This window comes from Heteronotia binoei, chromosome 21 (genome assembly GCF_032191835.1).
Source record: "Heteronotia binoei isolate CCM8104 ecotype False Entrance Well chromosome 21, APGP_CSIRO_Hbin_v1, whole genome shotgun sequence".
In the NCBI taxonomy this organism is placed as follows: Eukaryota; Metazoa; Chordata; class Lepidosauria; order Squamata; family Gekkonidae; genus Heteronotia; species Heteronotia binoei.
Genome location: NC_083243.1, coordinates 162,396,119 through 162,540,297, shown reverse-complemented (window position 1 = coordinate 162,540,297; position 144,179 = coordinate 162,396,119). Strand labels below are relative to the sequence as shown.

General features: G+C 42.6%; 1 protein-coding gene across 2 annotated transcripts; it reads left to right on the top strand.

Moving 5' to 3' along the window:
* The first annotated feature begins 81,658 nt into the window (after window positions 1–81,658).
* Window positions 81,659–143,434, top strand: KMT5B (lysine methyltransferase 5B). Of its 2 annotated transcripts, none has more exons than XM_060263331.1 (10): window positions 81,659–82,220; window positions 113,779–114,014; window positions 116,917–117,064; window positions 126,495–126,660; window positions 128,374–128,483; window positions 130,328–130,494; window positions 130,781–130,800; window positions 130,911–131,047; window positions 131,826–132,022; window positions 140,795–143,434. In XM_060263331.1, exons 2-10 carry the CDS (start codon window positions 113,855–113,857, stop codon window positions 142,267–142,269), a joined length of 2,580 nt encoding a protein of 859 aa, XP_060119314.1. In that variant the 5' UTR covers window positions 81,659–82,220; window positions 113,779–113,854; the 3' UTR covers window positions 142,270–143,434. The 2 variants fall into 2 exon arrangements, with proteins under 2 accessions (XP_060119314.1, XP_060119313.1); XM_060263330.1 differs by having other exon boundaries at window positions 81,682–81,703.
* Window positions 143,435–144,179: the final 745 nt, after the last annotated feature.

Sequence of the window (144,179 nt, the reverse complement as noted above, 5' to 3'; positions counted from 1 at the left end):
CTAGATGTCTGTCCATAGCATATGGTCTCAGGGGTACATTGCCTCTTGTATAAAGAAGGGCTACCAACAGTATCCCTGCAGTTTACACAGAACTAACACACATAGCCTCCACGAATGCATTTTGTAAAACAAGCAACAAAATCCTGAGAGCTGCTATGGTGGTGGTGGGGAACACCAACTGGAAAGCAGCACCACTGGTCTTCTGCTCTCTATGTACATTCTGGAGAGGGAACTAACAGCACATAGTCCTCTGTAAGATGCAGACAGCATAGCAAGCATGCCAGAGTCCATAGCAATCCCTGCACACCCACTAATCAGACAACAGCAGCCAATGATACCCTTGTGAGTGGCACACAGAGGCACAGGCAATTACCACTTGCCAATCTGTCCACTGCCCCTCAAGGCCATTTCCATCCCTTGCAGACAGCCTGAAGACAGGAAGAGAAGACCCAGCAACAGCACAACCCCAGCAGAGGCATGTGGCCCAAGTGCCTCCCTCAGCCCATAGGGGCAGGCACCCATAAGGCAGACAGGATCTCCCTTCCCTGCCAAGGGCCTGACTGCCAGCAAAAGTGCTGCCCACATTCAGCCATCCCTGCTTTGAGGCACACACACACTCCCCCACAAAAAAAGTAAAAATAGAAAGTCAAAGAAAGACAGGCCAGACATGATCCCACAGCCTCCACACCCAAGAAAAGCATTCAAACCTCAGGGGCAAGAGTGTAGGTTCAAACGAGGCAAGCCAGCAAGTATTCAGCACTCTATTGCAGCCCTGACTTCACTAGCAGCCAGGCAGAGACCATTGCAGAGACAGGCATGGCATAGGACAGGGATAGCACAGCCAGAGCTCCATGTTCAGTCCCCATATGGGCAGAAGTGAGAGGCAGGAAAAAGTCCGGAGCTGACCTTTTGCCCCTGTGAACCACAAAAGGGGGAACAGGATAGGCTAGTCAGTGGCTGCTCTGGAGATCCATCATTTTGGCAGGCGCTCAGGCCCGTAGCCATGGGGAAGGGGGGCACGGCCACTCCATCCACCCCCCCTCAACCTGTATGGCCCCTCCTGGCAGTGGCAGCCCCGCCCTCCCTGCCGCCGTTGCTCTGGCGGCCTCTGATCTCCCTGTGGCTCTGGCAGCCCCCGCCCCACTCCGCAGCACCTCCCCCTCCCTCCCACCTGGTGAAGCCGGCTCCTGGGGTTCTTTCAAGGCGCCCTGCCCCCACCAATCACCTTATCGCGGGAAAAGCAGCGCCGAGGCTGGCAGCTCCACTGCCTTTGGTTTATATGGTTAAATTTAAAGTTTTTATATTTATTATTGTATGTTTATGAAATGCTGTTAGCCGCCCTGAGCCTGCCTAGGCGGGGAGGGTGGAATACAAATAAAATTTTACTTACTTACTTACTTCTCCCCACTTCCCTTCCACTTCCCCTCCCCAGCCACTGGCCTTTTCCTTCCGATCAGCTGATCAGCAGGGGGAGGGCAGCCTGGAAAGAGCTCCAGGAGCAGGCAGGAGAGAAGTAGGGAGAACGCAGTGGAGCCGCTGGCCTCAGCACCACTTTTCCCATCTATCAGGTGATCGGGGGGTGCCTTGAAAGAGCACCAGGTGGACTGGAGGGAGGGAAGGGGAGGGGCCACCAGAGCATTAGGGAGATTGAGGGCCGCCAAAGCAACTGCGACAGAGAGAGCGGGGGCTGCCAGAGTGGGGGGTGGACCCTCCACCCAGAATTTTATTTTGTGGGCCGCCCATCTGAAATTTTCTGGTTACAGGCCTGCAGGCGCTCCACTGCCCCTTTCTGCTGCACTCATGGCAGCAGCTCCTTTGCATACACCCTGGGTCCGCAGTGCCCACAGCATCAAGCTGCATAGTAGTGTGGTATCCAGAGGCCTCCCCATTCTAGAGAAGCCTCACTCCCATTGGACTACCCACCAACCCCATTGCTAATGCAAACTGCACACAGCAATCAGCAGAGTATGTGTGGAGGAAAGGGGTGGGGACCAATATATGGGGTCACCCTTCAAGGTGTCACACTGCCACTGGACCCCTGCTATACCCCTGTTGTGGCTGAACAACACAGAAGTCCAGTGGGCAATGATGACATCAGTAAGGGGCTTGGTGGGGCAGATTCCGAGGCCCACCCCTGCTGTGAAACAATTGGGGTTTTTTTTCTTACACTGCAGAAGTCCCACCACAGTAAAGTGGAGAATAGCAACTTCATTACTTTATAGTAATGGATACTAAGCTGTCACCAAAACCAAGGGAAAATTTCCTCTCTCTAATGACACCCACTCCTCCTCTCTTTGTTAATAACACATCGGTGAACATCAAGGAGAATCTTGGGGGGAATCCATTCATGTCTCGGACACAAGAGGAAAAGGTCTTGTAGGCATTGTGTTAAAGAAAAATCCTCAAGCAATCTTTGAACCTTGCCCTCCTCACAACTGGAATCTTGGGTTGATACATGCTGTAGACAGTTCTTGCCAGGTGAAGGATATTTTGTAATATTACATCGCATTTATTCATTTTTTTTTCTGAAGCAACAAAATGCTGGGAAGTGGCCTTACAGCATTTGCTATAAATGACCCTGAAAGTTTTATCTCGCATATCTTGGAGTGGTAAATGTTGGAGTAGATGCTGTCAAATCAGTTTTGCTACAGTTGCCACAATTAGTTGATACATTAGAGGTGCTTCTCATGGTATGCATCTTGATAATGATGGGTACATGGAGGCAAAAAACGTACTTAGCTATCTTAGTATCCAGTTAGGGTCTTAAGGCAGCAAACAATTTTTAAAAAAATACAAATCAGTTTAAAAAACAGTACATGCATATAAAACAAAAAAGATTGGATTGTGAAATTTTGGAAATCTTATTTTTAAAAACTTATAAATTTCTTAATATTAAAATTCAGTTTTGTTTCACCAATTTTACTTTGAACACTTCTAGCATTTGTATACAAACATCTATGATTTCCCAGGTAAGTTAGGCCTGCAACCTTCCTCCTGCTGCCTCGAGACTTTGGCAGGCAGCGCATACTATTTGTCACCATCTCAGTGGACAACTCTGATCCATTACCCGGTAGAAAAGTAACAGCTAACCCTTCATCTCTTTGAGATGAGTCCTCCCGAACCAGAGACATTTCATCTCCTGTTGACTTTCCACCAAGATTTAGTTTAAAAACTGCTCTGACACCTTTTTGATTTTTAGCGCCAGCAGCTTGCTTCCTTCTGGGGATAAGTGGAGACCGTCTCTTTTGTACAGCTCCCGTTTGTTCCAGAAAGCACCCAGTGCCTAACAAACTTAAACCCTTCCTCCCTACACCATCGTCTCATCCACACATTGAGACTTCTAATTTGTGCCTGTCTTTCCAGCCCTGCATGTGGAACAGGTAACACTTCTGAGAAGGCTACCTTGGAGGTCCTGGCCTTAAGTCTCCTGCCTAGCAGCCTAAATTTTTCCTCCAGGACCTCACGACTGCATTTCCCCATATCGTTGGTGCCAACATGCACTATGACCACTGGCTCCTCCCCAGCACTATCTATCAGGCTATCTACTACATGCACAATGTCTGCTACCTTCGCACCAGGCAGGCAAGTCACCATACGCAGTTTTACCACCCAGCTGTCTACTTGCCTAAGGATGGAATCACCAACTACCAAGACCCCCCCTCTGTCCCTTCCCAGGGATGGTTCCTTGGCGTGAAAGGATACCCGCTCACCAACTGAAGAAGAGGTCGCTTCTGAGGGCACATTCCCCTTATCTTCAGCATGGTGCCCTGTTTCCTCTCAACCCTCATGCTCCCTGGCAGCAACGGGGCTGCCACGTTCAGAGTGGGGCTCATCTAATATGTCCCCGAGAGTCTTCTCCAAGTGCCTAACTGACTGTCTCTGCTTCTCCAGGTCAGTCACCTCGGCCTCAAGGGTACAAACTCGTTCCCTGAGTACCAGGAGCTCCTTGCATTGAGCACACACCCAAGACTTCTGTCCTGTGGGCAGCTAGTCATACTTGTGACACTCAGTGCAAAACACTGGAAAGCCCCCTTCCCCCTGCTGGCATTCTACCTTCATGACAGCTTTTTAAAAATATACAGTCCCCTTAAGTATTCAAGTATTCAAGCATTAAGTATTCAAGGATAAACTACTGTACAGGGTTGCCAACCACCAGGTGGAGCCTGGAATTCTCCCAGGATTATAACTAATCTCCAGTCTGCAGAGATAAGCTCCCTGGAGGAAATGGCTCCCCAAACTCTGTCCTTCAAAGAGACTACCCCCAAATCTCCAGGAATTCCCCAAGACAGAATTGGCAATCCTAACTATTAATGAAGATACCTGAATAAGACTAAACATTTTTTTTAGATACAAAATTCAAATACATCTACAAAAGAATGTTACTTTGGTAGCCAACAGTAAACTAAGGTGTGATGAAAATGTCTGATTGACTGTCTGCACTTGTGGGGTGGGGGCTGACTGCACTCTATTTGCAGCTAGTTTAGAACATGCAAGAGAGGAGACTGCCAATATGAGAAAACTTTAGTAGTAGCTTTAAACTTGTTGCAACAAGCTGTAACTCATTAAGGAGGTACTTATACCTGCCATATGATCCAGCTGTACAGGTTTGATTTGACTGTATTTGTATGCCACCTTGCATACGTAGAGGCCATTAGCTGACCTGCATTTGGTTTAACTGAAAAATATTAAACCTCTAGTCCTTTTAGATAAAGATATACAAGGCAAAATGTCTAAGTAGGCAGTACCCTGTTCAATTGTTTTGCCAGAAACAGGCTTCCATTGTTCTAGCCAATGTGAGAAGTTACAGACTGACTCTCAGACAAATTTTGCTATTCTCTGAAAAGAGAACATGAGCAAATCCTGACATGAGCTGGTGGTGAGATAAAAATACGCTTCCACTGAGCCTTCCTTGATTTTTTGTGACTTGCTAGGAGTAGGTGCAAAGCAACTGGTGGTGATAATTAGTACAGTTGACTTGCATAATTAGTTAACAACCTGCTTCAAATGCAATTTTGCTGCTAGGATTTGGAACTGGAATAAGGTAGCCCTTAGTGTACTTCCTGTTCCACTTCCTGTTTTCCAACCACTGCTGCTCATCACATCAAAGTGAGGAAGCACCCTGTGAAGCTTCTAAACAAATGCTTGGCCTATTACAGTGTATGCAGAAAATAACTTTTTAAAAAATCATTCTTCCTTAATCACAAAGCAGCTTAATCTTGAACTGCCCTGAGCCATTCGTGGGAAGGGCGGGATATAAATCTCGAATAAATAAATAAACAAACAAACAAACAAACAAATAAATAAATAAATAAACTCTATATATCTGCTGATGTTTGTAGTATCTGCATTTTCATGGAAATTCAAGTACCCCTGTTTCCACAGTTTTCCCCTAATGGGCACTTCATCCCTTTCATATACGAAAGAACGCTGCACTTGAAAAGCTCTTTCTTTTCTGGAGGCCATAATTCATAGAACAATCTATAATTGTCCTTTTGCTTCCTTGGAAATGTTCAACATAAATGCTAGATTTTTCAGTAAGAAGAAAACTGGATTTAACAGTTTTAAAAAGCTGAATATGTTTGAACCACACAGGGACATATTCCACCATAGCAATAAAACTGTGTCAAAGGTGTTAAGAAATTTTGCACGTCTTGACAGTTACACTATCAAACAAGACTGAGATTCTTATAATGCTCTTTAAATTCTGAACCTATGTTGACTTGATACGTTTTAAAGATGTTGCATTCATCTTTGCTAACACCTCCCAACTGAAAAAAAATTGTTATTTGAAATACTGATCTCTAAGGAACCTTGCCTCAGTCAAGGGTCTGTGCCATCCTTGCAGGGCCTGCAAGACCCACCTCTTTAAAATAGCCTTCACTTAATACCGAGCCAAGAAAGTCCTGCTGGATATGTTTTATGTTTTAGTCACTGGATTTTATGGAAGATCTTAACTATAGCACAATAATGTTAATCTTAATGTAAGTTTTAATGATTTTAAGGATGATTTTATAATTGAAATTGTAATTATTGTATACGGTTTTATTGTACATTGTATTTACGTGTTGTGAGCCGCCCTGAGCCTGCTTTGCGGGGAGGGCGGGATATAAATAAAAAGTATTATTATTATCTTTCAGGGAAAAGGTTTGCTTTCCTTGTGTCCCTCTTAGGAATGTAGGATCTATTCTATTCTAAACAGAGGGTGGGGTGAATTATTTTTTGAGAATGGAATCAATGAATTCTTTTTGAAATGCCAGACCCTAACCTCTTGGTCTTGTCTTATCTTATAAAAGAAGAACTTTGTATCTATTCTTTACGCCAGCTCATTAGTGAGGCTTGGGGTACTCTGACAAGCTCACATCAGAATGTTCACTATTAATAAAACTGTCTGTTTTGTTATCAAAAAGCCTTGAGTGAATCTTTTTCTCTTCCACATAGAACCCGAGAAAGAGGGGTTATACTAGAGTTTTGAAAACTCCCCTAACGAAAGGAGTATATGGTGGATATGAAGTATATGGATGCAAATCCAGGCTGGCTGTATACAGAACCTGAGAACAGGCGGGGTTTACCTGTGTGCATGATTCTATTCTGTGAGCAGATCTTGCAGCATAGAATCATGGAAGAGATCTCCAGGGTCATCTAGTCCAACTTCCTGCACAATGCAGGAAACTCACAAACACCTCCCCCTAAATCCACAGGATCTTCATTGTTATCAGATGGCCATCCAGCCTCTGTTTAAAAACCTCTAAGGAAGGAGAGCCCACCACCTCCAGAGGAAGCCTGTTCTACTGAGGAATCGCTCTGCCGGGAAGTTCTTCCTAATGTTGAGCCGGAAACTCTTTTGATTTAATTTCAACTCATTGGTTCTGGTCCTACCTTCTGCGGCCACAGAAAACAATTCCACACCACAATCTCCCCTGAATGCTTTATACAAGGCAGGAATGAAGTACCACAAATCTGGCAAGTTAACAACATGCCACCTATCTGTCAACTTGAGATGCAAGGAAGATTTTCCCTCCAGTACCCCTGGGCTTATAATATTTTGGGGAAAATGTTTTGGCAGTGCTCTTCAGTAATGTGTCTATTTATTCTATTTTGCCTAGGCACTGAACAGCTTGATATTAATCATGCTGATGAGAGATAGTATCAAGTGCGCTGGAAGGATGGCTTGCAAGCTGTTCCCAGCCTGGATGTCACAATAAACCTGGAATACTGGCTCCGGCTGCTCTCCCTTTCCCCTGTATGTAGCAATCAGAGCATTATATACCATGTGCCTCTTAATTATTGCAAAGGAATCTCTAGGCTCCATCTGTCCTCAGGTATAGCCATTGCCTGATGGATCTGCAGTGATCTTGGCTCTCTCATCACCAGTCTGCACTCATGTCTTAAGGAAAAGATAGGCCTGAGATATGTAGAAGTCAGAAAGGTTAAATCATCTCAAAAACTATGCAGGAGATGCTTGCTTGATTCTTCTGTTCCCCTTTGTAATAAGAACAGAAGGTAGAACTCTGACATTTTATCTGTAGTCAATGATTTCAACACCCAAGAAGGTGTGGTTTATACAATAGCGCTGGCAACCATGCCTCACAAGGTAATGTATGAACCAGACTTGCAGCTGTTTTCACAAAAGTGATGACCACGCCTGGTTTTCATTTATCATTTCTTCAAATCAAATGAAAAGGCTACATGGTTTACAATGCACATTTGGTTTGAAAATGGGTCTGGAATTTTACGTCCCACATGAGCAATAAATATATTTTTATATGACACGGTCTTGATTAGCATCACAGTTTAAAGCATCTAAAGTTGCCTGCAATGTGTTCTTGGTCCATATCTCTTCTGTAACATATATAGTTTTTTAAAGTGCCATGCCCTCCCCCAAGAATCCTGGGAACTATATCGCTTCATGAAACAGATCCCACAAAGCAGAGGATCTTCTGACAGTTCACCTGGCAGCAGCACCTTGAACCTGTGGGTTGTTTGGTTCTTTTCAACCAGTGATTTTATGAGTTAAAATATGCAAATGGGCAAAGGAAGATTTGAGGTGGTTTTGTTCTGGAAGTACTTTCACTGCATTCAGTCAAAAATACTTTCCCCTCCAGGGCTGAGTTCTGGGGGTGGGGGGAAATGACAGTGCAAGTTTGCACCAGAAAATGGTATGCACAATGCAGATTTGCTAGATGCCATAATGTCTCCAAGAAATCAGTTGACCTAGAATAGTATTTTTTTTTTGTTAAAATTGACATGATGACAAAAGGATGTTGTGAACATTGCACTTTCAAAAAATGCAAAAGGTGGACAGTGCACATGAAGTGTGGAGAAGTGATAAGACTGATGGTTGAATCATCATTCAGTTTGTTGATATGCAGATTTGCCCTGCTAGTTGCAAAGCTGGGAGCTTAGGCTGCAGAATGGTTAAGGAACTCACTCTAAGGGTTTTTTATATATTACATACGTTGTCATGTTAGGATCAGTCCATAAAAGACATGGTGAACATTCATGCGCCTTTTCTTCATTGTCATTCTTTCTTTTAAAAGAACTTGAAATTGCCACAGTAAAGGCAGTCTTTTCTCTGGAGAACTTGTCAGAGCTAGAAATGGACGGCACAAGCTAGTTTGAAATATGTTGTGAAAAGTAGTAGAGACATAGCTAGAGGTGTTACTCAAAACAATGTAATTGTTTGAAAAAAGAGCTAATTTTTGCCTTCTATGCTGCCAAAAAGATACAGTCCTTTGTGGCATGAGAACTAATAATACAAAAATCAGTGCGCTACTAGAAATATTTACAAAGGTGAGGAGGTGAAGCATGTGACTTACAGGCAGATGATATTCTGGAAGGATCAGTGCAATAGTATTGAATCAAGGCAGTAAAAAGAGTTGCCCTGCTAATGCATGAACATTGCATCATTTTAGGTTTCAGCCATCCAGCTGCAATCTTGGATGTATGATTATATGTTAAAGACACAGATGTTGTTGCTTAAAGCTGCATTCAGAGATTAAATGCCAGAGCAAGATTCAAGCAACATGAGGACACACTTGCAAAAGACATTTTAAAAAGATATTGAAGATATTCATGCAATGACTTGACGGAAGTTTTATAGCAGGGTAGACGCTGTAGCTCCAAAGCAGTGTGCACACACACCAGCAGAGGTTGGTCCTATTTGACAATTTTATTTACAATATATGTACATAGTCCTTATAGTCAGTCATAGTTATTACTGACAAACTGCTTCGCCAGACACCTGATACCACAATGGCACACACTGGCAGGTATATCACAGACTGATATACAGAGTTATGTGTCCTTTTACCCAATCAGTACAGACATGCTGAGTCAGTGAAGCACCACCTGCAGGCTGATGCAATATGTCCAGTCATGTGATCTTTACCTGTCAGATAGATCAACATGATCCGTCTACAAGTTGCTATCTTGTTAAGGCATTTCTATTTCATATGCTGACATGCCTCCCAAGATAAAACTAAGATCACGGCATCTGGCCCCATCACACCATAGCAAATAGAAGTGGAAGACATGGAAGTAGTGACAGACTTCACATTTCTGGGATCCAAGATCCCTGCAGATGGTGACTGTAGCCATGAAATTAAAACACATTTGCTCCTTGGGAGGACAGCTATGGCAAACCTAGGCAGTATAATAAAAAGTAGACATCACTCTGTCAACAAAAGTCCATATAGTCAAAGCGATAGTATTTCCAGTAGTAATGTATGGCTGTGAGAGTTGGAAGGCCGAGCGCAGAAGAATAGATGCTTTTGAGATGTGGTGCTGGAGAAGAATCTTGAGAGTCTCTTGGACTGCAAGAAGATCCAATCAGTCAGTCCTAAGGGAAATCAACCTTGACTGTTCCCTGGAAGGTCAGATGCTGAAGCTGAAGCTCAAATACTTTGGCCACCAAATGAGAAGGGAGCACTCACTGGAGAAGATCCTGATGCTGGGAAAGACAGAAGGCAAAAGAAGGGGACGGCAACAGATAAGATGGCTGGACAGCGTTACTGATGTAACAAACACAAATTTGAGCAGACTTCGGAGGATGATGAAAGACAGGAGGGCCTGGCGTGATCTGGTCCATGGAGTCGCAAAGAGTTGGACTTGACTGTGCGATTGAACAACAACAACAAAAGAAATAAATGAAAATGCAGCAGTGCAGTTCCCCTGAAAACAGTCTTCGTTTCCTCACCCCCCCCCCCAGCAGCTCCAGTTCCACTAAATGAAAATGAACATGCACACACGCTCTCACAAAGCAGCCAAAACAAACAGTTTGCAAGCCCACACTTTTATGTTCTCATTGGGCTTTACTCACAGGAGTTACTGAATGTAACCATCTGCTGTATTTCCACCAACTTCTTAAGACTAACACATGAAAATGAAAGGAGAGAGGGGTCTATTCTAGGGGGTGGAGTTTTCCTCTATCCCGCAATCAGATTCCAGTTACAATCCATTTAACTATACAAACCACTTCTGAAATGAATGCAGGGACTATGCTGTCTTCCTCCCTAACACACTCAATGAAAAGAGCCACATGGCTCTGCCTGCTCACCCCTCCCAATGTGGCTTTAAAGTCCTGCTGAGATTTAAAGGCAAACACATATTCCAAAACACAAAGAGTTTGTAGGTTTCTTCTAAACCTGCTTAAATCGTAAGGCACATCCTGGCTATTGAGGTAGGGCTTCCCCCCACTGGCCAGCTAGGGTTGCCAATCCCCAGTTGGGGACAGGGAATCCCTTCATTTAGAGGCCCTCCCCTAACTTCAGGGCTATCAAAAGTGGGAGGGGGGAGGGGATGTCTGCTGGACACACTATCATACCTTATGGAGACCATTCTCCTTAGCATATAATGGAGAATTGATCTGTGGGTATCTAAGGCTCTGGGGGAGCTGTTTTTTGAGGTAGAGGCACCAAATTTTCAGCATAGCATTTGGTGCCTCTCCTCGAGACACTCCCCAAGTTTTAAAAAAGATTGGACCAGGGGGTCTAATTCTATGAACCCCAAAAGAAGGTGCCCCTATCTTTCATTATTTCCAAATGAAGGGAAGGCATTTAAAAGGAGTGTGGTCCCTTTAAATGTGATGGCCAGAACTCTCTTTGGAGTTCAGTCATGCTTGTCTCAACCTTGCTCCTGGCTCCACCCCCAAAGGCCCCAGATATTTCCTGAGTTGGACCTGGCAACACTATGGCCAGCTGGCTCCAGCAGGGTGGAGCCTGCAAAGCCAGGGGATCCCCTGCCTAGGCCTGGCAAGCCTAAGTGGAAGTCATGGCTGCTGCAGGAGATGCATAGAATATCAAAAGCTGAAAACATAGAGCTGGATACAAAATACTATCATGAATGGTGGCACTTCTCTCCCCCCACCCTGTTTTAATTTTTTTTTTAAGGAAAAAAAAAATGGTAGCACTTCTGCTGCTTTGTAAATCACTGCACTTATAATCCACTTCCATAGAAGAACTTTAAGCATTCTATTTTTATCATGGCAGAATATGAATGTGGAAAATCCACCTGTGGAGGGCACCTGTTCACTGGTTGTGTTGACATCTAGAGCTCCTCTAATTCCTGCATATGTTTTATAATTTGCTTCTAAATGTGTAGAGCCCCGTGGCACAGTGTTAAAGCTGCAGTATTGCAATCCTAAACTCTGCTTACGACCTGAGTTCGATCCCTGGCGGAAGCTGGGTTTTCAGGTAGCTGGCTCGAGGTTGACTCAGCCTTCCATCCTTCCAAGGTCGGTAAAATGAGTACCCAGCTTGCTGGGGGGAAAGTGTAGATGACTGGGGAAGGCAATGGCAAACCACCCCGTAAAGTCTGCCGTGAAAACGTTGTGAAAGCGATGTCACCCCAGAGTAGGAAATGACTGCTGCTTGCACAGGGGACCTTTCCTTTCCTTCCTTTTCTAAATGTGTGTGTTACAGTAGCCAACTCCATCTTGACAAATTCCTGGAGACTGAGGGGCAGAAGCTGGGAAGGGTGAGATCTGGGGAGGGGAAAGAGCTCAGCCAGGGATATGACAACATACAGTCTTACCTGACCAACAATAAAAATTTCTTCAAATATATTAGAAGCAGGAAACCAGCCAGGGAAGCAGTGGGGCCCTTGGATGACCATGGGGTAAAAGGATTACTGAAGGAGGATAGGGAAATGGCTGAGAAGCTAAATGAATTTTTTTGCCTCCGTCTTCACTGTGGAAGACGAGAACTTTTTGCCTGCCCCAGAACCACTAATTTTGGAAGGGGTGTTGAAAGACCTGAGTCAGATTGAGGTGACAAAAGAGGAGGTCTTACAACTGATAGACAAATTAAAAACTAATAAGTCACCGGGTCTGGATGGCATACATCCGAGAGTTCTGAAAGAACTCAAAGTTGAACTTGTGGATCTTCTAACAAAAATCTGTAATCTTTCATTGAAATCTGCCTCCATTCCTGAGGACTGGAAGGTAGCAAATGTCACCCCTATCTTTAAAAAGGGTTCCAGAGGAGATCCGGGAAATTACAGGCCAGTCAGTCTGACTTCAATACCGGGAAAGTTGGTAGAAACCATTATCAAGGACAGAATGAGTAGGCACATTGATGAACACGGGTTATTGACGAAGACTCAGCATGGTTCTGCAAGGGAAGATCTTGCCTCACTAACCTGTTACATTTCTTTGAGGGGGTGAACAAATATGTGGATAAAGGAGACCCGATAGACGTTGTTTACCTTGACTTCCAGAAAGCTTTTGATAAAGTTCCTCATCAAAGGCTCCTTAGAAAGCTTGAGAGTCATGGAGTAAAAGGACAGGTCCTCTTGTGGATCAAAAACTGGCTGAGTAATAGGAAGCAGAGAGTGAATATAAATGGGCAGTCTTCGCAGTGGAGGACGGTAAGCAGTGGGGTGCCGCAGGGCTCGGTACTGGGTCCCATGCTCTTTAACTTGTTCATAAATGATTTAGAGTTGGGAGTGAGCAGTGAAGTGGCCAAGTTTGCGGATGACACTAAATTGTTCAGGGTGGTGAGAACCAGAGAGGATTGTGAGGAACTCCAAAGGGATCTGTTGAGGCTGGGTGAGTGGGCGTCAACGTAACAGGTGCGGTTCAATGTGGCCAAGTGCAAAGTAATGCACATTGGGGCCAAGAATCCCAGCTACAAATACAAGTTGATGGGGTGTGAACTGGCAGAAACTGACCAAGAGAGAGATCTTGGGGTCGTGGTAGATAACTCACTGAAAATGTCAAGACAGTGTGCGTTTGCAATAAAAAAGGCCAACGCCATGCTGGGAATTATTAGGAAAGGAATTGAAAACAAATCAGCCAGTATCATAATGCCCCTGTATAAATCGATGGTGCGGTCTCATTTGGAGTACTGTGTGCAGTTCTGGTCGCCGCACCTCAAAAAGGATATTATAGCATTGAAGAAAGTCCAGAGAAGGGCAACTAGAATGATTAAAGGGCTGGAGCACTTTTCCTATGAAGAAAGGTTGAAACGCTTGGGACTCTTTAGCTTGGAGAAATGTCGACTGCGGGGTGACATGATAGAGGTTTACAAGATAATGCATGGGATGGAGAAAGTAGAGAAAGAAGTACTTTTCTCCCTTTTTCACAATACAAGAACTCGTGGGCATTCGATGAAATTGCTGAGCAGACAGGTTAAAACGGATAAAAGGAAGTACTTCTTCACCCAAAGGGTGATTAACATGTGGAATTCACTGGCACAGGAGGTGGTGGCGGCCACAAGTATAGCCACCTTCAAGAGGGGTTTAGATAAAAATATGGAGCACAGGTCCATCAGTGGCTATTAGCCACAGTGTGTGTGTATATATAAATTTTTTTGCCACTGTGTGACACAGAGTGTTGTACTGGATGGGCCGTTGGCCTGATCCAACACGGCTTCTCTTATGTTCTTATGTTCTTACCTCTGAAGTTGCCATTTCCTCCAAGGGAAATTATCCCTGTAGTCTGGCAATTAGCTGTAATTCTGGAAGAACTCCAGGCCCCATCTGGAGGTTCACAACCATATACTTACCACTGGAAAAAAAGACAGACAGAATGCTTGACTCATGAGATGAAAGTTCAAACTTCTGCTGAACTTACACAGCAGAAGATAAGCCACAGTCAAAGTTCTGTAAATGGTACATTTGTCTTCAACCTAATGATTATACTAGAAGCCTTTATACTGCCTCAGGATACTCTGTGATGTACAGTGCTTGCTAATGTCAGGAACTATGCACACGCATGAAAGAGCTATGGCTAGGGTTGCCAGTGCCATCTTGGGAAATACCTGGAGATGTTGGGGGTGGAGCCTGAGGAAGCTGGGGTTTGAGTAAGGGAGGGACTGCAGTGATGTACAGTGTCACAGAGCAGGCTTGACCAAATTTGCTTAACATAAGAGCCACATAGGATAAATGTCAGATGTTTGAGAGCCACAAGATATGAACATCAGATGTTTGAGAGCCACAAGACGAGCAGGCAGGGAGGGAGAGGTGGAAAGAAAGCAACTTTAACTTTAAATGCCTTCTCCAAACCAGCTGATGGGGTGTGCTTCGAGAGCTACACAATATGAGTGAAAGAGCCATATGTGGCTCCCAAGCCACAGTTTGGTCACCCCTGTCATAGAGTTCACCTTCCAAAGCAGCCATTTTCTCCAGGTGAACTGATCTCTGTTGCCTGGAGACCAGTTTTAATCTCAGGAGATCCCTAGCCACCACTTGGAGGATAAGCACTGTAGAAAAAAAGGGAGCTCCTTGAGTTAAAGCAAAGCTATAATAGAAGAAACGTCAGGGTGAAACTAAACACTATCCAATCAAAACATTTATTAGCCAGTTTGGTGTAGTGGTTAAGTGTGCAGACTCTTATCTGGGAGAACCAGGTTTGATTCCCCACTCCTCCACTTGCACCTGCTGGCATGGCCTTGGGTCAGCCATAGCTCTGGCAGAGGTTGTCCTTGAAAGAGCAGCTGCTGTGAGAGCCCTCTCCAGCCCCACCCACCTCACAGGGTGTCTGTTGTGGGGGAGGAAGGTAAAGGAGATTGTGAGCCGCTCTGAGACTCTTCGGAGTGGAGGGCGGGATATAAATCCAATATCTTCTTCTTATTATTATTATAAGAAAATAATGGGGTGATAAGAAAAACCTTGTGGCCTCTGCTTCTAAGTAGCCTCTACTTCTGAACAGTCTAAAATGAAAAATATAAGTTCGCACACAGGCTCTTTAACATTCCAAAGCCTCTATCTTTAAACAGACTGCAATAAAATACACAAGAGTGCACCCAGGCACTTTAACATAACCTCTTTTCCCAAACAGTTTGCACTTAAATGAATCCAAACAGTCTGTAGTAGAATAAATCAGAGTGCACATGGCACTTTTAAAGTGTACGCAGGCACTTTTTAAAGGTTAAAAGTGTATGGGACTCATAACGAAAAACATTAGAAAACAGTCCGTAATGAATTTGTTCATCAAGAGTGCATACAGGCACTTTATCCAAACAAATAATCCACTTCACAGTCCTGCACACTCAGTCCACTATTGTTTCAATTAGGTATTAGGATAAAGAATAAGTTCATCCACATAAAGCCAGTTCACATTAACCGGTGTCAAACGTTTTGTTGCCTTCATCAAGACTGATGGCTTTTAAGTGGAACCCAAAAATCCTGTTACTTCCTCACAAGGCTCTAGCTCATTCTTTTAAAAGATGAACCTACTTGGCTGAGAAAAACAGATGGATGAAAGAAAATGTACAGAAGTGGGTGAATAGAATATTTGGACCGAAAACAAAAGAGGAGAAATTTTTTGCAGATCACTCTGTTTTCACCTGGTGAAAGATATACTTGGGATTTTTGGTTTATGGTATTTGAATGAACTAACATCTCCCTTTTCATTGTGGGTCAGAGGTCTGGGATGATGCTGGCTAAACTGAAGGCAATTAATCACAATACTTACTACAGGTGCAGTCTCTTCCTCTCTCCTTAGATCTCCCTCCAGCAGGCGATGGCTTGCAGTAATTATTAGATATGGATGAACTGTCAGAAATCATTTAGATGCTGCAGTATTTCTGACAGAGGTGTGGGGGCTGTCTTGCTAATAAACTGTGCAGACACCTTCCTTGTTATCCCTGCCTCTTTCTTACTCCTATGATTCATTCTAATTTTTTTTAAAAAACCAAAAACAGATAGTTCACTTTAAAATGAAATCTATATAGCTGCATTCACGTTAAGATGGAGCACTTGACCTATGGAATCACAGACCAGTGAATTTATTCCTGGGTATTTGTTGTCAAAAAAAAGAAAGGCTCAAGTTGTTGACACATGTGAAACATCTGCTTAGAAACTGGGTTTCTAATTATTAGAAATGTTATTTTTAAACAGATCATTAATCTGGCTTGTCAAACAGTGGTTAATTTCTGTTTCATTATTCTGTGTAAAATATTTTAAAAGATTTTCATTTTCATGATAACTTTATATTGTTCCCATTTTATGGTTGTTGGCAGAGAATGAGTGACTTGCTAAAGGCAAATGGATGAATTCCCAACTGAGTGCAGGCACAGCTCACTATCCACTGGACTACATTTCTTTGCACCTGGCATTCTCCCAGTTCAATGTATCTCCTCTGAGAACTGGCACCAGGGTGAAGTAAGAATGGCTGTGGGCTTCAGAAATTCAAGGTTCTTACAACTCAGAATATTCCTGTGTAGAAGCTGTTGTACATAGAACAACAAATAAACAAAAACTCAAGACAATCCAACATGTGGCTTTTAAATGCCTCATATCTCTAGTGGTCATTAAGCCTCTGAGCAAGTGAATATCTTGTTCTTTTCATCTGCCATCTTGAAAACACAATTATTCCATACTGAAAAAAGAAAATTATGTAAACAATGTCATTTTAATAGCTTTCCATATGAACTTTGCCCGTTTTGTGTCTTGTCTAGGCTATGCTCAAGGTCTTCTGTTACCACACCCTGGTTCTGTTATTGCCAGGCAGGGAGGGCAATGATCAGAACAGATTGCTGCTACAGAAGGCACAGGTGATACTCCAGGGGGAGGGGCATGACTGCATAACCAGTTGAAGGAAATAGTTCCTCATATCAGCTTGCTAACAATTGCTGTGACACCTCAGAAATTACTAATACAATGTGACAGGAACTTCCTTCTGTAAACAGCAGCAACTTCATCCATTGTATGTAATGCACTGCGGGGGGGGGGGGGGAGAGAAATGGGACACACATGAATTGAGGCATGAAGGCAAGGGCAAAGCATAAAACTCATGTAAAAATGTTAAAGTGCTTATTCAGAACATCCACTGCAGGACAAAAATTCTAAGCAATTGACTAGGTACTAGAAAACAGAACACAATATGCAATCAAATGGAAAACAAGTGAGAGGGCCACTTACCTCCTCATTGAAAGCCTGCGAAAAGCAGTTGGATTAGTCAGGAGTTCAGTTCTTCAGCCTTTCATGCTGTCTCTATATACTTCCCTCACAGCAACAAATGGATGTTGCACTCAATCACTTTTACATGAATGGAGTCATATACTCTGGGTGAAGTAATATGCTACATAATCATTTCCCAGCACCCTGGGGACTGTGAAGCAGGTCATTTTGACCTACACTGAAGTTGCAAAGTACAAAAACATTTCATCATGTTATCCTTCTTTGTAGACAGTAAAGATCTCCATGAATAAGAAATATTTCACTGCAGCATGAGTTCAGATCTTTCACATTAACTTTGCATCTTCTTCAGTTTGCTGGTATCTAGTGCAGCTGAGCAACAAGTGGTGCCTACAAGGCTTTGACCTGGTTGGCAGTCTTCCATAATAAATTCCTGGTTCACTACTGCCAGCTCAAGTCTTCTCATTATATATCATATAAACTCAGCAAAATCAGCATGCAGTCTGCTTTATTATGAACAGGAAACCTATAATATAGTGGGTTCAACGCAAGGAAGAGGCGAGGAGGTAGTGGTCATAGCTCTTTATTGCAGTACCGCATAATATAGGGATGCACTCTAAGACTGGAGAACTGAGCCAACTGGGTCAATTTATATGCACTCAGGGTTCCCGTGCAAGCATGCTATTGGACCATTAAAACCAGCAGGGGGCCCGTGATTGGAGCAGGGCAGCAGGGATTTGGATCATACTGTCCATTGTTTCCGAGTCCCCAAGCTCAGTCCTACAGGCTCCAATGAGCCAGGCCGGAACACCGTTAAATATACACATTCCAGTTCACATACACAACATCCCTCCTCCTCTAGTTTGCAAGCCTTAACAGACATAGTCCCTTAGGTAGGCCAGCTTGCAGTGCTCCCACGTGGACTGCCTGAGCGCCAGAGTGGGTGGAGGAGCAGTCACAGTTTCAGGTGCGGCGAGCAGAGGGGCCGGTGATGCAGGGTTTTTGGTTGGAGGGTCAGAGTTCTTGGTGGCTACCGGCTCGGCTCCAGGTGCAGGAGTCAGGGCCTCTGCTTCAGGCTACACAAGCAGAAACCTTCAATCACAATGTGTTGTTCAGGCATCATATTTCCACTTCCCACACAAAGTGTGGGCTCTCTTGACAGTAGTACAGGGTACCCGTGGGCACACACCTTAGTGATTCCTCTTCAGTAATGGAAGCTGCTCCAGCTGCATTGGCTAGCAGTTGCATTGTAAATCAGATTCAAGGGTTTACTTCTCTCATGTTTATTATGATATACATATAATGGTGACATTATAGGAAATATAATGGGGCTGATCCTTTTTCTTAATGACCTCCAAGTCTGAAATAAGCTGTCTCTGATTACGTGGTTTTTGTCTTGTCCTTTATTTTTCAAAGTTGATTTTTCAATCCAAAGAGAATAATGCAGTCAATTCTCTAGCCCCGCTGTTTCTAATTCCATTAGAAATAATTCTTCTGAGTAGGCTGAGTGTCATTCACTGTTTGAAGGCTCAGTTGTTCTTGATAAAGGGAGAATACCACAAAACGACTGTCAGGCTTGGTCTCGTAGTCTTTTCATTTGTCTGTTTGGAGTGATTTACTACCTACTATTGGAAATTATAGACTTTACACCCCATTCAGGACACTTGTTATAAAGATACTTTTGCTGTCAACTGATGTGGAATTTTCACTTGTGTAATCAGTATTTTGTATATTTGTTTGTATTTCAAGAGACTTTATTATAAATTACTTTACTGTTTTCATGGGGTTTTTTTCTTTATAGAGTTGCTTAGCATACCATAGTAGTCATTCTGTGAACCGTAGCAAGCAGTTAGGCCTAGTTAAGTCATGCTGGTCAGGTGGCACCAAGTCACCCAGAGGGTGCTGCCAGACCTAGGGTAGCCAGCCTCCAGATGGAGACTGAAGATCTCCTGAACTGAACTCCAGACAACAGATCTCTCTTCCCCTGGAGGAAATAACTGCTTTGGAAGGTGGACTCTATGACACTGTATTCGGCTGACGCCTCTCCCCTCCCCAAACTCTGGCTTCTGTAGACTGCACCACAAAATCTCCAGGAATCTCCCAACCAGGAGCTGGAAACCCTGGCTCAGGACTGGCCCCAACGAGTTCTCCCTCAAAGGCCAAAAAAGGCCTGGAAAGGGCCTACCCCCCTTTTACTGACAGAAAAAGTAGAGATAGAGAAAGTAGAGAAAGAAGTACTTTTTTCCCTTTCTCACAATACAAGAACTTGTGGACATTTGATGAAATTGCAGAGCAGTCGGGTTAGAACGGATAAAAGGAAGTACTTCTTCACCCAAAGGGTGATTAACATGTGGAATTCACTGCCACAGGATGTGGTAGCAGCTACAAGCATAGCCAGCTTCAAGAGGGGGTTAGATAAAAATATGGAGCAGAGGTCCATCAGTGGCTATTAGCCACAGTGTGTATATATATATATGTATATAAAAATCTTGTATATAAAAATATGTATATAAAAACTCAGAGGATCAGTGCTTGATTTGCAAGGACACAAGTCCAGAAGCTTCAGCTGGCCATAGGAACACTGGGAAGTTCCTCTCCATTGAAACAAAACTGCAAAGAAAACATGGAGTATATTTTCCATTTTGGTCTGCTCTGCCCATAGGCCTGAATGGGAAATCCATTCCGCATTTTCTTTGCAGCTTCACTTCTGCTTTAGCCTCTGCAAAGAGAAGGCAGAAGGAGCTGGGAACATTGGCAGCTTTGGAGCTTCACAGGGTCAGGATGGAACGTGTGTGGGTGGGGGACATAGCCTTATTCACCTCTGGTCCCTCTTCATATGCTCAAGAATGTGTCTTGAGTATTAGGAGGATTCTATACAGTACTTTTCACGGCAATTTAAGTAGCCATTCCAACTCCAAACTGGAAAGCAAAGCAGCTGTGCCTCCAGGAGAAGAGATGTACTAGTGTTGGCTTGGTATTATGATTGCTGTCTCCTCCACCCACTTGTGTCTGTCCATGGATACTGCCATTATTTCCATTTGGCTAGTAGAGTTTGCATATGCCAGTTCACAGCCAGCCAGTCATAAAACCCTACATTTGGAAATGCCATTAGTTATGCAGAAGCCTATTATGGAAACCCAGATGCTACAATTTTAGGAGCATGGAAGAATTGGCTTATGTCCTAAGTTTCCATTTGGCAAAGGCGGGGGGGTGGGACTCAAAACTGGGCAGAGGCAGAAAAATGGCACTGCATCAAGTGGTTGCATGTTATTTCATGGTAAAACTTGCTCCACAAACCAGTTTTTCAAGATTTCCGTTGTATCTTGAGAAGTCTATGCTAAAATCACACACATACACCTAGTACATCAGTGCTACTCTGTACATTTTTGTATGATTGTCGCTGCCTCCTATTGGACAGTCCCTATAAGTTCACTGATGAGAACAAGTCTTTTTCCCACTAACTGTGCCAATTTAAACCATTTAATTCTTTTCCTGTGAATTACTGGTCCTATATACTTGAAGCTCAAGCCCAAGGAAAAGGTTTAAGAGAAAGGGAATCATATTTGCTTCTCCCCCCCATCCCGAGCTTTCTGTTCACTGACAGGACTTTAAGCTAGATATCTGTGACCAGTTCTAAACAGCTTTTATAGGTATAGCTGTAGCCCTGTGACCCATGAACTAGGCCAGGATACAGTGCATCCTTTGGGTAACAGGTTTCCTCTGCTAAACATGTTCAGACATATTTAATTGGTGGTGGTGGAAAGTGCTGTCATGTCACAGAAAACTTATGGCAACCTGTAGGGTTTTCAAGACGAGACAAATAGAGGTGGTTTGTCATTGCCTGTCACTGTGTAGTGACCCTGGACTTCCTTGGTGATCTCGCATCCACAGATTAACCAGGGCTAACCCAAGATATGACAAGATTGGGCTAGCCTGGGCCATCCAGGTCAGAGTTTTTAGTTTGTAAAGAGTAAGCATTTCTGTTTGGGAAAAAAAAAATGTTTCCTCTTATCAAAACAGTTATATATAAACAGGCTAGTACTATCTTATACGGTTTTTATATAATGTGACCATAGTAGTTTTGTAGAACTGGTGTAAGTTTCCCCATACCATTAAGGAGAAAGTTATTCCCATTGCTTTGGGAGCGAGAGAATCAGCTGTAGACACAAAGACTGCTCAGAAATAATGTTAAGGATGAAATTACTTGGTACACTTGCTAACAGGTTTCTCAAACAAATGGTTGCTAGTTAAATGTAATGTGGGATGTGGCAGGGGAGAGTCAGCTCATTTAATTCCTCCTTTTTCTGTTTTGTCTCTTGTATTCTCTCCTTAGCACCCCCTCCCTGATAACACTAGATGGAGAATCGGGGAGTTCTTGAAGGAAATCCTAAGTGAGAGAAGGCTTTGGCATACCTTCCCACCTATAGTGCAAGTGTAGCCTTGTCCCCATGAAATCTTATATTAGGAGGGAAAGTCTTCTGATATAGTACTCTTAATGTGATTACACAGTCATTTCGCCCCTTTATTTAATGCTATAATGTGCATCTGTCACAGCAGTGTTCATCTATTCATCCTATGGAACAAGAAGCAAGCTGGGGTTCATACAACCATAGGACTGTGTGACATGACATGCAGCAGAAATATAAAACAGACATGCAGGAATCATTTGCATATTAGGCTACACCCCCTGATGTCTCCATTATTTCACACAGGGCTTTTTTGTGAGAAAAGTCCAGCAGGAACTCATTGCATATTAGGTAGGGTTGCCAAGCCCCTGGTCAGGGTGGGGAATCTCCCGCCCGGGAGGTTCTCAACCCGCCTGGCCACATTTGGCCGGTGGGGCGAACCTCCCCCTGCGTCGCTGATGTGATGACATCACCCGGAAGTGATGTCATCAAAACAGTGGCGCCTGTGCGGGGCCACTCTAGGCATTTCCGGGGAAACTCTGTGGTTTTCCCGGATGCTCTCGCCATTTGGGAGGTAAAACTCTGTGGTACAATAGGTACCATAGAGTTTTAACTTCCCAAATGGCGAGAGCATCTGGGAAAAACATAGAGTTTTCCCAGAAATATCTAGAGCGGCCCCGCACGGGGGCGCCGCCATTTTGATGACATCACTTCTGGGTGACGTCATTTCATTGTGCGCGCATCATGCATGCAAATGTCCCCTACCGGGGGATGAAGAGGACTTGGCAACCCTAATATTAAGCCACACTTCCTGCCGCCAAGTCAGCCAGAACTGCATTCCTGTGCATTCCTGCTAAGAAAAACCCCCTGCAGACATGTATTGCAAGAGACTGGTGCCAGGTGTAGCAGCAATAAAAGAAGTAATGATATCAGAAGACTTTGTTGTTTGATTTTCAGCTGAAAGGATGTTCTATCCACCAAGTGTGCTTCCAGCTAGATCTATTCCCTAATAAAGATTAAACTAAATTTTTGTGGCAGGGAGGCTGATGACATCCCTAACTCTTGCTGAAAACCAGATCTTATTAATAGAGGTGACCTGCTTAATAAGGCCACAACACTATAGCCATCTCACTTTAACCTCTGCATGCTTCTGACACAAGGTCTTTTATATGAAGTTTTTCCTGCAGCTTAGGTACCACCCTGCTGTGTTTTTTCTCTGCACTTCCTCACATTTTCATTTTCCATTTCTTGTCTTCCTCATCACTTTCCTGTGCTTTCTTAAACCACTTTGAGATAGCACAGAGAAATAAAGAAGAAACCATGGAAGCACAACAAATTGGGAATGAAACTGCTGCAGGTTGGCACCCAAACTGTACAAATGTCTCTATAAAAGATCCTTAGATCTGAAGTGAAAGATGTGCAGGTGTGTAGACATCATTAACACTACAGGTTTTTAAACAGAGGCTAGATGGCCATCTGACAGCAATGAAGTTCCTGTGAATTTAGGGGGAGGTATTTATGAGTTTCCTGCATTGTGCAGGGGGTTGGATTCAATGACCCTGGAGGTCCCTTCCAACTCTATGTTTCTATGATTCTAATCTGATTGAAATAATCAGGGAGCTCTGGGAAGAGTAGATCTGTGAGGTGAGCAAGGCATCTTAAACAGATTTCTAAACTGTTTTTACTATGCCTGTAATTCTTTCGCCTCAAAATTAGTGAAGGAATGTTGGAGGATTGAAAGGTAAGCAGAATCCTCTGCATTTGAGACTGATCATTAAGAGATTCAATGGTAATCAAGTCAATTTTGTGATAGTTCAGATGAAGAAGTTCACAGAGATGGGATTTAGCTAAAAGTTTACTTCTCCAGCATGGGGTCTTCCTGCCAAAAGGACAAACAGTGATGCAAACCTTATTGGGCTGTAGAACCAATTGTTGCACGTTCCTTTTAAGGCCCACGCTGACCTTAGACTCCGTAAAGGAGCTCCGGGGATCAACCTCCTGAGTTGCAGACGGACATCGCTTTAAAGGGGCTAGAGCTCCAATAGAGGTATCATCCAGCTGGGCTAAGTAGACTTTATCCATTGACACTGATAGTCTCTTTAGTTCTAAAGAAAGGTCAAGAATTTGGTCTTCTAAACTCTTTAACTTTTTAAAGATACAATCCACTGTGCTTGCAATAAGGGTAATTGGGGCAAGTTCGTCAGAAGACATGGATCTTTCTTCATTATCATGCTGACTCTGCTGCACCTTTAAAGCCCCCACCCCAGACAGGAGTTGAGAGTCAACGCCATCCTCGTGATCAGACTCATTAGTCAATTCATTAGTCGGTTCCTCCTTTTCAGCAGGCTCTACCTCGTCTTCTAAAGGGGAGAAGCGATCCGATGTTTCAATAGCAAATGATGGCAGAGCAGATTTGGACTTATTGTTTAAGGTAAAAAAGTCCTCTATCCTGAACTGTTTGCAAAGTGGCAAAGAAGCAGATTCCTCCTCCACTTCTCTTGGCCGCTTGCCTGATGCCATTAAGAGGGTTCTGTTGGGTGGCAATTAGCCCTGTCCTGATAAAAATGAATAAAAAAAATAAATAAATAAAACAAATACCAAACAACTAATGTCTTAAAACTTACAGATAAAAGCCACAACATCTGCTAAGAATATCGTAAAATATCTTTAAAAGCCAAATTTGTCAGAGCCAACTCTGTAGCCGACTGCACTCCGCCTTGTTGCTTTGCAGGAGTTGACTTAATTTCAACCTTCAGTTCAAATTAAAAGATTCTAAAAAACACACAAAAAAAACAAAACCCTGTCTTTGAGAGACAGGCTAAGACTGTGTAAAACTTTATAAAACTTTATAAAACTTCAGCTGTAGGTCATTAGCTGCAGCAGCTTCTGATTAGGAAAACGAAGGCAGAGGCTTATTGACTAATTAAACAACCAGAGCTTGGGAAAGACAAAACAGAGGCACCAAATATCAAAAGTGAGGTGATAGGATAAGATTATTTAAAAACAATTCCTTCCATCAAGGCAAGATAAAAGTTAAAAGATTAAAACAACTTAGCGTTCGTAGGAGCGAAGAGACAAGCGGCTGCCTTCCTCCAAGTCTGCCTACTATGCCTGTAATCCGCCCCAAGCCCATTATGGGAAAGGGTGGAATATAAATCTAAAATAAATAAGCATCTTCAGCAAATTACAATTCCTATGGTTCTTTAGCAGAAGCCATGACAGGTTAACTGGAATAAAAGAGATATGTTGGAGAAACATTATCACACCAGTGATATGCAAAGAAACATAACTTGACTCAGAAGAAGACCATAGATTATACCCTGCCCTTCTTTCTGAATCAGAGTCTTGAAGTGGCTTACAGTCTCAGAGTGGCTTACAGTCTCCTTTATCTTCTTCCCACACAAACAACATACACCCTGTGAGGTGGGTGGGGCTGAGAGAACTCTCACAGACACTGCCCTTTCAAGGACAACTCTGCAAGATATTACATTCCAGCAGCTGCAAGTAGAGGAATCAAACCCGGTTCTCCCAGATAAGAGTCTGCACACTTAACCACTACACCAAGCTGGCTCTTCCAGCCAGCTGGATTCATGCCATAATAACATTTGAGACTATATTGCAATGTACTCTACATAGGTCTCCCCCAAAGTAATTTCAGAGTTTCCAGTTGGTACAGAATGCTGCAGCTCAGTTATTATTATAAGCTAGGTAGTTATTACATCCATTCTTCAGTCATTGGCTCAGTTGGCTGCAGTCACTCCAGTGGCTGTTACTAGGTTAAGTTCAAGGCACTGGCTATCACACACAAAGCCCTTTGTGGTCTTGGACCATCATATCTGCAGGACTGTTTCTCAGTGAGAAATATAGACTATAATGTATATGAACAAATGCGCACACACATTGTTGCCCCCTGACCCTAAATATATTTACATGGAAGTAAATCACACTGAGAACAATGGATTTTGGTTCCAATGAGTTAAGCCGTGTAATATCAAATCTGCGGACAGGTTAGGCAGCAGAGCATTAGTTTGAGAGTTAATAAAAGACCGTACGGGGAAAAACCCCTTTGACCATAAGTAATTCTTTCGCCTCAAAATTAGTGAGGGAATGTTGGGGGATTGAAAGGTAAGCAGAATCCTCTGCATTTGAGACTGATCATTAAGAGATTCAATGGTAATCAGGTCAATTTTGTGATAGTTCAGATGAAGAAGTTCACAGAGATGGGATTTAGCTAAAAGTACGTGAAGTAATCCCCATCTCTTGAAGAACTCATCATCTTCAGCGGCAAAATATAAGGCTGCGATGTGTCTTAAGGCATCCAGATCTGGTCAGTCCCAAGCAAACCCCGAGTTGCATAATGAGTCATCAGTGCAGCCCTCTATGGATGTGACGCATAGTCCCCTTAATGTTTCATTAGAAGATGACCTTTTGCAGTCATTCGGGAGTCTTCCAGCAAAAGATCAACAGGCGATACTTGTAAGACTTGAAGGTACTAAGCTGCAGCTGCAAAGGTCTTTAGAGCCGGGGAAATCAGTTCCTTCAATCAACCTGGATCTTGCTGGCAACCCCCTGTCCCCTTCTCCTCCATCAGCTGACTTAATTGATCTGTCTATGGAACTCTCTCTAACTGGCTCAAGGGCACCCCAACATAACGGTTGTATTTTCACTGATGACTCCAGGGTGTTAGAAAGGATATCCATTATCGATTGACTACCAGCTAGGGAAGCCACAAGGAAGATCCACATCATCTCCTGGAACATTGCTGGGTGGAAGAGTAAAGTGAATATCAAATCTGCAGTGTATTCCATATATTTGCTGCACTAATTATACCAATTATTTGTGTGGGGTTGAAGAGCTAGGATCATGGGTAGTGGCAGAGAGGTAAAGGGGAGCAAGCTTTTGCATGCACAAGTTGCTGTGAATAAAATAAAGGAAGCTTTTTTACTCATTCAGCAGCTGCAATTCCAGCAAAGGCCACTCACCATTGCTACCAATGATGTGCTGCCAGAAAGGGAAGGGGGAGGCAGAGTGTATCTGCTTCCAACATCACACACTTTGGCACCCTATTATTAGTAGGGGCACTCGAACGCATGCCTTGCATGCAAAGGTCCCAGATTCAGTTCATAGCATCTCCAATACATTGATTCACAACTGCTGTGGCTGGCCTGGAGAAAATGAGTAATTAATTATGCTGTAAAGCAAAAGAAAAAAAAATTGTAAGGAGAAGCAGGACCCTTGGCTGAATGTGGCTTACTTATGAGTAAACACAGACTAGGCTCTGATCCATAGGGAGTGGTATTGCTAGGTTTTTATGGAAGGTATAGCAGCAGGGGGTTTTTTGTAGTAGAAACTCCTTTGCATATCAGGCTACACACACCTGATGTAGCCAATCCTCCAAGAGCTTACAGGGCTCTTCTGTAAGCAGCTCTTGGAGGATTGGCTACATCAGGGGTGTGAGTCTAATATGCAAAGGCATTCCTGCTACAAAAAAAGCCCTGTATAGCAGTATATTAAGTGTTGTACAATACCCTCATTTCAATCCTACTTGCAACTGGTGATGGAAAGGACTGACTGGTGCAAAAGTACAGAAGCAGCCATTGACATTAACAGCTGCTGCCTCTTATAAGAATTAATGTTTAGGACACATCCACTTGGATGCAGTGATACATGGCACATCTGATCCCTGCAAATCAGAGAGTACCCATGCACAGCTTCTGCTGAAGTCTTGCCAATCTTCATGATGTGCCAGGAAAATCGTAGAGAAAAGGTACTTAAAGCCCCCAGCAATATGATGCGGGGACAATTTCCTTTCCTCAGTATCTTTTCCCCAGCTTCTGAACTGGAACTCTGCTCTGTGAGCATGCTCTACCCTTTAAAGCAGACTGAATTTAGCATCTGTAGAGTGCTTCCTAGAATCATTTCCACTGGGATACTTGCAATAGTGAATGTTTATACTGCAGATGGCAATCACAAGCAACTCAACCCTTCTAGGGAATGCCTGCTAATAAGATCTATTACTGTATTATGCACTGTAGGCCACCCCAGTCAGATCTCCTCTGAAGCAGTGTCCTAAGATCTATAGGTTGGAGTTTAGGAGCATCAACAGGTTCTGGTAGCCAGGAACTGGAACTTACACAGGTTTGTACCTCATGGACCGGTTGATCCAGCAAAGTAGGTTTCCCAAGCCTCAGTTTAAATAGGCTGGGAAATAATCAGACTCAGTTGCTCTTTTGGCAGACATTGAACTGTTGCTGTACTGTGCTTTGGCCAGGATCCTGTAAAGAATTATTGTTCTCATTTTCCGGCTCTGGGATGGGATTGCATGCAGTCAGTCAACCATTTGCCTCCTTTGGATCACCTTGGCCCTTCTGCCTCCACTGTTCCTGCAGAGTGGGATCATCTTAGGGGGTCCATAGGCCCAGGTCTTTCTCCTGCCCAGCAGAGGTCTAGACTAGTGGTTATTCCAGGGGCTGGTGGTGAGGGATCCCTTGCAGGGTCAGAGAGGATGGTCTTTGGTGCTGCTTGACCATTGTCAGCAGGTACCTCAACCATTTTAGGCTCTTCCTGGTCCTGCTAGTCCTCCTCAGCTGGTGGCCTTGGTTCCTCAGGCTCTCCCTCTGAGGACTTTGAGCCACTGATGGACAGTGGGGGTCATGACAACTATGGTGGTAAACCTTGACTAACGCAGAGAGATCGCTGAACATGGACAGTGACCATATGATCACTACGTGGTTCTCATGCATGCAACTCCTGCTCATTTCAGTGAGGCCAGTGCTAGAGAACTTCCTAAAGGATTCTGTCCAGTGGTCCTATTGCTCTGTTTTCTGTTCTAGGCCAAAACAGACATGCTATTTTTTTTAAAAAAAAAGTTGGGTCCAGGTTTCCCACAGCCAAATAGCAGTTGCAGATAATAGCTTTATAAAAATAAAAGAGAGCCTTTCCCTCAGACTCATTTTACTGCAGCAGAACAGTCTGGGAGGAGTTATTTCCCCATTTTGCGGCTCCCCCAGTAGCATTCCAATCTCCTCCTTTATTTTTTAAAAAGTCATTCCCTGCAGTTGCTGTTTGGCGGTAGGGAACCCAAGTTCTTTAAAAACAAGCACATCTACTTTGCCCTAATGTTTCCCGTCCTGCAGACAAGCACTGCCAGAGTTGATCCGAAGCCATTTATATGAGCTAGTACTTGCAGCTGTAGCAGTGGCCTGAGGTCTGTAGGCACTTATAGCAGGACCCTGTCCAGTATCCTGTCAAGTGGTCAGGGAGAGGGCCTGCAACATTCAGTCATCTGAGCTGAGTGTCTCCTGGGCTTCCAGCCTTCTCTGTTCCTTGGATTTTAGAGGTGATTGTGGAGTCCATGTCAATAGATGGCTATCCTCAGTGGGCCTCTCAGAATTCCCAGTCTCTGAATGTGGCCCCAGTCTGGTGGAACTCTCTGCCAAATGACATCTACACCTTGTAGGACATTATTCAGTCCCACAGAGCTTGCAAGGCAGAAATATTCCACCAGGCCTTTGGTTGAGGACAGTGACAGGCACCATCTTGGTTGGCACGCCCTTCTTTTCCTTCCTTTCTGACCACACTCCTATCTTGCCCCCCTTTGAGGTGGGGACATAGTTGGAATTAGATGTATCAATGCCATCTGGATATGGTTATGTGAAATTATTTTAATTAGTTTTTTAATTGCTGGAAATGTTTGGATATGTTTTTGTGGTTGTTGTTCATCATTCAGAACCCTGAGTACTCAGAGGTTGAGTGATTTATAACTCTAAATTACAAATAAATAAAATTCTGCTCATAGTCCACCAGGGCTTCTGGCCCAGTAGCCATGACTGGCTACATATCCCAATGACCCCTGAAAGTCAAAGGATCCAGGAATGTCAAGCCTGCCGGGGTTTCAGCTTCCATTGAATCAGCTATCATAGCATCCTCATTCTTCAAAGAGAAGTCATCCAGCCCAACCCTGATGTTCCCTTATTAGATAATTCAAATCTGCTTCCTGATAAGGCTTCTTATTTTGCCTTCTGGTAGGATCATTTCCAAGTCATTGTCAATGTCATAAGCAGAGGCCCACATTTTTGACAATAGCTAAATGCATTCTGAATTAATAAAATTCTTTTATGACTGTCAACAGTCTTTGCAGTTCAAAAATCTCTATATAAATGGAAGGGTTTTGCTGAATGGAATGGAATTGTTTCAGGAAACATCTTGTCTATGCTAAATATGACATCACAGCTGGCCCTTGGTTTTACAACTTCCTTTTGGACATTTGAATAGAAAGTCTACAGAAATATTTTCAGGATAACTCATTAAGAAAACATTATCTGAGGAGCCTGTGCCCTCACTGGGAGAGGATGTCCTGATTGAATCAAAGGTATGGTAGAAACCCACCTTCTCTGCTATACTTCCTTGGAATTTTAATTGTTCTAAAATTCCTTCTCTGTGCTGGGCTGCAGTCAGACAACAGGTTTAGTGAGTTTTGGCCACACTTCTAATATTATCCCTATTCTTTTGTGCTGGAGAGTTTTGTCCAAACATCTACCCTTAACTCGTTGCACCATGCGCTCATGCCATAGTTGACTGTTCAGGTTATTGCTATGTGGTAACTATGGAGTGGGCAGGCAGCATCCTTTTTAAATTTTGGTTTTTGCACATGTGCAGAAACTTGTATTCAAAGGACCACTCCTTTTTGATAGCTCAGCAAGCCCTCTGCCAAATACTGTGATTTCATTGTAACTGTAGTTCTCCACCAAAAATCACTCCCTTTCCTATCTGAACTTACTCCCTTTCCCATTCTTCTTTAAATCTTGTCTGTCAGATTAGTCAGCATCAAAAAAATGGATTCTCAGGAGGATTCTTTTGGACTTCTCATGTTTAGCCTATGACTGTGTTCAAAGCTTTCCTGCCAGAGGAATACTATGATGTGGCTTGAAGTGAAGTTCTGGGGGGCAAGATCATGACAGCCAATATGAAAGTCTAAGTCGGGGCTGTTTCCACAGCTGTCCCATCATGATCAGTTGCTTGCCACTGATAGCCGAGTCTTCCATGGATTTTTCCACTCCTCTTTTAAAGCCTTCCAAGTTGGTGGCCATGACTAACCTGCGGCAGCAGGTTTTACAAATTAACTTTTTTTTTTCTTGCCATCAAGTCACAGCTGACTTATGGTGACCCTGTTGGGTTTTCAAGGGAAGAGATGCCTGCTTCTCTGTAGCAACTCTGGACTGCCTTGGTGGACTCCCATCCAAATGCTGACCAGAGCCAACCCTGCTTAACTTCCAAGGTTTAATGAGATCAGGCTAGCCTGTGTTATCCAAGTCATGGCAAAGAATAATTGTACACTGTTTGAAGAAATACTTCCTTTTGTCTGTCCTGAATCTGCCACCCTTCAGTTTCAGTGGATGACTCTGGATTCTAGTATTATGGGAGAAGTAGTAAAGTTTCTCCCTGTCCACTCTCTACACACCATGCATAGTTTTATAAACTTTTATCATGTCTCTCCTTTGCTTGCCTTTTTTTTTAAGGCTAAACAGCCCTAAGCATTTTAACTGATCCTCATAGGGCCACTGCTTTAGTCCCCTGATCATTTTGGTTGCTCTTTTATGTACTTTTTAGACTCTACAGTATCCTTTTTTCAGGGCAGGGGTGGTAACCAAAACTGTACACAATATTCTAGGTGATCACACCATAAATTTGTATAATAGCAGTATGATAGTGGTGGTTTTATTCTCTATTCCTACTCTGATTATAAGATATACACAAGAATCTTGGCAGACCGGCTTAGACAATATTTAATAAATTTTATAAAGGAAGATCAAAGGCAAATAAGAGACAATATTAGAACTGTTGTAAATATTGTATAATATTATGAAAGACATACAGAGAAGGAAGTTGCATTATTTTTTGTGGATGCAGAGAAAGCTTTTGATAATTTGAACTGGGACTTTATGTTTGCGGTAATGGAAAAAATAAAGTTGGGGAAAAACTTTATAAGAATGATAAAGGCAATATATACTGAACAATGTGCAAGGCTATGTATAAATGCAGATCTTACAGATGAAATGATAATCAACAAAGGTACAAGACAAGGTAGTCCGCTTTCACCATTGTTGTTTATAATGACTCTTGAAATCTTATTGATGCAAATACAAGATGATGAAGAAATAGAAGGATTGAGAATTAAAGGATTTACCTATAAATATAGAGCATTTGCAGATGATCATCCCGAATGTTTTGGTCAGGGGACTGATAGCATATCCACACCACTAAATTACTTTTGAGGTCAGGTATTGTCACCAACAGCGATTCTGTGACAAATGGTTTCCTAGAATCATAGAGTTCAAAGGCACCCCCAGGGTCATCTAGTCCAACCCCCTGCACAATGTAGGAAATTCACAAACACCTTTCCCTAAATTCACAGGATCAGCATTGTTGTCAGATGGCCAACCAGCTTCTGTTTAAAAACCTCCAAGGAAGGAGAGCCCACCTCCTGAGGAAGCCATTTCCACTGAGGAACCACTCTAACTGTCAGGAAGATAGATAGATAGATAGATAGATAGATAGATAGATAGATAGATAGATAGATAGATAGATAGATAGATAGATAGATAGATAGATAGATAGATAGATAGATAAATTTATTGTCATTGTTCTCCACAAAAAAGAGAGCAACGAAATGAGGTGCTCTTCCACAAACATACCAACACATCAAACACACATATTCATATTCATACCATTTAAATACATCTAAAACCATTTAAACCATTTAAACCATTTAAATACATCTAAAACAGATAAACATTCATAAAACCATTAAAACCATTTAAATACATCTAAAACAGATAATCCTTCATAACCCTGCATTTAACCTAACCACAGCACTTGGATAGAAACTGTCCTTAAATCTGTTTGTCCTAGCCTTCAACACTCTATATCGTCTACCTGACGGTAAGATCTCAAATAGCAAATGGCCCAGATGTGAAGGGTCCCTTAGGATCATTTGTATCTTCCTTTTACATCTCATATTATACAGATCCACCAATGAGGGGAGAGAACATCCGCAAATCTTTTGTGCTCTTCTCGTCACTCTTTGGAGCACCCTTCTCTCTGCTTCCGTGCAGCTCCCAAACCACGCGCAGAGGCAATAAGATAAAATGCTCTCAATGGAACTATGATAAAAGGCAACCAGCAGACTCCCTGACAGTTGTAGTGATCTTAAGAGTCTTAAGTAGTATAGTCGTTGCTGGGCCTTTTTCTCTAGAGCTAAAGTATTTGCCCCCCATGTTAGATCTTGTTTAGACCTTTTCCCAGAGGCTTTTAGAAACAGAGAAACCTCATCCCGGTAAGAAGTCCCCTGCTTCTCTTCTCACTGGTCTTCTAAAAAAGTGATACAAAATCAGATTGATGATAATGATGACATTATTTCTGGATTCTTCTGAATCCTCTTGAAGGAAAAAAAAAACACTCGGGAGATACATAAGCAAATATTCTTTTCTAACTATCTCAACAAATGTGGCTAGAGTATTTGCTACCTAAATAAACTCCAGAAAGCAGGCTGGAAGAAAGTGCCTTCCAGCTGATATTGTTTCTAGGGGTGTTGGTGATATTGTTTCTACTATATCCACCCCAGAAAATGTCATCAACTCAGATCAAGCTATTGGTAATACTGCATCCTGAAAGCTGATTGGTTCATTCTATTGAGTTACTGCCTAATGACCTTGGAGCTTGAGGGACTTGTAGTTAGACAATATGAGTGTGTGATAATTGTTTCTGGAAAGAAATGGTGCAGAATGACCCCTTGCCAGCACCACTCCCAAGCACTTTCACTTATTAATTGCACCTGACCCTGTCTGCAAGGAGGACAGGCCTGGATTAGGCATAGCTTTCAGAAGTATCCATTAGCACTAATTCTGATATGATTAACTGAAAGAGAAGCTGAAAAGCAAAAGAACTTGGTATTATTCCAAAATATATAATACTGGCACTATTCAGAAAAAATTCAGATATCAAAATTATGAGACTAGAATATAGGGGGGCAGGATGCAACTGAAAACTTTTAGTGTTTGTGATCAAAGAATATGGTAGGCAGGTAAAACAAAGCAGGCTTAGGAAAAAAATTCCTTTTCCATTTTTACTGTTTCTTAAAAGAGTGTTAACTGTATTTAAGTGTCACATTGTGAGCTTTCACAAAAGCCCAACACAAGTAGACCTGTAGAGAAAGCAGTCTGAAAACACAAAAAGGTTTCACAGAATGAAGGGAGTTAACACTGGGGACAGGACAAGGAAGAGCTGTATGGAGTTTTCATGGAACTTCCTCAAAAGAAAGGTTTTCAGTTGCATCCTGCCCCCCCACCCTGACCCCCCCGTTTGGTCTGCATCCTGCTGCCCACAAATAGGAGTCTATTGTTTAATATTAACTTGACTCCAGCTATAAGACACTCCTCACTTTCTCCCAACTGCAAAATTAAATCACTTGGCTGTTGAGCTCAAGCGATTAGATCATACCAAATACAAGTTTTTCTTCATAACATGTTTAGGCTCATTACTGCCAATGTGTCAATCACATGGAGACTAATACACAGTCTCCATTACCCTCTTGAAGTTTGTAATAGGACTCCCTCCACATGAAGATGGATGACATTTAACAAAAGTGCAGATTAAGAGGGTGATGGCATGATGTGTATTATGGAGACTGGCTGCAGTTCTAGCAGTGAGGGTGCATTCTAACAACTGTATTATGGATAAGGCTGCATTCCTTAATCAGTTTAACTGACAAAACTAGGGTTGCCAATCCCCAGTTGAAGGCAGGGGATTCCATGGTTTGGAAGTCCTCCCCCACTTCAGGGTTATCAGAAAGTGGGGGAGGAAGAAAATGTCTGCTGGGCATCTCCTATAATGGAGAATTGATCTGTGGGTATTTGGGGCTATTGGGGTGTTTTTTGAGGTAGATGCACCAAAATTTCAGCATAACATCTTGTGTCTCTCCTCAAGTTTCAAAAATATTGGACCAGAGGGTCCAATTCTATGAGCCCCAAAAGAAGGTGCTCCCATCCTCCATTATTTTCAAAGGAGAGAAGGCATTTAAATATACTGGCTTCCAATAATATACCGAGTCCGGTACAAGGTGCTGGCTATTACCTTTAAAGCCCTATATGGCCTGGGACCTGCCTACCTGAAGGACCGTCTCTCCCCACATGTTCCCCAGAGAGTACTGAGGTCGGGAACTCAAAACCTTCTTGCTATCCCTGGGCCAAAAGAAGCCCGCCTTAAATTGACTAGAGACGGGGCCTTTTCTGTTATGGCCCCTACATGGTGGAACCAGCTACCAGAGGAGGTGAGGGCCCTGCGGGACCTTATTCAGTTCCGCAGGGCCTGTAAGACAACCCTCTTCCGGCTAGCTTACACCTAACTGAGATGGGAAACAAATGTAGCTTACTAGATTCTTGCTATTTATACTGTTATAAGATTTGATGTTTTAATAGGGTTGCCAAGTCCAATTCAAGAAATATCTGGGGACTTTGGGGGAGGAGCCAGGAGACTTTGGGGGTGGAGCCAGGAGACATTGGGGCGGAGCCAAGAACAAGGGTGTGACAAGCATAATTGAACTCCAAGAGAGTTCTGGCCATCACATTTAAAGGGACAGCACACTTTTTAAAATGTCTTCCTTCTATAGGAAATAACAAAGAATAGGGGCACCTTCTTTTGGGGCTCATAGAATTGGACCCCCTGGTCCAATCGTTTTGAAACTTGGAGGGTACTTTGGGGAGAGGCACTAGATACTATATTGAAAATTTGGTACCTCTACCTCAAAAAACAGCTCCCCCAGAGCCCCCAAAACCTCCAGATTAATTCCCCATTATACCCTATGAGAATTGATCTCCACATAGGGAATAATGAAGACGTTTCCCTCTCCTCCTCCCTCCCCCCCCCCCCTTTCTGGCAACTGAAGCGAGGGACTGGCCTTTCTACTCACGAGTTGCTGCCAGCTTCTTTACAGCAGCAGTCACACCATCCCAAAGTGGAGCCTTGCAATCAAGCCTCCGGAGGTGCAAAGGCACATGGTCCTTTGCAGGCGGGGCTTCTCTCCTCCCCCCCCCCCCCAGCCAGCTGACTGGGCGCGGGAAGCAGCTTGCGAAAAGGAAGAACGGCTGCTGCAACGGGGCTGGGTGGGAAGGGAAGGGAGGAGGAGAAGCATCGGGCATTGGAGTCCGTCAAGACCCGCCTGCGTTCGGCAGCCACCTCCACCCGCTCGCTGGCGAGCCAGCCTCCCTTCTCAAGATTTCCCTTGCCAGGCTCAGCACCTCCTCCCCGGACGACGCAAATGCTCCTTGGCGCCATTCCCCCCTCCTCCCCCCGCTTCCAGAGTTATGGAAAGCGGGAAAAGAGGCTGAAAATCCAGTATTCTCCCGCCAGGGCGGGAGGCTTGGGAAGGCTATGTTTTAAGGTTTTAAATGTTTTGACTATTTTAACTGCTTATATATGTAAATGTTAATTCAAATTTTGTTTTATTATCTGTTGTGAGCCGCCCTGAGCCATCTTTGTGGGAAGGGCGGGATACAAATTATAAATAAATAAATAAATAAAATAAAAAATAAAAAGGAATGTGGTCCCTTTAAATGTGATGGCCAGAATTCCCTTCGGAGTTCAATCATGCTTGTCACAACCTTGCTCCTAGCTCCACCCTCAAAGTCTCTTGGTCCACCCCCAAAATCCTCAGATATTTCCTGAATCAGTCCTGACAACCCTAGACAAAACTATCCAACTAAATGTTAGTTTAATCCATTAGAGAAAACTTTAGTCCATGGGGCTAAGAGTTAAAAGGCATGTTTTGCTGATTTTTAAATAAAACATTTGGTGTTTAATGTGTATTCAGTGGACATATATATAGAGCCTAACAGTATTACAGCCTATGCACAGTAACTATGTATAATTTCATCCAAGTGTGAAGGAAGGGGTAGTTATGCTGAGGATGAAGAGTAAGATAGCTGTTATAGCTTTCCTTTTTTTAAAAAAAAATAATGGGAAAGGATCAGGAAGGATACATGTATGCTCCATGGAGCCACAGCTCCTCCCCTAAGTGTAGTTAAATGGCAGGGTAACACATGAAGGAATGCATAGCTTTGCTTGTATTTACCACCATTAAAAAAACACTATTGGTCCTGTGAATAAAGAGTAAAAAACTAATCAGTGAATAAATTGCGCAAAATGTTTTAAAAGTCACAAAATGGCATAGAGATAAGACCAGGAGATGGGATTGTGTCATTTTTTACTATTCCACTCGTGGGAGATTGTGACTCTCATATAACCATATTCTAATGACCCTCTTGATAGCAGTGCATACATTAGCTGAATGAAGATCACATTATCCCAGATACAAAATGTGTGTTAGTAGATTCTGTTACAAGGAAAGTCCAGCATCCCATCAACAGAAATGTCTGGACTGTACAGAACAAAGGGCCATTAGAATAAAAAAAATGCAGGGCAAAATATGATGACGAGAGCCAGGGCCTTTTCTGCTGTAGCTCCGTGCTGGTGGAACGAGCTCCCTGAGGATGTTAGGGTCCTGCGAGAGCTCACACAGTTCTGCAGTAAGATGGCGCTCTTCCACCAGGCATTTATTAATCAAGATCACAGGCTACAACAGACTTCAAAACATCTGGACCACCTCTAGCATGAACCTAAGATCTGTTTCTATATACAACATCCAGCTGGAACAACAGAACAGTAAAACGTGATAAAACAGATTAGGCAGTGTCCATCTTATCAAACAGATTGCCATCCAAAGATTAATATAGCACTTGAAATGTTTTGATTTTTATGATTTTATGTCTTTTAATGTACTTTTATATTTTATGTATATACATGAACATGTAAGCCACCCTGAGCCTGCTCTGTTGGGGAGGGCGGGATATAAATTAAACAAAATAAATAAATAAAATATGTAGAGGAGGTTGGCACAAGTGGTCACTCGGAATGAGTTCTCAATGGGTTCTTGTGACAGATCTTGGTTTCTGGACCTTGTTTCTAGACTTGATTCCTATTCTCATCTGTCCCACATATTCCATGATTTAATGAACTTTGTTGTTTACTGTGTTATTTCCAGAAATTGAATAACCAGCCCTAGTTTTGAACACCATTCTACTAAGCTATTAACAAATATGTGTAATTATTCTGAGCACACGGGTTTCCTTGGACCACAGTATGGACATCTGTATTACAGAACTGGTGAGATTAGGAAGAGACAGTAGGCACTCCTCCTTAGAAGACTTGTTCCAATAACTGCTATGGAGGTATTGTCCACGTCAGCAATCAACTGAACTTGCATCAGTTTGCCACATCACAAATAGGCCTCCATGCACTACAAGTCCAACTGTATTTCCTGTTTCCAAGGGGCTACACCTTAACCAGAACGCTGTACAGAGTGCAGCCATCTAGTGGCTAAATGATAAGATAAAAAAAAACTATAATATAGTGGATTCTAAGCATTGAAGAGGCGGGTGGTAGTGAAAAACAGCTCTTTATTAGGTACAGCATTGTAAGGGGTTGCACTGTAAGACTGGAGAACTGGGCCCACGGGGCCAACTATATACAACTCAGGGTTTCCACACAAGTACTTTATTGGGTCATTCAAACTGCTGGGGACTTGTGATTGGTGTAGGGCAGTAGAAATTCGGATCCTACTGCCCATTGTTCCCAAGTCCCCAAACGCCGTTCGTATGGCTCCAATGAGCCAGGCAGGAACATCCAATTCAGTCCTCTATTGAGTCCACATACACAACAAAAACAAATGAGGGCATTGCAGTGTACTTTCACTATTCCTTAACTGCTGTCACATGATGAAAGGGCATATGCTTGATATTGGCATTATGGTGGAGAAATCTGAAAAAAATGTATGACTTGCCAGTCGAAAGGAAGCATAACAATCCTTTTGTTGTGGAGTAATATGGCCATATGGATATCACAGGTTGCCTTTAGAGCTAGAGCTAGGTCAAGGCCATCTACACTGTCAGAATTCATAAGGGTTTAATCAAATGTTATGGTCATACAGACGAAGTAGGATGCACACAATATAGTAAAGAATCCCTAGCTGAGAGGCAAGAGTTACCATGAGCTAGAGGCAGGGGAAGTAGAAGTCAACCAAAGATGAGTGTAGAGAGAGAAAAATATGTCTTGTGGAAATGAGGACAAGGTCTCAGCCAGAAATGTCCCCAGTTAAGCAGTTAATATAAGACCTCCAGTGAGTCCAAATATCAGGCTAAAAGCAAATCAGAAAGGAAGATCAGTGGCCACATGCTGGTACCTTGAAAAGCTGAACACTTGATTTTTTTTTTTAAGTGGGAAGGTCAGTCCCCAAAACTATATTTATGTTTATAATTCTATTGCTGTCAAGAGCTGCAACACATTCAAGGACTTACAAGGATCTCTATGTTTTTAGGCTTTCTTAATTCAGTCATATACCTGTGTTAAAGTGTCGAAAGCAAACATTTTAAACAGATCTAGAAGGTAGTTACAGAACACTGTAATTTGCCTAGAATAAATTATCATAAAGGAAACACATATGTGATTATTCAAGTTTTTTTTTACCACATGGGTGACTTGTGGCAGTTATTATAGAAGGGCTTTATATAGAGTCCTGACAAATTAGTCTACTGTGGTCACTGGAGCATGCTCCCCCAGATCAATATTCTTAGGGCTATTGTAGAGTTTCGATGGATATGAAAATATCTTTTCTTCTGTTCATTGCTACAAAGCAACTACAGTGTATTATCTGAGGTAACTGTAGATCCACAGATAAGGATGATATAAGCAGAATTTCAAAGTCTACTGTATAGCTCCAGAAGCTCTGTATTAAAATTCATACCATCTGTTATAGTTTAAGAAGAAGTGGGGTGCAACATTCCAGGAGACCTAGTCATCTTGGGAGGCCTGGGGAGTCGGGGAAAGGGGGTTGCCTCTGGGAGTGCATCCACCCACCTCATTTTGCTTTTGTGCACAAGAGTGAAGAAGCAGGCATGAGGGACACAGTAGGGGTTGCCAGCAATCTACAGGAAAAGTATCCTGTCCCTTTAAAAGAGGAGTAGTGGTCTATTATTTACCATACCTCTCTGTCATGAAAAGCTTCAACTGTTCATTTCCACAGATGATATTTTTTTCTCCAGGTTGTTGGCAACCATAAGTGACATTGGCACATTGTAAAGCAGACATGAGGAGGGAGGGAGGGAGGAAATGGGGGCAAGGGGGCACTCCAGCAATGCTCTGAAAGGTTGGTAAACAGAAGAGCTACCAGGCATGTAGTGGGTGGCTACTGATGACAAATGATCTCATCACCAGGTCATACCCTCTTCCTGTCTCACATGTGCTGCTCCTCAGAGGACAAGAAAAGGTAAATTCAGCCTCTTTTCAAATTCAAGCTCAACACTGTGTAAGCATGCTTTTTGAAACACATACATACTTGTAATACTATCCTATGCATCATGTTTATGCAGAAATAAGTTCTATTTTATTCAGCAGGGGATTACTTCCAGGTAAGTATATATAGGGTTATAGCCATCTGACTGTTTTCATTCTCTCTCTTTCTGTTCTGCCTTGGGAGTGTTACATCCTTACACAGTACTGGGCTGCATGGCAAGCATCCGGCAACTGGTTCCTTAACAAGATTCCAGATTGGAATTGATTTTGAATCTGCCTGCAGCTGTTCCTGTGTGGGGAAGCCTGGCTGCCCTAAGAGTCAGAGGCTGAATGCTACTGGTACAAAGCCACATTGACCACTGCCTCTTCTGAAGCAGGTGGCGGCAATTGCCCGCACCCCCCCCCCATCTCCTCGAAGGAAACACAAGGCTGGGGAAACCAATTGGAGCTCATCGCGGCAGTGCTGGCCAATGAGATGCTGGCTTGCCACTCAGGACTGGCGTCAGCCACCCCTTCAGCATCAGTTTGGTGCAGCACAAGCTCTCCACCCACCCACCCACCCTCTTTTTAGACCATGTGGGATCAGCTAGTTGCCGGTTTAGGGGCTGAGCAGGATTTTTTGGGCTTCACTCAGATTGGCAGGGAGGGAAGCCTTTTTTCACCTGCTCCGTATGGTCAGAAGGGGTGAGGGATAAATAGGCCTGGCAAAGCTGGATAGGCCCTAACTGGGAAGGTGGGAAAAGCACAGGTTGAAGGGATTTTGTGTTGGCAAGCACCCTGAGATATCAACAATAAGGAGGGTCCTCAAACTGGGTACCTATGGGCTTTGCAGTCAGGGTGTCTCAGTTGGGGGCCTCTTTGGGGTTGGGGGAGCATATTATGAGCCTAAGGCTTGGCAGTCGTGGGCTGGAATGTGCACTCCCTCTCCTCTACACACTATTATGCGGGCTGTGATGAGTAAGGTCCGGAGGGATCCCAGACCTGACTCTCAGCCAGGGTGGGTTTGCCCTGTTAGGATGCTTGCTCTGCAAGCACAATACAACCTGTGCTTTAATGTGTTGCAGATCAGCTTATGTTTAAATAAAATTCCCAGTTTTAACCCATAACTTGTGTTGTGTTTCATTCGAGGGGTGGGTGGCAAAGGTGATGACGCATCAGTAGCATGTGAAACCTTACATTCCATTCCATTCTTTAATTGCAGGAGTTTCTTTCCACCCTTCATAATAGGTGCATTGACCTATGCTAATTGATTGTCATTTGAAAGGTGTCACCATGTGTATAATATAAATGACAAATGCCTGAAGTCTGTTCTTTGCACATTTGTCCTTTAATGTTCTTACCAAGCAATTATCCCTCTATTCTTGCTAATAGTAAGCCATGTGATTTTGTTTTCATATAATGTTTAGGTTGGGAGGAAGGAGGCAGAAGGAATCTTTGCTTGGGGGCCCACAGGGCTCTTGGACACTTGGCCTCTGCCCCCACCTCAGGAGTTGTAACTTGAGTGCCACACTGCTGTTCCTGAGATCCTCTCCAGTGGCTTTTTTCTTTAAGGTGACTCAACTGGACGCTCAAAGTGGACTACCACTAATGTGAGCCAAATATATGGCCTCCCTTAAAATCATGCTGCACAATGATACAATGCAACTGACTAATTTCATTTTGAAATCCTTAACAGACTCAATAATGGAATTAAATTGTATAATATATCAACACAATGTTGCCTTTAAAAGAAAATAAGAACATTTTTACTTAAAACAACTATTTTGATGTTTTTTCTGGTTTGATTCTTTTGCTTCTAAAGTCCATTTTTCTTCACAGAGGTGAATTTCATGCTTTAACATGAAATCCATATGCTCTTCATTGTAAAACATCAAATTAAGCTGCCACACTGCAGATTATTTAAACAATCCCAGTAAGTAGGTCACTCGGTAATTTACTCTTGGTTTATTAGGGGGCTCCTAAAGGAAAGAAGTGTTGCTGCTGTACTTGTTAGACAACAGCTGGAGCTATACCACGGGGGGGGGGGGGGCACAGGTCCCCTGGCTGGGAAAATGTGCTGTTTTGTCAAGCCATGACTTGAAGGAGACAATGGGACTCTCCCTTTATAAAAAAAAAAATCCTTATAAATTTGTGCCATGAGCAAGAACAGCTTAGATAAGGCATCAGCTGGAAGGATGGTATAAACTAGCCTACAAAATCTAGAAGATAAAACAAATGACTCATTTGGGATTATATATGTGTGTGTAGCAATTTATGAGTTAACAAAAATAAATTAAAAATTTTCCTCCACCCTTAAGGAAATCTGTCCTCATTAAGCTGCAGTTTCGACAGGTAGAAAAGTGGAATGATTAACTCCTTCTTGGTAAATTGGAATGTTCCTCCGGGGCAGACCTTGGGAAGCTCTGCTTGTGAAATAACCTCCAATTTCTTAGATTCCCGCTGGAAATTCTTTCTGGTTCTTGATGGTACTGCAGGAATTTTAAAGTGGTAGGCTATCAACAGAAGGCAATTTCATTTTATAAGTGAGGCAGCCATGCAGAAAGGATGCTGCATGGCATGAGAGAGGGAAGAAAAGAGAAAATAAAAACAATGCCTTCCCAGTACTCTCAGACACCCTTGCCATGCAGTGTTACGTCTCTTCTAAGGACAGAAAATGTACAGTCCATGTCTGCCTGGTCAGAAAAGAGCAAGAAGCTGGAAGAGAGATCAAGGTAGACACAGTAATCCTTCAAAGAGATACAGGATAACAAAAGGGGTCTGTAGATTTTTGAAAAAAGCTGTCATGAAGGTAGAATGCCATCAGGGGGGTTGCTAAGTTTGCCACTCTATGATCAATTCCTTGGCATATAAAAAAAATAGGCTTTGGACAAAACCCATTGGTAACATCCCGTACAAGATGTTATATAATCAAAACCCTAATCTGGATCATCTCAGAGTGTTTGGTACCAAGGCATGGGTAAACATTCCATTAAACCAGAGAAGGGGGACGATAGATCTAAAAAACTTTTGGTTTTGGGTTATCAAACGGGCATGAAAGCCTACCGGTTTGCAAATGAGAACCAAAACATAAGTTTTAGTAGATCAGCAAATGTCTGTGAAAACCATGGGTGGAATAAGATACATGCTAATGATTTGCCTGAGCAGGTGGCACTACCCATAACAGTGGTGGAAGAAAGCCCTACTATAAAACAAGAAAGACGTTCACCTAGTGTTTCTGAGAGTGTACAGAGTGTGGTAGGACCTCGAAGGTCAAGAAGCACAAAAGGTGTACCACCTGAGAGATATGGCTATGCAAATACCTCTGTAAACCACGTATTTATTAAGGAGCCACAAAGCTATGAGGAAGTATTAGCTATGGCTGAACCTGAGAGAGTTGCTTAGCAGCAGGCCATGCAAAGGGAGTACGACTCATTAACTGAAAATAATGTGTTTTCTGTAACATGTCTGCCAGCAGAGAAAAAGGCTATAGGGTGCTGGTGGCTGTACAAAGTCAAAACGCTACCAGACGGCAAAATGCAAAGAAAAGCAAGACTAGTTGCTAGTGGCTTTTCACAAATAGAAGGAGAGGACTATGACCAGGTGTTTGCTCCCGCTGTGAGGGCAGATACCTTGAAAACAGTATTATGCAAAGCAGGGCAAGATAAGATGAAAGTACATCACTTTGATTTTACTACTGCATACTTGAATGCGCCTCTAGAAAAGGAATTATACATGGAACAAATACCAGGGTTTGAAAGTGCAAACAAAACCTCGGTTCTAAAACTGAATAAGGCATAATATGGATTAAAACAAAGTGCCAGGGAATGGATCCAGGGCTTGAGCAAAGCATTAATCGCTCTTGGATTTGAACAGGGTATAGTGGATCCCTGTATGTTCTATAAAACAATCGAACAGACTATGGCCGTTTTCCCACTTACCTTACCTCGGAGCGACGTCCCTCTTCACCGCGCTGCGTCTGCGCGGATTTCGCACAAACTGCTGCGCAGCACCAGGAAGAGCCGCGTAGACCCGGGGCTTTTGAGTCACAAATGTAAAGTGCTTTTTGGCGGTTTACATTTGCGACGCAAAAGCCCCGGGACTATGCGGCTCTTCCTGGTGCTGCGCAGCAGTTTGTGCGAAATCCGCGCAGACGCAGCGTGGTGAAGAGGGACGTCGCTCCGGGGTAAGGTAAGTGGGAAAACGGCCAAAGTGTTAACTATTAGTCTTTGTTGATGATATCTGTTTCATGTTTCATACTAACACCCAATTACAATGGTTTATGGAAGCTACTCAGAACTTGTTTAAAATGAAACATTTGCGAAGCATAAGCCACTATTTGGGAGTAGATATAAGCAGAGACTCACAGGGCTGGTTTAGTCTAAACCAAAAGGATAAGATATATAATCTACTTGAAAAATATTACATGCAAGAGGCCCATTGTGTAGACTCACCAATGACTACAAGCTACAAGAATGACCCTGATGAAAGAGTATTCGACAACAGGGCAATGTATCAATCTCTAGTTGGGTCATTGTTGTATATTGCCTGTTGGTCCAGACCCGATATCTGTTTTACTGTACACATGTTGTGTCAGAAGAACTCAAACCCTTATGCTAAGGACTGGGTTGCAGCAAAAAGGGTGCTCAGATATCTGAACGGTACAGCTGGCCACACATTAGTATTAAAAGCAAACAAAGCACAACAAATCACTGCCTACAGTGACTCAAGCTAGGATGATAGGAAAGATGGTAGATCCACAACAGCGTATGTTGTGTACATCAATGGTGCCTTAATCTTATGGAAATCTTTAAAACAAACGTATGTGGCTACTAGTACATGGGAAGCAGAATATGCTGACGTTAATGACTGTATGATACAAGTTGAATGGCTGTATCAATTATTGATTGACCTGGAAATGCAGTGTAAACTGCCAATACGTGTATATTGTGATAACACTGCAGTTCTGCAACTGGCAGATGCACAGGGGATAAAACCAAGAAGTAGGCATATCAATATACGGTATCAAAATGTGAAAGATGCTACAAACAGGAAATTAATAACATTACATGATTGCACACATGAACGTAGCAGATATGTTTACCAAAAATCTAAATGTAGAAAAGTATACCAAGTTGAGGTCCAATCTAGGTCTCATTGCCTATGCCTTAGGGGGAGTGTTAGCATATGAAAATGTTCAGTAAGGTATGAGGCAAGTGAAGCATGCTGATCTGACAGCTAATGTCAAAATAGATGACATCAGTGTTCTAGCAAGGCTCTGCCAAGTAAGAACTGGTTCTAACCAGGTTGACGAGGTAATAAGGTGAGTGCAGAATGACTCAGCACTGAAAGCTCATTGGTACAGTGACTAAGTGCATATGTATATAAGTAATGCTATGCTGTACATAACTACCCTTCTACTCTATATGATTGATTGGCAGAGCAATTTGATGAGAGATTGTATATATGTAAATAAACCTGTATATAGTTAAGTACACAGAGTGTCGTTGGACTGTGTCTTACTATACGTGGACTGGTGATGGTAGGACTAGGCGGTCACAAATCTGTTCAAACAATGACACTCCAAGGTAGCCTTCTCAGAAGTGCTACCTGTTCCACGTGCAGGGCTGGAGAGACAGGCACAAATTAGAAGTCTCAATGTGTGGACGAGACGATGGTGTAGGGAGGAAGGGTTTAAGTTTGTTAGGCACTGGGATGCTTTCTGGAACAAGCGGGAGCTGTACAAAAGAGACGGTCTCCACTTGTCCCCTGATGGAACCAAGCTGCTGGCGCTTAAAATCAAAAAGGTGGAAAAGCCGTTTTTAAACTAAATCTTGGGGGAAAGCCGACAGGAGATGAAATGTCTCTGGTTCGGGAGGAATCATCTCAAAGAGATGAAGGGTTAGCTGTTACTTTTCTACCGGGTAATGGATCAGAGTTGTCCACTGAGATGGTGACAAACAGTATGGGCTGTCTGCCAAAGTCTTGAGGCAGCAGGAGGAAGGTTGCGGGCCTAACTTGCCTGGGAAATTATAGATGTTTGTATACAAATGCTAGAAGTGTTTGAAGTAAAATCAGGGAGTTGGAATGCCTAGTGTTAGGGGAAAACATAAACATTGTGGGAATTTCAGAAACTTGGTGGAATGAGGAGAATCAGTGGGATGCGGTGATTCCTGGATATAAGTTATATCGGAAGGATAGGGAGGGAAGGGTTGGAGGTGGGGTGGCTCTGTATGTCAGAGAGGGTATACAGTCCAGTAAGACTGAGGTCAAAGAATTAGATTCCCTTCTAGCAATGCTTTGGGTTGAAATAGAGGGACCAAAAGGAAATTTTACTATGGGAGTTTGTTATCGCCCATCAAATCAAAAGATAGAGGATGATTATAATATGATGGAAGGATTAAAGATAGCGGCTAAACATAAAAATTGTGTCATAATAGGTGATTTTAACTGCCCGCAGATTGATTGGGTCAATATGTGTTCAGGTCGAGAGAAAGAGATTGAATTTCTAGATGCTCTCAATGACTGTGCTATGGAGTAGATGGTCACAGAACCTACCAGGGGTGGGGCAATCCTGGATTTGGTCCTAAGTAATGCCCAAGACTTGGTGAAAGATGTAAAAGTGATTGTACCGCTTGGGAGCAGTGACCATAATGTTATTGATTTCACCATTTGTATAAATAGGGAGTTGCCTCAAAAGACCAGCCCAACAACGTTTAACTTTAAAAGGGGTAAATTCTCTGAGATGAGGAGGCATGTGAAGAGGAAACTGAACAGAAAGGTAAATACAGTCAAAACCCTTGGGGAAGCTTGGAGGCTATTTAAAACTACAATCCTAAAAGCTCAGATAAAATATATACCACAAGTTAGGAAAGGCACAAACAGGTATAAGAAAAGGCCTGCATGGTTAACAAACAAAGTAATGGAAGCTGTAAAAGGTAAGAAGGACTCCATTAAGCAGTGGAATGCTAGTCCAAATGAGATTAATAAAAGGGAAATCAAATGCAAAACCGTGATCAGGCAGGCCAAAAGAGACTATGAGGAGCATATTGCAAAAAATATAAAGACCAACAACAAAAATTTCTTCAAATATATTAGAAGCAGGAAACCAGCCAGGGAGGGAGTGGGGCCCTTGGATGACCATGGGGTAAAAGGATTACTGAAGGAGGATAGGGAAATGGCTGAGAAGCTGAATGCATTTTTTGCCTCCATCTTCACTGTGGAAGAAGAGAAGTGTTTGCCCGCTCCAGAACCACTTATTTTGGAAGGGGTGTTGAAAGACCTGAGTCAAATTGAGGTGACAAGAGAGGAGGTCCTACAACTGATAGACAAATTAAAAACTAATAAGTCACCGGGTCCGGATGGCATGCATCCGAGAGTTCTGAAAGAACTCAAAGTTGAACTTGTGGATCTCCTGACAAAAATCTGTAATCTTTCATTGAAATCTGCCTCCGTTCCTGAGGACTGGAAGATAGCAAATGTCACCCCCATCTTTAAAAAGGGTTCCAGAGGACAGCCAGGAAATTGCAGGCCAGTCAGTCTGACTTCAATACCGGGAAAGTTGGTAGAAACCATTATCAAGGACAGAATGAGTAGGCACATTGATGAACACAAGTTATTGAGAAAGACTCAGCATGGGTTCTGTAAGGGAAGATCTTGCCTCACCAACTTGCTACAGTTCTGTGAGGGAGTGAACAAGCATATGGACAAAGGGGACCCAATAGATGTTGTTTACCTTGACTTCCAGAAAACTTTTGATAAAGTTCCTCATCAAAGCCTCCTTAGTAAGCTCGAGAGTCATGGAGTAAAAAGACAGGTCCTCTTGTGGATCAAAAACTGGCTAATTAATAGGAAGCAGAGAGTGAGTATAAATGGGCAATCTTTGTAGTGGAAGACGGTAAGCAGTGGGGTGCCGCAGTACTGGGTCCCATGCTCTTTAACTTGTTCATCAATGATCTGGAGTTGGGAGTAAATAGTGAAGTGGCTAAGTTTGCAGACGACACTAAATTATTCATGGTGGTGAGAACCAGAGAGGATTGTGAGGCACTCCAAAGGGATCTGTTGAGGCTGGGTGAGTGGGCGTCAACGTGGCATATGAGGTTCATTGTGGCCAAGTGCAAAGTAATGCACATTGGGGCCAAGAATCCCAGCTACAAATACAAGTTGATGGGGTGTGAACTGGCAGAGACTGACCAAGAGAGAGATCTTCGGGTCGTGGTAGATAACTCACTGAAAATGTCAAGACAGTGTGCGATTGCAATAAAGAAGGCCAACGCCATGCTGGGAATTATTAGGAAGGGAATTGAAAACAAATCACCCAGTATCATAATGTCCCTGTATAAATCGATAGTGCGGCCTCATTTGGAATACTGTGTGCAATTCTGGTCACCGCACCTCAAAAAGGATATTATAGCATTGGAAAAAGTGCAGAAAAGGGCAACTAGAATGATTAAAGGTTTGGAACACTTTCTCTATGGTTAAAACGCTTGGGGCTCTTTAGCTTGGAGAAACGTCGACTGCGGGGTGACATGATAGAGGTTTACAAGATTATGCATGGGATGGAGAAAGTAGAGAAAGAAGTACTTTTCTCCCTTTCTCACAATACAAGAACTCGTGGGCATTCAATGAAATTGCTGAGCAGTCAGGTTAAAACGGATAAAAGGAAGTACTTCTTCACCCGAAGGGTGATTAACATGTGGAATTCACTGCCACAGGAGGTGGCAACGGCTACAAGTACAGCCAGCTTCAAGAGGGGAGTGGATAAAAATATGGAGCAGAGGTCCATCAGTGGCTATTAGCCACTGTGTGTGTGTGTGTGTGTGTGTATACATATATATATTGGCCACTGTGTGATACAAAGTGTTGGACCGGATGGGCCATTGGCCTGAACAAATAATAATAATAATAATAATAATAATAATAATAATAATAATAATAATAATAATAATAATAATAATAATAATAATAAATAAATGAAACATGGCTTCTCTTATGTTCTTAAAGCCATCAACACTGCTTCCAGACCTGTGCAACCTCCAAAATTCTGATCATGCCAACAATCTCACCCATCTGTCATGCAGATTGCATGACTGAGTCTGTTGCACAATTTAGTTCCCAAAAGGCAAATTTCAAACCAGAGCACATCAACTGTCTTACATTCACTAATGAAAACATAGTCACTGTCTAAGCTACTGAGAAAAGAGGTCTACAGGTTAGTGCAGATAGAGACTAGAAAAGGGAGAGAGTTACAAAGCACAGGTATATAGTGTAAATTTTCACAATGAAAAAAATGTATCTGTGATGGACAGAAGGTTTGTGCAGGCTTAGAGGCAGTGCATATGAGTGACAACTAATGGAACTGCAAATGAGCAACAGCTAATAGAACTCACTCTGAAACTTCTGTCAAGAGTGGACAGTTAGGCAGTTGGTTGAAGCAGCTGAGGAGCTGAAGGAGTTGGAGAGTGTATGAATCAGAGAGTGATTACTTTTGAGAGTCTCTCTAATGTGAGTAGTGTCTGGTTCAGAGCCCAAGTGGTGTGACTTTGAACCTAGAAGAGTCTCTGGTCAGAGACAGTTCCCAACAAGTTAAACAGTCTGTGTGAAAAACAAAGAAACACACATCTTGAGAGGGAATTGTAGTTCTCCAGTTCTAAGTTTAAGGTCCAGTGTACAAAGACTGGATGACAAGAGAAGGATTTGGCAAAGGGCTGAGGAGGCCTTGAAAGGCCCTAAACAAGCCAAAAGACAGAGTTATTGCTCTTAATGAGAAGAGAGTAACTATCTTGCCAGAGGAAAAAGAGTCATAGAGGGACCTTAGTCTTAACAAAAGGGACAAAGCATAGTACACTCATATATAAAATGGGAAGGATAACAGGACATCTAGATTAAATAACCTCTAAGACAAAACCTTTTAACCTCTGCAATACCTGTAGGGAAAGCCAAAGAGCTTTATATCTAAAACCATCTCCAGTGAAGCCAGCATCCTCAAATGCAGTTCTGTGTTTATATTTAAATTTCTGCCTACATAATCCCAAAACCTCTATAAATTCTGATCCCCTTCCCTGCCCATGTGTTTAAATAAGCCAAAATTTGTTTAAATGCTTACCGTGCTATTTTCTGAAGGGTGAATTTTGATGACTAAAATAACAGGCAAAGTGATCATTTTAGACAGGAAATTATTAAAGTGGTCGCCTTGTCACAGTATCCATTCACAAACCACCATGAACTATGTCAAGGTTAATGGAAAGTTCATGTCAGATGCCTTGCCACGAAAATTGTTTCACGAAGCACCAGCAAGGCAAAATTCATGACAAACCTTTGAGCCAGTTTGTGCGCATCCCTGCTGCTGAGGTCCTCAAAAGATCATTGTTTTCTCTTCCCTCTGCTAAGAAGAAATGAATTCAGTTCTATGGGGAGATGACAAGAAACTTCCTGCTTGGCTTCTGGAGAAAAGATGATGACAGTTGTCTTGTAAGGAAAGTCCACTAAAGACCTCGTTTAAAGATACAGTTTGATTTGTGCTGTGATTTCTTTTGAACTTCAGGTGACAAGATGTGCCTGACAAGCTGTCAGCATGCATTTTGTCTCCCGAACGCATGGACTGGGAAAAGAATGCTGCCATGTAAGGCATTCCAGGTTTCTATGGAAATGCAGAATGTGCTGCCTGAAATGCACATTCTGGTCTTGTGAGTAAAAGCAGAGTATTCAAACTGGAAGGAAAATGCTCCCTCAGAGAACTGGGTTGCAAGAGATAATAGTAGCACTAGTTCTCTTGCTACAATAGTCTCTTACTGGAGGGCATGTCTACCCTTATTAAGATGCTTCAGAAAAAAAATTATGAGGGAAATTTTTGCCTAATTTGGGAACAAATAAAGCAGGGGAAGAAGGAGATTACCATCCTACTACTTATGCAGTCCTGCTGGACTTTGCCACTGAGAGGCAGTCCACATTCTATTTTTCTGTTGCCTCTTCCCTTTCTGTCTCATTGGTGCTGCAATCCCATTCCTTCACCAGCAAAGCTGCTTTGGAAGCCTACTGGGAGAGATGGCCCCTGAGCCCTCAGGCAAAGAGATTAGAGGTTATTGCAATTAAGAACCTGCAGTGAGGTCACAATTTTCTGAAAGGCATTTCTATTCACAGGATTCTCTCAACAACAGTAAGGGAAGGGAATGGGTAGGAAGTGGGATGTAGCTGATCTAGAAGAACTGTATTCCTCTAAGAAATGTAGCTAACAGGTTTCTAGATTGCTATATAGCTAGTTTTGCTAAATGTAATAAGAACCTGGGCTACTTTCATCCATTGCTATTGGTAGAAAGGGACTGATAGAAAAAGAACACCAAACATACATTGCAGATATCACACACACTAAATAATGCACTTTCAATACACTTTCCAACTGGATTTTTCTGTGTGAACTGGCAAGATCCAGTTGGAAAGTGTATTGAAGGTATTATTTAGTGTGTGTGATTGCAGCCATAGTCAAGTATCATCTGCTATGAGATCAAGAATGGATGTTGATGAAGAATGCATACATGGGTTTGGGAATTCTTCCTGAGCAGACACAGAGTTGCCGCAGATTTCATCCTAACAATTTAAGGAAGTGTTTTATGAAATGCACCCTGATTTTAGTTAGGATTAGTTAATCTAAAACAACAGGGTTTGGTGTTCTGTATGCTATGATGTAGCATGATATGCTGAAAACAAAATAATTACTCACAGATCAAGTAGAGAAGTTAGAGATTCCTCTGTCTGGTCGTTTGTTTTTTAAGACTTGTAACACCTCTCAGAATGATGATGCCATTTTGGTGGTAAATGTACTGGGTTCAACGCATGAGGAGACTCAGTTACAGTTGGTCGCAGCTCTTCATTAGTGATTACAGCATGGCAATGGTTAAACAGACTGAAGATTGGGGCCAACTATATAAAAGTTCCCATGCTTCGATGTCATTGAACCAGCAGGGGACTTGCTATTGGTCTGGGGAAGCAGAGATTTGGATCCTGCTTCCTGTTGTTCCAGTGTCCCCAAGCTCAGTCCTAAAGGCTCCAATGAGCCAGGCAGGAACTAACAACCCACATTAAGACACAGTGTCACATACACAATATTCCTTCCCCCATAGTCCACAAGCCCTAACATACATAGTCCTAGAATAATAGAATCATAGAGTTGGAAGGGACCTCCAGGGTTCTCTAGTCCAACCCCCTGCACAATGCAGGAAACTCACAAACACCTCCCCCTAAATTCACAGGATCTTCATTGCTGTCAGATGGCCATCTAGCCTCTGTTTAAAAACTTCCAAGGAAGGAGAGCCCACCACCTCCCGAGGAAGCTTGTTCCACTGAGGAATCGCCTTAACGGTCAGGAAGTTCTTCCTAATGTTGAGCCGGAAACTCTTTTGATTTAATTTCAACCCATTTGTTCTGGTCCTGCCTTCTGGGGCCACAGAAAACAATTCCACACCATCCTCTAGATGACATCCCTTCAAGTACTTGAAGATGGTGATCATATCACCTCTCAGCCGCCTTCTCTCCAGGCTAAACATCCTCAGCTCCTTCAACCTTTCCTCATAAGACTTAGTCTCCAGACCCCTCACATCTTTGTCGCCCTCCTCTGGACCCGTTCCAGCTTGTCTATATCCTTCATAAAATGTGGTGCCCAAAACTGAACACAATACTCCAGGTGAGGTCTTACCAGAGCAGAGTAAAGCGATACCATCACATCACGTGATCTGGACACTATACTTCTGTTGATACAGCCCAAAATTACATTTGCCTTTTTAGTCATCACATCACACTGTTGATTCATGTTCAGCGTATGATTCACAAAGACCCCTAGATCCTTTTCGCACATACTACTGCTAAGACAAGTCTCCCCTCTCCTATAACCATGCATTGGATTTTCCCTACCTAAATGCAGAACTTTACATTTATCTCTGTTAAAATTCATTTTATTGGTTTTAGCCGAGTTTTCCAGCCTTTCAAAGTCATCCTGTATCCTGTTTCTGTCTTCTTCTGTGTTTGCAGCCCCTCTCAATTTCGTATCATCTGCAAATTTAACAAGCAATCCCTCTATTCCTTCATCCAAATCATTGATAAAGATGTTGAACAAAACAGGTCCCAGGACAGATCCTTAAGGCACTTCACTTGTCATTCCTCTCCAAGAGGATGAGGAACCATTCACAAGCGCTCTTTGGGTGCGATCTGTCAATGCTACAGATTTACCTAATGGTAACAGGATCCAAACCACATTTTACCAACTTGTCAACAAGGATAGTATGTGGAACCTTATCAAAAGCCTTACTGAAATCAAGATAAACAATGTCTACAGCATTCCCCTGATCAAGCAAGGTAGTCACTTTCTCAAAAAAAGAGATGAGGTTAGTCTGACATGACTTGTTCTTGAGAAAACCATGCTGGCTCTTAGTAATCACATCCATTCTTTCTAAATGTTCCAGGACCAACTGTTTGATGATTTGTTCTAAAACTTTTCCAGGTATAGATGTCAAGCTGATGGGGCAGTAGTTATCCGGATCCTCTTTTTTCCCCTTCTTGAAGATGGGGACAATATTTGCCCGCCTCCAATCTTCCAATACCTCTCCTGTTCTCCAAGAATTCTCAAAAATAATAGGCAGAGGCTCAAAAATTACATCTGCAAGCTCTTTTAGAACCCTTGGATGCAATTCATCTGGCCCTGAGGTGCTTATGTACTACCCCTATGCTGATCCTAGGTTGGAACTTCATACCCTCCTTATATGTTCTGTTTTTGCCATGTTGAGCACCGTTCCCCTCAGAAGAGAAGACTGAGGAAAAGTAGGAATTGAGCAGTTCCGCCCTCTCTTCATTACCTGTTAGGCGATTTGTTTATATTCATCCTTGGTTATAAAGCCCTCCTTCCAATTCCTAAAGGAGTCTTTTTTATTTCTCAAGTCTTTAGAGAGCTGTTTATGGAGCCACTTCGGCTTCTTTAGGCTTTTTCCATTTTTTTCTTCTCATAGGAATCGTCTGTGATTGTGCTTTCAGTATTTCACTTTAAGAAACTTCCACCCCTCCTGAACCCCCTTCCTCTTAAATATTTCTGACCATGGGATTTTACCCAGCATAATTCTAAGTTTATCAAAGCTTGCCTTTCTGAAGTCTGTAAGTCTGACTACGTACAGCTTTCCCCTTCCCTAAGACTATGAATTCCAAAATCACAACCCAGGGTGTCCACTGTTTCCACTTCTTCAATCAATTCTTCCTTGTTGGTGAGAATCAAGTCCAAGAAAGCAGATCCCCTTGTTTCCTTCTTCACTTTCTGGAAAAGGAAGTTGTCAGCAAGACAAGTCAGGAATCTATTTGACTTTTCATTTTTAGCAGAGTTGGACTTCCAACAGATGTCCAGGTAATGTTATTTCTTACTCCTTTTATTTTTACCCAGAGACTCTCAGCTGAGCTGCCATGCTCAGATTCACATATTTCCTCACAAGTATATACCTCCTTCACATATACTGCTATGCCCCCGCCCTTTCTCATTTGCCTGTTCCTTTTAAATAAGTTATATCCCTGAATCCTAATATTCCAGTTGTGAGTGTCATCCCACCAAGTTTCAGTAACGTCTATTACGTCATAGTCTCCTTCCTTTATTAGGACTTCCAGTTGCTCCTGTTTGTTTCCCATACTCTGTGCATTAGTGTAGAGACATCAGAATCCTTGAGGTGTGCGGGCCTGCTTCACTCCCACGTCAAGCGCTGAGGTGCAGGGATTGGCGAAGTAGCAGCTGGTGCTTGTCTGGACCTGGTGGCTTCTGGAGCAGTGAGTAGAGAGGCTCATCTGACAGGGTGTAAGATGGTTCCTCATGTTGTGCCTGCTTGGTCGGTGGCTGTGCTTCAGGCTGGCCATAGGGGCTGCGGCTAGTGCCAACATCCTCCAGAGGGGTGCAGGGCTGCAGCTGGAAGGTGGAAAGCTGCTGGCCCATGAGAAGCTCAGCTGGGCTGCAGCCATAGCAGTGCATGGGATGGCCTGCTGCCCCAGGAGAATCTCTGCAAGGTGAGCCTCCCAGTCCCCATGGATGACACAGCAGAGAGAGACTTTGTTGGTCCGCACTATTCATTCTACCTGGCCATTGGTTGCCAGGTGGAAGGGCACCGACCTAATGTGCCAGATTAAGTTCTGCAAGACAAAGTCCTGGAATTCTCCTGATGTGAAAGCAGCCCTGTTGTTGGTGACTAGCCTGTCTGGAAGGCTGCTCATTGCAAAGGCCCAGTGTAGGGTGCTGATAGCCACCCAGGAGGAGGTCAAAGCATTTGGGAGAAAGAGTCCACAATCAGGAAAAATATCTGCCTCAGAAGGGCTTGTCAAAGTTCAGATGTAGGTGGGACGAGGGCATACGGGTGGATTCCTAGGGTTGCACTGGAGTGCAGGGTGGTACTGGTCTGGTCTCCTGTCAGGGTTGACACCTAGCAACCCAGGCACTCTCATCATCATTCCTGGCCACCACACATAGCTGTGGATGAGTGCTTTCATCCACACCACCCCCAGATGAGTCTCGTGTAGAGCGGCCAGAACCCATTGGTGCAAGGGTTGGGGCATGATCACCCTGCTTCCCCACAATGGGCACACCTTGTGGGCTGAGAGAGCATCCTGGTGGAAAGTATAAGCTGTAAACTCCTGCACACCAGATCCTCCTGCTAGAGTACCTCCCAGATTGGCCCGTCCACACAAAGGACATCGCTCGACAGTCAGCCAAAGACCGCATCCTCTCCCGTATCTTGGACTAGACGCTGTGAGGGAAGGCGTCGCAAGCTAGAATAACAGACAGATGTTCATTGAAATGTGCGAGCAAACTATTTGAAGTAAATAAGTTCTAGCAGGAGGATCTGGTGTGCAGGAGTGGGGTCCAGGTCTCCCAACAGGAGTGGCAGGCAGCTCAAGGCATTGGCGTGGCCCATTGTCTTCCTTGGTTGATAATGTAGCAGGTATTGGTACCTGGCCAGGAAAATTGAACAGCGCAGGACTCTAGGTGAAAACAATTGCAGTGTCTGGCGGTCTGGGGCACAGAGGCCAAGCAGCAGCTTGCGGTCCGTTAAGATGGTGAAGGGTTGCCTGTACGGGTAGTTGTGGAACTTCTTGACTCCTGCGACTATGGCCAGGCCCTCCTTGTCAATTTGTGTATTGTTGCACTAGGAAGGCTTCAGAGTCCTGAAATAATAGGCTACGGGGACCTTGTGGCCATCCGGTAGCACATGTTCCAACACTGTGCTGACGCTGTGAGGGAAGGCATTGCAAGCTAGAATGACAGACAGATGATCATTGAAATGTGCCAGCAAACTATTTGAAGTAAATAAGTTTTTAACCACCTGAAAGGTGGCCGCTTGTTTGTGGCTCCAGACCCAGGGCGCTTTCACCCCAAGCATGTAGGGGCTCGGCGTAGGGGCTCGGCTACTGCCACCTTGCGGGGGAGCAAGGCATGATAGAAAGTGAGGTGCCCCAGGAACACCTGAAGTTCCACCTTCAAGGTGGGTGCAGGAGCATCACAGATGGCCCAAACCTTGTCTTGCGCAGGGTGGATTCTGTCTGCATCCAGGAAATCTATGCAGGGAACCCCCAGGAAGCACTTTTCTTTCTTGACCTTTAGCCCAGCTGCCTCAAAGCTTTGCAGCACAGCGTGGAGGTAGTTGGTGAACTCCTCTTCATTGGGGGCAACGATCAGCACATCATCAAACAATGGCTGTGTCCTGGGGATTCCTTTAAGCAAAGAGTCCATCAGGTTTTGGAAAATCCCTGGCACCATGCTGACTCCAAACTGTAGTCTCCTGACATGGCAGGCACCCCTGTGTGTTACAGCGGTTTGCACCACTGGCATGGCCTCATCGATGGGAAGTTGTTGGTAGGCCTGCCTAAATCCAACTTCCCAAAAATTTTAGCCCCTGCCAATGAAGCTAGAGCATGGCTGACTACAGGGATCAGGTAGGCATGATCCTGCAAAGCATTATTAATGGTGTATTTGTAGTTTGTACAGATGCGGACGCTGCCATTGGGCTTCACTGGGGTAACTATGGGGGTCTCCCACCATGAATTTGACACCAGTTTCAGGACTCTCTGTGCCACAAGGTGGTCTAGTTCCTCCTTGATCTTAGACTTTAGCACAAAGGGAACATGGTGGGCCTTCAGTATTATGAGCTGTATGGTGGGGTTGAGTTGTGAGGACTGGTGTACCTCCCCAGAGTTCTGTCAAAGATGGATGGGAACTCATTGCAAATGTGTGAAAAGATCGGACATATGTTTGTCGGGTGAATGCTGGTAACACAGATCCCTAGAGAACCAAACCACGTCCACCCCAACAAGCTCGAGAAAGGGTCCTCAACTACCAACAGATCCAGGGCACCCTCAAAATATCCGTACTTGACGCAAAAAGAGCCAATTCCCTTTACAGCTATCACCTACTTTTGAAAATCACTTAAGATAACTGGGGATGGTGGAAGGTGGGGCCCCCGATCAGGGCACAGTCTATTAAGAGTCTTTGCTGAGATCACTGTGGTTGCCCCTATGTCGATCTCCATTGTGCACAGAGCCTCCTCAATAACCAAGGTGGCCTTCAGCTTGTCTGGGGACAGCATGGACATCTGGCATACCTGTGGGGTCGATGTGTAAATGAAATGCAGCTCCTTGTGCCTTGTAGACTTCCATCGTCAACCTTTGTTGCATTGGCGCACTATGCCAGTCGATGATTTTGGCGGTTTGGAGCAGTAGACGTGGGCCAGGTGCCTGGACTTTCCGCAGTGATGGCAGATGGCATCTCAGAAGTTGCAGGAATGGCACTTGTGAGGCTTGCCACAGCTGGTGCATGCCCAGGGGACTTCTGCTTCGGTTGCATATGGTGGCAGGCATCACAGTGCCGTGTGATGCAACCTGAGTGTGTCGTCTCCATCTGAGTCTTGGAGGCGGTGGTGGGGAGCTGGTGCACAGTGGCCTCAGGTCGACGACTGCAATCCTTCCCCACCTTCTCCGTGGCAGTGGTGACTTTCTGGGCCTTCTACGGTGCCACGTGGTGCAGCTAGAGTGCATCATTTCCATCCAAGTCCTTGGAGGCAGAGGTGGAGAGCTGGTGTGCATTGGCCTTGGGTCAGCGACTGCGATTCTTGCCTGCCTTCTCTGTGGCGGTGGCAACCTTCAGGGCCTTCTGCAGTGTCGGATCATCCAGCTTCATGATCTTCCGTCAGGCTCACTTATCTCGGAGGCCATAGGAGAAATGGTCAAGCAAAGCCTCCTCTATATTCTGGAACTCGCTTTTGACCCCAAGTTCTCACAGGGCGGCCAGGCAGTCAGCGGCAGATTCTTGTGGTAGCTGGTACCGATCAAAGAACTGGTGCTGCCAGGTTAGCTGAGAAGGTTGTGGGGAGAAGTGGTTGGTCAGTACGGCAATGATCTAGTCAAAGGATGAGGCTTCCAGTGTGGCGGGTGTGACCAGGCTCTTGGCTAGCCTCAAGGTGCCGATGACGCAGGAGCTCAGCCACAAGGCCTTTTTCTTCTCGTTGCCGCTGTCTTCTTCTCTGATTCCATGGAACAAGACGTAATACTTCAGGTGCTTGACTCACATCTTCCACAGCTCAGGATGCACTGTATTAAGCTCAAAAAGCATTCCTGGAGCAGTAGCAATGGCTGAAGAAGTGGCAATGCGATGCGCAATATGTTCTGAAATGTGAAACAGTGATATGTGGTGCTGTGCCAATGGCCGGGGCTCGCTCAACGGAATCCCACGCTCATCACCAGTGAAATGTACTGAACCAGCAGGGGGCTCACTATTGGTCAAGGGAAACAGAGATTTGGATCCTGCTTCCCATTGTACCAGTGTCCCCTAGCTCAGTCCTAAAGGCTCCAGTGAGCCAGGCAGGAACTAACAATCCACAATAAGACACAGTATCACATACACAACAGCTAGATCCTTTTTACAATTGTTTTGAAGGTTGTTATAACAAGGAAAACAGAACAGAAGAATCTCCTCCTGTTCTTGTAATAAATTGAGCTTTCTCTGTGTTGTACTGAGGAAGCCAAACTGGGAAGCCAGCAACAAGTTAATCTCTTGCTTTTGGTGTCTTAGCAAGTCTAATTATCTGTCACTAATGACATCAGGCATGCACATTAAGAAATGTGAAAAGAGCTGTGCAGTCCTTTCATCTGCACCTGCCATTTTTCCCAGTATTGAACAAAAGACACAGTCATCGATACTGAATCCATTTAAGCAGAAAAGAGAACTCGCCAGTGGAAGCAAAGGAAAGTTATTACCATACCAAGACCAGATTCTCAACCAAATGTGAAGAATTACATACAATCTAGACCCACTAAACAAATTTAGCAAAAAAAATTTTTTTTTCTAGATTACTTGATTTATACCCTGCCATTTCCACAGTGGTGACCCAAACTAACTTACGTTGTTCTGCTCTATTCCATTTAATTCTCACAAAAATCCTGTAAAATAGGTTAGCATGAGAGTATATGACTGACACAAGAACACACTCCAGTGGAATATCAGACACCGTAAAGCAGCAGCTGCTGCTGTATGCTCCCTCCTATCCCCCTCTCCACCTCTTCCAGAAAGAGCCTTCAGCAGAAGGGAAGAAGCTGGCTGGCTGGCTGAGGTTAGTGGAATAAAGCATCTGAGTAGGGTGAGGTCTAAAAGGTCTCCCAAGGGCCTGAAAACTGCAGTCCACATTTTAAGCTGCTCTGCTTGTTATGGTGGATTTAGCAGAATATTTACTTTGCAAGAAGTAAGAGGATTACTGTAATGTAAATTAGAGTTATAAAACTCTAGTTTAAATAACTCATAAAATACCCATAATATTAAAAAGGGAAGCCGAACTGCAGTAATCAAAGTAGTTCTCCGGTACAGAACTCCCAACTGAGCACATCTAATAGAGCAGCTACACATGAACAGTACACTGCATGTGATCTCCTGAAAACATATAAAGGTAAGGGTAGTCCCCTGTGCAAGCACCACTTGTTTCCAACTCTGAAGTGATGTTGCATCACAATGTTTTCACAGCAGACTTTTTTACGGGGTGGTTTGCCATTGCCTTCCCCAGTCATCTACACTTTCCCCCCAGCAAGCTGCTTTCCTAACATCCACAAGTCAACCTTGAGCCGGCTACCTGAACCCAGCTTCTGCCGGGATCGAACTCAGGTCGTGAGCAGAGTTTAGGACTACAGTACTGCAGCTTACCACCCTGTAAAGAAGTCTGCCATGAAAACATCATGATAGGATGTCATCCCAGAGTCAGAAATGACTGGTGCTTGCACAGGGAGGACTGCAGCTTTACCACTCTGCTGAAACATAGGGTAGCCCTTATGGGGCAGCCCTTCATACACATCTGCAACTGTATGAGGATTATTTGTGCATGGTGTAGCCTCATGCAGCTGTGGAAATGTTGCAGAAATGTGTGGCATTATTGTTCAGGGTCTGTATACCTGTCAGACATGTCCTGTGTGAAAGAACCAACTTGTGGTCTGTCGCATGAAATACCTGGTTATAGAAAAAAAAGACTCCCCTTGCCATCTCTTGATTCCTGTCCTAGCAGGAGGTGCTGATTTAAGTTCTAACATCCATGTAGATAGAGTAATTGTCCAGACTTTGACTTAGACCCTCTATTTTCTTTTTGACAAAATGACAGTGTCCCAGTGAGCAGCTGAAATAAAGACAGAGACAGGGATTTAGCAGAATAATTAGAGAAAGGTTATTACCCAAGGTACACAAGCTGCCTCCAAAGAAATGGCCAATTACAAAGCAGCAATAACATTGTTAATAGTTGCATTTATTTTTTAAACATTGTATTATGTCCTGTACAGCCTCAAGATCAAACATTTACAAAAGAATGATGTTCTCTGTTCTCAGTGGCAAAACAAATGCTGCTTCCACATGATAACATGTGAGTACAGCTGGATGCTCCTCCACTAGGGGTGTATCCACATGATATCATGCTGTATCTAAGCACAACTCATGGGGATACAGGGGCTTTCTCTTTGGGAAAACTACCTTTAATCTCACTCAAAGGAGGAAATGTGGGATGGCTTGACTCACAGCCAGTCCAGTGAGGAGATGGGGCTGAGCTCTACCTTATGAAGTTCCATTCTGCATCCCTTGTCCTTTCCAGCCCTTTAACAGGCTTGTTTTTCTGCTCACAATGTCTATCAGACTGGGCTGAAGCGATAATATATTGTGAGCAGTCAGGAAGGGTAGATCAGCTACTGATAATTGTGGAGGTGTGACACTGGCTCTATAAAAGAAGGCCACCTAAAGGGTGATATCTGTCCCTCTTCCTACCCCAAACCCTTGATATCGACAATCCAGACAAAATTTCTCTATATATTATGGGAAAACTGGGACCTGATAAAAAGCATCAAAATTCTAGCCTGATGAAGCTTAATCAAACCTGTCCTTTATTGAGATCAGATACAACAGACAAGTTCCGGGCTCTGCCATCTTGCCGGCAGAGGTGTCTGCAGATCGCTCCTGTGACACCTCTGATTCTGGCTGATGGATGGGTGTCACAGAAGTGGGGCTTTTGCAATGGGACTAGGAGCCCAGCGGCAGCTGCTCCTATGTTCCTTGCATGTCCTGAGGCTCTGTGGCCATGAAAGCTGGCAAATCACCAGCAGAAAAAGATGAACGCCCGACTGCTTTCTTACTTTTGCTTCTCTCAGTACACCTTTGAAGTAGCGTCTTTCTACTCCTAATGTGGTAATTCTGCTTGACAAGTAAGTGACTTTTCACACTGTTGGTAATGGGTCATGTTTGCATAATAATGAGAGGCTGGCTCAAAAAGAGAGAGAAGGCCTCGTAAAGTCTTTGAGCAATCTTAAATACGGATAATCGTCGAAATTGGACTGAATACAAAGAATAAAAATGACCCGGATTATAATTGGACATATGTTAAAAAGCCTGTGATTAGGCTGCAATATGATGTGAATGTAAACGAGATGTATTTTGGAGAGATCTGTCTCTGTCACCTATTTGCATTTGAAAGAAGTACATTTGAAATCACAGCTGGAGCTGTTGTGGAATGTGAATTTAACAGGATCTTGAAGTTACTTTTCAACTGGGATTAAGAGACTGATTTCTCTCAGAGCAAATGGCACTGCCTAGCGAAATGTTTTACAAAGAAAATGTCTTATCTTTAATCAGTTCTCTGAAACAGGATCTTGTCTCACTAATGCAATTTATTAGAGAACAAATGGATTCTCTTATGCTGGAAGATGGCGTAATTGCGAATCCACAGGAGTTGAGTGCTAAAGAGATTTTGTTGATGTTGGTGGAACCGGAATGTAAAAGTGATATACTCCGAAACAAACAAAAGAAAACCAAGATGGATCCCTGTGTCGCAGTAGAAAATGAAGACCGGAAGTTAAGATTCAGTGAAGTCATGTTGAGTGGGAAAAATGGCATTGAAGTCTTCTTCTCACTGTTGTGGGGGCAGATCAAACTGAGAAGAGAAAAGTGTAAGGTCTGGACTGCACTAAGTGATTTGTCTCCATAGAAAAAGAAACAATCTAGAAGTGTTTTCAAATTTTGGGAAGAAGGATTTATAAGTTTTGACTTTTCTTTTTTACACTTTGTGGGTAACTAAGTATGTAATTATTAATAATGAATAGATATGTGACTTAAAAGAATAAGGGTGATTCTAAAGAAGGAAGGGAGTTGTTATAATTTTAATTCATCATATAGTTAACTTGGATTAATGCTAAAGAGTGCAGATAATTAAAAAATCTTTTTTCTCAGATAGTAGATTTATTCATAGTAAGTTTAGCTGGTGGAAATGTTTATATCAATGTAAAGGTTGGACCAATTGTTGAAAAGGTGGACACATAATTGTTTTGCAATCCGGTAGATTTTTTTTTAAATGTTCCTTTGGAGAAATTGTTTAGATTGAGACAGACAAATTATTAAGTTGTATTTTTGGTAATTTGTTAAAAACAAAAGTATGAATTTTATGTGTCTATTCTAATAAGAATGTTATTAAATTAACAATTTAATTTATGCCTCTAATAGGGTTAAGTTAAACTAGACAAAAATGGTGTTGAGATGGTTTTGAAATTTCATCTTTTAACTTTATATACTTATGTGCGTTGAAGAAAAATATTTAGATTCATATTGCTGGTATCAGTTTATTAGAAAATTTTCTCTTAGTAATGATAGAAAGGTTGGTGAAATATATGGAGATTTTAATATTTGCAGGTAGAATTATTTGGATTTTTCTTTAATGGGAGGTAGAACTATAATTGATATATATGTACTGCTTTCTGTTTTTTTTCCCACTCTGTAACTGCCCCTTCCCTCTTTTATGTATTCTTGGCACTGCTTTTTTCTTTGTAGTTAAAACCAATAAAAATTATAAAATCCAGATACAACAGACAGGCCTTCAGACACAGAGAAAATGGTATCCAAAGACCCAATGGTAAGCCCTCCTCCTTCCCCTACAATGGATGAGGCCCTAACTATGCATTTCCAGAACTTGGAACAAAAATTATTGAACACCATGACAGTACTACTGCAACCCTTTTCCGATTAATTTGCAGATTTTAGACTTGCACTGGAAAACACTAATCAAAAAGCCATCTCCATGCTTGAAATAGAGACTTCACTGAAGAGGATCATAAAATGATGCAAACAGAAAATGGCTGCCTGATAGAGAGAGTTTTAAATGTAAAATTGTCAACATGGCAAAATCATTTAAAATGTAGAGCTTTTGCTGATCATCCCAACTACTGAACTTCCCATATCATCCCAACTACTGAACTTCCCTTCCTCCTTCCTTATGGATTGGTTTACCAATGAACTTCGTCAGGAAGGCAACACAACTTTTAAAATCACCAATGCGTACCAGTTAGGGCCATTAGACAATCCAAAATGTTGAAGGCCCAGAGATGTCTTGGTAGTATCCCTGACATTTGGGCTTGCAAGAAAATACTCAATGTGGCCAAAACAAGAAAAGCACTTACTTTTAAGGGCGTCCCAATACTGATCTTTCCTGATCTCCTGCCAGACATTTTAAACAAGCTCCAGGATTTAAAGAGTATTACTGAAGCCCTGCAACAAGCCTGGGTGCCTTACAGATGGTCAAACCTGACAAAGATCCAAGTCTCTCATAAAGGCTGCTGATCTTGATGAGGGAAGGGTTTTTTTTCAAGAGCTTCAAGTTCTAATGCCTAACCTCTCCCAAAAGAGAAAATTCAACTGATCACCAGCTCCCGCTAAAAACAGCAAAGTACCGACGTTGCCTAAATAGCTGTCTGAATGTCCTAATTTGTTGATCCTTCTGCCATATTTAAGGCTACTGTATCTTGTTTTTCATATATCGTACATTGTTCTGGATTATTGTTATTTACACATGCATTTTGAAAATCATGCGGGTCTGGGGGGAACTGTTGCATCTCTGGTCCTATTTGTTTTACTTGACAGTCCTTTGTAGTAGAGATATTTCCTCTTTAGCTCGAGTGAGCAATCCTTCTTCTAAAGTTACCAAAGGCTGTAGCATTTTCTAAAACTTAATACTTCATCATCAATTTGTTAACGGTTTTACATATAGTTGTTCAGAGAATTTTTTGTGCTTTCCTATTGATTGCTTGCATACAGAAGTTCCCAAGTCACACTGTTTTGGCATATAGCAATATAATTGTTTTGCAGCACAACTGAATGTCATAATCTAGCTTTTAATAGCTTTGATTTTAATATAACTCATTTGTAAATAGTTCTTATAATACTGATTATCAACTTTCCCTCTAAAGCCAATAGCCTGGTTTATACTGTGTAGTTTAATTAAATAATATCTTAACTTCTATCTGTTTATCAAATTAATACCTTGCATAGTAATAGATAGTTCATTCATACTTGTTACAGTTAATTAATAATATTATTTACATATCAATTGTGCATAATATAACTAATTCCATCTATTTTCTATTTCAGACAAATCAACTTAGAAATTGATTTTTAAAATTCTTTATATTTTTATTTATAATCAGCATTGTTCTTCTTGTATTTACGAATTTATTCATCTGATCTAAAAAAATTTAACTCAAGTTTATTATTATCAATATAAAGAAGAAGTAGAAGACTGCAGATTTATACCCTGCCCTTCTCTCTGAATCAGAGACTCAGAGCGACTTATAACCTCCTATATCTTCTCACCCCACAACAGATACCCTGTGAGGTGGGTAGGGCTGAGAGAGCTCTTACAGCAGCTGCCTTTTCAAGGACAGCTCTGCAAAAGCTATGGCTTACCCAAGGCCATTCCAGCAGCTGCAAGTGGAGAAGTGGGGAATCAAACCTGGTTCTCACAGATGAGAGTCCTAACACTTAACCACTACACCAAACCGGCTAAAGTTAATTTTTCAGAGCTTTCTCACCATATTAGAATCTCAGTGATTTTTCTTTTTGTATATTCTCCTAGGCACATTAACGAGAGTATTTTCTATCAGTCCAGTCAAGAAATGTTTGTCTTCTGTACTAGTTCTTTGAAGATGCCCACTGAATGATCTTGAAGATTGGTGAGTTTTATTGCTGCTTTCCTAACATCCACAAGTGTATCCCTTTTATTTTCCTTTTCCTTTCTCTCATAGTACTATTACCAACATTTTTTTCCTCTTTAGTCTTCCATCACATACACACACATACATACCTTACTCAGGTACTCCTGCTCTTTTGCAGTTACAGCCATGCCTACTAAATTGAATATTCTATTGCAGAATGTCAGAGGAATCAACAACCCTATCAAAAGGAAACATATTATTTCAAATTTATTCAAAATACATGCTGACATAGTCATGCTTCAAGAAATTTACCTCAAATCTTCCTCACACCTCATACTAAAATCTGGTTGGATTCAACAACATCATGCATATGAGTCATCAAAGTCACATGGATCAGCAACCATTCTCTCCAAGAAAGTTCATTTCCAACTCACATCTACAAAAATGGAACCCAGATATAGATATATTTTTATAAAGGGGAGGCCTGAAGATCAGATGACCACAATAGCTTCAATGTATGTCACTAATTACAACCAACTATCCTTTTTGGAAGAAATACTATCATTGCTATAATCCTTCTGAGAAGAGGAAATAATAGTAGGGGGAGACAAATAGGCCAAACTGTAAACCTTTTAACAAATTTTAAAGTGACTTTTTAAAATGGTTTAAAGAGTTAAATAATAATTTTTTTTAAAAAAAAAAATTTACGTTATAACCCTCAAGTCATCACATTTTAACATGCAGATTCTTTGTGCAATTTTTTATAAGGTACTTTTAAGATTGTTCTAAATGACTAAAATGTTCTGGTCAATGACTGTAATAATAAACTGAACTGAACCATGTCTGGGTCTTTTGTGATTTGTCCTTGATCTGGAAGGTCCTAAACAAACTAATTGGACCCTTAACAAATCTCTTCTGTACAATACAAGCTTCTTTTTGTCTTTGGAACTTAAATTGAATCAATTTCTGAAAGAAAACTGCTCCAATGAAATGACTCCGCCGGTGATGGTTTGGAGGCAGCAATAAGAGGACATTTAATCTCGATGTCATCGCACCTAAAGAAAGAGAAATCAGCTATCAAATCTGATTTAATAGATACCATTAAGCAGTTGGAAGAGAAACACAAAGTAAGTAGCAATAAAGTGTAAGAAGCTGCTAGCTAACTGCAAAACTTCTTGAATCTCTGGAATCTTTTGTATTTGAAGCAAAAACACTCTGTTAAGTTGCTACAGATGCTCTTGTGAAGAGTGAAGAATAAACACACATCATGTCTTGTCAACACTTAGAAAGATGCTCAGGGTAATTTACCCAGCAAATCAACTAAGATTGCTGAACTCTTTACCACCTTCTACACCAAGTTATATTCCTCTACCCTTCCTTCTGAAAAGACCATCTCAGACTATCTCTTCTCTAATAGCAATATTGGCCCAATAGAAGAATCTCATCATCTGGCATTAAATAAACCAGTGGAACCTTCAGAAGTTCAAGCTGTAATTGAAGCCCTAAAAAACAACAAAGTTCCTGGTCCTGATGGCTACCCACCAGAGTTTTACAAGAAATTTGCTCCTCTTCTGATTATATCCTGGAATGCTGCTTCCATAGTGGTAATACCTAAACAGAGTAAAGATACAACCATTCCTGCAGCCTTTCATCATATATCACTCTTCAACCAGGACTATAAGATTTTTACTTCTAGAAGACTGAATGCCATTATCACCAAATATATTCACCATGATCAGTCGGGCTTCATTCCTGGAAGGGACATCACAAATAATATCTATAAAACTTTAAACATCATCTTATCCTGTAATGACAATAAATTGGAAACCATCCTACTCTCCTTGGACATTGAGAAAGTGTTTGAGTCCCTGGAAATATCATACTTCATTACAACATATGACTTTTGGTGAAAACTTCCTAAGGATAATCAAGGCTTTCTATTCCAAACTGGAACCACAATTTAGAATTAATGGGATCTCTTCATATTCTTTTCCCTTGCATTGAGGAACCAGACAAGGATGCCCTCTTTCTCCAATCCTTTTTGACATTGCTTCAGAACCCCTGGTAGCTGAAATATGTCAATGCAAGCAAATCCATGGAGTTAAACTACAGGACAATGAATTCAAATTAAGTATGTTTGTGAATGATATGCTTCTTTACCTATCAGATCCAGTGGTGTCCCTTGCCACTCTGCAAAAGATACTTTTAAGATTCAATTCTATCTCTGATCTACAAATAAATTCCTTAAAATCTAAACTATTACCTCCTAACATCTCTACAAATACCTCCACACTCCTTCACAAAACTTTAAATTCCAATGGTCCTCAACAGAATTACACTGTCTAGGAGTCAACATTATATCAGCTGTTAAAGATCTATTGAAAGCTAATCATGATAAGAAATTCCAATAAATAAAAATTGGCCTAGACAAGTGCAACAAACTTACCCTCTCTTGGCATGACAGATTCCATTTAATCGAGAACTTTGTCATTCCTAAATTACTATTTCTGTCCTGATAACAGTTCCTCTCAAAACACTTCAAAAGTGGCAGATAATCCTTAATAGGTTTCTTTGGCAAAACAAATGTCCTAGAGTGGGGTTGGGCAGCCCAATCCTGAGAACAGCAGCGTAGCCCCACCCAAGTGCAGAACTAACGTAAGCGATGCTAGTCGACTTCCAAAGGGGAGAAGGTATGCCAGGCAGGGAGAGGGACGGAGCATAAGCGGGTAGGAGAGACAAGCCATCACCATGGTGATCCCGCCCATGCTTACGCTAGTGGCTCACTGCAAAGATGGAGTTGGGGGGAGGGAAGGGGCAGCGCAGGACCACAGGATTGACCAGTCCATTGCACATGACCGGCAGAGGAGGTGGAAAGCCAGTGCCTGAGAGGCCAACATTCTCGTTGTTGTAACTTATGCCTCTTGCGGGGGGTGTTCCCAGGCTGAAATGTCTTAGGAAGCCAAATAACAATGGCCCTAGGACTGCCCCCTCATATGCTGAAGTAGCGGTGTGTGTTCTAGTTCCGCCACTACCTGGGCACAGCGCCACCCTGCCGGACACATGGGTGGGTGTGCACTGAGGTGGACATAAAGCAGTGCAACTTCCATTTGTGCTGGTGAGGGGGGAGTTGGAGCGGTGCAAATCTCATTTCCGCCGGCGCAATGCTTAGTTCACTCCCAAAGCACTTTTAGCCCCCCCCCTTAGGATTGTGCTCTTAAACTGCATACTCAGCAAGGTGGGCTCAGTTTCCCTGATATTACAGCTTATTATAGAACCTCACTCCTCACTATTGTTCTAGCATTTCAAAACTTACAAATCAAGCAGACTGGATTCAACTTCTGAAACATGTTCACTATCCTTTAAATAGTCAAGTAATAATATGCCCTACGGCCATAAACCATCATCCCATTCTGTCTTCAGTGTTCAAATCTTTGGATGTTCTCCTCTCAAAATTGGTCCCTTCTCCATCGAGATTTCTTACCTTTTTGCATCAGGGATGGTTTCCTCCAGGAAAAGACCCAGCTACTTTCAAACTATGGAGATAGGTGGAAATTACAAGACTAACTGATATAGATACTAGGGGTGTGCATTCGGTTCGGCCAAACCGAATAAACCTCCGAATACCCCCTGATTTGGAAGTATACGGTGCCATGTACTTCCGAATCCAATTAGAAGCCATTATACGGGAGCCATATACGGCTTCCCATATACTTCCAAATCAATATTCCGAAGTATACGGAAGTCCATAGAAAAGGTGCAAAAGGCGCTTCTGCAGCCTCAGGGGAGCTGCTTGCCTCCTTTCCCGCCTTTGGAAGCCTTTTCCCGCCTCTCCCATAGCCTCCCTGGGATCAGGGAGTGAGGGAGGGGGAGAGGAGCCCCAGCAGCCAATCGAAAGCATGCATTTGCAAAATGCATTGCAAATGCATGCTTTGCAGGGCTGTTGTATAGCTGATGGCTGGGCTAATCTCCCAGCCATCAGCAACATTGTTGTTCTTTTGTTTACTTGGATATCCAAGTAAACAGTGTTCTCTGGCCAATCACAGAGCAGTGGTATTTTTTGAAACTGCTCTGTGTAGGGCCAGAGACCCTTTTTAAGGAGTCTGCCTGACTGAACTCAATTTCATTGCTGCTGTGTTGGTGTGAGAGAGAGATTGTGCTGCGCTGGCCCTTGGCCCCAGCTGCTGCTGCTCTCTCTCAGCCTTGCCTGACCTGCCTGGAGAAGAGTAGACATCTAAGGTAAGACAGACTTGGGGTTCTTGTTTTTATTTTAGTTAGGATAAAAGCAAAAGGACTTTTTAAGGCTCAGAGTCCCTTTACTTATCCAGATTTGGGTGGGTGGGTACTGGGCAGCTTATTTGGGGCTAAGGTTAGGGGGTTCTGCTGGGGGTGGGGACCTGGGGTGGGTTTTTTTTGCCAATTTGCCTTTTAAAAGTGCAGTGTCCTTTTACTTTTCCTGATTTGGGTGGCTTGGATTTCTTGGGGTTAGGGTGAAGTTTTTTTTGGGGGGGGGGTTGGTAAAGTTCCCATATTGTTAAAAGTCAGGGTTTTTACTGTTTTAAAAGGATTCTGTGTTTGATTTGTTGCTGCTGTGTTGTTCTGCTGTTGTTCCTTTTCTCTTCCAATTCTGGTTCTTTGGGGGGGGCTGTTTGGCCTAATTTTCATTGTTAAAAGGTCACTTTGAGTTTGTTAGCCTTCTCTCAGTGATTTGGATCTGTTGTTGTTAGTTTTGCATCCTGTCCTGTTGTCCCTTTTCCTGGTTCTGGTTTTGGGGTGGGGTGTTGTTGATTGATTTGACCAGAGGTTTTTTATTGTTGAAAAGGTCACTTTTTTAACAGTTGAGTTTCTTGACCTTTTCTCAGTGATTTGTTTGGATCTGTTGTTGGTTTTGCATCCTGTCCTATTGTCCCTTTTCCTGGTTCTAGTTTTTTTTTGGGGGGGGGGGTTAAAAGTTAAGCTTCTTTTTGTCACATTTTGGTTTTTTTTAAATTACCTCTGGCTGGTGTGGGGGTTGGTGTGTGGGCTGGGTCACTTTCATGTTTTTATAGAGTTATTTTTGGAGTCTGAGGGTGCTTTCGGTTTGGCTAGGGCCACTAAATATGCTGCCCACTAATAAGGGTGTTTTTAGGGATTGTGTTTTTTGAAATTTAAAAAAAAATTAATCCAGTTTAGGGCTTTATCTTCTTTCAAAATTCAACTAGGCCAGATGGGGCGATTTAAAAAGATTTTAGGTTTCTCATAAAAGGCAGCGTGACTACTAGGCCACATCAGGCTCCCTTTTAAAGAGACTAGGGTTGCAGTGCATCTTGCTTTCAGCCACTGAAAGCTGGTGGATCCTTAGATTTCCATAGGGTAAACCACAGCTTCTCTCAAGTTATAGGGGACACCTGCTTTCTAGTTTGCAAGGAAATCTGATTTGTCCCAGGATCTCTTCTGGTAATTGGTTCCATCAGTGGGAAGCTGTGATTGAAAAGGCCCTTTCTCTTGTAGCTTTCAGTTTGGCCTCCTTCGGCCCAGAGATTGTCAATAGATTTTGCGAACCAGATCTCAGTACCCTCTAGGGAACATATGGGGAGAGACGGTCCCTAAGATAGGCAGGTCCTCAGCCAAATAGGGCTTTAAAGATAATAACCAGCACCTTGTAACGAATCCGGTAAACAATTGGCAGCCAGTGCAGTTCCCGCAGTCTCAGCTGTATGTGCTCCCAGTTAGGGAGTCCCAATAACAGTCTGGCTGCCGTGTTCTGCATTAGCTGCAGTTTCCAGGTTCGGCACAGGGGCAGCCCCATGTAGAGGGCATTACATTAGTCTAACCTCGAGGTAACCGTTGCATGGATCACTGTTGCCAGGTCGTCGAGCTCCAGGAAGGGGGCCAACTGCCTCGCCCGCCTAAGGTGAAAAATGGCGGATTTAGCAGTGGCTGCTATCTGGACTTCCATTGACAAGGACCATCAAAAGCACACCATCAAAAGCTGGTAGGGGGATTTTCCTTCCCGGGCCGTCATGGCTCAGGCAAAGGACCTCTGTCTTCACTGGGTTCAACTTCAACCTACTCAGCCTGAGCCATCCTGCCACGGCTTGCAACGCTAGGTCCAGATTTTCTGGGACACAGTCAGGTCGGCCGTCCATCAGTAGATAGAGCTGGGTGTCATCAGCATATTGGTGACAACCCAGCCCATACCTCCGGGCAATCTGGGCAAGGGGGTGCATATAGATGTTAAACAACATCGGGGCAAGCACCGCCCCCTGTGGCACCCCACAGTTAAGAGGCAAGCCATTGCAAAGCCAGACCCTGAAACCCTGCGTCGGCGAGGCGGTGGATCAGTAACTGATGGTCGACCATATCGAACGCAGCCGATAGGTCTAACAACATTAGCACTGCCAAACCACCTCGATCCAGATGCCGCTGGAGGTCATGCACCAGTTTAGAAGGAAAGATGAAGATTTCATGGACAGAATGCATGAAGTGCTCTTGAGAAGGCAACAGGAAGAGGAGGGAAAGGTATCTCAGCAAACTGAGGAGTACCCAACACAGGAGGAGGGCGCATGGAAGAATGTAACCCACAGGAGCAGGAAAATTCGGAGACATTCTGAGCCTTTGTTGCTAAGCAATTGGCTCCAGGATCTCCCTGTAGATGTTGATTCTGGACCACTGGAATGAGAGCTACTTCCCCAGCCTCCACGAAGCTTGAAGGATGTTTCTCAGGCCCCCATAATGAGAGCACTCAAGCTTCTGCTTCCCAATATAAGAGGTGTGTGTTGGTAATTGGGGATTCCCTACTGAGAGGGGTAGGGCCCAAAGTGTACCAGATTTGTCTCAAGAGATATGCTGTCTACTGGGTGAATGCATCCAGGATGTGACAGAAAACATAGGAAGACTCATCAAGCCCATGGATTATTATCCTTTCTTGCACATTGATGTGGTAGAAAATGATACTGCCTGGCACAGCCCAGTATTAAAAGAAACTATGTGGTTCTAGGTAAGAAGGTGAAGGACCTGGGAGCACAGGTTGTGTTTTCATCAGTTCTTCCTGCCAAGAGCTATAGCTTAGGAAGGGAAAGAAGAATACTGCAAATAAATGACTGGCTTACGTAGATGACGCCACCAGGAAAGGTTTGGATTTTTGGACCATGGCTCGCTCTTTCCAAAAGAAGCTCTTCTATCAGAATATGGTTTGCACCTCGCAAGGGTAGGAAAAATGTTTTTGGTAAAAGCCTTGCAAACCATTCTCAGGTCTTAAAAACTGAGGTTGTGGCTTTCTTGATCAGGTCAATCCATCTCAACTTTTTCTGCTGTCTTCAACTTTTCCTAACATTATTTCCTTTTCCAGTGACTCTTCTCATAATGTGACTGAAAGTATAATAACCTTAATTTAGTCATTTTAGCTGCTAGAAGAGTTCAAACTTGATTTGCTTAAGAACCCACTTATTTGTCTATATCAGGGTTGGCCAAACTTGCTTAACATAACAGTCACATAGAATAAATGTCAGATGTTTGAGAGTTCAAGACATGAACATCAGATGTTTAACAGCTGCAAGGGAAGGAAGGAAGGAAGGAAGGAAGGAAGGAAGGAAGGAAGGAAGGAAGGAAGGAAGGAAGGAAGGAAGGAAGGAAATAGATAGGGAGAGGGGAGGGAGAGAGAGGTGAAAAGAAAGCAATTTTATTTTTAAATGCATTCTCCAAGCTGCTGGCTGGCGTGGAGAAGTGATTTAAAGAGAGAAATGCCTTCTCCAAGCCAGCTGACAGGACAGTGGGGACTTCAAGAGTCACACAATATGTGTGAAAGAGCCACATGTGGGTTCCAAGTCACAGTTTGGCCATCCCTGGTCTGCAAGTGGTCCACAGTATCTGTAAAACCCTTCTTCAACACATTTCAAAGAAATGCACTTTCTTCTCATCAGCTTTCTTCATTGTCTAACTTTCACACATACAGTATGTCACAGAAGTGAGTACACCCCCTCACATTTTGTAAATATTTAAGTATATCTTTTCATGTGACAACACTGAATAAATGACACTTGACTACAATGTAAAGTAGTGAGTCTACAGCTTGTATAACAGTGTAAATGTGCTGTCCCGTCAAAATTACGCAACACACAGTCATTAATGTCTAAACTGCTGGCAACAAAAGTGAGTACACCCCTAAGTGATAATGTCCAAATGGGGCCCAAAGTGTCAATATTTTGTGTGGCCACCATTATTTTCCAGCACTGCCTTAACCCTCTTGGGCATAGAGTTCACCAGAGCTTCACAGGTTGCCACTGGACTCCTCCTATGACATACTGTACATAGTAATGAGGAATACTATGGCATGAATTAACTTCATCTTGGTTGCCACTGACACATCCCTACACTTAAGGATCTTTTCTAGCTTCTTCATGGCTGTCCTCCCCTGTTTCAATCTCCTAATATTTTGGTTGCAGTATCCCTTTTGGTTGATGATGTAGCCAAAGAATAGAAAATATTGAACAATTTCAATTTCTTCATTGTCAGCCTTACAGTTATGTAATTTTCCAGTAGTCATCACTTTTGTCTTCTTGAAGTTCAGGTGTAATCCTGCTTTGACACTTTCCGCTTTAACCATCATCACTAGTCATTTTAAGTCTTCACTCTTTTCTGCCAATAACGTGGTGTCATCTACATATCTCAAATTGTTATTGTTCCTTACGCCAATTTTCACTCCATCTTCATCTAAATCCAATATATCTTTCTTTATGATATGTTCTGCATACAGTGCATGAATCTCCAAATGCGTCTCAGAATTCACTTTCTTCTCAGAGCCAGCACAAAGTTTATTTTTTTAAGGAATTCAGGTTGAGTCTTAGATGAGAATCTATGGATTTCCTGGCTCTGACGGAGTTGAAGGAAGACATGCTTCCCAGAAAGGTGATGAAAACAAATTGTATCTAGGCAGGGTAGACAAAAGGGCTGACAGGGTGGAAGTCTTTCCCCTCCCTGGAGTAGGCTGGTAGGCTAGTAGATATTCAAGAAAGGTCGACAAAAGGTAATCAGATCACCTGGCTGCTTGATAATTAGATTTTGCACTCAGGAATACTTGTATTGATATACCAATGTGGATGTCTGGCTTTGCAAGCCCTGTGGCAATGGGTAGGCATGCAGATGTCAATGCACCAGTCAATGCACCATTCATCAGATACCACCAAAGGAAGTATTCTCTCAAAAGTTTATACCCCCAAAATCTTGTTGGTCTCTAAGGTGCGTCTCAACTCGAATCCAGCTGTACTTACATCAGAGTTTGGGTTGCAGACTATAGGAAACATATTCTTCAGTTCAGCCACTGAGGTAGATGGATTCATCTTTCACTTCCTATAATGTACTGAAGTTGGAGACGTTCAGATGGCAACATGCTTTATTAACATCACAAAGAAAACATGGCAGGTCCAAGTCCCCTGTTATATACAATTCCCGGAACAACCTTCTTCCTGGTCAGGTCCAACCCTGGCCAGTTAAACTTCCCGACACTGATCGTCATAGGCGGGCTGCGTTTGTCCCTTCCAGGCACCACCCACAGTTGCGCTGTGCTGTACTTTCTGGGACGAACACCAGCCACAACACTCCTCCCCCCCTAGTTCAAGATAGTCTTTCAAATGAGCGGGCGGCCGCTGCTCTCTGAGCAACCGCTGAGATTAAATCTGGGGAGCTGGGGCTGCTGCCTGGGGTTCTGTAACCGCTGGTTCCTCGCTTTGGGCCACAGTCGGCAGAGCGTTGTCTCGATCCTGTGGAGGTATCTCCCCCGCCCTGTAAGGCTCCTCCGCCAGCAACCCCGGCGAGCTCGGCAGGGTTGCTTCTTGCGGTGGCCCTGTGCTCTCCCTGTTCCCCACTCCCCCGGCCCTGCCAGTTCCTCCGGCAGGGTGCGGCAGCGGAGTTGGTCTATGTGTCTGTGGAGGAGCTGTCCCCATTCTGACAAGACCTCATAAGAGCGGGACCTGGTGAGCCGCAGCACCCGAGCTGGTATCCACTCCGGCCCGCTCGCAAAGTTCTTGGCATAGACCGGATCCCCTGGAAAGAACCCCCTCATGGCCTCCCTGGTCTCGGGAAAGCTGCGGAGGTCCAGGGCCCGGTCGGGGTGTAATCTATCTAGCCGGGTGGTTAACCGCCTGCCCATGAGTAACTCGGCAGGGCTTACGCTCATAGCCGCATTGGGGTTGATCCTGTTCCCAAACAGGAAGGCGGACAGTTGGTGGTTCCAATCCCCTTGGAATATGCGACCCAAAGCCTCCTTGGTTGTGTGAACCATGTGCGCCGCTTGGCCATTAATGGCCAGGTGAAAGGGAGTGGACTGTATGTGACGGATGAGACACCTATTCAGGAATTCTTGGAATTCCCGGCAGATAAGTGCGGTGCCGTTGTCCGTCACTACGGTGTCAGGGATTCTGTGGGTGCAAAAAACCCTCTGTAAGGCTCTGACTGCAGCCGCGGTGGAGGTAGAAGCGACTGGGATGACCTCCAGCTACTTCGTGTAAGCATCCACCAAGATAAAGAATATTTGCCCCTGGTATGGCCCCACAAAGTCTAAGTGTAGCCGGGACCACAGCACCCGATTGGATTCCCAGAGGTGAATGGGGGCACCGGGTGGATTCGACCGGGACTCTTGGCAGGGCGGGCACCTCCTAACCCACCCCTCAATCTCTTCATCCATTCCCAGCCACCATACATAGCTCCGTGCCAGAGCTTTTATATGTACTATCCCCGGGTGCATCTTGTGCAAGGCTTCGAGCACTTGCTTTCGGAGTGGGGGGGGGGGACCACCACTCTGCTGCCCCAAAGAATACACCCTTTGTGTAAGGAGAGTTCTTCTCAGTGGGAAACAAATGGTCTGAATGTAGCATCCAATTTGCCCATGGGCCAACCCCTCCCCACCCAGTCCGAAATGCATGCAAGGATGCGGTCTCTGCCCATGGACCTGGCTACCTCCGCTGCGTGGAGGGGCCGCTCTGGCAGAGACTCCAGGAGCATCACGTGGTGCGCCGGGGCCAGATCTGGGTCCATCTGCGGCAGCAGAAGGTGGCTGAGGGCGTCTGCGTGGCGCATTGCCTTGCCGGGGTGGTAGACGAGCTAGTAGGTGTATGAGTTGAGGAACTCGTTCCACCGCAGGACCTGCTGCGACAGGATTTGCGGTGTCTGGCAATCTGGGGCGAGTAGGCCAAGCAATGGCTTGTGGCAATTGTGAAGCACCTACCATACAGGTAGTCATTGAATTTGTATACACCCGCCACGATTACCAATGCCTCCTTATCTATTTGGGCGTAGTTGCGCTCAGTCTGGGTCAAAGTGCGAGAGTAATAGGCCACGGGGACCTCTCTCCCGTCCGGGAGTTGGTGGCCCAGGATGGCGCCCACTCCATAAGGGGAAGTATCACATGTTAAAATCAAGGGGAGGGACTCGTCAAAATGGTGGAGTACCTCATTTGAAACCAAGATGTCCTTGACCGCCTGGAAGGCTGAGGCCTGTTTTTTCCCCCAGTCCCATGGGGTGCTCTTATCTAGGAGTCTGTGTAGGGGTTCAGCCAGGGCTACTTTGTGGGGCAAGAATCAGTGGTAAAAGTTTAGGAGCCCCCCAAAACTTTGTAGCTCCGCCCTGTAAGTGGGGACTGGGGCCTGTACTATCACCCTGGCCTTGTCGGCCATTGGGTGAATTTCCATGGCGTCCACTGCAAACCCCAGGAACTCCACCCTTGGCACCCCAAGCAAGCACTTCTCCCTGAGACCCCTATTCTGGAAGCGGCGGAGCACCTCTCAAAGGCGGCAGCAGAACTCGTCAGTGTCTGGTGCCACTATCAAAACGTCATCGGAAAAGGGTTGTACTCTGGGAATCCCTTTAAGGAAAGAGTTCATTAAACTTTGGAAAATTCCTGGAGCCACGCTGGCCCCAAATTGTAGCCTCCACACCTTGAAAGCCCCCCGGTGCATAATGATGGTCTGAGCCTCAGCCATTTGCTCATCCACAAAAGTTGTTGGTATGCTTGGGCCAAATCCAATTTCCCAAAAATCTTGGAAACGGCCAGGGAGGTGAGGACATGGCTGACCACTGGGACAGGGTATGGGTGGTCCTGTAGTGCTTTATTAATTGCGCATTTGTAGTCTGCACAGATGCTCACGTCCCCATTCAGCTTGACTGGGGTGACTATTGGGGTTTCCCAAGTGGTGTGGGAGATGGGCTCTAGCACTCCCTGGGTCACAAGGCGGTCCAGTTCGGCTTCGATTTTTGGCTTAAGTACAAACGGAACCCGCCGAGCCTTCAGCCTTAAGGGCCTAAACGTGGGGTCCAGCTGCAATGCGATAGGTGGCCCCTTGTACGTTCCCAGAGCCCCATCGAATACTTTCGGGAACTCCTGGCACACTTAGTCGAAATTGTGGACCTGTATGTGGTCCGCCCCTACAATTTTGAGGCCCAGGGGCTTAAACCAAGCCAATCCCAATAGGGTGGTGAGCCGGTGCTTCACCACAAGAATGTCCAAGGCCCCTTTAAAATTTTTGAACTCCACCCGAACTCTGGCCCACCCCATGATTTGCACTGGATCCTTTTGAAAGTCCTGCAATATGAACTCCGCGGGCCGCAGGGCCGGCCAGTTGTGGAGGCAGAGTTTACTGAGGGTCTCCTCCGAAATAATGGAGATGGAGGATCCCATGTCCAATTCCATCAGGCAGGGACCCCCCTCGATCAAGACCTGCACTTTGACCTTGTCGGGGGTGTCCTGGGGCAAGTTCATTACCTGGATGCTGTTTGCAACCGTCGTGTGTGCGTCTGCCAAATCATGGTGTGTAGACTGGGGCCTTCTATTGGGTCTGGCTCTGCAAGCTCGGGCGATGTGGCCCACTTTTCTGCAGCTTCTGCAGTCCACGTTACGGTAGGGGCAATCTTGGCGCTTGTGTGAGTCCCCACAGCTGGTGCATTTGGTGCTCGGCTTCTCCGCTGCCCATGGTTGGTTTGGTGTTTTCAGCCAGCTGCGTGGCTGGCGGTGAAGTTGATGTGCCCCTTTCTCATTGGAGCTGTCCGAGATCGAGGCAGCGGCGGCCTGGTTCGCAGAAGGGCTGGTGTGCATCTGTTCAAAGGCAGTTGCCTGTCGGAGTGCTTTCGCGAGGTCGATGCCTTTGTCCTCATATGCTAGCAACTTTCAGCGCATTTTCTCCTTCCGGATGCCAACCGGGAAATCGCATCTCAGGGCTAATCCACGGAGCTCTGCAAGATACTTGGCGGCGGACTCAGCTTGTCTCTGCTGTCTCATGTAGAATGCGTGCCTGCGTGTGAGATGGGACGGCTGTGGTGCCATGTGGTTTGTCATCGCCTTGACCAGCTGGTCATAGGTTGCCCTTGCGAGGGTGGTTGGCGCGATGAGTCGCTTTATCAGCTGGATGGTCTCCACCCTGCACGAACTCAGGAGAAGCGCCTTCTTCTCTGCCGCTGCCTCCATTTTGTGCAGCTCTATATAGTAGTTGATCTGGTCCACCCATGATTTTCATAAGTTGGGCCGGGCGACGTCGAATGCCGGTAGGGTTTGTCAGCGAGCAGTAGCCATGACCTCAGCTGCAGAAGCACTAGAGCTCGGATCGCAGGGCTTGCCGGCGGTTGGAGGCTGCTTGCGGCTCACCGGTATCCCACCTTCATCGCCAGTGTAATGTACTGAAGTCGGAGACATTCAGATGGCAACATGCTTTATTAGGGAGTATATCACAAAGACAACATGGCGGGTCTGGATCCCCTGTTATATACATTTCCCGGAACAACCTTCTTCCTGGTCAGGTCCAATCCTGGCCAGTTAAACTTCCCGCCACTGATAGTCAAAGGCGGGTTGCATTCATCCCTTCCAGGCACCGCCCACAGGTGCGCTGTGCTGTACTTTCCATGCTCTCACTCTCTCTCTCTTCACAGACAGTATTATCCCCTGAAGGCCCCTCCCCCTCTATCTTTACAAAAACAAGGAAAGGTCCTCTGTGCAAGCACCAGTCGTTTCCGACTCTGGGGTGACGTTGCTTTCACACTGTTTTCACGGCAGACTTTTTATCGGATGGTTTGCCATTGCCTTCCCCAGTCATCTACACTCCCCCCCCCCCCCGCAACCTGGGTACTGATTTTACCAACCTTGGAAGGATGGAAGGCTGAGTCAACCTGGAGCCGGCTACCTGAAAACTCAGCTTCCACTGGGGATCATGAGCAGAGCTTAGGACTGCAGTACTGTAGCAGAGCTTAGGACTGCAATACTGTAGCTTTAACACTCTGTGTCATGGGGCAGACAAAACCAGCCCTGTGCACCCTAGGAACTTGTTAAGCTGCTACAAACAGGATTGACTGAACTTGAACCTGACAGCCTGAGCAGGGCTGGTGCACTCACTAGGCGACCTTAGACAGTCATCTAGGGCACAGCCCTGGGGGGCCTTGAATTGGGCACCCCCTGGGAGGATGGGGGCCACCCTTTCCCTCCCAGACAATTTAAATTACCCAGGAGCAGCTACTGCCCTTCCCGCACCCAAGAAAAGTCCTGTCGATCTGGTGATCAGTAGGGCCTTTGAATTGCCCAGGAGGCTGGTGCCTGCTCCTGGGCCCTCTCCTGATCACAGGTAGTGCTGGCAGAAGTAGCTGGGCTGGCCTCCCCCTCCATTTAAAGAGCCCGCTGACCAGCTAGTCACAGGATTTTTAAATCACATGGGAAGGGAAGTGGCTGCTCCTGCTGCTCTTCCCATTGCTGGCAGGAGTGGCCTTCAAGCACCTCTGCTGCGGCTTGAAGGCCGCCCCTGATTCAAATTGCACAGGAAGAACATCAGGAGCAGCCGCTGCCCTTCTTGCACAATTTAAAGTCCAGTTGGTCAGCAGGGGTCTTTAAATGGAGGGGGAGGCTGGCCTGACTGCTTCTGCCAGTGCTACCAGTGATTGCGAGAGTGCCCAGGAGCAGGTGCTGGCCTCCCAGGTGATTTAAAGGCCCTGCCTATCAGCTGATCAGCAGGACCTTTCCCCAGAACAAGAAAGGCAGTGGCCTGCATCAGATGTTATTTTACACCCAAGCAATTAAAAAAAAACTTTTAAAAAATGTCTGCAGGAAACTATGCTAGCAAGAAGAGATGCAAATATATGGAAATGAAAGGAAACAAAATAAGAGATGCTTTCTGCTTTTCACATTATGTTTTAACAAGAAAAGATCCCCTGCAAAGGAATTTACTGAAACCTTCACTGCTATTATTACTTTTTGCTTGGGAAGCATATGAATAGCATATTTGGCATCAGCAGGACCCTCTCAAGTCCTTTCCCCGTCACAGCAAATACATGATGCAATTTGTAGTTTTCCAGCCCAGAGCACATGTAAATGGATGCTTTTGTTTACTGACAGAATGAACACCTTTTCTAATACCATCTCACATTCCCTTTTGTTGATAATCTTAGATGTACATTTTTTGTCCGAAAGAAAATTTTATATTAAAAGAGGGAAACTAGGAAGAAATTTTATATTAAAAGAGGGAAACTAGGAAGAAAGTGTTTGCTTTAATTTAAAAGAATGTCAAACCCACACATCTAGTCTACGTAACGCTTTCCTCCCGTCAAAGCTTGTGGTGTGCGAGGGAAGAAGCAGGGCTGAATGCATTGTAGTTTACCAGGTTCTTGACCTCTCTCTCGTTTTCCATTTCTAGGCAGGCAGCAAAAACAAGTTTTCCTGAGGCTCCTCTGGGTCCCCATATAAAGCTCGTGGTCTGCATTCGGTATGCTCGGTCTGTAGGCCTGCAGTAGCAAATAGTTATGTGACCAATATGTAGCACTAAAAACAGGTATACCGTATACTCTGGCCAAACTATTCTGACAGCCACCGTTGCGGTGCTAGTTTATTTAAAGGGGTGACGGGTGAGCATTCATCCCTTTAATTTTTTTTTTTTTCAAAAAAGGCTTCTTTCGGATTCTCAAACTATACCGTGCAGACCGTATATCCCTCCGCATCGAATCTCTCAAGTAACATGCATAAGACTTTCACGGTGTTCCTCCGCCGCCAAGAGAGTGCATAACCACTGCAGAGACAAACGGGATGGGTTCCTACACTTAACTTCGGCCTGTGGAGTTGAAACACTGAGGTACCAACGTTGCCGGTTTCCGTATTCCTCCGCTTTCGAAAAAAAGTGCTTTACTCAGCTTGTTGTGTCCCTCCGCTGCCTTAGAGCACACAAGCAGGAGGCGCTTCTTCTGGCTGTGAGGAACACCGTAGATCTACGAAGACAAAAGACCTTACTCGGACACGGAAGATTCGCCCGTGTGTGTCTGCTTATGCTGGCGGGCGCATTCTACAGAGGATAGGAATTTGTCTTCTCGTTCCGCTTCAGGGTCGTTGTGAGGAGACACGGGAACTCTTTCGCACGAGTGACGGCGGATGGATCTCTAGATACCTTTCCCGATATCGTTCGTCCTTCGTCACCGCCATCTTGGATTTTAATCCGCCATTTTTCCCCTTGGAATTATTATTTTTTTTTTTTATGATTAATTCCACCTCCCCCCCCCCCCTCGGCCGGGATTCTGGACATCGGCGACGGAGACTTTGGACTTCTGGGGTGCCGGGTGGCGAAGAAGCCCTCGAGGTCTAGGGGCAGCCAGGAGGTGAGAGTTTCGCGGAGGGGAGGGGGGATGAATTGGCACGGTGGAGGGCCCCACTCCTTCCGGGGTGGGGGCGGGCGACGAGCGAGCCAGGGCCCACCGGTTGGGCGTGGGGGAGGTGTGGATAGAGGGCTGCTTTTCGTGACTACGGCGGTGTTTGGGGGATGTGGGGTCTCTGTTTTTAAGGGACGTCATCTAAGGGGTGGAGAAATAATTGCGAATCTCTCTCCCCCCCCCCCCCCCCAGGTCAACATTGGGGATGTCGGGCCTTGGACCCAAGGGGTGGGTGGTTGGTTGGGGTGAGAGGAGGGGAACGATTGTGAGATAAAGACGGTGAATGAGATGCTCAGGACGTGGTAGGGTAGGAAGACGGGCAGCAGCCCTTGCTGGGTTTAGGAAGGGGCTCCTCTTCAACCTGGAGGGAGAGGCTGATTGTGGCGGAGTGGCACTGGGAAGACTTCCTGCGGGCCCAGCACAGGGAGCCCTGAGCACCCCCCCCCCCCATGGGTGCTGATGCTGCGTGGCTTTCGTTATTTGCCTTCTCACAATATGTGTATTCCGGTTTAAGGAGGGGGGCTTGAGTGATTAGCCAACCAGGCCCGAGGCTTACACGGGATCTGCCCGTGGGCCCGGAGAGTCTCTACAAGTGTCCCATCCGAGAACTGCACAGGGGCTATTGTGGAGGCGACGAGTTAATAGCTTGCAGTTAGGGTCCAAGGAGGGAGGCGCTGGTTACCTCTGAAGCCGATACGGGAATACCCTCCCCCCCCCCGGGTGGCTGGCTGGCTGTGACAGCTGGCATCCTGCGGTTCTTGGCAGTTAAAGGGGGGAGGGTATAGATCTTCCAAGAAGAACTGGGATGGGTTTCCTGCTGGAGGATAATGTATAAAGTCGGCTTGTTCTGGGTGTTTCTCGTTTTCCCAGTAGACGTGGAAGGAGAAATGGGTTTAAGGAGCCGTACCCGGCGCGGAAAGCAGCTGCGTCTGGGATTAGACAAGAATGACTCAAGTAGAGAAACTGGCGAGCTGATTGCTCCTATCCTCTGAAGAAAGCGAGATGCGACCTCTAGGGGGCAGCGGAGATTCAAGGAAGAGTCGGCATGTAGAATAGAGTCTCTTCCTGATCGCGCAGAACAACGAGAGAACTTTGCTCTAGATCAGGATTTAAAGCGCCAGTTTCTCTTGCGGGTTGAAACTTTTCTCTAGGAAATTCGTTGAAGCTTTCCTACGGAGATCATAGAGACATTCTTTCCCTTGTTGACATTTAGGAATTAATGTAAATTTTATTAAGATGACACTTTCCCCTTCAAAATAGCTTTCAAAAGCATTCTTGGCTTTGCTGATGGAAGACAATAGAAGTATTCATAAGGCTGACAGGGCTACAGAGGAGCAAATATATATTACTGTTTACTGTTTTCTAGTTCATCAGCCAGAGTCAAATTACATCAAAATACAGAACAAGTGATCAACAAAGACCTAGTACAAGAATGCCTGTTTGTGTAACCAAATATATACAGTTTAGTATTACTGGTCATTGACTTGTTGATTAATGACTTGTTGATACTTTATCTTTGGCCTCCGGTTCTGACTGTTTCAAGTCCTTTAACAGGAAGTGGCACACACAATAATACTACAATAAGTAATAACTATACAGGAGCACCCTGTGTGATTGTTCTAGAGCACTGCCATAATTCTATGAATGATTTGTATTTGGATTAGTAGCAGGTGTATAATTTCCCTTTCTGTGAAGCAGCTATAGTATAAGGTGTCCTTTACTCCTATAAAAATCTTTGCATGCTGTTATCTTCACCTGCTGTTTATTCTAACATTCCACCCACTATTTCAGTATACCTGAATGTATATGTTTCATGTTCCTCTTTTAAGGAGCCATATTTGCTTCCATTCCGAGTCTCTTTTGGTTCTGGATCTAAAGGTAACAGACCCTTTGTCTGGAATTTTGATTGAAGCTGAAAACCTTAGAGAGTAGAATCATATGAGGAAACAAATCTAGATGATGGAAGGGGGGGAGAGAATGGTTTGGTTTTCTGGCTGTATTGCAAGCGGCGGGGGGGGGGGATCTTGGGATTTTCTGGAAGTTTATCAGAGGTTTGTCAGTGATCAGATCCACTGAATAAATGAACCTCCCTAACAACAGCTTTCCCCACCACTGCTGTTATCAACCAGCAACAGGATCTCTAAGATTTGCTGCTGTGCTATAGGACATAGTATCAGTTCATGGGAGGCTCCTCTGTTTGTCCAACAGGCTTAACCAGTCATTTATGGCAATAGACTGTACATCCTAAAAAGCTACCTCAGAATAATTAGCAATTATCAGGGGAGTTCCATAAAAGAGAAATATATGTGGATGGTGTTCTTTGAAAATAGGAAGTTGGAAAACCACTGTAGTCACCATTTAGTCTTTGAAAGTAGTGACTAGTTTTCACAGATTGTGAGTAAGATGGTAACCCAACTTCTGAACTTGTCATTCAAACTGCAGATGGAGGCTCACATGTTGGAATGTTCCTCCACAGAATATATCTTACATGTAGAAAACTAGAATGTGAAAGATAAGACTAGGCTAGAGCTCTCCCTGTTACTTACTTTCCCATGTACAGTTTGTGAACCCCCACACCACTCTGTTTGAAGAGGTGCAGTTCTGACACAGCTTTACAATATTATCTGCAATAGGTGCAGGTTAGACCCAGGAGATGCAAAATAGGTTATGTGGTGTTTTCTTCTATTATGTGCATGTACAGCTTTTGAGATAATACAAAGAATTGGAAAATAATTCAGTTTATAATTGGGAAGGTATTTAGTTGAAGTAAACTGCCATAAATTTGACACACTATAGGCCATTCAAACTTATTTAGGCTTGACATTTTTAATCTGCCTATTGTGGTTTTGATTGTCATTAAAATATGTTTTGTATTGTTTGGTATGATGGATAGATGTATTGCTTGGTTATGGAGTATAAAAGGTTTAATTTTGAATTTGTTTTTCGTACCATATATGTTTCTGTGAAGGTTTTTGTTTAAACTAAATGCTCTTGTACAGTATGACATTTGTATTGCTATTAGTAAACAGTAAACATTTTTCTACAGCTGATGTCTTAACAATCTTATGTAACAGAATTCCATGAAGCTTTAGATGAACAAAACAAAAAAAGAAATTGTGTGCCCATTCCTAATTTCAACATTTTAAAATTCTTTGTAAACTTTAGTTGTATGTATGAACATATTTTTCTCTTAATACTGTTATAAAATGTGATCCGTTGTTGGAGCAGTTCTTTTTCATATCTATATTTAATTTGTACACAGGCTCACAGAATAACAGAGAACTGCTTCACATTTCTTTGTTTTGTTAAATCAATGCCACAAATTACAGTTAGTTTAGTATATGGGACAAAACTCTTGTTAAATTACCATGATAGTAGAATTAAATAAATATGCAAGTACTGAAGGCTATTTCGATACCTTAATGGGAACCTCTCATACACAACTGCATTCTGCACATCGGAATACCTGCTGTGTTTAAAATCAGTTACTATCTGTGCTGTAAATCTTATTAAGCAAGTTTAGTCTGCATTGCAGATCTTCAAGGATCTGCTTTTTTATCAGTCACTTGGAAAAGCAGTGTTCCCTCTAAACTGAGTTAGTGTGAGCTAACACAGTTTTTTAGCCACCAGCTCACACATTTTAGCTCAGAAAAAATGGTCCCAGAGCAAACTAATCTATGCAGTAGCTCACAACTTTAATGCCAGTAGCTCACAAAATAAAATTTTTGCTCACAAGACTCCACAGCTTAGAGGGATTATTGAATGGGAATGACTCTTTTTTGTGTATATTTGGCACCTAATTTTTTCAGACAGGTGTTTCGTAGTTACTCCAACTTCTCTCTGAATTCGAGTGGCATGGGGGGGGGGCTGTTCCTTAAAAGCATTATTTCATGGTCCTGCATTTTAAGTGTGTTATCTTAAGCAAGTGGGCACCCTGATCATACAAATGTGTTAAATTGAGATAGCACAAAGTGCAGCATACCACCACAACACTGATACATTCTATGTAAAGCAAGTTTGAGGCAAGTCCAAATTGCCATATTGATTGTTCGTTGTTGTTCTGCAGTTAGTCAGGTGTTTATGACTGCTGTGATATGGCAGACTCTATAGTGGCATGTACTGTTTGCTTTATTTTACTTGATGTACAATCTACCTTTCTCATTGAGATCCAAGATAGAATACATAATGAGAGTGTATTAAAACTTCTGTAATATATTCAAACTGCAATAAAACAGTGTAATACAAACTATAGACAAAGCCAACAAAAGCCTGGGTCACAAAATTGGAAAACAATGCAGTACAAACAGCATAACGCATATTTTTAAAATGCAAAACAAAAACAGTCTAACTTTTTAAACTTTTCTGCCTTTTTTTAGTTTGCCTAATAATAGCTTTCAGAATAGCTATTATTGTCCCCATAATATCACCCCATGCTGCTGGGCTAGTGCAGTATCCTTTGTTGACATTATGCTGGCACAGTACTTTGGTTATGACCTTAAATTAATGCAGCAGCCTTTGTGGATGCTAGCTGAATTTGTCTGCTTTTCCAGCAAACTGCCAAGCTGACTTAAGTGATGTGAAAAGCACCATCATTAAATCTCATTGATCCAACCCTGGGTCTGGTTCAAATTTACCTGACCTGACCCAAAGACATAGCACTGAGATTTAATGAAGGTTGCTTCACACTTCACATTGGTCAGGCATGCAACTTGCCAGAAAAGTAGTTGAGTTGGGAGGTGAGCGTACAGAGTTGAATACAGATCAAGTCTGCCAGTACAGCAGCTTTTGGAATGGGAATATTGTTTGGAAATCTAATTAAAATCAGCAGGAATTGTTTATATGCTTCTGAGTGCAATGGTAATAATAAGTAGCAGCTGGTTTTTATAAGTAGCTTCTGAGCTGTTGCTCAGCTTTTGTGACTGCAACATAACAGTGAGAAGTCGTGCAGTTTAAACACCCTGTGAAAAGAATCTGATCTACAGGGCATATATTTAATACCCAACTTGAGAAGATTGGCATGTAAAAAAAAGTATGTATGTGGCCACTTCACCAGAATCCCCATCTGTTACACATTGGAAGCAATGAAGATGTCCAATGGTAGCTACATTTGAATGTGCTTTTGGGTATGCATCACATTTGTGTGCATGGGTTCCTAATTCAGCAAGTGATATGTCCATGGAAGTCTGCTTACGTACATGGATTTCCTTTGCTGGGTTTCGGTGTTATTGTCTAAGCATCTTGTCCATTAAAACTGTGTTTCCAGGCTATATATAAGAACTAGTGTTGAAGGCAGCCTGTGCATATTTTATGGAAGTAAGTTCCAATGAAAAAAATGGTACTTCCAAGTAAATGTGATTAGGCTAAAAGTGTAAATGTCCTTGCAAAGCAGTTTCTTGGTGAAATTTCTTATAGCCTTTCCCAATTAGGGAAATGCTGCAAGCAATTTAGAGTGGCCCTTGAATTTTTGGTTCTGTTATTGTCATTTTCATATTGGGAGACAAAGTTAAAATGAGAAATAGTTGGCTTTAGAATAAGACTTTTTTTTCTGTTAACACCTTTCCAAATTTCTGGCTTGTGTGTGCACATGCATCTGTGAAAGAGAGAGGGGGCCAATCTTATTTTCAGCAAGAAGCTTGTTTCTGTGTTCATGTGGGCCTACTTTTGTTGGTTTTCCTCCACATGAAGTCAGTTCCCTGCTTTACTTTTGCCCTTTTCTAGTGAAGTTACAATACACAGGTACAGTAGGATGTAAAATTTTAGCTGAAATATTTATTCTGCCATAGAATGACTTCTGATATTTATTGCATGTTTGTAACACTCATTTCCAATCCGTTGCTGAAGTACTGATAGTTTTGACACAGTACATTAAAGTAAAGAGAAAGTGTATCTATTAACTTTTTTTTTTTAGAATAATGCATGTACATTATTTCACTAATCTTTACAGTGACTGTATCACTATACTATTAGGGATGGACACAAACTGGGGAAATGGTGGCTTATATGTTTGCCTGAACCAGTTTGTAGTTCATTTGGTTTGGGAGGGATAAAACTCACCAGGAGTCTTCAGCAGGCTTTTCTTGACCCACTCTCCAACTTTGACGAAGATTGGTTTTGGAATGTCCAAGTTATAGCCTCCCAAAGCAGGTGCCCCCAGGAAAGCTCAGCCTCAGCTCTCAAAACTCCTCTCTTCATTCTGCAAAGTAAAAGCAGGGTATCAGGGTGTCTGCTCCATAGAGCAGAATAGGAGCTCTGTGATTGGCTCTCAGAGCTGCCAATCAAGCTATGGACAACTGCTGTGGGTGTTTCTAGGACACCCAGAAGCCCACCCCCAGCATTGCCTAGGAATTGATTGAATCAGCACACCCAGGCTATCAGGAAGAATGAACCACCAAAATGAACCAAACAAATCACCAAGGGCCAAACCAGTTTGAGGTGAACTGCGAATCATGTTCTGTGGATCCGTTCAAGACCAAGAGATTGTACTTCCAGTGAGTTTATGGCTAAACAGCCACTTGAATCAGAGGGTTGCAGTTTATGAAGGTGTTCCTTTACTTTGTTGATGGATGTGATTGAAAACAGAAATACTTCCACATACTCACTTTAGTTCCCAATAGTGACAACATTTATGGTGAAATCCTGTGAAGATTAACTTCAGTCTAAGCCCACTCATATCTGTCTAAACTCACTAAGATCAATGGGTTTTGATTGGATTGATAGGATTGCACTGTTGATAACTCATCTGTAGGATTCCAATGATATTCTTCTCTAAGTGTTACATTTTTGTGTTCCTTCAATTTATAAAGGTCTTGGTTTCTGATTATTTTAGTGCAACCAGCAACACAGGACTTTCACGTGTAATCATAATAGTGCTGTTGTCTCACCTGGTACTCAGGAGTCAGTCATGATGCTGTACAACCTTTGACTTTCTTCTTTATCTGCCCAACTGCACCTGGGTTGTTAGTGTCCTTGTGCTCTTTTCTCCTGTCTTTCTATTTTGTGGAGGTCTTGAAGAAAGCCCTTGTCAGTTTATAGTGAGGGGATTTCTCCTGATTATCATGTGTGTGTGTGTAAGTCTTGTCAGCTGCTGTTAGTTATGGAAAAGGGCTTTTTTCTCTTTTGTATGGAAACTAAGTGATGTTTAATTACTACTGAGCAGAGCTAGAGCTAGTGGAGAAATTTTAAAACAACTTTTTGTTGATCATCTGAAGTACTGGGTGTAGATAGCTGTCCTTGAATAGTGTTGAAATATCTTTTAGGAAGCATAGTGTTGGCATACTGATAATTCATATAGTGTCAAAAGGCACATTGAATGCTAGGAATTATTAGGAGAGGTTGAACATAAGATTTTAGATATGTAATATGGCCACATTCAGAATACAGTGAACAGACCTGATCACCCCACCTCAGAAAGGATATGACAGAGATGAAAATATACAGAAGGGGATGCCAATATAATTAAAAGTTTGGAGCACCAAGGCTAAGATAGTAGGGACTTTTGAGTCTAGAAAAAAGACAACTAAAGTGATTGTGATCAAACTTTATAAAATTATCTGGATAAAGTAGATAAATATCCCTTCTTCCATAATGCTAGAATTGGAAGGGGGATAACAAGTTGATGGGTGGTAGATTTGGAGCAGACAAAAGCAATTACTTCTTCACACAACATATAATTAGCTTCTGGAATTCACTGTTACAAGGTACAATGATTGTCACTAGATTAGATGGCTTTAAAGGAGATCTAGAGAAGTTAATGGAGGTTTATCAATAACAGTTCGATATTAGCTCAGTGTTACACATTCCAAGGTATCATGTCTCTGTGAATGCCAGTGGTTGGGGAACAGCACTGGAAGAAGTTCATGTCATGCTCGTGAGTTTCCCAGAGACCTGTGGTTGGCCATTGTGGACAACAAAATGCCTAACTAGATGGACCCATGATCTGAGGTAGCAAGGTTCTTATGAGTTGGGTTTTCCCAATGTTGCAGCTATTGTGAACAACTGTAGTAGCACAGTGAAGCTTCTCTTACTGGCCACTTGTATGACTGCAGATATCTCCAAACAGAAACACAAGAAGTCACAAAGTTGCCAGGGTCATTTGCCTAGGACCATGTGAGTCTGATGTTGACGAACTGCTTCACTACTTGGTAGAGATACCCTTAAAATAGCTGTTTTTAAATATCTGCTATTGCTTTGTAGTTGGTGTCTTTTGAGGGTGGGAGGAAACTGAAAGCAGTTCCGGGATCAAAACCAGAGAGAAGTTCATGAACTTTATTCTCATTGATAGAAGCTACAACTAGTATTGTTAAATTTATATAATTAAATTAAAGATAATGTTATTGCTCTGTGAAAATTAACTTTTTGTAAATAGCATATCAACTCTGATTAATAATACTTTTATGATTAAATTATTTGTTCTAGGAATTGTTCTAATAATTATAATATACTTGACCATTACTTATCCAGTGTTTAACTGGTGTTTATCCAATACTTATTCAAATGTTTAAGAGTCAAAATTATAATACCCAAGATATGAAGCTGCTCTCACTTTTATTCACTTGTTGCCTGAACTAGTATATGTTTAATTAAAAATTAGTCTCTTTGCGTTTAATATGGTTTGCTTTCAGGTAACTGTAGAACTGTAGATGCAGGCTGGTGTTCTGTTCACATTTATGCGGAAGTAAGCTGAATTGCAGTCTGTGGGATTGACTTCAAGTGTAACATGTTTAGGAAAAGGCAGTTACTCTTTCTTGCTCGCAGGGTAGCAGGCTGCTATTTCCTTCATTGAGCGTTCAGGCAGAAGTGCTGCAGAAATGCCCAGTAATAATGTATTGTTGAAATGTAATGCCAAGGTTTCTAGTTCAGTGGTCTGTACAGTTTGCCATTGGTGGAGTGCTTGAGATGCAGTGCACTGGCTTGATATTTCCTTAATCAATCTAACTGTAGATATAGGAACAAAATCTTACAAGAAATTCTATTTGAATTTGTAGTCAGGGGTGCTCTTTCTTAATCGTTGAGGAATTGCCGTGTAATAAGGAAATAACATGTTCAATTTGGCTAAATTGTTAGTAGTTCCTAAGAATTTCAGCAGTATTAATAGTATTTAAAACGTTATTGTAAGTTAGACATAGTTATCCAGTCACTTCCACATTTTTAATGTGTGCAGGAGTGTGTGTAATTTGAGTAAAATTTCATGCCTAGAAATACTGTAACCATGTTTTTCCACTAGGGGAAACTCCTAGTGATATGGACTTTCTGTTCCTCACTGAAATTACTGGAACCTGGGTGTAGTTGCAAGGAATGTCTTGGAAAACTTGATTTGAGTACATTTTAACTGTTTTCCATTTTAAGTTAAAGACTTTAGATAGTTATGGACCTTTTCTTAGAATTAGAGAAGTGCTCTGGATTTGTGATTTTGCATGTCAGCTAATGTCAGCCTAGTATGCCCTAATATGTAGTATCCAAATTATTTTTGCAAAGCTGTTCTGAACTTTATAATAGTCTAGATTTTTGCATTAGATCATGCAGCTGTTTGGAATTTGTCAGAGCATAAATATGCTCTTTCAGAATCTGAAATCAGTTTTCAAAGAATAATATGGAGAGGTGAAAGAAAATGGAGAGGAAATGATACAGTGCTGTGTTTTCATCAAGGTAACAGGATGTAAGGGCTTATTGAAAATGTCTCATTGCTAGAATTTGAATCTCCCTTATTTTTATAGCTGATTGTATAGCTGATGATCTAGTTAAAACAAGTATGATGAAGTCTTGTTCATCTTTTTTTTTAAAAATAAGATTTTTTTCATGTTGCTGTCTACTGGGTTTTGCAGTTTTGGAAAGCTGGAAGTTCTTTCTGTATTGTAGAATTCTTATATTCAGCAGTGGGCTGTGAATATCTGTTTGTGCTGCTCAGTATATGCCTGTATATGCCAGTTCTGTTTGTGCTAATATTGTTGATTATTGGAGGAAGGGGGGGTCATGCAGTATTTATTTCTTTTGATTTATATCCCTCCCTTCCTGTAGGCAGACTCAGGGCAGGTCACAACAATAAATTACAAAAACGAAAGCAATTAGAAATAAATATCAACATAATTTAAAACAGTTAAAAGGTATGCATTGTATAGTTGTAGTTCAGCAATCTTAAAGCTGGGTGTGGTTGGACAGTAGCTGAGCTATAAAGACCTTATTAATAGCAGCACAGAGTTTAAAGCTGCAGCAGGTAAGCCAGCTGGTAGACGCCTGCCGCCTCAACCAAAGGCTTGGCAGAATAGCTCCATTTTGCAGGCCCTTTGAAACTGTAATAGGTCTTGCAGGGCCCTGATCTCAATTGGGAGCATGTTCCAAGCCAGGGCTGGGGACATCCAACAAATGGTGGTCTGAGAAGCACAAGGCTCTCTGGGGCACGTAAGCAGTCCCTTAGATATGTCGGTTCCAGGCTGCATATGGCTTTAAAGGTCATCAGCAGCATCTTGAAACAAATATGATACTCAGTTGGTAGCCAGTGCAATTGGCAGAGCACCAGCTGGTTGCATGCTTGCACAGGTATTGCAGTCAGAAGGCATGCTGCCACATTTTGCGCCAGCTGGAGGTTCCAGATCAATCTCAAGGGTAAGTCCACATAAAGTGAGTTACAGTAATCAAGCCTGGAAGCAACCATTGCATGGATCACTGTAGCCAAGTCCTGGGAAGAGAGGAAGGGAACCAGCTGCCTGTTCTGCTGCAGATGATATTTAGCCAAGGCCTTTAAAATATGTTGGGACCTTTGAATTTAGTATCCTGTATTTTTTAGAAAATAGCCTTGTGCAAAACAGAAACAAACATGGTTTTAGACCACCTGCACTCTGACCCCCATATAAAATATTTGAGAGATGGCTTCTGTCATACTGCTTTCAATTAATTATCTAGTCAATTCCCACATATCTGAAGTAGTATCTTGTGTGATGGGGGTTAGTGGTATCAGGCCTTGGATTAAGTGGCTTTGCTTGCCTTTGACATCTACTTCCTATTCTGTTGCTATGTCATGGCTGCAAGTTTGAACCAGCAGAGGATTCTGTCATTATGCTATTTCATATACTCATTTCTGAACAGTGTATTTGTCTCTGCTGACCCTTGTTTAGTGCTTCTAGATCAGTTTGTATGTCTTGAGCAGTAGATTACTTTGGCTGGCTTTCAAGGTCTTCAGTACTTCTTTCCTCAACCTTGTTCTTTTCCTAAAACCCAGTTGTTCTGCTCTGTCCTCGTAAACTTCTCCAGCCTATCCTCACCCCTTTTTGGATTTACTTTTCAAAGACCTCAGCTTGTCTTTTATGACACTGCTGCATTCACTGAACAGACGCCATGGCATAGCTGCTAATATTGGCTCATTCCTGACCATGTCTTCAATGCTTGTTTCCTGTAGACTCTTGGCAATATAGAGACATATGCACTTCAGCTTTCTAATATATATTTAAAATGGGAGTGAATGCTAAAACCAGTGCACAGTTCAGCTATTGATATTATTTCACATATTGAGACTAGCGGAAGGAAATCTGTACAGTCATGGGTGGCTATTATAAAACCTTTTGATTTGATAGTTTTGAAAGCTGAGATTCTGCTGCCTCTTTTGTTTCTATTAGTTATTATTGTTTATTTAGTTTTTGTGATTGACTTTTAAAGAAATTTAATACAGAAAGACTCAAACCTTTAGAACTCTGGGCATTTCTAAGTGTTTTATTAAAGGAGATCCTTGAGATAAATTTATAGGAATGGGCACAGACCAGAAAATACCAGTTCAGTTAATGAATCGAACTGGACCAGTTTCTAGACTAAACCCACAGCCCAGTTCACAAACCAGTTTGTGAACTGATCTGGATTTAAAAAGCTCCCCAGGGGCATTTGTGGCTCCAACATCACAGGGTAACTCCAGCTCATTCTTCTCAACATGCCTAGCAAATTTGGCCCACATTGGAATTGGGGGGGGGGGGGCTGAGTTACAGACCCCTAAGAAAAAGTTGCCTGAGACAGGACATCACCCATGCCAGTTCAGGACAAAAACTGATCCAGGTGAGCTAGAAGCCTCCAACTCCCAGAGTTCCTCCCTGGGATGACCCTCCACAATTTGGGGGGTCTGAGTAGCAGACCCCCAAGCAAGGTGCCCCCAGGAAACTGCTTTTGGGGGAGTTATTCAGTGCCAGTTTCAGACAGTGCTGAGTGGACCTGGTTAAGTTACAGGAATCCGACTTCAGCTCGCTCACCACTAGGAAAGGAAACCACAGGATCATGTGTGGAGTGGTGGGGTGATGTGGGTTTCTGCAAACCAGGGGGCGGTGGATGATCTTAGGCAGTATTAATGGACCAACTAGGAGACAGTACTTTGGGATAAATCTGGTGGCTTATGGCTTGGTGCCTTTGGCAGCCCCAGGCATCCACTGTGGAAGATTTCTGGCAGCAGGAAAAGATGGTTTGTATGGAGATGTGTGCTCCTGGTTTGCCTAACATATGCACACTTTCCCCAGAGCACAAGTTCTCAGGGGTAATCACATTGCAAGAGGGAGGAACAAAAGCTATGGTAGAGCATTCCACTTTGTGACTCAGGGCACCCAGATTCACAAGGAGTGGAAAATTCTGGACTGGATGTGCTGGTAGACACCAGTTTGAAATAGTGCCATCCAGGTATCACATAGCCTCCAGGCAACCCCAAAGTCAAAATAAAAACATGTTGTAAAAGCAAAAAAAGTTCCACTCAAGTTTTCCACCCTTAGCATCAAAGAAGGAGACAGGAGGGGAAAAGGAATTTTAGCACTGGAATGCAGAAAGTGGAAATAAGGTTAAAAAGAGAGAGATTATGATGCTTTTATTCTGGCAGTTTGTATAGTGGTCAGGAGACCCAACAGGTTTCTCCACTCAGCCACTCAAGTACAAGGAGAACATTCCTCCCCTCCCGTCCTTAGGGAGACTGACAGACATCTATCATTGGAAATCAGACTTGCCTGTCAGCTTCAGATTATCACTGTTGGTCCCTTGATGGCTGGAAAAGCCCACGCATACTCAATTTTCAGTGTGAAACTCCATGGGTGAGGCTTTGCCAAGAGTGGTATGAGAGCTTCTGAGCCAGGCCAAGAAGCTCAGAGACTTCCGGGTCTGACATTCAATCTGAGCCCTCTGAGCCTTGAACTGCGCCAAGTCTGGGCCGGATTTTAGCATGGCGTTTTGGGTCTGTGCCCATCTCTATATATTTATAAGTACTCCTCCACTTGCACCTGCTGAAATGGCCTTGGGTTAGCCATAGCTCTCGTAGAGCTGTCCTTGAAAGGGCAGCTGCTGTAAGAGTTCTCTCAGCCCCACCCACCTCAGAGGGTGACTGTTGTGAGGGGAGAAGATAAAGGAGATTGTAAGCCGCTCTGAGTCTCTGATTCAGAGAGAAGGGCGGGGTATAAATCTGCAATTCTTCTTCTTCTATAAACTGTCTCTGCTTTATATTGTGTATGGAAGGGATCAAAGAAATCATGTTAGAAGGGCTGGATAAGAAATTTGGGGAAGTAGAAAGTGGCCCTTCACTGTCAGCCAGTTTATTTATTTGATTTATATCCTGCCCACCATCAAGCAGGCTTAGGGCGGGTAGCAACAAGAGAACTTACAGAACTACTGAAACCATCACAATAAATTACCTAAAACCATTTAAAAGATGGCAAAATTATATATTAATTTATAAGGTTCTGAAAAGCCAGATAGATGATAGAACAGAGAGCCACAGCAGAAATAGTAGTAGCATCTCTTTACATGGGCAGGTATAATAGGGCATTTTTCGGTAAGAGAGGCCAGATCTGCCAACTCAACCAAAGGCCTGGTGGAACTGCTCCCTTTTACAGATCCTGTGAAATTGTAATGAGTTTCACAGGACCCTAATCTCAAGCAGGAACATATTTCACCAGGTGGGGGTGAGGACAGAAAAAACCCTGGCTATGGTCAAGTGACGGAGGTCTTTCTTAAGTACAAGTGCACAGATGAGGCAACTAAACTCTGTTCCTATGTAGCAGAGGTGAACAGTGTTGCATGGAATGATAGCACTGTCTTACATCTCTTGCTCCTCTTTGGTTCTCTGTATCTGGTTTCTTTCTACATAAAAACTTTTACTGTGATTAAAAAATACCAGCTATGGCTAGGGATGCCCACTAGTTGTTGATCAACAGAATGCAAGGCTCTTCAAGGGACATAGGGGAAAGACAGTCCCTTAGATATGTTGGTTCCAGGCCACATAGGGCTTTAAAGGTTAATACCATCACCTTGAAACAGATCCAGTACTCAATTGGGAGCAGGTGCAATTAGCGTAGCGCCAGCTGAAAGTGCATCTGCCCAGACCTTGCAGTCATCAGACATGCTGCTGCAGTTTGCACTAGCTGGAATTTCGGGATCAGATTCAAGGGTAAGCCTATGTAAAGTGAGTTACAGTAATCTAACCTGGAAGTGATCATTGCATGGGTCACTGTAGTCCCACAAAGAGATAAGGAACCAGTTGTCTGATCTGCCAAAGATGATAGAAGGCAGACCTGGCAACAGTGGTGACCTGGGCCTCCATAGAAAGCAAGGCATGCAGGATCAGCCCTAGGCCCGATAGTGCCCCGCCAAACACTGAGAGTCTGATTTTCAAACATAATCTCCCAAATCTCAGGCACAGGACCTTCATCTTCATTGGATTAAGTTTCATCCGACTCCAATATAGCCACCCTGCCATGGTCTCCAAAGCCCTGTCCAAATTATCTAGGGTGGATTCTGGGTGGCTATCCATCGACAAATAGAGCTGGATGTTATCAGTATATTGGTGACAGCCCAATCCAAACCCCCATTGGCAAGGGGGTGCATGTAGAGGTTGAACAAAATTGGCAAGAGGATTGCTCCCTGTGGCACTCCATGTTTCAGTGGATATTGTAGGGAGACCATCTCTCTGTCCCTGACCATGGAGGAAAACCAGCAGTTCCCCTTTATTCCTGTGTTGGCGAGGTGGTGGGCCATTAGTTCATAATCTAGCATCTCAAATGCAGCTGTTAGGTCAAGAAGCAGCAGCAGTGCCAACCTGCCCCAATCCAGGAGAGCATCCATGAGGGCAAGCAGCACTGTTTCCATCCCGTGGCCAGGGCGGAAATCTGACTGGAATGAATCCAGGATGGCTGTATCATCCAGGAGAGCCTGAAGCTGCTCAGCCACCGCCCTCTCAACTACCTTGCCTAAGAATAGCAAGTTTGAAACTGAGCAGTAGATGGCCAAGACTGCAAGGTCCATTGATGGTTTTTAAAAGTGGGTGTACCACAGCCTCCTTCAGTCCTGCTGGGGAAGTTCCCGACAAAAGAGACAAGTTAATAATTTCTTTCAGTGGAACCTGGACACCATCTCCAGGATGGGCACAGGTCAAAGAGGGAAGTGATAGGCCTCACATCTGCCAGGATCCTGTCAACATCCTCCTGGGAGAGTTGGCTGAAATGGTCCAAAAACTGACCTGAAGATGGGTAAGGGACTTCCAGTTCCTTTACTGTGTATCAGTTGTGGTCAGGAGGTCTTGGCAGAATGACGAGTTTGTCTGCGAAATAGCTCGCAAATACCTCGCACCCAATAGTCAGTTCTCTACTGTTTTATTTGCCTTGTGGCGATGTAGTTAGCGACTAAATCGTCCTAAACGATTGGGCCAGGCAAAACCTTGCAGATTCAGTGGAAGCTGCATAGAAATCTATCTTTGCAGCCTTCACTGCCATCTCATAGGCTTTCATAAATGTCCTGTGTTTTTCCTGCTTCATCACAAGTGTGCCACCACCCTACCTCTAGCCATCTCAGCTCTTATTTCATTCCCCATGGCTGCGGGGTATACCAATGAGCTAATTTGACCCAAGTGTGGAGAGGGTGCCAAGGGGCGGTCTTGTTAGTGGCTTTGGAGAGTCAGCAGTGCCAGTCCTCCACCAACACATCTGCCGAGCTGCCACTTGTACTGGAACTTCCAGCTATTCCTGTATTTCCCATTCTTACGCCAATTTTGACTCATTCTGCTGTCTAAACTATATCTGGATCTCTGCTCACCTTTCCTAGGGAGTCTGAATCCTGCAGTGGCTCAGAATGAGTCCAGAATAGCAACCTGGTGTGTTGTGTTTAGTTTTTCTTGCAGTAGATGTCCATGGAAGAGATTGTGCCAAAGGAAGTTTTGAGGCTAGTCTTTTTGTCTGTCTCTCCGTTTCCAAAATATAGGTTGTAAGCACTAGCTACTACATGTCTAGTGAGAAATGGGGGTGGGAGGAATAAGAACACTGGAGAACTTCAAGAAAAGAAGAAGGCTAATGGTACCAGAGGATCTAGACATCCCTAACCATCTTTCAAAGGCTAAGAAGTGGTTGTGAGATTACCATGTGCCTGAGTGTGCTGCTGTTGTAAGCAAGATTATCATACAGCTGAGCTCCACAAACTAGAAATGAGTCAAAGGAATCTATTCAAGATTGGTGATTTGGATATTCTAACCAGGATATATAGGTGTGTCAGCCTATGGGAAATGCAGACATTTACTTGAGTATTTCTTGAGGTCCATATGTCTAAGCCAGGAGCTCAGACAGCTAGAGAGAAAGTGGCAGAGTGCCCATAATGAAGCAAGAAGAGCATCCTTATAGGTCCTTTATGAAGACTTATGAGATGGCAATCAAGACAGCTAAGATGACTTTCTATGCAGCTATGATTGCATCTGCGAACTTGCATCTGGTCCAGTTGTTTAAGAAGATTCGGACTTTAACTACATTGACACAGAGCAACCTACAAAAGAAGGAATTGAACTTTGGCTGTGAGGTTTTTGTAAGACATTTCACAGATAAGGTCTCATTGCTCCGCCATGACCTCCCCACTACATTTGATATAGTAAGAGAACTAGAAGCCCTGAGCTCATCTTCAGATACCAACCTGGATCATTTTGACCCACTCAGCCTGGAGGAGTAAACAAGTTGCTCGCAATTTCCTAACCATCTGCTGCCTGGATCTGTGCCCCTCATGGCTTATTAAAGCTGGCCATGAGGGGTTATGTGATACTCTGAGGGATATTGTCAACAAATCCCTTTTAGAGGGCCTCTTTCCTAGTAGGCTTAAGCAGTGGTTCATCCTTTCCTGAAGAAGCCATCGCTGGACCCCACCAATCTTGCCAGCTATTGACCAGTGTCCAGGTTGCCCTTTTTGGGCAAGATTATTGAGAGTGCTGTGGCAAGACAATTGCAGAGCTTCTTGGATGATACCTCTGTGTTGGATTCCTTCCAGTCTGGTTTCAGCCCAGGTCATAGCACGGAGACAGCCTTGGTTGGTCTCACTGACAGTCTTCAGAGACACCTGGATCAAGGTGGTTCAGCATTGCTGCTGTTATTAAAGCTGTCAGCTACATTTGATATGGTCAACCATCAGCTGCTAATTCACCACCTTGCCGATGTGGGAATTATGGGGGACAGCTTTACAATTGCTGATCTCTTGTCTCCAAGGTTGGGGACAGAGGGTGGCACTGGGGAGGGAGCTCTCCCAGAGACACCCACTAGAATGTGGGGTGCCTCAGGGGGCAGTACTCTCCCCTGTGCTGTTTAATATCTTGCCAGGTTGTCCGGAGGTATGGGCTTGGATGTCATCAGTATGTGGATGACATCCAACTGTATCTGATGTGGGATCGCGGGCTGAATGATATGCCAGCAGATCTTGACCTGGTGCTGCAAGTGGTGGCTGGTTGGCTCAGACAGAGCCAGCTGAAAATGAATCCAGTGAAGATGGAGCATTTGTACCTGGGAGTGGTGGTCTGGGAATTGGACTTCCTTTCCCAGCCTTCGGCGGTGCACCTTTGGTGCCAGCGTGGGAGGTTAAAAGCCTGGGAGTGCTCCTGGATACCTCCATATCTGTGGAGGCCCAGGTGATGGCTACTGCCAGATTGGCCATTTACCATCTGTGGCTGATAAGGTAGTTGGCCCCCTACCTTGATCACAGCAACCTGACTACAATGATGCTTGCTTTGGTCACCTTGAGGCTGCATTGCTGTAATTCTCTCTACATGGGACTACCTTTGACTCAAGCCCAGAAGCTCCAGCTAGTGCAAAATGCAGCTGCATGGATTCTCCTTGGGCTCTCTTGGAGGGAGCATATTCAACCAGTGTTGCAACAACTGCACTGCCTGCCTATAGCATACTGGGTTCACTTCAAATAAATAAGCGGTAGTTGTGGGCCATCCCATTTTGCACAGCTGCTGCATGTTGCCTTTGCATACGCTGTAAAGTGGTGTGGACAAAAGTAGATTGTAGTAAATCACTGACAATTTCCTCTGGAGTCCTATTGCTTGTGGGTTGTTCAGATAGTTGCAAAGAATGCTGGACTGGGTGGACTGTGGTCTGTTCCAACAGTACATTTCTTAAGCAGGAGGACATACTTAATACAAACACATTAACTGTTAAGAAATCCTAAATATTACTTTAAAAGGTAAAGGTAGTCCCCTGTACAAGCACCAGTCGTTTCTGACTCTGGGGTGATATTGCATTATGACGTTTTCATGGCAGACTTTTTACAGAGTGGTTTGCCATTGCCTTCCCCAAAGAATTACTTTGTACTTCGTAAATTGATATTGCAAATTGAAACACATTGGTTTGTTTGCTGCAAGGATTTTCTTCTTTAAAAGATCATACAAAATGGAAGTTCTCCCTCAGAGGATATCTGAATGGATTATTCCCTTGATCCTCTAGGGAGACAGGAATCTTTTTTCTCCTTCCTTTTGGTGCCTTGGGATAACCCCGCCCCTTCAGTTTTTGTTCCTGCCTCTGAGGGAGTAGCAGCATCTAGTTTAGGTTTAACCTAGTTAGGATTTCTCTCTGTTATTATTCCTTCCTATATCTTTAAATCTACCATCTTTTAATCTTCTCATCTTCTTCTGTTCCCTTTACATTTAAAAAACAAACAAACAAAACACCCTCTTCTCTATTCTGTTTTCCCCCTTCTTTCCACCCTTACGGTCGTGAGGAAAAACGCCTTAATGGCAGCAAGGAAGCAGTCCAACAGATTTTTGTCCAAAGATGATCATGTTGAGAACGCCGCGCTAGTGCCGTCGATGAGGGACAGTGGGGCCGGCTTGTCTTCGAGGCTTGCTTGCGCCAGCCATGATACTGCTGCAGATGAATGCGCGGCACCTGCAAACGATGGCGGGTAGAAGAGGCCACATCTTCTTTGGGAGCTTTGGCGGCAAGCGGCAGTGGCCATTTTACAGCGGGCGAAACAAGCTCCAGAGCTTTCCCACTTCCTCCAAACAGCGCCACAGGGGCAGACGGAGATTCCTTCCTTCCTAAGGGCCTCCAGAATAATGGTGCTGGGTGGTCTGTTCTTCAGACTGGTAACATAACTGCGACCATTGGTACCCTCAGTTCTGAGTTGCTGCAGGCCCTTGCTAAAATGATGCAGGCTGAAATGATAACATTTTGGGCCAGGGTTGGTTTGGTTTTCCAGGGAGGGTGGTTTCAAACCCATCTACCTCACAACGTAACCTCTTACCCAACCAAGGCAGCAAGGAAAGCCACCCCTATAGTTAGGGGAAAGGATGACTCAGGGCTGATTCTGTGGACTCAGAATCGGAGAGGGAGGACAGGGAGAAGGGAGGATTCCTCTCTGAGGAGGACAACGATGAAATACAGGTGCCTGAACAAGCATCTCATTTTTTCAAGGCAGAGAATTGCCAGTACCTCTTAAGCAAGACTCTGAGGGCTTTAGAGATCAGGGAACTCCCACCTGAGTAGGACTCTAAGGTTCCTAATTCAAAAAAGTTAAGGTCCAGGGCTAGTGGAAGCACTGAGTTTCTACCTAGAGTTACAGCGACAGAAAAGGTGTTTCCTTTCCCTGATTCATTTGAAAGGCAGCTCAGAGCTGTATGGGACAAGCCCGCTTTAAACAAACAGTTTCCACAGAACGTCAAAAAGCTTTACGCTTTACCTGCTATACTAATGAGCTTCTCCAGGTCCCAGCTGTTGATGCTCCAGTAGCAGCTTTACAGTCATCTGGTCTCTTGTCTGAGGACAGCCATGGAAATATCAGAGATGGTCAGGACAAAAAAGCTGAAGTGGCATTAAGAAGATTACATTAATCTATTGCCATTATAGTCAGAGCAGCTTCCACAGCATCTCTGGTATCCAGAGCCTCTATTGTGTGGATTAGGAAACTCATCAAAATTTTACCAGAAAAAAAACAGATGTCTGTTAGAGGGTTCCACACGTATATTAAAGGCTACATCCTTTGCAGCAGATGCCACTCTAGACATAATCGCCTTTGCCTCCAGAGCCATAGCTTCCACAGCAATTACCAGACGACTACTATGGCTCAGAGTGTGGTCAGCAGATCTTCTCTCAAAGTATTTGGTGTCTGCCTACCCATTTCAGGGAGACCGACTATTTGGAGATTCTCTAGAAAAAATTCTTGTGGAAACAAAAGAAAAGAAAAAAGCCATGCCACAGTCTATCAAGCGAACTGATAAATCTCTCATCCATTTCGATCACAGCATTCTCTGACCTGATTTCATTCAGACGAGATCCAACTGGGAATCGTCCAAACCATCATTCAAGAGGGGATCCTTTGATTCTAAATTTCTCAAGAACAACTTCTCCAAGTCTGACTGACAGGGCTGAGAGAACAAACCCAAACAAGCTTGACTGCATAAATTTCCTAGTGAGAGCCTGCCTGCAGCAGGCTTTCTTGCAGCATGGCAGGCTTCTTTAGCGGACTCTTAGGCTCAAGAGGTCATCACTCAGGGATATACTATCGAGTTCCACAAAATTCCACCCAACTGGTTTGTGAGGTCCCCTGTGGCCCGAAACCAGTCCAAGAGATCTATCACATTTAGAGCCCTGCAACATCTTCTCGACATCCAAACCATCGAGCCAGTACCACATACGGAATGGGGCCAAGGAGTTTACTCCATCCTGTTCACAGTACCCAAGAAGAACGGGGATTGGAGAGCCATTCTGGACCTCAAGTTCTTCAGTCAGTTTGTCAAACTTCGACACTTCTGAATGGAGACTTTGAAGTTCATACTCCCAAATGAGTTTCTCACCTCCATAGACCTCACAGAGGCCTACCTCCATGTCCCACTTCATCCGGCCCACAGACGTTTTCTTCAGTTTGTAGTAGAAGAGCAACATTTCCAATATTGGGCCATGCCATTCAGCCTATCGACTGCACCCAGAGTATTATCCAAATTGCTCATCAACCCAGTAGCACACTTCCGGAAACAGGGTATACACGTCCACCCATATCTTGATGATCTGCTAGTCCGCTCCAGCTCCAAGTGTCTCCAGGACACAGTGACAACGATCGAGTGTCTTCAGCAACACGGGTTCCTAGTCAACTTCACAAAAAGCTCTCTTTCCCCTTCTCAGCGGATAGAGCATCTGGGAGCAATCATAGACTCTCAATCCACCACTCTGTTTCTTCCATCGAGCAAAGCCAGAAAAATATGTGAGGCAGCCCGGAAGGTGATCAGCCGTCATTCATTCACACTCATGTCACTGGTCAAGCTGATGGGTCTCCTGGTGTCATGCATAGAGACAGTGCAATAAGCACGACTACATACCAGACCTTTTCAACTCTTTCTGAGACCCTACCATCATGGAAAAGCAGGAGATGAACATCCTGGTCCCAGGCAAAATGAAGACCAGCTTGCTGTGGTGGGCACAACTAAATCTTTTACAGGGAAGGAGGTTTCAGTTTCCAACCTCACAAGAGATCTTCACGGATGCCAGCTTGCAGGGATGGGGAGCAGTATTTCACAATGTCCCAACCCAAGGGCAGTGGTCAGCAGCAGATAAACTACTTCCCATCAACATGCTCGAAATCAAGGCAATCAGGTTGGCACTAACTCACTTCAGTCACACCCTTACCAACCAACATGTGCTGGTGAGGATGGACAACATCTCAGCCAAGACATACTAGAACAAACAGGGCAGATCGAGATCGTCTCAGCTTCACAAAGAAGCCATGAAGATTCTGCACTGGGCAGAGAACAATCTTTCATCCATTCAAGCTGAACATATCAAAGGACTAGAAAACGTCCAGGCAGACTGGTTAAGCAGGGAGACCATAACCAAAGGGGAATGGTCCATCAACCAAGAACTGTTCCAATTAATTTGTCACTGGCTGGGCAGTCCAATAGTAGAACTGTTTGCCTCCCATCCAAACCATCAACCTCCCAGATTCTTTTCCAGATATTACCATCAGAACACGGAAAGGATAGATGCTCTGACAGCACCTTGGCCAAAGGGACTGCTGTACTCTTTTCTTCCTCTTCCTCTGCTTCCCAAGGTCTTACGCAGGGTGATGGACCTGAAGGCCGAAATCATCCTGATTGCTCCATTTTGGCCATGCCAGTCATGGTTTTCAATGTTGCACCTGCTGTCAATTCAAGCACCCCTGCAACTTCCGACATCGCCGGACGTGCTGCATCAGGGTCCGATATGGCATCCCAATCCCGAGTGGCTGTGTCTGACTGCGTGGCAGTTGAGTGGACATGCTACTACAGTTAGGTTACTCTCCCGCAGTAACGGACACCATGTTGGCATCTCGAAGGCCTGCAACGATCCAAATATACAATATGACGTGGAAGGCTGTTGTCTGCTGGTGCAGACAAAAAAAGATAGATCCTCTTCATCCATCAGTAGCTGCAATCCTGGCCTTCCTGCAGGATGGACTACTTTCTGGCCTCAAGGCAGCCACTCTGCGTCGACAGACTGCAGCACTTTCGACAGTCTTACCCTCCATTAGGGGTTACAAGATATTGAGACATCCCCGCATTCAGATGTTCCTTACAGGGGCCACTGCTAAGACTCCCCCACAGGTCCACCGATTTCCCACTTGGAGACTTAATACAGTACTTCCCGCTCTTACAAAGTCTCCATTTGAACCACTGAGGGAAGTGGGTTTGAAGTGGCTTCATCTGAAGATTATCTTTTTAGTTGCCATAATGTCGGCCTGCAGAGTTTCAGAACTTGCAGCGCTATCTATCAAGTCCGGTCTATGTATTTTTCACAAGGACTAGGTAGTCCTGAGGGCTGACCCCACATTCATTCCAAAGGCCGCATCTGCTTTTCATCGGTCCCAGGAAATCTGCTTGCCCACCTTTTGTCCTCAACCCAAGCATCCTAAAGAATGGCTTTGGCATACGCTAGATGTCCAAAGGGCTCTAAAGATTTATATTGCCAGAACTGAATCCATCAGAAAGTCGGATTGCCTATTTATCAACATAGGTCTTCCTAGACTGGGGGAAAAGATGTCAAAGAGATCTATCAGCTCTACTCTAAAATTATGTATTGTGGAAGCATACAAGGCCATGAGACTTCCAGTTCCCAGCAACATCACCACTCACTCGTTATGCAGTGCTTTTACCAATGCAGCTCTACTAAATCATGCTTTGGTGGAAGAAATGTGGTCATCAGTTTCTACATTTGTCAGGCATTATAAGATTCACTCCTTGGCATCGGCGGATGCAGCATTTGGAAGGAAGGTTTTACAGCACATTTCATCTGCAGATGAACATGATGATGACCCACCCATCTAGGGACACAGCTCTGGAAGGTCCCATTCAGATGTCCTCTGCCTCTAAGGGAGAACAGCCCATTGGTACTTACCGTGAGGGGTCCTTCTCCTCAGAGGTCAAGAGGACATCTTGCCTCTCCCATTTCATCATCGTATCCTTTCTGCTGTATCTTTCTTCTTTCTCTTGATACTGTACATTTTGAATTCAGTATGCTATCTGTTGATCGTTACTGTTGTTATGTTTTTTCTCTGTTATGAGTTATGTTACATTGTAGATGGCAGTAAGAAGTAGTAAGGCTTTTCAGAGTCCCAAAACTGAAGGGATGAGGTTATCCCAAGGCGCTAAAAGGAAGGAGAAAAAAAGATTCCTGCCTCCCTAGAGGATCATGGAAATAACCCATTCAGATGTCCTCTTGACCTCTGAGGACCCCTCACAGTAAGTACCAATGGGCTGCTTTGCTGCAAACATTGTGTTACTGTTCTTTTAATACAAGAGTTACAGATGAAATTAATGGCCAAACATGTGTTGCCTGTTCATGAGTAAAGCTGTGGCTGGGGGTCTATCTTAAGAACAAGTGCACAGATGAGGGCAGCTAAACCCTGTTCCTGTGTTAGCGGAGGTGAACAGTGTTGCATGGAATGATAGCACTGTACTCTTGCTCCTCTTTGGTTCTCTGTATCCAGTTTTTTTCTACATAAACACTTGTACTGTGATTTTAAAAATACCAAAGTTGGATAAAAACCAGTGATTTTTCTTAAAATCGGATTTTAAAATTTAAATTGGATTTTTAAAAATAAAATGCTTTTTGAGGAAAAAACTTATCTAAAAACAGTTTTCTATTTAAGATATAGTCCAAACATTATTTATCATGGAATAAGGATTTAGTTTTTAGTTATGTATTGTGAGGTTGAATATTCATGCAGTGTTTAAAATTTTTGGTACATTATTTCCATTAATCTATTCACAATATGATGCTTTCCCAGATATTTTGGGCAGTTTTACTATCTAGAAGGTACTATCACAGATGCTTGGTTTTGCAATTCTCAAAACTGAATTTGTGACCACAGAGATAACATTCCTCTTCTTCACAACAAAAATGTAAAAAACATACAGAGTTAAGAAACCTCAGTCCTGTTGGTCCTTTGCAAATCTATACACAAAGAATCAGACCCTTAACTCTTAAGCGCTAACTTTCAAGAAATTCAATGAATATAAGATTGTTTGGGTGGAATAGGTCTTGATAAGGAGATATTAAGAGCTAAGTGTGAGGAGGGAGGGGCAAGCAGTACAAATGAAAATGAAACGTTTTGAGCAGAATACTCCAGAAATCTTGATATGTTTATGAGTGTAACTAATCTTAACAATCATTATACTAAAATGAAACCTTCATCTGGGTTGTAATTATTAAGGACAGCAAGAATTAGTCTTTATGTAGAAAACCCTGATTTAAATCAGATCTACCCTGAAATATAAACATTCCTATGATTGGTCTGAATTAAAAGCCTTTGCATTATCTCTTTTCCAAGCTGCTGCTCCATCATTGTCATCAAAAAGGGACCTCATGGTACCTTAAAGGCTAACTGCTTTAAAGAAACTTAAAACCCACTTCACCAGATACATTATTAGATCAGATCAATTATTATTACTACTCTTTCAGAATCTTTTAAAATGCTGGTTTGCACCATTATTATAGATAGTTTACATATTTTATTTGCTAGTTTTGTTTATACATAATTCTGTCTTTAGGTCTATGGACATACTACATTACATGTTATTGTTACACCAGGAATAAGTCCCGTTGTGGTGGAAAATACAACAGGCTCTAGAAGGGCTCTGGACAAGTGCCCCCCCCTTACTGGCTTCCTACCCTCTCACTGAAGTGGAGGCATTCACTCCCACCCATCTTCCCACCCATCCAAGGGGGCTGTTTTCTGTAAGGGAATTGATCTGACTTCAAGCTTTCCATCTCCTCCCCCCTCGCTGTAGTCTCGATCTAGAAAAAGTAGTCTTTCTCCACAGTGTGAACCAAAGCAACTCACATCATTTTCCTCTCCCCCTTTTGATCTGCACAATAACTCTGTATGGTAGGCTAGACTAAAAGTGGTCCAAAATCACAGTGTGGACCAAAGCAGGAGGGAAGCGACCTCAGCAGGGTATAATGACACAGAGTCCACCCTGCAAAGCAGCTGTTTTCTCCAGGGGCCTGATCTCTGCCATCTGTAGAGCAATTGTAATTCTAAATGATCTCCAGCCCTCACCTGGAAATTGCAGCAATAGTTCACCAGGAGGAAATGGTTGGTTTGGAGGATGCAGTCTGTGACATTGTACGTGTCTGAGGTCCCGCCCCTCCTCAAACCCCACCCTCTCCAGGCTCTACCCCTCTAATCTCCAGGAATTTCCCAACCTGGAGTTGGCAATCCTATCTCCTTTCCAGCAGCTGTAGCAAGTGGCCAGGCCTAGTGTGGCCAACCTCTAGGTGGAACCTGAAGATCTTCTGGTATCACAACTAAACTCCAGACAACAGATCTGTCTCCCCCTGGAGAAAATAACTGATCTTCTTTGTGATCTCTGTGCAGGCCACACACCGGGTACTGCACCTGCGCTGTGCCTCTGTTCAGGAAATTTTCAAAGCCTATACTCTTAACGGGTTTTCCCTCAGACTCAGGGAGAATGCCTCCAATGCATATGCCCAGACAGAAATCTTCTGACAGAAATCAGGGAACTGTTGAACAAAGGTGCCATCAAACCTGTACCAAAAAGGCAACACGGACTAGGTTTTTAATCAAGGTATTTTGTAGTCCCAAAACTGAATGGAGGCCAGCGCCCCATTTTGGGTCTTCAAGACTTGATATGGACAAACTGGAACAGGTCCAGAGGAGGGCGACGAAGATGGTGAGGGGTCTGGAGACCAAGTCCTATGAAGAAAGTTGAAGGAGCTGGGCATGTTTAGCCTGGAGAGGAGGCGGCTGAGAGGTGATATGATCACCATCTTCAAGTACTTGAAGGGCTGTCATCTAGAGGATGGTGTGGAATTGTTTTCTGTGGCCCCAGAAGGTAGGACCAGAACCAGTGGGTTGAAATTAAATCAAAAGGATTTCTGGCTCAACATTAGGAAGAACTTCCTGACAGTTAGAGTGATTCCTCAGTGGAACAGGCTTCCTCAGGAGGTGGTGGGCTCTCCTTCCTTGGAGGTTTTTAAACAGAGGCTAGATGGCCATCTGACAGTGATGAAGATCCTGTGAATTTAGGGAGGGCAGTATTTGTGAGTTTCCTGCATTGTGCAGGGGGTTGGACTAGATGACCCTAGAGGTCCTTCCAACTCTGTGATTCTATGATTTAAAAGATGCCTACTTCCACATCACGATGAGGCCCCAACATCGTCGGTTTCTCCATTTTGCAATAGGTCAAGATCACTACCAATATTGGGTGCTACCATTTGGCATATCTACAGCCCCTTGGGTGTTCACCAAATGTAGGGCGGTTGTGGCAGCATACCTTTGGATCAGAATCATTATAGTCTTCCCATACATAGATGACTGGCTTTTTGTGGCTCACTCTCCCAACCAACTGGAAACTGATCTCTCGATCTTTTGAACTCGTTGGGACTATGCATCAATTACAAGGAGTCTCACCTTGCCCCAGTTCAGATGCTGCAGTTTATAGGGGCGCTTTTGGACACGAGACAACGCAAAGTTTTCCTTCCAAGAGATAGAGCCTTGACTATTCAGTCCTTAGCATTCAGCTTTGTCAACGACACAACTCAGCAAGCCAGGACAGTATAGAGAATGTTAGGCCTCATGGCCTCGACCACATTTGTAGTCGCATATGCATGGCTCCATATGAGGCATCTACAGTTGTGGTTCCTCCGTGTTTTTCGTTTGGGTACAGACCCCCAGTTTCTAAGTCTGACTATTCTGTTACAAGTGCTCCAGTTAGTAAAGTAGTGGACAGATCTGGACAACTTAACTGTTGGGGTTCCCTTTTACCTAGACGCACCACACATGGCAATCTTCATAGATGCCTCGATGTGGGTATGGGGAGCCCATTGTGGCGACCTTTATATCCAAGGACTGTAAGTCAGCAGTCTCTTCACATCAACCAACTCGAACTCCTAGCAGTGTTCTACACTGCTATCTTTTGCCCCAAACCTGCAAGGCAAATTGGTTCAGGTGACCTCTGACAATCTCACAACAGTATTTTACCTAAACAAGCAGGGGGGGTACAACTTCAGCATCATTATGCCAGCTAGCTCTCGAAATCTGGGAGTGGTGCATCCCCCGCAAAATTCAACTAAGAGCAGTTCATGTCCCAAGAGTACAAAACACCCAAGCGGACTTACTGAGCAGAGAAGACTCCATGGACCACGAATGGATGCTGAACACAGATTATTTGGTGATAGTGTTCCAGAGGTTCGGAACTCCCACTCTCGATGCATTTGCAATGCATCTCAGTACGAAATGCACTCGTTACTTCAGCAGACTAGACAGCCTTCAAGGATCCTTAAGAGATGCCTTCCTACACTACATGTTTCTTCCTCTACCATTAATTCCAAGAGTGCTTCAGAAAATACAGTCAGACAGGACATGCATCTTGATTGCCCCATGGTGGCCTCGCCAACCATGGTTTCTTTTACTGATGCACCTGAGCAGGGGAATGTACATGAAATTGCCGCTGGCTCCTGACCTTCTCCCTCAGCAAGGGGCCAGATTCTCCACCACAATCCAAGCTATGGAGGATTCATTAACAAACCTCACTCCGGAGGTGACGAACATAATTCTGAACGCCTGAAAGCCCTCTACGTGCAAGAATGCCTGTAAATGGAAGCGTTTGGAGGCATATGCTTCAGCCCACGGGGTTTGCCCTATGAAAATGCCGATTGCACAAGTCCTATGCTATGCCATGGATCTTCAACAAGCGAGCCTGAGCATATCGATCAAGGTTCACCTGTCTGCCATCTTGGCTTCACATGACCCTATAGCACACTCCATGCTGTTTTCTCACCCACTGACTAAAGCATTCTTAAAGGGACTCGTCAGCTTGAACACTCCAAGTTGAACATTGTTCCCTACATGGAGTTTGTCACTGGTCCTTTCACAACTAGTGGCAAAACCCTTTGAACCTATGGCGACTTTAGCACTCCATTTGGTGACTTGGAAGACAGCATTGCTGGTGGTTTTGACTTCAGGATGCAGATCCAGTGAACTATGCGCCCTTCGGGTAGACCCACCATGCACAGTTTTTCCCTCCAAAAAGGTGCTCTTAAGGCCAGACCCAGCCTTCTTACCCAAGATTGTTTTGGTTTTCCACGTTACGCAACCAATTGTCCTACGTGTTTTTTCCCCTGGTTCTCAGGATAGGGGACAGCGGGTGTTGCATTCCCTGGATGTTAAACGAGCTCTGTCCTTTTATATCACCCTCACAAAGGACTTTAGGAAGAGCTCTAGGTTATTTGTTTTATATTCTAACCCTAAAAAAGGGTAGCCTGTAACCCCCCAGAGGCTATCTCGGTGGCTTTCATTGGCCATCACTTTATGTTATCAACCTTTGGGTAATGTTCTTCCATCCTTACCTAAGGGACACTCCACAAGAGCAGTTTCCATGTCATCGGTTTTTTGGGCAGGTGTCTCATTAGTGGACATTTGCGCAGCAGCAACATGGTCCACCCCATCCACGTTTATTTCACATTATGCCCTTGATGTTAGGGCTCGTAAGGATACTGCTTTTGGACAGGCTGTCCTGCGATCTGTATTCCAAAGTTGATGTGTTACTCTAGTTTGGTTTCCTAGATATGAGTGGTTTTAGAGTGCAAACGGTGTCTGTTATATTTTGTGTTACAATATGCTCCTTGTTCAAGTGATACTCTTGTCTGATGTCCTTTTTTCTTTAGTGGAGTAAGCTCAAGCCAGCACCTCCATCCAATATACAATAGCTTGCTAGTCATCCAGTGTGTGGCCTGCACAGAGACCACAAAGAAGACAAACAGGTTGCTTACCTGTAACTGATGATCTTTAGAGTGGTCATCTGTGCAGCCGCACACACAAACTCATCCTTCCCCACTGCTGGCTCTCCTTATTTACTCTTATCTGAGGGACTGCCTGGCATTGTAAGGAAGGAACTGAGGTGGGATGGGGTTTCCCTCAGCTCTGGACATGCTCATTGGAGGCGTTCTCCCTGAGTCTGAGGGCAAGCCCGTTAAGAGTATTGGCTTTGGAAATTTCCCGAACAGAGGCACGGCGGAGGTGCAGTACCCAGTGTGTGGCTGCACAGATGACCAATCGAAGATCATCAATTACAGGTAAGCAACCTGTTTGGAGGATGTACTCTATGGCATTATATTCAGCCGAGGCCTTTCCCCTCCCCAAACCCCGCCCTCAGACTCCACAACAAAATCTGCAGGAATTTCCTACCAACCTGGAGCTGGCAACCCTAATCAGGACTGGCCCCAAGGAGTTCTCCCTCAAAGGCCAAAAGAGGCCTAGCAAGGACCTCCTTCCCCCACCTTTTACTGACAGAAGCAAAATTGGTTGCCTAGCAACAGCTACTGCCTAGCATTTTCACCAGTGGCCCAATCTTTTTCTGGCCTGGGGCTGGCAGTGGGTGGGGGAGAGGAGCAAACCTAGCCAATGGCATGCAAGTTATCTTGACTGGCAGTTCATGGGCCAATGGCTGATGTGCTACACACAACAGCCAATGGAAGAGCTGGAAAATCTGGGACATTAGGCTTTTATATATACTAGGAATAAGACGCGTCGAAGAGAAAAATACAACGGGCTTTAGAAAAAGGCTCTGGGCAAGTGCCTTCCCACCCTTGCTGTCTTCCCACTCACCCAAATGAAGGCATTAATCTCCGAATCTCAGGGGGAGCTGATCTCTGCCATCTGGAGAGCAGTTGTAATTCTGAGTTGTCTTTAGCCATCACTTGGAAATTGGCAACCGTGGTTCCCAAGGAGGAAATGTCTGGGTGGAAAGGTGCATAGTACCTGTCTGAGGTTCCACCCCTCCTCAAACCCCACCTTCTCCAGACCCCACCCTTTAAAGAAGCAGCTTGGCTGGCTAGCAACAGCCACTCAGGCGGCAGAATGGAGCAAAGTCAATAAATGAGTTCTCCCTTAAAGGCCAAAATAGGACTTGAAAGGGCCTCCCCCATTGAGAGATCCAAACTTGGTTGCTTTTTTACTGAGAGAAGCAAAGTTAGTTGCCTAGCAGCAGTCACTGCCTAGCAGTTTCCCCCGAGGGCCAATTCTCATCTGTCCTGGGGCCAGCAGTGGGTGGGGGAGAGCAGAGTTAGCCAGTGCAATGCAAGAGCAGTTGATTGGTGGTTTGATGGGCCAAAGATTGATGCACCACAATCCCAACCAATGAGGGAGCTTGGATTTGCCAAGATGAAACAGCTTTTATATGTTTAGAATATATAAGAAGATATATGGATATCTTCATTATCACCATCATCATTATTAGTATGCTAAATTGTCATTGAGGAAGAGAGTTAAAATTTAGATAATGTGCTTCAAAGAGGATGAAGACTAATGGTGTGTAGTTGTGGACTGTTGGGTTACAAATGTTGGAAACAGCTCGTGAAAATTGAGAAGCCTGTGCATTTGTTCCAGCCATACACTTTTCTACCACTTTGGGACAAGTATTATAAGAGAATGGAGACTGCACAGCTGACCAAAATACATGGAGCAAAAAAGATAACATGATCTCAACAGAAGATGGCATACTTGAGCACTTTTGCCTCCTACATCTAATTCTATTAAACTTTGTGTGAAACTTCCCTTAAGTTGCCTGCTATGTACATTTCAGGTAAAAATCTTTGTTTTAATGAAGAAAGTTTTTTTTAAGTGAAGGAACAAAAGTATAATGTAAAATATTTACATGTATTTAAACTGTTTTTTGTTAACTTACCTTCTCGTTTTTCCAGAGCATTTGTTTTTACTACTTTTGAGAACTAAACTATTTCCTTTTCTTTGTGCATTTTATTTCTGCCAGGAAGCTGAACTGCAATTGACTTCTTAAAGCCTTTGGAAGAAGGACTAAATGCAACGGGGGCAGATTGCCTGTGGGAATGAAGTGGTTGGGAGAATCCAAGAACATGGTGGTGAATGGCCGGAGAAATGGAAACAGGTTATCTAATGATCATCATCAGAACCAGTCCAAATTACAAAATCCTGGAAAGGAAAATCCAAAGACTGGCAAAAATGGAGTTGAGAGACGATCAAGCAGATGTATGTATATGTTAATGTGATAGGAACTGTTTCATTTAATGGTTTGTCAGGTTTGTCAAACTGATTTTCTTATGGAACTTTCTGTGTGCTTTTTATATTACATGATGGTTGTATTTGCTGAGTATATTTGTGTAAATATTTACATTGTTTCTAATTAAGTTTACTTCATGACAGATCAATGTAGTAAAATAATTTATTCTTATATCTCAAATAAACCTGAGTCCGAATTAAAGCTTAAACGTGAGCTGTTTACTGTTCTTCTCTACGAATCGTGAGAAATTGTGTCTAATGTTTAATATGCAGTTGTAGTCAATTTGAGCCCCTAAAAATAAGTGGCTATTGCCGTAAAAGTCAGTGTGAAGCTTACCTTTGATTCAGTGGTATGTGGATTATAGACCTGTTATTCACTGAAGAAGTTGTAAGGCTCTCATGCTTATTAAGTATTTTTTATTTGAACTGTGATCAGATATCAATAAAATGATAAAATACAGATTTTTTAAAAATCAGATTTTTAAAAAGCTGCAGTTTGAATTGATGGTGCCATTTGTTGGTCTGAACATGTATATAAATATACAAGGTACTCTGTTAGTTGCAAGATCATGTAACATAGAAGCATGGTAATGGTATCTCTTTCTTTTGTGTCAGGGAGCCAAATGAAAGGAATTGTCTATTTTCAGATATGAGAATACAAAGAATGAAGAGATGATCTTCTTTACATTGGCAGGAAAAAAAGTTCTCTTTTTTGCAATTTAGATTTAAAGAAGAAATGTTTGTATTGTATGTGCCATTACAGATTTGAGCCACAAGCAGAATTTATCTTCTGAAATTCTCTTACTGAACTTTTTCAAGGCAGTAGTATAAATAATCCTTTGGAAGATGGGCACCTGTGTGTGTCTTTATATTCCCATCCTCCCTTCCATAGTTTATAGACTGTTTTCGTTTTCAGTTTTCAAGCCTGGCAGTTCTGAGTTTGCATGGGGAGAGAGGGAGCCTCCTTCCTTTCCATATAAATGTGCTCTGTCTCCTTTCCAGTTCCAGACCTGCTCTGAGGCTAGAAGGGAGTTTGTGTGTAACACTTTTAATATGACATTGGCCTTGGGCAAGAAAATTGTATGTGTGAATAGTCTATTTGCATGATCTTTCTGTTTGCGACACAGGAGCACCAATCTTCCATGTATTTGCAACTCCCTTATAGTATTTGTACAAAATGTTTTCCATCAGGCATTGAAGTATCATTGAAATGAAAAGGGAAGTGTTTTTTTTTTAAGGGAAAGAGTGAGCAGTAGTTCATTCACTTTAGAAGAGAATGAGATACACAAAGTGACTCTATCAGACCAAGGAAGATTTTCTGGGAAGCAGGTTTTGTGTATCACATATAAACAACCGGATGAATGGTAATTGCAGAGTATGCTTGGGTAAATTTTATCTCAGACGCTTTAATGGTGTCTGCTGAATGTTCATTAACAATATAAAGCTAGATTAGCTGTCCAGTTGTATTATGGAACTTCTGTGCCTCTTCTCTTTGGTTTAGGAGCTTACAGTCCCCTACATGAGCCACAATCACTGGCTTGTGTCTTCTTCCCTTCTTACCTTTTTCAGATACCTGTTTTTAAAAAATCGAAACCCCAAATAATGCATGTAACTATCTTTATAATAGTTTTGAGCAAAAAAGGAGAATTCATAACGCTACTACTCTTGGAGTTTTGAAGACCAAGAGAACACTGTAAACTTCAAAACATACATAGCAAGACAAATATAATAAAATGAAGTATGACATATCTCTTTGTAAGGTGTAACTTTCACTGAGAAAAAACAAATCATCAGCCCATATGGTCATAAGAAAATAAATCATAACAGGATGGATCCAAGTTTTTCTCAAAATGGTCACTGTGCTGCCACTTTGCAAATATTTCACTTGTAGAACTGTGAAATACTAAACTAGTGTCAACAGCTGTCTGATTGATTCTTAATGATGGTTATAATTCAATTGAAATTCCTCTGTGCTAACCCAGTGGCTTGGATCCAGACAAGTGTTTCTCTGGATGTCAGGATTTCTGCCCATGGAGTTCCATTTTTCCATCATTCCCCTCTTGTGGTAACCCAAACTGGATCCCAAAATCCTGTATGGGGTTTCTGGTCCCTGATGAACAGGATTTCAGGGGATATTGCGTGCTGCCACAGGACGGGAGAGGCAGGAAAATCACACACTATGGGTGGAAATCCTTACGCCTGTGGAAGTGCTAGTCTGTATGTAGGCCAATCGGAGCTAAAGTTCAGTTACAGGAGCAGGGAACAATCATTAGGCATTCCGAACAGCTGCACAGCAGACCATTCTGTTCATCACACAGGGTTGGATCTCTACCCAAATAAGGCAAGCCCCTGAGGTGCTAGCAGCACCACTATGGCTGTTGGTGTGGGAGAAGTCAACAGATTCAGCTTGTGTTCCTCATAGCCTCCTGGACCGGTGTGACCACTAGGTGGTCCTGAGCCACTAGAGCTCAGCTTGCTCTCAGTGCATCTGGCCATGTACAACTCTCACCTGTCCCCCCCCCTTTTTTTTTCTTTTTTGCTGATACATCCTCATCCTCACATAGATCTTGTAGAGAAGGGGGGATTGGCACTTGGAGAAAATGGTTACTTTAAACCTTAATTCCTTACAGTGAAAATGATGTGTAAATCAAAAAGTGGGAGCTGCTTTTCGACTAAACAAAACATGTGCTCTAATAGCTGAGACCCCCGTTTTTTCTTCTTTTTACTGGCATATATACACAACAAATTGTTAGGCGTCTTAAGTTCCCACTCCTGTTGTTTTCTCTCATGGAAGTACCTCGTAGAAGGGGAAAGTCCTTGAGATTCAATAGTCTGTTTTAGCTAATACTGAAATTTCTTTTGATTTATGCAGGTAGTGGTGGTTCGGGATTTGAAGGCCAAAGTCGCTACGTGCCTTCCTCTGGAATGTCTGCCAAGGAGCTGTGTGAGAACGATGACCTAGCAACTAGTTTGGTTCTTGATCCATATTTAGGGTTTCAGACACATAAAATGAACACTAGGTAACTCACTTTAATTTATTTACCCAGAAAAGATAAAGAATAATTGTAGAGTTGGCAACTCCCAAATGACGAAGTTGTTGGTTGTCTTTCAAATACAACACAGAATTGGGATGCTTCCTTGAGCCATCTATGCTTAGCCAAACAGAATGTGATGATTTTAATTCAGATCCCTTTAACCATCATTGCCATGTTCCAAATAAGATTTTGGGTTATACAATACACAAATGCTGTGCTTCCAAAATTTTGAACTTATCAGATCACTACAAGAATTCATACATTGTACTATATGTGTGTTGATGTGGTTTCTTTAATAATATTAAAAATCATTCTTTGGTCTCTGTAATGGATGATCATTGCATCATCATCCAGGCTGCCTTCTGTTTAGACAATTTGCTCAAACTAATATGTAATTATTGATTGTGGGAGCTCTCCTTTAGAAATAATAGTTTCGTGAAGAATCCTGTTAGAATTTTTCATGGTCTTCTAGTAGTTTCTAATTCCTTGAACCACAATATATATTTTAGGTAGGTATATATTGTTTCCACATACTACCTTAGTACCTGGCATAGTGGTTATTTCTAGGGAAAATATTTAACATGCTAACAGCTAGCCTTTAAAGTATTTTGCTGGCTCCTGTCCTTTAATTTTGAGATATATTCAAAAAGAGTTCTGGAAGAAATGTGAGAACTTTGTTTTTATATAGTTGTCTTAAATCAGTTTTACTTAATATGGGCTTTATGTTTAGATTAAAATCTTTTTGCGTGTCAGATTGTAGGACTGTTGACTATCTGAAATCAATACTCAAAATGTTTAAACATCTATGAGACTAACATCTTTTTTAAAAAAATAACTTGTTCTTCTGCATCATAATATAGTGGAGGAAACTATATAATTCATAAAATTTTGGCTGTCTAAAATACCAGTGAATCTATTTAAAGACGCTGCTCCACAAAACATGGTCTAATACAATATAGTTTGAATAATGCAAATAGTTGTTATTCCCCTCATCAGTATGAAAATACAGAGAAATTCTGAGGATGAATTTCATATCTGTAGCTAATGGTTTAGAAGTTAGCCCCCCCCCCGAAGTAAGCCCCTTTCATCATTTACATGTTCATATTCTGTCATAATCAGTGATTTTGTCCAGTGCCTTGTCCATCCACTGTATTGGTGATCACTTTGAAGAATCAGTTATCGTGTGTATTTGAAGGTATACAAGCAAAATAGTCATAAGAAGCTATGTCTGAACATTACAGAAAAGGCCTGGTATGTTGTTCTTTAATGGATGGTTAAATAGTTGTGGGAAATCATAATACACTGAGTGAATTTGTAAATGACTCTTTTCAGTGGAGGATTTTTTCTTTTCTTTTGACTGGCTCCATTGCTATCCTTTGTTTTACGGCTTTGGGTAGCATGTTAACAAATAAGAATTTTGTCAGAGTAGGAAACAATTATCAATTCTAGCAGTTGGAAATAATGAAAGTACCTGAAGTGTTTCTGTCTCATTCCTGGGACACAAGGAGTGGAAATAGTATGGTTTGTGATATACACAATTTGAAGATGATTGAAAATGTTTCAGCTGTTTTGTTTTTCAGTGCTTCTCACAGTTTGGGGTGTTCAAAGAAAACAGGTCTCTGACTTCTTTTAATAATTTTTTTTGCTCCTAATAAAGTTATTATTATAAGCAAAATAATTGTCTCTCTGCTTGTACCTGAAAGGTCCTCTATTTCTTGAAACATCTGATAAGTTCTTTGAACCAGTCTCCTGGAGTGACTGCTTAAGCTGATTGTATGATTTTTAAAAAAAATAGCATGTTACTTTTTAAACAGGCCATTTGGGGACTCTTGAATAGATTACCTGTACAAAATATGCAGGACAGAAGACATTTCATTCTGGTGCCTAAAAAAATTGTATATATAACTGTTCTTGAAAATTCTACAGGAGCACAAAGCCCGGAAAAGTACCATTTCATTTTCATAGGTTCCAGACTTTACCTACATAAAGTTGGATCTGGACTAAATTTTCCATCAGCTGAATACATTTTCCTGCCTTTGCCCTCACTAGTGGATATGGGACCCTGAGGAATGACATGGTGATGTCTACAATGAGAGGGACATCCACGAACATGGCCCATTTAGTCTGGATCCTATAATTCTTTTCTGTGTTACAGGCCTTGAGCTGTTTTCCTGTTTTATGAATGATATTTCCTTGTCAGCATTTCCTTTTTAAAATTATTTTAGTCATTAAGAAAACTTCCTTAGAGCCAGCACTTTTACAGTTGTTTCAGACATGGAATACTTATTTATATATAATTTGAAAAGGAGCAGTTAGGTTGATGAAATACCAGCATTTGCCATCAATATAGGTAAGAATATTTAAGATGTATTAATCCAGCAGATAAAGCATTTTTGCTACTTCGTGACGAGCTGGTGAATCCTATTTTGGAAATAAGATTGACATTATTAGAATATGTAATACTGTCTGCTGAATCAGTTTCTTTTAAAATGATATTTTATACATAACCTTGCTTACCCCAAAAGGTTGGAAGTTCCCTGAAACTGCACATACTATGTAAAGGATAATACAAATGTGTGTGTTTAGAAACATAGTCCGAAGACAGACACACTGTAGTTAAAACGCTGTATTTAAAACCTTTAAAACACTTGCTTGGATTAATGTCTATCCAACCAAAACACTAGTAAAAATGTCTGACTTCTGGTACGGAAAGTGAACTAATACTACAGTGGGAACAGCTGCCTACAACAAGCACTGACAAGGCTTGCATATTCTTGGATATGTTGTCCAAGGTGCCCATTAAGAGGATTGTCCTAGGATAAACTGCTTGAGCAAGTACTTTTTCTCTATTAAGTTAAAAACGTGTGTGAGTTTCATGCAAATTTGCTTCATAAAGTGCCACATGCATGAAGAACAGCATGAGGAATCTCTAGGTTTTTGTTGGTAGACCTGTATTTCTGAGTTGGATTATTTGCCATACTCTCACGAGAACTTGCTCCTTAAAATTTCAGTTATCAAGAAAGAGGCTTCCTTGTTTCCAAGTAGAGATTTCCCCTTAGTTATTTCAGAAGATTCAGAGTTGTGAAATAAGGTAATTATTGAATGCAAATTGTCCTACATGAGCATTTTACTGAAAGCATTCTTCTTGATCATGCTTAGAAAAAGATCTGTTTTTCAGCCTGTCATGAGTTAGATGTTATCACCAGACTAGCAGTTTTGAACATTTTATGTCCCGTGTTTGTCTGTTTGAGTAACTCTGTTAAGGTTTTGCTCATTTCAGACCTCCAAAGGAAAAAATGCATTCCTTCACAGCTGATAACTATACTTGTCAAATCTTTAACATCTATGCATTTGAATTCTACTGCCTTACATAAGCATACATGTTTTCTACACTAGATGCAGTGTCAGTTCTCAAGCAAAATATATTTTAACTTCTATACATGCAGGGTTCTCTAACATTGATTACTACTTTGAGACTGATTTGGGACTTTATCACTCAGTTGGCAATTAGATTCCATGTGACTTCAACACAGCTTTAACCCTACTAGAAGCTTTAGGTAGAAGGGATGAAAAGGATGTTTAGTCAGACTCTCTGCCACAAGGCATAATGAATCATTCATCATGCCTTCCACAGACCAGTCTAAACCAGAACAAAGTATGCCACAATCACAGAGGTGGCACTTTGCAGAATGGTGCCTATGCAGCAATGAGTTCCCAGTGATTCAAGTAGGTGAGCCATATGCAGGAAAAGGTGCATGCACATACTACTTGAAGACTGATTGGTAGCTAATCTCAGTAGAGGAAATATTGGTGCTTAATCACGACAATTGAAATGCTGGTTTGGTGGTACATGGTGGAAAGGGGTACCATTCGTCAAGAATCAGGTCTTTACAAACAGATTGTCTGAAGGGAGCCCAAAATAGAACAGAAATAAGGAAATATGTAATTGAATCTACAGCATAGAATGGCCTTATTAATTATTGAATACTTGCCCATCTTTCAGATTTTTGCCCGGATATTATTAACAGGAGCATTTTAAGGAAAAGTCTAATTCTTTAAAGTTTCTTTTCTGTGACATTTTCTTGTGTCTTGTAGTCAGTCGACCATGGGATTAGGCCATAGAAGTCATTTTTTAGCATACAGCCCTTAGATACAAAATATGGGCACATAGAATTTAGCGGTGGTTAATGCCTCTTAAAAGAGCCCCTTGGTGCAAAGTGTTAAAGCTGCAGTACTGCAGTCCTAAGCTCTGCTCACAACTTGAGTTCGATTGCTGGCGGAAGCTGGGTTTTCAGGTAGCCGGATCGAGGTTGACTGAGCCTTCCTTCCGAGTTCGGTAAAATGAGTAGCCAGCTTGCTGGGGGGAAAGTGTAGATAACCGGGGAAGGCAATGGCAAACCACCCTGTAAAAAGTCTGCTGTGAAAGCAATGTCACCCCAGAGTCGGAACCGACTGGTGCTTCCACACGGGACCTTTCCTTTCCCAATGCCTCTTAATTTTTTTCACCACAGCCAAGATGATAAAATGTACATGTCCTTTTAAAAACAGTCTTGTAACTTTTAATCATATCAAAAAATGTACTTTGAAGAGAAATGTGCAATAAGTGGCATCAGATCTCATAGCTAAAGTAAATAAATATTGTTTGTGGATCAGACAAGTTGAATGTTGTTCCCATTTTAATGTGTTACAGTTTATATCCTAAGATAAAAAATAATCTGTATCTGTTTTTGATATTCTCTATTCAAAATTCTGCTAGGTAATGTTTACTATATGTAACAACTTGATAAGAACACATTTATGTCAGTACTTAGAAACAAAAGTTGATTACTGACATAAATGTGTTCTTATCAAGTTGCCCCATGGCACAGAGTGGTAAAGCTGCAGTACTGCAGTTGAAGCCCTCTGCTCACGACCTGAGTTCGATCCCAGCAGAAGCTGGTTTCAGGTAGCTGGCTCCAGGTTGACTCAGCCGTCCATCCTTCCGAGGTCAGTAAAATGAGTAGCCAGCTTGCTGGGGGGAAAGTGTAGATGACCGGGGAAGGCAATGGCAAACCACTCTGTAAAAAGTATGCCGTGAAAATGTTGTGAAAGCAACGGCACCCCGGAATGGGAAACAACTGGTGCTTGCACAGGGGACTACCTTTACTTTTTTTAGAAACAAAAGAAAAAATATTGATCTGTATCCAACCACCCAGTTATGAGAACTTAAAGAGATCTTAACTTTTCAAAAGAGGGTGGTGATTTCTACCAATTACTCTTCCCCATTGCAGCCCACTGACTCCTGAAAATGTTCCTGGAGATCATCAGCACCTCAGTGATAGTGTGGTGGTTGGACATGGGCCTCTTGTTCTAAATTAATTGAGTTGCATCCACTGTTTCTGTCCCACTAATGAAGGAACCTTCATCCAATACAAGGACAGTTCTGCTACTACTTTTATGTTGGTGGAGCATACTCTTCCAGCTGGTAGAATGCTCTTTGCATATACACTATTAGTGGAATGGAAGCACTGGATCCAGTCCGGAGTGATTATATTAGAGAAGATTAGTAAAGAATATTTAGAATCATGAATAATTTTGCAGGCTGATGAGTAGGTATAATTTTTGGGTAAGTTTCAAGTGTTTTACTAAGGAGAATTTCGTTCCCATTATATTTGTCTTTACATTTGGATAGTCAATGCTGAGCTTCAGTGAATACTTTTCAGAAAGTCTTCCCAACTTCAGCCTTTGGTGGTTAGGAATTCCAGGCTACTCAGATGTTGACTGCCTTACTGTTCCAGACAAAAGTGAGGCAGTGCTTCACTGAAACATTAAAATAAAAAATTGCAAGGTGTTCTTCATATACTTGGCTTCTGTTTGCTTAAACCTAGTGAAGTGCTTTGCTTCTGCAGTTGTTTCAGGTTGCTGTTCTAGAAAGCTGCTTTCCCAATTGTGATAAGGCTAATGATCACCGGCTTGATTTTTAAATCATGTCCAGTTTCTAATAACTGTAATTCCTGTAATTTCTCTTTTTGAAAATTTAGGAAATCTATATCCTGCCCTTGCATGTAGCTCCTAGAGGTCTCCTATCCCAAGGACTGAGCCCGCCCTGAGCCCGCCTCAGTGGGGTAGGGCGGGATATAAAATAAATAAATAAATAAACAAATCAATATCTGCTTGGCTTTAAGCAAGGCTGCAGCCTCACATATCACCAGCTATACACAGAGCTCAATTAAAAACTTCTTTAACCTTCTGTGCTACCCTCATTTTATATTTTGAAGAGTGCAGTCATCCTCCCCTTTCCTCTTTTTTTGTTCAGCGAAAGAGGTCATATTCCAGAGGAATGCTATTCTCTTGTAGCAAAAGCGAGTACACATTTTGTGACATCTTAAAAAACTAATACATTTTATTCCAGCATAAGCTTTGATGGACTAGAGGCTGCTTTATTAGATAGAGTGGACTGGAGTCCATAAAAACGTGTTAGGATAAGATTTGTTAGCCTAAATGGGCTAAACTCTCTAATTTGTGCTGGGAAAATAAATTCCCTGTTCTGTAAGTATTGGAATGACTACAGGATAAACAGCCTTCTTTGGTTACCCTTTGTATATATTTTGATTTTTTTCCCTCTCTTCATGCTATGGTTTTCTCTTTTAATATACCCAGCAACTGTGTTCACCTGCATCTTTATCATATTGGTCACTTGTGATCAGTGGGTACCACACCTAAATCTGCATTTCCCAATTCTGTTAAGTTTCTACTGATTTCAACATCTTATTCCTACTTTTTTTTTTTTAGTGTATCTTGTATGACTAGTACCTGAGGGGTTTATTTAGTTTTTTCTTTCCTGTTTTAATGGTTGTCTTTTCTCAAAATGATTTTTTTAGTCTTCTCTGAGAAGAGATCCCTTTTCTAAACTAAGAACAGGACTTTTAGGATTCTTTTTTGAACAAATAACAAGCCTTAGAAATGCTAGATTTTAGTCCAGCCGCACCTTGGAGACCAAGAAGATTTGAGTTGGAATGGAGATCTCTTAGTCCCAGTCAGAAGGTGGGAGTAGTTAAGAAGGAAATCAGGATGTAAGGTAGAATGTGCATAGTAATGAGCTTGATTAGAGCAAAGGGGAAATGTTTGGCGGCAGAAACATCCCCAGGCAGTTCTCCTCCCTTTAAAGCATGTTGATTACTATGTGCATTGTATCTCTGAATCCAGGTTCCTTCTTTTCAACACTCACTCCCATCGTCTGACTTTGGATATAAGAACTCAGCTCTTCACTGAGATCTGATGAAGGGAGCTTTGACTCTCAAAAAACCTTGTTGGTCCCTAAGGTGCTATTGGACTCAGATCTAGCTGTTCTACTGCAGACCAACATGGCTGCCATCGGAAACAAGCCTTAGAAATGTAACCCTGTGTTTGGAACTTTCATCTGAAACACCAAATCAGTTGCACAACATCTTGCTTTCCTAAGCTGCTGTCAATGCAAAAGCAAGAAGAGTATCTGCTTACCTCTATCTGTTGTTGCTATGCTGCTTTTGAATGCCGTTTAACTGTTGCAAGATTGTTGGGTGAGGGACACACATGCAGTTTTACAAAAATCTGTTTCCATTTACTTATATAATGTAATGTGGAAAGAGGCACCTAGTTCCCAGGCCTATTCTAGTTGGTAATGCTTTTAAATGCATGCACTTAATTTTACATGCTCCGATTTTGAGGAGCAAGTATTTTGAGGGTCAAGTATGATTTTTCACTGCTTTTGTGCTGCAGTCCTGATGAAGGAGCCTACCTTCCTCTCTCGCTAGTCAAAATGACTGGTGAAAACCAATGCAGCTTGCATAGCTGACTTCTTACGATAAGTTCAGAGAAAGGTAGGCATTCCAATGAGATATTTTCCACACTCCCAGTTGGTAACAGCCCCTGGATAAGCTAGTGAGAATGTATCATTGCATGTAAAAACTGTCCTAGCTATGACTCAGCATGGGTTCTGTAAGGGAAGATCTTGCCTCACTAACCTGCTACAGTTCTTTGAGGGGGTGAACAAGCATGTGGACAAAGGGGACCCAAAAGATGTTGTTTACCTTGACTTACAGAAAGCTTTTGATAAAGTTCCTTATCAAAGGCTCCTTAGTAAGCTCGAGAGTCATGGAGTAAAAGGAGAGGTCCTCTTGTGGATAAAAAACTGGCTAATTAATAGGAAGCAGAGAGTGAGTATAAATGGGCAGTCTTCGCAGTGGAAGACGGTAAGCAGTGGGGTGCCGCAGGGCTCAGTACTGGGTCCCATGCTCTTTAACTTGTTCATTAATGATCTGGAGTTGGGAGTAAGCAGTGAAGTGGCCAACTTTGCAGATGACACTAAATTGTTCAGGGTAGTGAGAACCAGAGAGGATTGTGAGGCACTCCAAAGGGATCTGTTGAGGCTGGGTGAGTGGGTGTCAATGTGGCAGATGAGGTTCAATGTGGCCAAGTGCAAAGTAATGCACATTGGGGCCAAGAATCCCAGCTACAAATACAAGTTGATGAGTTGTGAACTGGCAGAGACTGACCAAGAGAGAGATCTTGGGGTCGTGGTAAATAACTCACTGAAAATGTCAAGACAGTGTGCGATTGCAATAGAAAAGGCCAACACCATGCTGGGAATTATTAGGAAGGGAATTGAAAACATATCAACCAGTATCATAATGCCCCTGTATAAATCAATGGTGCGGTCTCATTTGGTGTACTGTGTGCAATTCTGGTCACCGCACCTCAAAAAGGATATTATAGCATTGGAAAAAGTCCTGAAAAGGGCAACTAGATTTATTAAAGGTTTGGAACACTTTCCCTATGAAGAAAGGTTAAAACGCTTGGGGCTCTTTAGCTTGGAGAAACGTCGACTGCGGGGTGACATGATAGAGGTTTACAAGATAATGCATGGGATTAAGAAAGTAGAGAAAGAAGTCCTTTTCTCCCTTTCTCACAATACAAGAACTCGTGGACATTCAATGAAATTGCTGAGCAGTCAGGTTAGAATGGATAAAAGGAAGTACTTCTTCACCCAAAGGGTGATTAACATGTGGAATTCACTGCCACAGGAGGTGGTGGCGATTACAAGCATAGCCAGCTTCAAGAGGGGGTTAGATAGAAATATGGAGCAGAGGCCCATCAGTGGCTATTAGCCACTGTGTATGTGTATATATATATTTTGGCCACTGTGTGATAGAGTGTTGGACTGGATGGGCCATTGGCCTGATCCAATATGGCTTCTCTTATGTTCTTATGTAAGTAAGCATTCTTAATAGCTGTACTCATATTCATTTCCTTTAGTACTCAGAGTTGCGCAGAACCTACAGACAGCAGTGTCTTATTTCTGTCCTAGTGATTCGGTTACTGTAGGCATACAAAGTGAGTAAATTTTAAAAAGCATGTTTGACTGGATGGACTTCCTGTATTTATTTATTTTTTTTAGGTTTCGACCAATAAAAGGAAGGCAGGAGGAACTGAAGGAGGTAATTGAACGTTTTAAAAAAGATGAGCACTTGGATAAAGCCTTCAAGTCCTTGACGTCAGGTGACTGGGCCCGGCACTATTTTCTTAACAAGAACAAAATGCAGGAAAGGTTGTTCAAGGAACATGTAGGTTTGTTTATACGTAATTATAGTTTGGATTATCTCTGTATGTGTGATTTTGCAGGCTTTTGTGAAAGTTAGATCAAATTAAGTTAGTAAAAGAGCTTGTCTTACTTGCTCTCATGTTTTAATAAATGCCCTATTCTTAGAATTAAAACCAGGATTAATTATGGAAATAAGCTTTAATGCAAAGGGTCAAGTGGAATAGCATGATTATACAGGGCTCAAGGAGCTGCATGGTAGTATGATGTAAATATGGGGGGGGGGGGGGAGGAAGGGAAGCTGCCAGCAACCATGACAGCTATACAAGAAGTGGGAGGCATGGGGAATAGTTTACCTTTCTATGGTAAATGCCTTGGTTGATACCTTGGCTTGGCCCCTTATGAAAGTACAGTCAAATGAAATATTCATGGTGTTAAAACAGTGCACTGAAAGTACATTCATATGAGACTGAGTCAAGGTAAAGCTGCTTGTGTCTTAACCATCAATTTACATATTTGTCTTAAGTGAAATATGCATTGGACCTTGCAGGGATTCGGGGGAGTGATAAACTTTTCAGTATATGAAGGTTGGGAGCACAAAGCACCACAGTACAGGAAACTGAATACTTCAGAGAGATGACTTAGTACTCAGGAGTCTCAGAATTTTTTAGAAAGCATGGGAGTTAATCATTGAAACAGATATGAGCATTTGGAATTACTAGGAGTTTTTTCAAGTTATGATTTAGGAAATAGTCTACATCCTACCATTCATAACAATACATAAAAAAGGTGATAGATTTAAGAGTAAAGTATCTTCCTTTATTTCCCAAAGTGCTCACTGGGCTGTTGGTGGTACTGGACAATGATGTCAAATTTGAACCAGCAAGGAATATCTTGGCTTCCCCCAAAAGAACTAATGAGATCAAGGAAGAGTGACAAACAATAAACCTCATAATTAAAAAGTTACAAAATATGAAAAAACTAGAAAAGCTAGTTTTACACTCTTTGAAATTTGCAAACGAAGGTCATGACTTCCTTTATTGAATCAGTCCATCTCATGTCAAGTCTTCCTCTTTTCCTGTTGTCTTCAACCTTTCTTAGCATTTTTGTCTTTTCCTGTGAGGCTTGCCTTCTCGTAATGTGACCAAGGTATTATAGCCTCCGCTTAGTCCTTTTGCCCCTAGGAAGACTTCAGGCTTGATTTGATCTAGAGACCATTTATTTCTCTTTTTTGACAGTCCATGGTATCTGTAAAACCCTTCCCTGACAATATATATATTTTTATTTGGTAATTAGAAAATAGATAAGACAAAAGGAATGTGACAGGTACACATGGAAATTACAAAAGCATATAAAGAACTATTATTACTGCTCCCATATCCCACATCATAAGAATGAGAGGAAGGATATTTAAGAAAAAATACCAGAGTGTTACACAAAATACATATTTAATCAGTGTTGGTCATCACTATCAAATGTTATGGAATGAGTTTACAGTGGGGGCTGGCATTCAGTTTATGAGAATGAGCGTAATTCCTAATGGGTAGCCATGTTAATCTGCTGCAGCAAAATTAACACTTAAGCCAGAATGAATTTTATTTGCCTTGAAAGTGTGCCACTATTTAATTTTGAGAATGGTGTGTGTCTGTGCACTATTCATTCAAAATAATTTTGAAGACATTTGAGACATTTACTTGAGGTGCAGTAATATCTGATAATTTATTTTTTTCTGTTGTAGGTATTTATTTATTTACGAATGTTTGCAACTGACAGTGGATTTGAAATATTACCATGTAACCGCTATTCATCAGAGCAAAATGGAGCCAAAATAGTTGCAACGAAAGAGTGGTAAGCACACTGCTTTGGCAGAGTTTTGTGTTTTAACAATTTATTGATATCATATGGTTACACAACTTAGTTATTTCTTAATTATCTCAATATTAATCCGTATGACATTTCAATCCTCCCTCCCTCCAATGTTGTATTTTAACAAATTATTAATAACATACGGTTACGATGTTTAGTTATATCTTTGGCAGAGTTTTGTGAGTGTTCATTGTGTTCATTGTGAAATTTGCTTGTGTGGTGTTCACACAGGGAAGAAAACCTATATAACTTCTATTCTTTTGTGTGCCTTTGCTGTGCCTGTTCATTTTATTGTTCTGCTAGTACTTTGTCACACCTTTTTATTTTTTTACTGTAAAGGGTTTGGTTTAAGAGTTATCCAAGTCAGTCAGAAACCATGTAGTAAATATTATAATGTCACAGAACCAATCAGAGATGACAGGGGAGGAACGGTGGCTCAGTGGTAGAGCATCTGCTTGGGAAGCGGAAGGTCCCAGGTTCAATCCCTGGCATCTCCAAAAAAGGGTCCAGGCAAATAGGTGTGAAAAACCTCAGCTTGAGACCCTGGAGAGCCACTGCCAGTCTGAGAAGACAGTACTGACTTTGATGGACCAAAGGTCTGATTCAGTATAAGGCAGCTTCATATGTTCATTGGTGAGGACAGATGAAGGTTTACTGCCCTCACAAAGGCTCCATTCACATTAGAAGGCATATTTGAATATGCACTGAAATATGTATCTGCATATGATATGCATTTCAGTGTACATCATGGACAACACCCCATCTCTTGAAGTGCTATATTACTGTGTTTGTTTTCTTTATTGGACCATTGCTGTCACTTTTCCCTGCTGAAAGGACTAAAAGCAGATTACAGAAAATTTCAAATTATACAGTTTTAACAAATAAATCGAAGGAAGCATAGACATATCTGGACTGGTCTTGATCTGCCAGTCTGCCTCAGAATGTAAACCATTGGTTAAAAATCAAGGGCCAAGAGCCCTTTGGCTCTTGCCTTTCAGTTTCACTAAAGGACTCATAAGAGCATAAAAGAGTCCTGCTAGATCAAAGCAGTAGTCCACCTAGTCCAGGATCAGGTTTCACTGAGGCCAGTTGAAGAAGACGGCGACATTGGATTTATATTCTTCTCTCCACTCAAGAGTCTCAGAGTGGCTCACAATCTCCTTTATCTTCTTCCCCGACAACAAACACACTGTGAGGTGGGTGGGGCTGAGAGAGCTCTCCCAGAAGCTGCCCTTTCAAGGACAAGCTCTGTGATAACTATGGCTGACCCAAGGCCATTCTAGCAGGTGCAAGTAGAGGAGTGGGGAATCAAACCCGGTTCTCCCACATAAGCATCTGCACACTTAATCACTACACCAAACTGGCTCTTGACTGCTCTGAAGGGCCAACAAACAGCATAGAAGCCTCTGGTGTTTCCTCCTAGCACTGGTATTCAGAAGTTTACTGCCTCTGGTATTCAGAAGTTTACTGAATATGAAGGCTCCTTTAGTCACCATGTTTAGTAGCTATTAATGAATTGAACCACCATCAGCTTGCACCTCTGTTCCTGCCCAGAGTAAGTACCTGCAAGGAGAACAGAACAAACTCAGCCCAAGTAGAATTTCCAGTTGGTACATACAGCAGAAAAGCAAGACGTCATAAGCAAACGGGGAGCTTTCACCTTTTTTAGTCCACTTGAGGTTTAGGCCACTGAATGTGATCTGTAATACGCATATTCTTTGAGGCCACAAATCTGTTTTCCTCTGTTGAAATGTTTTATGGTGGGAAACAATCACAAAACATTTTGAATTCTGTTAAAATGCATAATTTCTTCTTTTTCTTTTAAGGAAACGAAATGACAAAATAGAATTACTAGTGGGTTGTATTGCTGAACTGTCTGAACTAGAAGAGAATATGCTGCTCAGACATGGAGAAAATGACTTCAGTGTCATGTACTCAACACGGAAAAACTGTGCTCAGCTGTGGCTTGGTCCAGCTGCGTTCATCAACCATGGTAAGCAATAAATGATAATCCTCAGAAGTAAGTTTTAATGTATTTAGTCGCTTGAAATTTGGTGATGCCAAAATTTAATTTAAATGATCTAAAATACTGCTGTTCTTAATAAGTCAAGTAGTATAATGAAGAACGTACTGCATTTTTCTTGTTGTGGAATGTCTAGTTCTTCAGTTTTATAATGAGTGGTTAAATCAGTATGAAACCTTACTTTAGATATCTGTAACTATTCATGTTTCAGGTCTTATCAACAGCTAATTGATTTTATCTTTTGGACCTTTTTCAGATTGCAGACCCAACTGTAAGGTAAGTTATCAGCATTCTAAAACTATATCAACTATTTATTTAAATATAGAGATATTTTTAAATTATTACTGTTTAAACTAAATAATTGAGAAAATATTTTTCTCCAATAGTTTGTGTCGACAGGCCGGGATACAGCATGTGTGAAAGCTCTACGAGATATTGAACCTGGAGAAGAAATTTCTTGTTACTATGGGGATGGTTTTTTTGGAGAAAATAATGAATTCTGTGAATGCTATACATGTGAAAGGTATGTATTGTGCATGTAAACAGTAATGACAGATGATACTGCAGTTGAATTGCACAGCCACTTGATAAAGTAGAAGTCTGCCAGCAGTTGGTACTTCTAAAGTTGTCAGCTGTTAAGGATTTTAGCATATTAATAAATGGTGATTCTTTTGGAAACAGTTCATTTTATGTTTGCATTTTGTTATTTCTAGCAGACAAGCCCAGTTGTGTTAGGGTGTTTGTGTGTTACATTTTTTTATATGAACTTAAGTAAGTAGCATGAATGAGGTCTGTAAAGGGAATGGCAATATTTGTGAAATGGCAGGGAGAACACTGATGACTCTTAATTCCAGTTAAAAATTGTAATGCATCTGAGAAGGCCAGTTAAGCATTTACATTTATCCAGGTTAGATGGGGATCCCAGAAGCATTAGACTGGATTACTTTAATTGTTACTAGCATCTTTATACTAGTTATTTATTTACCTAAAGGAAAAATATTAGCACATGTATTTTAAACAATCACTGGTAAATACTGTATTGACTGTGAGTGCTTGTTGAAGCAAGTTTCACCTGACAAATTTTGTATTTAAAGGTAGGGGATGGTTTTAGAAAAGTGTAAATGAAATTTTTTATATTTTAACTTCTATATTTCCCCTAAACTTGCAATAGCAGTCTTTTAACAGTGAGGAAATATTTTCATTAACTTTTTAAACATGTCAATATTGACATTATTTAATCATATAGCATTTTATTACTATTACTCTTAGAGGTATTAATGTATATTATTCTCTTTTAATAGACGTGGAACTGGTGCTTTTAAATCAAGAGTGGGACTGCCTGCTCCTGCTCCTGTGATAAATAGTAAATATGGACTCAGAGAAACAGATAAGCGTTTAAACAGGCTGAAAAAGTTGGGTGACAGCAGTAAAAATTCAGACAGCCAGTCTGTCAGCTCTAACACTGATGCAGATACCACTCAGGAAAAAGTTAATGCAAGTAAGTAAAGTGTATGCGTTTGCATTTACGTTTATTATTTATGTCCCACTTTTCTCCTCAGTTGGAACTCAGAGTAGCTTAGAACATAATTTTCCCCTCCACAACAACCCTGTGAGGTAGGCCAGGCTGAGATTTTGTTACAGTCCCAAGGCCACCCAGCAATCTTCCATGGTATAAGAGAGGATTTGAACCTGGGTTCCCCAGGATCCTAGGCCAGAATTCTGTCCACTATGCTACACTGTAATGAACTAAAAGAAATCATACAATTGGTGCTTTTACATTAGACTTTTTCATTTAGTGGACGAGCAAGTAATAAATTTACATCCCATGGAAAATTTGTGGTACAGTACTGACGCAGAGTGGTAAAGCTGCAGTACTGCAGTCCAAGCTCTCTGCTCATGACCCGAGTTTGATCCCAGTGGAAGCTGGGTTCTCAGGTAGCCGGTTCAAGGTTGACTCAGCCTTCCATCCTTCCAAGGTCAGTAAAATGAGTACCCAGCTTGTTGATGACTGGAGAAGGCAATGGCAAACCACCCCATAAAAAGTCTGCCATGAAAACGTCGTGATGCGACGTCACCCCAGAGTCGGAAACAACTGGTGCTTGCACAGGGGGCTACCTGGGATATAGAGTTTCTTTCTTTTTGTATTTTGTGTGTGTGCGTGTGCGCACCTGGAAGTCATGGTGACCTCTGGTGACTGGGGCCCCTACTGGGGACATGGAAGATATTCAGAGGAGTGGCTGAATAAAGCCTGTCCCTTATGGAAGAACCTATTTACAGTGCTTGTGCATGGCTTAACTTTATTAAGCAGTGTTCTAAGTGGGGGATGGAGGGGGGGTCCACAACAGATCTGCTGGAAAAAAAATCCCCAAATAGGAGAAGGCTTTGACTTGCTCAGTTTTGGATGCATTGATAGACCATTGAGATGGGTTGCATTTTCTGATCTTGGTGAAAACTAGGATCTTAGGATAGTTATTCACCAGGCTTTCTCTAGAGCAGTAATTAGGAAAAGATCACAAGTCCTTTTGGAGCCCAACCCTGGTTCAGGACAAGATCACAGCATCATCTGCATAGAGCAGAACATGCACCCCAGTTTCTGCTAATTTTGGCAGATGGCAGCAGTTATTAAAGATTGTTGCTATGTCTTCGTGATCTGGATAGCTCAGGCAAGCCTGATCTCGTCAGATCTCAGAAGCTAAGCAGAGTTGACTGTAGTTAGTACTTGGATGGAAGACTTCTTTGAAATACCCATTCGAGGGAACGGGGAGTCTCTATTCAGCCACCTCTCTGAATATGCCCCAGGCCCCCAGTAGGTCGACATGACTTCCAGGTGCAGACATAAACACACACACACAAAAAAAAGATTGTTGCCGTGTCATTTAAATATAAATGAAACAAAAAAGGCACCAACAAGCATCCATGTAATACTCCCTTTTCCAAATTAAATGGATTTGTTAAAATTCCCATCATACCCACATAGCGTTTAATAACTAACGGGGAGGAGACCACTATTTCACCATCCCACAGCACTGAGCCTATCCCAGTACAAATGCAGAGTGCCAGATAACATCCTATAACATCATTATATGTAGCATTCAATAAGAAATACAATCCACCATCTTGGATCCTAGGGAGTGAACCTGAAACTGTACTACATGCTTAAACTGTATGAACTATTTGAAATGTTTTAATGATTTTGCTGTACCTTTATCTTAACATTATGTTGTTCTAACTGTTGTTAGCTGCCCTGAGCCCGTTAGGGGAGGGTGGGATATAAATGTAATAAAATAAAAATATATCGTATTTGGGCAGTCAATCCCAAATATAATAGTTTAAGTCCTAGGAGACTTTTGTCCATAGCAGTTTCATTAAGTTTGTTCCACAGTCTGGGGCAATTTATAGAATTTAAGGCCTCCTTGAAGTCAATGAAAGTCGCATATTGATACCCCTCACTTAAAGGAAAAGTATTTCTCAGCCAGGTGATAAAGAACTAGGCAGTGGCCATATGCTGAAGAACCCTGCCTAACTCCTATCTATTCATGTCCCAATAAGGTTTCTGATTCCTTCCAGTCCAGGAGCTTCTTCAGCAGATAAGCAGAGTATAGCTTTCCTAGAGAAAAAGAAGGCTTGAATGGTCAGTAACAGGATGGATCACTTTTGGACTCCTTTTTAAACATTGGGACAATAATAGAATGTTTCCATAAATCGGTTATTTGTCCACTGACATTAATTTGAGTGAAAATTGTGGCCCACCATTGTGGATCAGTCTTAAATAGCTTGTTAGGGATTAGATCAGAGTTGTATTAATTGGTTTAAAATTCCATATTGGTTAGAGTGAATAGATTTATATTAGGGATTACTGAAATGGGGGGGAAGTGGGACCGCCCTTTTGTTGATGATTTTAATATGAAACCAAAACAAAGCAGACTAGAGGACTTTTTTTAGTAATGTTTCTCCAGTTTCTCTAAAAAACAGGTTTGATCCTTAAATGCAGCAGAGCCAGGTGAAAGTTGATGAACTTGACGCATCCCACTGTCTGAGCCGAAATAATTCATTTACTTCAATGTGGAAAGATGATGTGGTAATTTCTGATGAGAACATTGGAAAGAGGTCTAAAGTTCTCAGTCTGCTAGCGTCACAAACTATGCTTATAGCAGACATACTGAAACTTATCTGTAAAAGGCTTGAGTTCATTGTAAACTGTCTTTTTAAGACAAAGCCACTTAATTTACTTATTTATTTTATTTCATTCGATTTATATCCCGCCCTCCCCCACCAAAGCGGGCTCAGGGCGGCTCACAACACAAAATTCTAACAATAAAATCAAGAATTAAAATACATTAATAATTTACACAATAAAAAATAAACACAATTCGTCAGCGTACTATCAGGAGTGTCCAACACAAAGGCACAGGAAACCCCTTTATTCAGAAATTGCTAAAAAGGATATAATATCCAGTGAAAGGCCTTATTATAATAATAGTATCAAGGAAAGGACTTACTCCCCTCCCAAAAAAATAAGGATGTGCTCTGGGTGAATAACCTTCAGATTGTAGTGACTTTCTTTCCTTTCAAAGGACAACTGATAAACTGGTGGGGAAAGTGGAATACTAAAAAGCACTGGTCCTACTTGTTAGATAGCCCAATTTCTTCTATTCATCTGAAATTTACTGAAGAATTACAAAGGCCAGTTTGGGGAGACATAAATATTCTAACCTTCCACTCACCTAGGATCCCAGTAATGCTGTTTACTAGGACCACATTTTAAAAGGCATGGAATCCAACTTTCAAACTCCTTGTATAATCCAGTCAAAAAGCCACTCATCACATCTAGCCCCCTTAAGGACTGGGAAACTGTACACTCAAAGAGAATTCGGCCTTCTACTAATGATAGATCTTTGATGGAATTTTTACCAACTTGAGAAAGCTCATGTTCAGGAGAGCCAGACTTACTAGATGACCTGTGAGAGCTTCAAGCAGACAGATGAAGCCAAAATCTTTCCTCCTTTGCCATCTTCTCTAAAAGATAAACAACTGGACTTAGTGGATGCAAAACCTTCAGGCATTTCATGCCTTACCCTCAGAGGAACAAGGCAATGTAATTACCTGATTCCAGAAATTACAGCATACAAATTAACCAGGATCAAACCCAGCCAGTTTACCTAAAAAAGCTATCATTAGATGATCCATACAGGTCCCCTGATATGAACATGAATCAATCTTTAGCCGGCCCCCTAGATGTAATCACCCACTCTCTTGACTTGTAAGAAGGCACATGATCCAAGCCCAACAAGAGGGAAAATCCCTATTCCTCTTGAACCAAAAATTATAATTAATTCAGGGAATACCCCCATGGTGCCAGCGCTAGATACTTCAGTAGCTAAAAACTGAGAGTTGTGGACTTCATATTCTGAGTTGGAATATAGCTGGCTGGGCCTTGAGACTATGTTGTAAAGATACCAAAGCTTTAATGACTTCTTTCGATATTGTACTTCTCCAGGAGACGTGGTTAATGGACAAACTTATCTTTCCTGGTTATTTTACTCACTATCAAAGAGCAGTTAGGTCCGAGGATGGAGTAGGCCATGGATGGGGTTTTGCTTTAATTTCAACTAGTTTGAATATAGGACCTTGCGACCTCCTGGTGGCATATGATCTGATTATTGCTTTTTTCTTAAAGGGATGATGTGACAGTTGTCCTTTCCTCTGTTTACATTCCTCCATCCATTCCTAATATAATGATTCAGAAATGGGGCCGCCTGGGAAAAACTGATGATGATTTGCAGGTCCATTTTCCAGGGGCCCCTTAATACTACTGGGTGACTTTAATGAAGGAATCAACAGTGATGATTATATGCTTTCCTCTAAACTACTTGTATTGTTGTTACATATATGCAAGGCTTTTTTTGAGCAGGAACACAGTTCCAGCTGGCTTGGCATTAGGGGTGTGGCCTGCTATGCAAATGAGTTCCTACTAGGCTTTTTCTACAAAAAAGCCCTGTGTGAAACAATGCTGATGTTGGGGGTGTGGCCTAATATGCAAATGAGTTCCTGCTGAACCTTTTCTACAAAAAAAGCCCTGTATATATGAATCACCCAGACCCAGCCACAGCAGGGTTCTAGGCGATGTATAATATTGAAGCAGTTACAATAAAAACATAATTAAAATACATTCCAAAACATATTAACATATTAAAAACAGACAGCAAGTAATATTTCACTTCTAGTTGCAGACTGCTGGCTACTTCACAGGCAGGGGTGAGAGGGTAAGAGGGATAAAGTGGACTGACAAGATGAGCTGAAAATGAGACCATCAGTGTCCTCAATTAAAAGCTTTGCAGAACATCTCAGCCTTAGGGGCCTTGCAGAATTGCATAAAGTCCCATAGGGCTCTGATGGAATTTGGCAGAGAGTTCCACCAGGTTGGGGCCAGGACCAAAAAGGCCCTGGCCCTTATATTGAGGACAGCTGGGCATCTTTAAGGTGGGGACTACTAACAGGTTGCTATCCTAAGAGCGCAGTGCCCTCCCAGGGATGTATCAGAGGAGACAGGCCCATAGATACGTTGATCCCTGATCGCTCAAGGCCTTATAGGGCAGCACCAAAATCTTGAACTTGACTCAGTACTCCACTGGTTGCCAGTTGTTGGTGCAGCACAGGTTGTATATGTTCCATCTGTGACATTTCCATCAGGACTCATGCTGCCGCATTCTGGATCAGTTTCAGGGTCAGTCTCAAGGACAGGCCAGTGCAGACTTAGTTACTGTAGTCTAATCTGGAGGTGACCATTGCATGGATTACTGTGGCTAGATTGGGGTGCAATAGGAAAGGGGTCAGTTGCTGTGCCTGGTGCAGATGAAAAAAATACCAGTCTGGCATTATGAGTGACTTGGGCTGCCATACTAAAGGAAGCATCCTAGATCACCCCCAAACCTCTTAACTGATTGCACTGGCGTGGGTAACTTGTGCCCCAATCCCAAACCCCTCCCCCCCAACCACAGAACCTCCATTTTAGCCAGATTCAGATTCAACCTGCTCTGCTTCAGGCATCCAGTCGCAGCCTCCAGACCTGTAGCCAAGTTACACAGGACGGAGTCCAGGTGGCCTTCCAGTAACATAGCTGGGCATATTGGTGACACTCACACCCAAAACTCTGCACTAGCTGGGCATGGGGATGCATGTAGATTTAAATAACATTGGGGAGAGACGTGCCCCCTGAGGTATCCCATATGTTAGGGGGTATCTAGGGGACACTCTCTCACCCAGTACCACCCTTTATCCCCAACCATGGAGAAAGGGGTTAGGCCCTGATAATTTCTCAGTCCTGCTTGGCATATTAGAAAATCTAGTGATGATGTAATAAACGGATATAGTTTGGAGCCGGCTAAATTTGTGATTCAGAAGAACATTGAATGGTTACTCAGAGGTTGATGGAGCCATGATTTCACTTACGTGAGTCTCAAAGGAGCTAGTGTAATAGATTATATCTTGACTGCTCTTGAATCTCTCTCCCACTTTGAGCTCCTAAAAGCTGGTGATTACCTGGGAAGTGATCATCTCCCAGTTTCCTTTTCTATAGATTGATCTTTAGAACATTATCCTATTCTAGCACACAGCTTTCCTCTTTCTCAAATTCAAAATAAAGTTTGTCGATTACACTGGAACTTCAACTCTAGTGACCAGGCTCAAACCATAATGGGTTCCATCCCTTGTAATACTCTTACTAGGAGGGTATTGCAGTCTGATTGAGTGCTCAAATGTTTGTGTAATTTGATAAGGTATTAAAATTATTCAGACACCTTTGCATGAAGAAGAACCATGATAGGACACCTTTTGAAGTTAAAGAGGAATAGTTGGTTTAATAGTGACTGTAAAAGAATGTAAAGGTAAGACTCAGTGGAAGCATTGTGAATTTAAAAGTAACTGTACAATATCTGCCCTTCAAGAGCTGATGGAACTGAAGAAAATGTACAAATTAAAACGGCTCTTGATAAGGAATGGTGATATCTCATTTCAGTTATTAATCTGCTTATATTACATTTGTATATATGTAATAGTAACAGTGGCACATATTTGCATTTCTGGATATTTTTTCTCTTCAGAAACCTTTGGAATTTAGGGCATTACATAATGTTTTATTGCTTATAGAAAATTAAGATATGTAGAAGTGGGGTACCCATAAGGACTTGTATGGGGCTTATAATTTTCTCCAGTTTCCCCTACTCTGCACTATTTCCTCTCTCTGCTCTTGGCAACCCCTATATCCTCACCTTTCTTTGCTTCCTTCTCTCCTACCCACCAACCAACTTTTTATTTGCCCTTCTTTCAGCATCAGCTATATTTATTATTTCACTTATACTTCACCTTTCTCCTCAACAGGGATCCGAAGCTGCTTACATCATTATCCTCTATTTTATCCTCACAACAACCTCATTATGTAGTTTAGGCTGAGAGTAACTGGCCCAAAGTCATCCTATGAATTTCCACAGCAGTGTACTGATTCAAATGTGGGTCTCCCAGATCCTAGTCTGAAACTCTAACCACTACACCACATTGGCTTTTGTGGGGTGGTTCCTATTAAACAGTAGCAAGCATTTGAGCCTGGGTGAGTCATACAGATCAGGTGGTAGCAAGCTACTCAGTGGTTGCTGCCATGCGTGGCCCCAATGAGTCCTCTCTTAAAGGCCAAAAGAGCCTGCTAAAGGGCCGTGCTTCCTTCTCCTGTCTCATATTGTGCAAAACCAAGACTTTGGCTGTGTGGCTGCCTAGCAATGATCACTGATGGCATTGGTTTCTTAAAGTTGCAGGCACTGCCTCTGTTGTCTTTTTTTTGGGGGGGGGGGGTTTGTTTAATTTCCTAAGTTTTATTTTTTAGATTTCATATTTTTCTGCAAATCTGGAGTGTGTTTCAGTTTTGTAGAAAGATCTGTCTTGTCTGTATATGGCTCCAGTCTCAAGATTTAAGTATCCATGGATTTAGCCATATTGATTGGGGGGGGGTGCATTTTGCAGAAAATGAGTCAAATAAATACCCCCAAAATATCAGTATTTGGGGGGTATTGTGTAAGTTGAGTACAGATCAGATGTCTATATTCAACTAATATAACTTAGCACAAAAAAGATTATTTGATTTGGCTTTTATTCAGGTGATTTCAACTATACCAAACCCCCAGGCCATTTAAACCTAACAGCTGAGGAGTGGAGGCGCCCCTCAGCTGTTGGCTTTAAATGACTTCCTCCCAGGAAATCCGATCAGCCTAGCAGGTCGCTGGTCTACTAGTCAACTTCCTTGGGAAGTGGGGGGTGAGAAAGCAAAGCAGAGGGGTTTAAAGAAGGCTAGGCTTCCCAGGAGAAGCTGGTTAGCTCAGTGGTTCGCCATTTTGTTGATCTGTTTTCCTGGGAGGAAGCATAAAGCTGTTTTCCTGGGAGGAAGCATAAAAGTGCATTTCTCTCCTCCTCCCCCAAGTCTCTGTTTGTTGTACTCCTCTCCTTGCTTTTTGCACCAGGCTTTGTAGCCTCTTGTTGCAATCATGCTCGCCTCAGGTAGCCTCCTGCCCCCCCCCCCCCAATAAAAATCCTGGCTATGTGCCCCACTGAACTTAAATTCTTGGCTACAGCCCTGAAGAATTCATTTAAAAATGAGAATGCTTAGTGCATAGGAAATACATAGGCTTAAGTTCTTGAAGAAGTCTTCTCTAATATTAAGGAAAACAGAACAAATTGAATGAGATTATCTGTATGATAATTTTAGTAATCAGTCAAACTATAGTAGTGTTTGTGATTGGCTCAGGAGCATGAAATTCAAAGGGGGCTTTAGAATGAAGGTCCATATATTTTGAGTCCAGTGGCACATTTAAGACCAACAAAAGTTTATTCAAGGTATGAGCTTTGGTGTGCACACACAGTTCTTCAGACACATAGAAAAGGTTCATAACATTCAGTAGAACTTTGGAAGAAGTGTGCATGCAGTGGAACTTCTGAAGAAGTGTGTGTGCCTATGAAAACTAAAACTTACACCCAGAATAAAACTTTGTTGCTCTTAAAGTAACCATTTAGAACATTAAGAATCACATTATTTAAGATAGTGAATTGGAAATGTTTGATGACTGCTATGGATCAATTTCATTTTTCTACACTTTTTTGTGTTCGTGCTGTATATTTCTAGGAGGGATCATAAAACCTAGTTTAAGCTCAAATGGAATATTGCTACTACTTGATAATTAGAAGGAAAGAATTCTAAGAAAATTAACTTTTATTTTATTTACTCTTTCAGCTAACCGTAAATCTTCAATTGGTATAAAAAAGAACAGCAAGAGCAGAGCATTAACAAGGCAGTCTATTTCAAGAATTCCAGCTTCATCAAATTCTACCTCATCCAAACTAACTCATCTAAATAATTCCAGGGTACCAAAGAGACTGAAAAAGCCTGCAAAGCCTTTACTTTCTAAGATTAAGTTGCGGAATCAGTGCAAAAGGCCAGAACAGAAAAATGCTTCTAGAAAACTCGAAATGGGAAGTTTGGTTCTTAAAGAGCCTAAAATAGTCTTGTATAAAAACTTGCCTATTAAGAAGGAGAAGGAAACAATAGGACCAGTGAAAGTATCCATCTCTGGTGGCTGCTTAACAAGGCATGCAGCACGAGAATACAAACTGAATTCTGTGAAAGGTGCTTGTGAACCTGGAGAAGTATCACCATGTACATATATAACAAGGAGGTCAGTGAGAACAAGAATGAATCTGAAGGAGACCTCTGACTTAAAGCTTGAACCAAATATGCTGAATAGCTATAAAAACAACTTGACTGGCACACGAGCCAACGGCTTGGAACATCAGTCTCATATGATGCACGAGGATGAACAGGCTCATGTGACATCACATAAGGGGGAGGGTAGGTGTCAGAAGAATGACAGGGTTATGGCCAAAAAGAAATACCGACAAAGAAGACTTGTGAAGCCATCTGCAAAAATGGAGGAAACTGATCCTGCACATGACATGCCCAGCAAAGACAGAGTGCCGGATTTAATCAGTTCACATTCTGACTTAGGAGAAAGGAACAATCTAGTAGATTCAGCCATTGGATATAAAGATTGTATTCCTGTATCTGGTGGGTGCTCCATTGTGACTTCGGATACTTTCAAAGCAAAGGACCGTTTTAGAACTGCAAAAAACAAAAAGAAAAGGCGAATCACAAGGTATGATGCACAACTAATTCTTGAAAACAGCTCTGGGATTCCCAAACTGACTTTGCGGAGGCGGCATGATAGCAGCAGCAAGACAAATGACCAAGAAAACGATGGAATGAATTCTTCGAAAATAAGCATCAAGCTAAGTAAAGACCATGAAAAAGATAATAACTTATATGTAGCAAAGCTTAATAATGGGTTTAACTCAGGATCAAGTAACAGTTCAACAAAATTAAAAATACAGTTGAAACGGGACGAAGAACCCAGGGGGACATATACAGAGGACCTCCATGAAAATGGAATGTGTTGTAGTGATCCTCTTTCTCTCTTAGAGTCACGAATGGACGTGGATGATTATAGTCAATATGAAGAAGAAACTGTGGATGAATCATCATCTGCAGAGGAAGAAGAAGAAGAAGAGGATGAATATGATGATGATTTTGAGGATGATTTTATTCCTCTCCCTCCAGCTAAACGATTAAGGCTTATAGTTGGCAAGGATTCAATAGACATAGACATTTCTTCCAGGAGGAGAGAGGATCAGTCTTTAAGGCTAAATGCATAAGCTTACAGATCTTTCTGAACAGGATTTCCATTTTTTAAAAAACAAAAATTCCAGTCAATTATTCCTCAACTGATGAACTTTCTGAAATGTTAGTGGAAGCACTTCTTTATTGTTTATTCACTTATATCAATATAATATTGTAGAAAATGTACAGCATACTGACTCCTTAAGTCATTTGTGCAGATTTTTATTGTACTTTTTAATAGCCTTCTTATGTGCAATTCTGAGTTAGAGAAAATGCTCTATTGTAAAATAAAGGCTCAAGCAAAATTTAAAATTGCCATCAAATTTTTCCATGCAGGATAATTAAATCACAATAATGTGGCTATACAATTATTTTTTAAATCTGTGAGAGCATTATTTTGCTCTTACACCTGACTCAACAATACTTTAAAACAAATCATAGTAGCGGCATATTAAGGTTTTCTAGTATGTTAATATCACCAGCAATGAACTACAGCTTTTTTGGTTTATTTGCTAGATGTTTTCCCCCCTTGGAGTTTGTCAGTTTTAACACTGTATGCTGTCCCCAGACGTACTGTTTGTGGCCTTTGTTATAGTAGCAAACCGTTGGTTGGAAGTCAAATTGATTTCTTTTAAAAAAAAGGTGTTGACAGTTTGCTGACTTTTAGTACATTATATGTACAAGGGTAGCAGTATGCAGAATACAAGTTTGGATATGGTGTATTTATTTCTTGTTATGTAAATTAAAACACCTTGTATTTAACACTTTTTCAATACTTTTAGATAAAATTGTTCTTTGCAAGAATGATTGGTGCTTATTTTTTCAAGAACTTGCTGTGAAACAATGTGATTACAACAGGCAACATTTATCCAATGAACTGCAGCTATCCTAATTTGGATCCTCATTGTTTTCTGTTGCACTTGTAAAATGCTACAAGGAATTTAAAAAAAAACTATTCACTTTAATTTATGATAGTTTTATGAAATTTAAAAGAAAAACTTTAAAGTCACAGCTTTTGTTCTGTGGTAATCTATAAAAATGTTTGTCTTTTGAGATACTGTGTAAAGGACTGAAAAATGTATATGTTGTAAATATTTGTGTGTTGTGAGAAATTTTGTCATAAAAAAATTGATAACTTACCAGAAGGGTTTTTAAGTTTAGAAATACATTCATGCCAATAAATAGGAAATTGTAAACCTAGTTTTAAACTCTAATCAGTGGAGTTTTTTTTTTAATTGATTTAGCGTACATCTTGAAATTTCAGAATTGCTGAATGCACTTTTAATGAGCTAAAATGAGAACTGATGGTGGAGGAGCAATTAATTTTAATCCTATAAAATTAACCTTTTTTAAAAAAACAAGTGGTTTTGTTAGTAGGAATACATGTAATCAGGGTTATTGGTTGCTATTTTATGCACAGAATTTCACACGAGACCTTAGAGGATACAAAATTCCTAAGAATTTTAACTTGTTTAACTAGTCTGCATGATAGTGAATATGTTTTATAGGCAGTTTTCCTCAGTTCTTAGATCTGTGCGTGCCCAGAGATGCATATGGGGCTTTTTGTAAATGGAGAACCATTTGTGGACACAAGAATTGTGCTTACACATTGGACTTCCCTTAATAATAAATAGATGCTGAATTGGAGCAAGCATCTATAGAAAGCTATAATGATTAGTGACTGAAGTTCTTGTGCGTAGGTTCTTGTTCCTTCCTTCCTAGCTCCAGTGATACTCCCTCTATACCCTGTAGACTACCCATACTTTTCATCCTACTGCCAATACTGCTTGCCAGTATGTTGTGTCACTCCGCAAAAATTCAAGTATCATATCTGAAAGAAAATATTCTCATTACCAGTTTTATTCATAATAAGCAACTTATTATGAATAAGGAGAGCCAATTTGGTGTAGTGGTTAAGTGTGTGGACTCTTATCTGGGAGAACCG

What these genes read in the sequence shown, in the direction of transcription:
- KMT5B (XM_060263331.1), top strand. Translation starts at nt 113,855, where the DNA reads ATGAAGTGGTTGGGAGAATCCAAGAACATGGTGGTGAATGGCCGGAGA. An exon ending in TGAGAGACGATCAAGCAGAT is followed by an intron (nt 114,015 to 116,916) that starts GTATGTATATGT and finishes TGATTTATGCAG; the next exon opens with GTAGTGGTGGTTCGGGATTT. An exon ending in ATTGCAGACCCAACTGTAAG is followed by an intron (nt 130,801 to 130,910) that starts GTAAGTTATCAG and finishes TTTCTCCAATAG; the next exon opens with TTTGTGTCGACAGGCCGGGA.